Source organism: Apis mellifera, linkage group LG7, assembly GCF_003254395.2.
Source record: "Apis mellifera strain DH4 linkage group LG7, Amel_HAv3.1, whole genome shotgun sequence".
Taxonomy (NCBI): Eukaryota; Metazoa; Arthropoda; class Insecta; order Hymenoptera; family Apidae; genus Apis; species Apis mellifera.
Window position 1 is genome coordinate 5,161,676 of NC_037644.1, and position 130,844 is coordinate 5,292,519.

Consider the following 130,844-nt stretch of genomic DNA (forward strand, 5'->3'; position numbering starts at 1 on the left):
ATGTTGAAATTTATGATAAAATATACTGAATAAATTTTTTATATTATATATTGATTCATTTTTCTTCTTTAGTAGAAAAAAATGTGAGAAATAATGTAATCAATCTCTAATTCTAATTTAATTTAATCTAAAAATTTATTTATTAATTTAATCCAAAATCTAATTTAATGTAATCTAAGTTATTTAAGATAACTTGATGTCTCTTATCAAATAATAAAACTGAATTTTTATTCAGTTTATTATCAGTTTATTATCATTTTTAATGATTTGCAATTTTTTTCTCAAAATTTATATATAAAATTTTTAGAAACTTTTAGGAGTATCCAAATAAAATTCCAATAATTTGTTTATTTTTAATAATTTTTTATATTTTTTAATAAAATTTGTCTGATAATGGAATATACAATTTAATATTTTCAAATGTTATAAATGAAGGATTAGTAAAACTTTTAGGATTAGTAAAACTAATGTAGGATTAGTAAAATTATTTTTTGTCTTCATTATTAATAACTCTACATATTTTAATGTTTTAATAATTGCATAAGCTTTATATAACAAAAAAAACTGACAATTTTTTTTCCTGACAATTTAATAATTTCATATCTTGTGTAGAAAATATTATGTATGTATAATAAGCTTTTTTGATTATTATTTTAATCGAAATTTGATTTTATCAAAAAAGAAAATTTAATAATTTGTATATTGGTTTTCAAAACATTTCCAAAAAAAAAAAGAATATTTAAAAAATCATCATAATATGAATTAATTTGCTTCAAAATTTTTAATAATCAAATTTTTTATATATTTCTGTATTGAATTCTTTGAAGATAAATTTATTTAAAAAAATTATTTTTCTTATAGAATTAAATAATAAAATGCTTAAAGCATATGAAATAATGATTTACATTTTTCTATATTTCAATACTAGTAAGTTTAGCAATTTTAAAATAGAATTAATATAAAATGTTTTTGATGTAATTTTTATTAAAATAAAAAAACAAAAAAAATTATATATTTTTTATTTTCTCTGTATAAAAATTGTACATAGAACATATAATAGAATATATAATAATAACAAAATATTTTCAACAATAATGAAACATTTTTAATATCAATTTTACAATTAATATATTTTATTAAATTTATTTTCAGTATGTAATTAATAACACTCATTTTAATTTAATTATTATTTTCTTTTTATTCATATATTTTTTTTTCTTATAAATTAATATCCTCTGTTAAAAAAAAAAAGAAACGTCAGTGAGCTAGCATAAAATCTTGTTATAATAAAAAAATCTGTCTTATTACTCAAGTACAGTCATTTCAATACTTGCTTGCGGATGTAATCTCGGAAATAAATCAGTAATATAAGCACGGTACATAGTCCTTTCGTCTTCGTTGCCAGAGAATTTTGATTATCCTAGTTATAAAATTCAATCGTACCAAGATTTCTCAGTAACCAACCTACATTTACACATCATAATCCGAGATAATGCTTGCAAGAAGCTACCAGATAACGATGTGGAAACATATAATCAAATAGGACAGCAGGACAAGGGTTGGGAAGGAAGCGATGATCAATTCAATGAAGGAAGAATGCGAAAACAACATAGCGTGATTTTATACTTTTTAACTTTGCGTTGAGTTTTCCGAATCGTGACAATTTCAGTTCATAGAACTGGATGTTCAATATTAAATCTTTATATTTCTGAAGATATGATATTATTTAAATTGTAGAGAATGCTGCGTGAGAGAATTATTATTAAATTTCCAATTGAACTCGTCAGAGAACTTTTGCTGAATGCAAACAATATATATGTATTCTATTTATTATATGTATTTACGAATACATATATATAGTTGAATTTCATTTTGTTCGAATTAAATTATGTGCGCTGAAATAAAAATTATATATCAAAATTCAGTGTATCCATTTTCAAAAAAATTTAAGATATTTATTGTAATCTAATTTTCTTTATATATAATTATTTCTTTATATATAATATTCTCTCTAATTTTATTTATCATTATATTATCAAAAATCAATCTGAAAAATGATTTAAACTTTTTGAAAATGTAGATTGAAAATTAAAATTGAAAAATCGGAATTATTATCAGAAATATAATATTCAGTTTTATTTTTTAGTTTTGAGAAATGTTGTCATATCTATTATTGTATATATTTTAAAGAATAGTATATGCATTTATTATAGTAAACATGGAATTGCGATTCATCATAAAATTGATATTGACATTATTGATTGGAGAAGAGAAAACAAGAAATATTTAAATCATCATCTATTTGGTATTTTAAGTTTAATTTGTCAAAACTATTTATGTCAAGCGTTTCACATTTCAGAAAAATATTAATATCCGTGATAAAAGAATTATTAACATAACTTCGAAATAAGATGGAAAAATAGATTATTTGTTATTGGTGATAAAAAAATATATGTCAAATTAAATTTGCATCATATCAAGTGACAATAATTTTTTAATGTGTAAAAAGAAAATCAATTTTATTTCCTAAATAAAAATATTAATTTATTTTATGTGAGCAATAAAATTCTTAATATTAGAAAATTTATGTAGAAAATAAATTTTCTCTTACAATTGATTTTTATTGATCTTGAACTGACATTGAATGATAACTTTTGAACATCATTAAAATATTCTATTAGATACAAAATAAAAACAAATCATTTCATTTAAAAAAAATGAAGTTGATTTTTTATAACTTTATACATTCATTTATCAAAAAATTTATTAAAAAATTATTTATAAATTATGTGCCATTCGATATTTATTTATAAATATTAGATTTGATACTTTTTTTTATAATAAAAATAATAATTTTAATAATAAAAATAATTTTTTATTAACAATAACAATTGAGATGTTCAAATGACTTTTTTTAAGTGTCTTTTTTATTTTATATATATAAGATTATAAAAAGAATGTTGGATTAATACAAATCAATAAAGCGTGGAAAATTATCTGATATTCATAATTAAAAAAAAAAATAAATATAGCAGAAGGTAATAATATGAAAATTATCATATTATATTTATCTACGTTTTTTTCTAAAACTTAATTCATTAATTGATTTTAATTTGGCTTGACATTTTTATAATTCTTATAATTCATTAAAATATTTAAATTCTATTTTTATATTTAAAAACTTATTAAAAAAATTTATTTTTATTTTGAAAAATATACTTTTCCTTTCAAGAGTTTTACTATGCAGTTTGTAATGTACAGTTTTAAGAGATTCCAATTTATTAATAATTTATATATCACTTTTTTTTTTTATTGATTTTAACAATATTTAATTTAAATTAAATGAAAATAAAATTGAATTGAAACATTTGCTACTTCACATATTACATATTACATATTAAGTTGCTATATATGAAATGTTATGTTTTTTAAATAAATTTTGTTGTTTTTAATTCGATATTTCTTCGATATTTCTATTGATAGTATATCTATTTTATTTATTTATTCTATTTAAAATATGCATATATTGTTATATAAAAGTACTATAAAAAATATTTTTTAATGAATTTAAAAAGCATCTATAATTAATATAATTTTATTAAATAAAAATAGTATCATTTATTAAATAAAAATTATCATTATTTTTTTTATAACATATTCAAAAGAAATAATAATATAAAAGAATAGATAATAGAAACTTGAGATTCTGATATCTATTCATTTTACGATCATTTCTCTGTAGAAAAAAATTCAAATATATATTAACACTTGTTGCTTTTCTTTTTATTCTTTTCATAATTTAAGTTTAATTTGAATTCAGATATTACATTTCTGTAATTTTCGTTACGTTCCATTCGTTATTCCCTTTCTACTTTTCATTATATTTCCATGGTCTAGAAGCAGTCACTGGAAATATAATCAAGTAATATGAATTGATTTGCATATTCCAATTCTCAAGACAATCGAATCCAATTATACTGCCCCAGTGGTTATAATCGTGGACATATCTTCGACATTAAATCATCTAAATCTAAGTTTTATGGTTATCATTATTAAATCCTAAAAGATTTAATTGATGATACAACTGAGATATGGATATAGTTTTATAAAAAAGTAAATTCAAAATATGCTATAAATTTTTGTTTATTATAAGATTTTATTTAACTTAAATATTAATTTCATAATCTTGATTTATATTTTTGTTTATTGTCGTCATTTTTCTTTATTCTCGTCAGAAAAAATCAAGGGTAGTAAATTAATTTTTTAATTTTTGATTTTTAATAAATTATATAATTTTAATAAATAAATTTATATATATATTTATGTATATTGTTATATCTAATAAATATCTAGTTAAATAAATATAAATGTCTTAATAATAATTCAGGTATTTTAATGTTTTTCAATTCTTGTTAATTTGTTGTACAATCGAGATTGGTTGTTTATAGATATAGTCAATTAAAAAAATGTTATTAGTAATTTATCTTAGTGGTAATATAAAATAAATAAAATAGCACAAAGTCAAGAAAGTTATGTTATTATAAATATGTTATTATTATAATTATTATAAATATGTTATAATGTTATTATAAAATATTAATTATCTTGTACAAATCTCCATATTTTAATAATAAATTAAAAATTAATTAATTAAACATAAATTATAATATACTTATATATAAATATAAACAAAATATAAAATTACTTTCGTGATAATAAAATAAGAATTTAAATCTTTATTTTCTTTATAATAATTGAAAATATTATTATTACAATATATCTTCTTTAATATTACAGAATATTCATTTAGTTTTTTTTTTGTATTTTTAATATTAGATAGAAATTATCATGAAATAATACATTTAAATTAAACATATTATATATTAGAAATTATAATTTTCAAGTGATCTTTAATTTTTTAATACTTACAAGCAACAAGTAGTGCATCAATATAGTTATGTATCTCACAAAACCATAAACTTGTATTAATAATCACAGTGATATGACCAAATAATGAATTATCTGATGAATTGAAAAATTAGTATTAAATAAAATAATTATGATATGTAAGCTAATATAAATTTTATAATTATAATTTTATAATATAAATTATAATAAAAATTCTCTTATTTTTTTACTAAAACTAACTAAATTAAAATATATATAATTCTTTATTTACATTTATATTTTTTTAACAATTAATTAACAAATATATTTTTTTAACAAATATAATGTTATTAGAATTATTTTCAATATATTTTTATACAATACGTATAACAATAATTATTAATTTGAAATTTCTATTAAATTTTAAAATATGTATAACGGCATTATGCAAATATATTGCAACAGCTATTGATATTTTATATGCATATTATAATCATAAAATTAATCATAGAATTAATTAATTGTCAAATAAATCGTTGAAATAAAATAATTCGATAGATTTACACATATAATAGATTTAATAGTTTTGGAAAAATGAACGTGATTAAAATTTTATATCGAGAAAAATCGATTTCACGATTTCATGATTGAGATTATCGAATTGTATAATTGTAAATTAGCAAAAATTTCAAAACATCTGAGTTATATCCATGTCGATAATCTATTTTATTAACATGTGAAAATGTGCTAAAGTACAAAAATTATTAGCTAGATAATTTATGGTTATTAAAAAGAGATATAAACATTTGCTAAAAATTATTAAAACATTTCATTAAAGATTTCTCTTTATTTTTATTTACTTAATACAATTAATATTAATTATTTTAGAAGATGTTTTCTTTCAAAATATTAATTTTATAGAGAAATAATTATATAAGCAATATAATGTTTAAAATTTAAATTTAAAATGTTCTTCTTATTCTGACAAAATATAAAATGTAGGAAATTAATCACTTAAAATATTAAAAAAAGAAATAATATTTTTTAAATATGAAAAATAATATGATTAATATCATTATTCTAATAAAATACAAAAATAAAAATACAAAAAAAATATAATATTGAAAAAAAAATTAAAAAATTATATAATACAATACAAATTGCTTTTTGCATAAGTTTTTAGAACAATCTTTTGCAAAGTATTAATCAATTTTATTTGATAAACACATTATAAATATTATAATTTTAAATGTCAATATGCCAATATCAAATGTCAATGAAATTATAATTAAAATTCAATGAAATTAGTTTATTAAATTGATAAAAATTTTGAATTTATAAGGCAAAACTTTTTTAAATAAATTATATATAGGTTAGATATACATATATGGAAAATAATAAATTATATATGTAGCATTTTTTTTAACAGAACTTCATTACCTACATAATATTTTTTTTTTTTTGGAGATAAAATCAACACTTAAAATTTCAGTATTTTTTTGTTCTCATTTTAAATATTACTGTAATAATACGAATACAAAATTTTTAATTCTTAAATGTTTTTAATACTTTATTATTTTATTGTGAAAAATATCCTTTAATAAAACTGTTATCAAATTTGAAAATTTGTTAGAATTTTTTTTAATTTCACTTTTTTAAAAAATTTTTTGTTAACAAAAAAGTCTATAATATATATATAATCTATTATGCTTATACATACAAACTTTCAAAAAAATCAGAAATTTTTGATAAAATGAATTTCCTTGTAACATAGTACAAATATAAATCTATTAAATCAAACGTTATCAATTTATCAACTCTAAATCTAATCCATTTTTTAAAAATCAAATCTAAAAATCTAAAAATTATAATATTAAGTTATTGAATTTGACATCTTGATATTAGTTAATGCGATAAAAATAGACCATGACATTTAAAAAAATCAAGATAATTTTAATCTTTTAGAGACAAAAACATTTTATGATAATTATAAATATTGTAATTTGTAACTCATTCAAATATTATCGACCAAAAACAGATCACACATCATATTATAGATGCATATATACATAGAGAATCCGCACAGTAGACGTTTCAGTAATAGTAGCGTGTTGAGATTGCCGATGCTATCAGGTGTATCTTCGTTGATGAAGGTTGTAACCTCAGGTGGATCCCATTTATTAAAGCATGTCTGCTCAGAGACTGACAACAGCGAGAAAGAATCAACAGGCGTACAATGACGAGAAATCTCGATGGGTGAATCTGTATATGATACCTGCTACGTTACCGACGAAGTTGGTCTGAGTTTACCAGCCGGCTGTCGCAAACCTAACCTTACTCTCGTAGAGAGATTGCAATCAGTCATATTAGCCGGACACACCTCGAATATGTGCGGCCATCTGGCACATAACTATCCATAGTGCGCGGGGTTGCAGCAGAAATAACGGTTGCTTCACGTAATCACTAGTATCCGAAGAGCGTATACACAACAAGTGCAAGATGAGCGACGCGAGTTGTTCTCTCTACAGTGCGTTCAACGAATCGAGTCATCAGCTATAAACAAAACAATCATGTGTACATGAAAAAACAACAATCATAAGTATTGGCTGATATTAATTATGAAAACAAAAGCGAATTCATAAAATATATCATTATAATAGTTTAACTTTTTACCATTATTTTTTTTTCTTCTTTACTTATTTATCCATATCTATATTTGTTATATTATATTTATATTTATTTTAATATATTAATTATATTATATAATATATTAATTGTATTATATTAATTTCATTATTATATATTTATATTTACTTTTATAATATGAATTATATTTATATCTTTATAATATAAATTAATATATTTTTATCAAAAATAGGAAATTTCTATGTAACTTTCTCCTATCAGACTTTTCTAAACTATTTTTTATTTTTTATTTATTCAAAATTATCTGACAATAGTTATTGAAATTGCATACTTGATGAAAGATATAAACAAATTCAACTTTTCATATTTTCAGTTTTTTTTAAATCTATATCCATTATTTTTTTTATTATTTTTTTTATATATATTTTTTTAAATGTATAAAAAAAATAAAAATTTTCTATCATATCAGAATTATGATTAACGCTCCTGGTTTATTCACGTATATCTGTTTTCAGCTGATCATTCGACTCGTTGAACGGATAATACACGTTTCCTTTCTCTCCCAAATTATGTTCAGCTTTCTTGATCACGCGTTACTTCCCTTCACGCGCTTCGAGATAGACGATATCGCGGAAAATCATTTTCGAGAGCGTAGCAAGCGCGAAATATATTATATTATCATGACCCTGCTCCTACCATACGATCGACCACATCTTTTTCAAACGTGCTCGCATTCATTCGACTAAATATATTCGATTTTTGAACTTTAATCACTTAGATGACACTCGAAACGAATAACGCTATCACATCTCATTCCGTTATTCTGTTCGAGAAACATTATTTTTGGACTAACTTAAAAATGTGCAGTTGCTAATGTTATGTTGTAATTAGATGATAATGAGAAAGAATTTACTGATTTTGTAAAGAAAAAAAGAAAATGTAAGAATGAGATAAAAATATGAGACATCGAGGTTTTGATTTAGATATGATGAGTCACATGGTATAGTTATTTAAAATAATGCATAAATTATTTATTGAATAAAAGAATATTTTGAATGAAAATTAGCTGTGTGAAAAAAAATATAACTTTTTTTAGAGTTTGCTTAACAAGAAAATAAATATATATAATTGAATAAAAGAATTTTTTGATAATATTACAAAACCCGGAATAAATGCATTATTTTTGTGTAATAAATATTTTATATAATTCAAGTAAATTATTTTTAAAAATGAATTTAAAAAATGGATCATAAATGAGAAACTATTCTATTATAGGAGAACAAGAAAATTATGTTTTGAATTAATATTTAAAAATTTATATATAACAATAAAGTTTTTTGTTAAGACGAAAAATAATAGATTTCTTTTTGATCTTTCTAATATGCCAAATGCTTTTTTTCTATATTATTTTTTTAAATTTTATTTATGTAGATAGAAATTAATAAAAATTAATAGTTTATTTCAGTATTTAAGATTCACATATATTTTTAACTGTTTAAATCATATAAATTTTTTAACAAAAGTTAATAAATTTAGATAGCATAAATTTAGACATTGATCTTTGTTTCTTTAAGATATTAGGATATTTGGATAACTAAAGATAATGAATATAGATAAGAAAAACTCCATTGACTTATATATATTATCTTCAATGACTTTGATCTTAACATATATTCTTGAATGAGAATATTCAAAAGATTTTATCATTCATTGTTTGTCATTAATAAATAAATATAAATAAATTCAAATTAAATTATTAAAAAAATTATGATATATAAAATTAAATGAATATTAATGTTCTCTAACTTTATTTGTTAATAATTTTTTAAGAAATAATACTTTTTAACAAATAGCTTTCTTTTTGGAAATCATTCAAAAGTTTTTAACAATATCAAGATACAACATTAAAATCATTAGAATTCTTAATTTTTTTAGATTATATATGTAATTTTTATGCGATTTTTTTGTATTACAAACATTCTGCGATATTATATATAATAGTGAAATTTTTAACAATGATTAAAATTAAAAAAAAAAATTATAACAATTCTCTACAATAATTTTTATCATCTATCAATGTTTTTTTTGTTTAATTAACACTTTTTATTTCTGATTTTATAAGAAAAAAATTTTTCTATATATTTATCTAAATGGAAATTATTTTATGATTATCATTATTTTATGATTAGAACTAAAAAATATAATATTATATTGAATATAATATAATATTGTATATAATAATATATTAAAAATTGAATATTCGTAGAAAATTCAAGAATTAAAATAAATATGTCAAAATTATCAAAATACTAAGTTATTTAAATAAAATTATTAAAATAAAATGGTTTAAATGATTTAACATTTTTAATAACAATTCAAAGATCATTTAATTTTATATATTGTATTTATTATTATTATTATTATTATTATTATTATTATTATTTTTATTATTTATATAATTTATATTATATTTTATGTTTATTTTTATATCATAAAAAGAAATAAAATGATAAATTGATATATATGTATAATATTTAAAATTTAAAAATACATTTAAAAATTAATAATAAATAATAAAATAAATTTTAAATATCCGTTTAAAAATAATACCAATAATATCAAAAATAATTTGAAGTGAAAAGGTGGAATTATAAATTTAATAAATATCTATGTGATCGATTATGAACAGAATGAAAATTTCTTGAATTTTATACATTATTTGTCTGAGAAATTATATTATTTCATATTACTATTTGAATCTCTATGATTAATAAGTGAAATTCATTGTAAAATTGATATATTTATTAATATAATTAATTTATTCGAATTTATAATTTAATAATAATGTCAATGAAAAAATTATAATAATTATGAAAAATTTTATTTCGAAAATAAATATATATAAAATATAAAAGTTAATATGAATTTAATCTTTCAAGCAATTCATCATTGAAAATACATCCACAGAAACGAATTTATTATTATTATTATTATATTATTATTATATTATTATATATAGTATATTATTATATATAGTATATATATATAGTATATATTATTATAGTATGTTATTATTATATTATTATGTTATTATTATTTTTCATTTTGATGATATTAAGCATTTTTATTATATTAATGTATTTTATTATTTTTATTTTTATTTATTTTTATTATATCTATTATATTATGTTTAATATATACATATCAATTAAGATAAATAATTTAAATAATAAATTTTGCGTATATAATCATTTTCTTTGCGTAATAATTTTGGTTTTGGTGTATACATATATGATATAAATAACTTATGAGATTAATCATTTTTATTAGCAATTGTTACTTGCCCAATAATATCTTGATTCGTCACATATAATATATATATATTTTCTATTATGGACAAAAATCAAGTTCTCAATATAATATTAATAATATTAATAATATTATATTTATTATTTTGAATTTAGAAATAAATTTAAAACCTATATAAATAAAAACTTTAATATCAATTAATTTATTTTTTGAAATTATATTTTAGAAAATTAATAAAAAATATAGAAATTTTTAAACACTAAGAGAAATTTTACAAATTTAAAATGAAAGGTTATTTACTTATTTACTTAATTAACTTAACTATCATGTAATGCATTAAAAATGTTATTAGCAAAAGATACAAAAATTTTAAAATTCTAAGAGAATTTAGGAATGAAGGTTATAAACAGTATAAGATATATTTATATAATTTATCTTAACTATCAATTACACAAGTTAGTTCTTGTAAGGTTGTGAAGTTATCAACCGATATGTGTCTTATAATTGCTAGAGATCTAGCTGTCACGTTATATATAAGAAAGTTGCTTCCTTATGGACGTAGATACGATATCATACAAAATCATTTTTGAGACCGTACTCGAGATAAATCGTGACTCGACTATTGCCTGACCACGCCTTTCTTAGACGTGCTGGTATTCATTCAGAGTTTTGAAACAACTTGCAAAAGTTCAGAAGATCATATAAGTGATACATACATCCTACTATGGACCCATGTTATGAAGATATATCCTATTATGTTAATATGTATATGGTCTAATTAAAAATTATAATGAAATTTCTAGTGAAAATAGCTAAAGAAAATTTGAAATAAGTTAAATCAAATATTAGAAAAATGAAATATTTTCTTAAACAAATATTTAATAATAAATAAATATTTATTTATTATATTACATCATAAATACTATTTATTATATTTTCGATATAATAAAAATAAAATATTTACTTTCTTTCCGTTCAACTTAAACTGCCAAAAATAAAAAAAGATTCAATTGTTCGTTTCTTATTCATAAATAAATTTTTTTTATATATTATGTTTTATATATTATATTATGTGATAGTATGATTATATGATAGTATAATTTTAATTGTATTGTATTGTGATATTATTAAATTGAAAAAATATTTATTTAAAATACTATTTTTTTTATTTTATTCGAAATAATATTTATATTATATTTATATGGGTTTTTAATAAATATTAAAATATTATGATAATCGTGTAATTATTATTTCTAAAAAAAATAATTTATAAAATAAAATAAAATTCTATATCATTCAAAATATTTATTTCTATTTATTTATTTGAATGATCTATATTTTTGATCTATATTTTTCCAATCCTAATGATAAAATAATTAGATTACATTTATTAAATTTATTTAAATTTATTAAATTTATTAATTTTGATATTATAATATTTTAAGCATATTATATTTTTTATTTTTTAAATTACATATAAATATAATATAAAATTTGATGACTTCTTGTCTAAAAAGAAAAATATATTAAAATATATATATTAAAATTCTATATTTATTTTACTTTTTGATGCTATTTTTTAAATTTACTTATAGTTTTTATAAATTTAACAATTATAATAATAAATAATATATATTATATAAAATATATTATAAAAAATAATTTATTAAATATAATATTTCATGTACATGATCATGATTTTAATCATGTACATGATTTAATAATTCATAGTAACTAGATGTAAAAATTTATTAATAATCTTAAACTAATCGATTTTTTATCTTAATATTATTTGTAATATTACTACATGCTTAAATTAGTTAATCTTAAATCTTACAATCTTATTCAATACCGGTTTATTATCTGAATTTTATACTAAAAATTTTGTATCAGAATATAAAATAATGGTTTCGTAACAAAAGGTATATATTCATATATGTATAATATATATGTATATGTCATAATGTGAGCACGTGTATATATATATTAAATCAAATTTTTGAATCAAGAAATTTTGCCCTTATATCAGACAACTTTTTATATTGGATAAATAACATAAAAAAAAATTTTGTGAATACAGGTAAAGAAACATTCAATCATTTCATTAACAAAATGCTATTTATTAATGAAATATATTATAAAATATATTATAAAAAATATAAATATTCTTTGTTGCAAACTTCAATATTTTTATTTTGATAATCTGAAGTTTTACTAATTTAACGAAATCTTACTAATTAAATAAATTTAAATATAAATGATTTTATATTAAAGAGAATAGAAATCTACAGTACAGCATTATTTTACTTTTTAATCTTTTTTTATATTTTGTTTTTAATTAGAAAATAAAACTAGTATGCTAACAAAAATATAAAAAACTTTAAAAGAGTTAAAAATTATATTTTATTAATAAATAGAATTATTTAGATTTATTTATATAGATTTTCTTTATTTTCTTCATTAAAAATTATATTTTATTAATGAATAGAACTACTTATTTCTTTATTAAATGATTCATTATTTCTTGATAATTTAATAATTTATTATTTTTGCTAATTTTACAATTTATTTTAACGTAAAGAGATAAATATTTTTGTAAAAAATTTTTTAATTTTAATTTAACATTTTGCAAATTTAAAATTCATTTTTTTTCTCTTATCATATAAATTATTGATATCCGAATATTTTAATAAATACAATAATTATATATGATAAATATTATAAAATATTTTAATTTAGAATGTATGTTTGAATTTTATTTTAATTTTGTGGAATTGTATTTTTTTTGCTAAAAATAAACTGCAACATTCTGATACTTGTCAGAAAGAAATACAAAGGGAATGTTCAATCGCAAAAAAGGAAATAAAAAGAGTATATTACCACAAAAATACTGATGAAAAACGGTACTCTCGCAAGAAAGAAAGCATTACACCATATATAACAAAGAGAATTACGTTTAAATATATGTACAGAATAATGCATATTGTACAGAGTAGATGTGTTATTTAATTTAAATGCTTTAAAAATCTTTTTTTAACGATGATACCAGAAAAATAATAAAAGAAAATAATAACAAAAAAAAATTATAATTATCATGCAAAGAAAAGAATATATATAAATATGAGATACCCATTTTATTTTTTGTTGCTGAGTATAAAAATAATAATAAATAGAAAAATCAAATAAAAAAATTTCAAGAATTTTATATGTAATATTTTGCATAAACATAAAAATTATGGATTGATACAGACATTTTTAATTTGCTTACTTTTAATGCAAATAAATTATGAAATTGTATTATACTATTAATAAAAAAGTTTTATTAATGTATAAATAAAATAAAATAATCTAATAAATATTATAAAATATTATTTTTAATAATAAAATAAGTATAATTAAATGAATAACTTATTTTATTTACAATAATTGATAATAATATGACAATTATGTTTTTTAAATTTACACAATTATGATGATCCATAATTAGTATGACAAATACTATCTATAACTCATAAAATAATAAATCTATAACTCATCTTTATAATTTTTGGAAAATTTAAATTTTATATAGTTATCAATCAAATATTTTATATTTATAACAATTTGTCATTTCATTTTTTTTTATTATATCATGAACAAAAATAAGAATATTTCAAATTTTTATTAATAAATTAAAACTACGATTCTTACTAATATAATTTTGTTTTTTTTAAATCTAAAAATCATAAAATAAATTAAAATAAATTTTATTTTAATAAACTTGTAGAAACTTTTATTATAGTAAAAATTTAAAACTTTTATTAAATAAAATAAAAATAGTAACGATTACTATGGAAAAATATCATAGCATAATATTTGGACAATCATTATCAAAACTGTACTCTTTTCTCTGCATTTCACCTTATGAATTTCAATGATCTTAATATTAATTTGATTAATTAATTTAATTAATTGGGTTAAAAAAATAGTAAAGATTGCTTTTTATAATTTTTTTCTGAATTTATGAAAATTTAAAAAATTCATTTCGTAAATTTATGTCATTTATATGTGCAATATATGCTAAAAATTTCATATTTCAAAATTTTGATGCAGAAAAATGACAGTGATCGAAAAATATAAGATTTATTACGAAAATTCTGAAAAACTGCGATTTTCATATTTTAATTTATTTTATTTGTAGCTCACAATATTAATTGATTTGAATGAAATGTGAAATTAACGTATATATAATTGAAATAAATCTATATCTTTTAAATTTATATAAATAAATAAATAATAATATATCTAAATTAAATACATCTTTTAAATTTTTATTATATATTTTCAAATAATAAAATTGTAAAAATCAATGTTTATTATTTTCTTCATGATTTCAATTCGGATTGCAACATTTTTTTAAAATTTTATACCTATATAATAAATTAATCCTTCTAATAATTTTGTCGAAAAAAATTCAAGTCGTTCAATTGTAAAAAAGTTATTTTGTTTTAAAGAATAGTTTTATATTTTTGTTCGCTATTGTAATCTCGACGACGGATGTCAATCTTTTGATTTATATACAAAACAACTGCATATATTTATACCAATGACAACACTTATATTAAAAACATATACAAATAAAAAGTTAGATATTTTGCATTTCTTGGAAAAATTATATAATTCGATCGTCATTCAAAAAATTCTCATAATGCATACTTAAAATTAATTATTCCATAAGAATTTCCGATAAAAAAAAAAGAAAATCTATAAAAAAAAATTTTCACGAAATATCTATTTCACAATTCTATTTTTATGATTTCAGGTGAGTTTAACATCTTTCGCCAAATTGATGAACCGCGCAGCGTTCGCTCACTTCCTCCTTCCAGGTAAGTGTCATGTTCTACTGATAAATCAGTTCGTCCGCGTCTTCCGTTTCTCGTGTGAAGAAAGAGAGAAACGGTGAACCATACGCGAGGAAAATCAAGTAGGAGCTATGTAAACGACCGATCGCACAGTGGGGACCTTCGAGCCAATCCGAAAGAGTTCATTGTCATCGGACGTGGTACATGCCGAACGTTCGTTCTCGTAATAAATGACGTTGCACGTTACCACGCCGGATGTCACTCGATATCACTCGTACGGATCGTTGACCGATCGTACCGGCTGAATTTCTATGCGGTGGATTCGTTACGAATTCAGTAAAAAATTATACACTTTCTGACATCGACGACAATGACAACATCGTGGTACCCTTCGACTCCTCGAAGGCGTGGATGGAACGTGTCTCGATAAATCTCTTGTTCACAATAGCGGCCAACCTTGCAACACCAACATTCTGACTTACAAGATCTCTGGAGGGATTGAACTCTCTGAAGGGATAAACGATGATCGGAAAGAACGATGTGATCTCGTGTCGTTTATTTCTGCTATAGAATCATCGATATCATTGCAAAATTTCGTTACTTACAAATCAAATTTTATTAAAATTAAATTTTGAAAATTTTGGTAATATTTATACAAGATATTTTTCATCTCATTTTGATATCTTTATTATTTCAATATTATTTTACTCGTAGCGGAAAATGTTTCGCATAAAAATTGTAATTGATAGTTTTTTGTGAATGGATGCGTAAAAGATACCAACTTTGTTCTTTTTTTAATGAAATTATATATTTTTTAATACATTAATCGATATTCACTATAAAAAAGTATTAATCTATGTATACTTGAAAATTATGAGCAGATATTTCAACTGGAATTTTGTAAAATTTATTGTATGAAAGATAAAAAGAAACATGAGCAAGTATTTTTTGTGTTCCTTATATTTTTGCGTTCTTCTCATAAAATAAATTTTGCAAAATTAAAATTGAAATATAATCTAAATTCATAATTTTTAAACATATATATCGAACTACATTGATTGATTATTAAAAAATTTTTAAATATATATATATTTAAAAAGAATTTTTAGATACAAAATCATAAAAAAATAGATTTGTTCTTCTTATGATCTTTATTTTATTAAAAAAAAAAAATTATTAATATATATATATATATATATATATGTATATATGTAACCATAATATGTTTGCTCATTATCCAATTTTCATATGAAATATTTTTCATCGCGAGTAATAATAGAAAATCAAGATGTCAAAATCAAATAAGATATTTCTGTATGTGTAAATCCTATTGTTTATATTTGACTAAGTTTCGTGTGAAAATTTGAAATAGGCCACAGGGTGTTTCGGTATTCATGATGCGACTATGAATTCTACGTGAAAAAATAAGTTGAAAATATTGGATAAAATTTTACGTTTGAAGCTTCGTTTTCCAGAAAAACTAGTTGAAAAATTTGTCACGTATGCATGAATTTTAGTAACTTTCGATTACATATGACTGAATATGAATTTATTCCAAAAATAAGTTCGTATGTTTTTAAAAAAATCAGAATATTAAAGGATTAATAACTACGAATAAATGTATAATTTAAAAATAATAAATCATTATAAATCAATGAATAAATGTATAAATAAATAAATAATAATAATATGAATAAATAATATCAATAAACTTTTCACATAATTTTATATCACAAATATCAAAAATAAATTATTTATTTAGAAATATGCTACTTGAAGAATTATTATTACATAATAAATGAAGCATAAAGTTTAACAATTAAAAAAAATTATTATATTTATTAATATAATAAATGATATAACATAAATAATAACATAAATAATAAAAAAATACATTTGATGGAAATGTATTTTAAATGTAAAATAATAGAAAGAATAATAGAAAGGAACAAATAATATAGCAATATATAATATAAATATAACGAATTTATATATTGAAAAATCTATAATAATTAAAATACATTTTATTTTAATAAATATATATAATAATTCATAATAAATAATAATTATCAAAAATATATTTTTATGAATTGAATCGAAAGATGATAATCTCTCAAAGATAAATATATAAAATATGAAAAAATAGAAATCTATAATAATCTGAATAAGATTTATGTCTATAGTTTTTATTCATTATTTTTTATTGAAGATTGAGATTACAGCACAAAAAAATTGTGAATAATGATATGCAAGTGATATTATTAAAATGATAAACAATTAGAAATCGATTCAATTGCAAAATAAACACAAAATTTGTGTTTATAAAATCTTGAAAGTTTAAAATATAAAAAATATTTTTTATATTCTTGTTATTCTTATGGATTAATAATTTGTTTTTAAGATTTTTATAATATTTATTACAATTACATTTTATTATATATTATATTATTTTATATTAATATTAATTTTAATATTATATAATTATATTATAATTATTATAATTATATTTAAAATATGTTTAAATGTAAATTATTTTAAATATATAATGATTCAAATCTATATAATAAAATGTATAAAATATTTTATCATATAAATTAATAGTACCAATAAATAAGTTATTAATTTAGTATTATAATTTAATTTTCATAATAATATTAAGCCAAAGTATTCATATTATCAAATAATTTTATTTCAATAGATATTTAATACAAGAGTTACCATAATAATACGTATAATTTTAATATAATTTATTTTAAAAGTTATTATTGCTAATATATATTTCAATAAAAATCCAGAATCTAAATATATTATTTCAGTAATAATACATTTAATATTTTTAATATTCGATATATATCTTAAATACAATACTAAATATCATAACAAATTTAACAAAATAATTAATAGTAAAAAAAATAAATATTCATTAGGTTTAGAATCGATTTAAAAACATAGAAAGAATATTTTTATAAATATATTGTAAAATATTTGTTTTTTCAATTTTTATAAATATCAATTTTCTTTATATAATTATTCATCTCTATCGATGGATAACTGTTTGTTGAAACAAACCTGATTGATACATCGTTTCCTCAAAATATCTCTGGTCGAGCCACAAATATCTCGTGCAAAAGGTTAAAGACAACTTTTCTATGTTTCTACTCATCGGTTGAAATTCTTGATGTGTAAAAGTGCGTCTTTGCTAACCACATGAGTAGTTTACGAATATTTACTAGCTATTTGACCGATCAGTAGAAATGCGAATAAATGCAAATAGTGGTAAATGTTTGGAAATGTTTCAGAAAAATGTTATTACTTCAAACGAAGTTTATTTTTTGTATGCATTGAGAGAAAACTGTCAATTAATAAGTTCATTAATTAATAATAAATTATGAAGTTCACGCCATTTAATGTAAAACAAATTATTAATAAAAAGATTCATTACGAATGCTTTTTAACATTTTTGAATGTTTATGTACGTTTATAGATTGATTAATTTTATAATACTTTTATAAATATTTAAACTCTTTCTAAGATTTTGCATAATATATAGATAGATTATATTATTATTTTTTGAATATAAGTTTTTTAATTGATCTAATAGTAAATTTTAAATCATTTTAATATTTTAGATTCTTAAAAGTTTAAAATAATTCAAAATTGCTTATTAATATTTACATCTCATTAAACAATAGATTTTTTTTCAAAAATATTTTGAATAATAATTGATTTTAAGAAAGAAATATTTTAACAATCTTATTCTCAATTTCCGAAACTTATTATCTAAATAAATTACCTAAATACTATTTTAGATGAGTTATTTATTCTGTTTTTAAACAATTTTCAATCAAGATAATCAAGATAATAATCTACAATCCAAGCATAAAAATTTTTTATCAAAAAAATTATTGAAATCAAAAATGAACTAATATTAAAAATTTTTGATTAATATAATAATATAATATAATAGTTTTGATAAAAACTAATTTAAATTCTAATGCATTATCAAATTATATTTATTTATATACAGAGTAGCTGATTATACATTAGATGATAAAAGATAAAGAATAAAATGATAAAAGATAAAGGATAAAAAAATATAAATCAAAAACACAGAATAAAATTTTTTCAAAACTTTATTTTAAAAAGAAAAATTTATGAAAATGAAAATTGACAATGAAATTATTTTCTGATTACGAAACTAAAATAGGAATGAAGTATCAATAAATAGATAATTTAAAACATATAAAAATTAACGAAAAATAAAAAATAAATATTTTTTGTTTAAATAATTTTTAAAAAAATAATGAATTTTAAAATTTGAAAATTACATGATTTCTTTACAATATTCAATAATTTTTTTAAAAATAAAATCTTAGATAATAAAATTTTATTCTACTTATTTTTTTTTCTACTTATGTACAGTAATTTATTTACAATAATTCATTTGTGCTTAATAAAAAAATAATCAATTTTAATCATTACTTTTTGAACTTTTTTTTATTCAAAAATAAAGCTTTGAAAAAGTTTTATTCTATATTTCCAATTTATTTTTTCACATAAAATCATACATTGTTCGGTTATATTACGTACATTCTAAATAAAAATACATAAAGAGAAAAAAAATAAAATATACTATCATTTACTATTTTTTTTTTAAATCTAAGCACTTAAGTATGTCTCATAGTAAAATAAAATTTACAATACAGAAAGATGGCGTTCATCTCGGACAGACAACAGATAATTATTATTCGAAGCGACAATTTGTGTCGCGGTCAGAGCTGTATACTGAAGATTGATATTACGGTTGTGCCGACAAATGGCTACAATTCGTCCTTTGAAAACCGTAATACGCGGATGCTTGGCTGCCTGACCGAGGTTCATGCGCTCTATCGTTTCACACGACATTTACATTAGTATATACATTTTATGCATACGTATACGAACTGATACACACATATATGACCATATATAAATATACATGGTCTTTGACAAAGAGTCTTCCATGCTGATACATGTGCATGCACACGCTGCTGAATGTGACTCTTGGGTGGTAGATCGTAATTACCATAAGTCGTGAAATATGACTTCATGATGACGCGTCTGTACGACAAATGGAACAGCCGTTGGTTCACTGACCAGTAATACCAACTGACATTGGAATCCTTCGTTTTGTCTCATTGATGCATCTCACGTTTGAAAGAATTCGTTCTGAACAATCATAATTAGTTGTTGTTATGTAGGAAATGTTACACTAGTAAAATTTGAATGAATTGAGAATTAATTTTTTTTTTATAAATTAATGGAATTTTAAGACAAAATAATTCAAATAATATTCGAATATTAATTTTCTTTGAGAGATGAATTATATAATAAATAAATCATACAAATAATCATAAAAATAAGTTAATATATTTATCAGTTTGGAAGAATAATAACATAATTGCAAAATTTAAATTTTTCGATTTCGATATATCAGATTACTTATATTTTATATTTTTCATTTTTTTCTATTACAATTCGTTTTCAAATTATCCTAATTAATAATTTTTCAACTTTCAATTTTAAAAAATTATCTTATCTCTTGAACATAGAAATTAACAACAACAAAAAATATGTGTTCTCAAAATGTGTTTTCAAATTTTTTTGTTCTTTTTTATTTGCAAAATTTTATCAAAATCGATTATAGTTAATATTATAAAATATCTATGAGCTTATGAATTTAGTTTTCTCTACTAAAAAATTATTTTTTCATTATTCCATTAGATTAACCAGTATCATAGTTTAATTTTGAAATTATATATAATTAAAGCAAATGTTCGAAATGTTTGCTTCATGTGTTAACAGATGCTATTTTTGCAAATTTATAAATACAATGAAATAGATTCACTGCTAGTTGATTTTCAAATTTTTATTTTCAGAAATCTCTATAAAGAAATAATATGCAAAAAAAGATATAAAAAGATATTATTCAAGAAACATCTGATATTTTTTAAATGAGTATAGAATTTGACAGTACAGTAGCATATTCGAATTTTTTTAATAATTCATAAGTCGAACGATATGATAATAAAATATATGTTTATTTATATTTTTTATTTATTTGATTGCATATTCATTTTTTGAAATATTGAAATATATTTCGAATCATTTTAACAAGAATCATTTATGAACAAAATTTTAATAGTGTTTGATTATTTAAACTTTGGTTATTATTATCCCAATTATCTAATATAAATATTTTTATAATAATATAATTGAAAACATAAATTGTATCTTTGAAATTATATTCATTAAACATTAGTTAGTTATTATGCTTCCAAAATTTTTTCCAAAAATTTTTAATATTTGATACATTATCGTGCATTTTAGAAAAAATTCTTATTAATTTATCAAAGAATCATTGATAATAGAAGAAATTACATAGATTTATATGAATTTGCTTGTTTCACAATATGTTTATATGAACAAAATTTTATTGTAATTCTTTTTTTAATTCATTAGAAATTAATTATTAATAATAATATATATATATATATATATATATATACACACATATATATAGTGTCCAAAATCTAATTATATTTGCATTAAATCTAACAAGTATATATAGGGAAAGTATATATATATATATATGTATATTATTAATAATTTATAAATATATATAATTATTTATATGTAAAAATGTAATGTTTAAAATTTAATTTTAAATTTTTTTTCAAAAATGAATTACAAAATTTTTTTTAAAAATATATAATACTTTAAGGATTTTTAACAAACTAAATTTATGGACATTGACTATATACCTTTTTTTTACTAAAATCCGTCTTTTTGACAAGTATCTTAAAATGCAATTTTTTGTAAATTATTTATTTAAAATTTATAAATTTTTATTTATTGTTATCTTCAATACATTTTTTACCTATAAACTTTATCTTGGATATATATTTTTCCCATATATACTTGTTAGATTTAATGAAAATATAATTAGACCTTGGACACTAAATTGAAGCTAGTATTTTCCTTGTGATAGTCACTGTCCAATTCTTCACCTAATTGAAAGAGAAAATTTTTTCAAATTTTATTTACTCCAGTGATCTTTGTATAATAATCCAGACATTGATGGCTGCCAAATCTAAAAACAATTATAAAATACATGAGGAAGCCATTTACGGGATCCTGCTTTCACAGTATTTTCTTTATTATCATTTTTTTATTTCATTTTCGCTTTCAATATCTGAAATAATATGTATTGTTTTTCTTTTACGTTATGTTTAATTTTCATCTCCCCCCCCCCTGTCATCAGAATGTTCAATTTCGTTTATATTGTAAAATTTTTTCTCGCTTTTGCATAATTCATTTATATCAGAATCGATATATCAGATTGATCTTAATTTATGCTATTATATTATGTTATTTTCATTCTTCTTATTACTCTTTTTATTATTTTTTTTATCAATTCCATGCCTTTTGAAGACTTGTCCATAATAATATAAACGTAAAAAAAATATTTTTTTATAAATATCTTTTGAAAATATCTTGAAAAATTCAAATCTTCACTTACGAAAATAAATTTTTTCTAAGCTTCGAAATAGCACTTATTTATTTTTTTTACAAAATGTTGAAATTATCTCTCACGTAAATCTACTTGTTTTATAAAATAATAAAATAGATTCACTTACAAAAATCATTTCTTTTTTCTACAAAATTTACTATTGATTATTTATTATAATATCACCATTATAAACAACTTGTTTGATTATGTATTTATTGTTAATCGTCATTTGCTTGATGTTGCTTTTTCTTATTCATTGTTATTTCATTTTTATTATTTCGCAATAATTGATCTATATAAATTAATCCATCAAATTGACGAATTTTCATAAAAATAGATATACAACATCTAAAAATAATAAAATATAAATGTTTCAGAGAAAATGAATAAAAATATATATTTGCTGCATTATATCATTAAAAACCAATATATAATATTTAAAGAATAATATTTGCATATTCAGAATTTTTTTACGCATAAAATCGAAAATCTTTCAAATTGACAACCGTAAATCTAGTGTTAAGATTTCAAGCTACACAAGATTTATTATGGATTCTTTTTTTAATTTAGCATTGTACATCCAAAATATTTAAAACTAGAATCAATATTGAATATTGATATTATAAAATAATTTATATAATTTAATAGAAAAAATATTTTATTAAAAAGATTATTACAAAATTCAAGTCAAATATGTTTTATCAAATATGTTTCAATATTTTTATAATATATTCAATATTTCAATAATTTTAAAACAGTTTAAGAAAAAAAGATTGTAAAAATATTTAATTTTAGGATCATAAGATTAGATTAAATTTTTTCATCAATATTAGCTGAAAAGATATTTTTGATAATCTTGAATTAGATAGAAATGATCCGATTTGAAATTACTTACAACATTTTGTTTATATTATATTTTTTAATATCAATATTATATCAATTATCTAAATATGTATAAATAATATATATAACATAATTTGAAAATAATTATAATATAATGAATACTGTTGTTAATTATTTAATATTATCTTAATTTTATTAATAATTTAATTTTATTTAATAATATTAATATTATTAATTATATAATTTATAATTATATAAAATTGGTTATTATTTTTATTTTCTGAAAAATATCTCTTTCACAGTTATATCATTGTCTTTTCAGGCTAATGATATATTATCTATTAATTCCTTTGAATCCTTGCCATCTAATAATTTCGTATATTTTCGAGCCGAGATGAAAATTGTAGAAAATGATGCATACTGAGAATCATTCAAGGGAGAATATACTTTTTAATGAAACTGTCTCGTTGAAAATCAATCTAATTATGTAAAAGATTTAAAATATAAAGAGAATTTTGTGACATATCATACTAAGGCTGAAAGTAATTTAAGACTCATATCTGTTTTTTGTGTATTGATTTTATCATAATGTTTAAAAATATGATAATGAAATGCAATCAGATTAGACTGAAAATCCACGTGATGCAAATTATATTTGTCTTTGCTTGTTTGATGATTATAATACATAACGTGCAATGTTTAAATAAATTTGTAAACCACTTTAAAGATCTTTTTCATGAAATTTTAATTAACTTGTTTAATTATCTTTAAAATAAAAGTTTCTGATAATATCTGTGCAATTTTTTATGAATATGATTCTTATTTTGTTTTTTATAAGCAATAAATACTTTAAAAAAAATAATGATTATAAATAGTATTTATGCATCATTGTATTTATTATAGTATTTAAATAATTTTTTTATTATTTTTTTATTATAATATAACAAAGTTTTGATATCATGAAAATGAAATAAAGAATTTAATAAAAGGATACTTCATTAGAAAATATGAGTATGTGCAAATATTTTAATATATTAGTATATATTATACATATATATTAGTATATATATACTTATATATGTATCATTTATAAAAATTTGATGTTGTAAAATATCTTTTATATATGTAATTCTATTACATTCTTCATATCTAAAAAAAAAAATTCTTAAGTTCGAATAAAATATGGAAAAATTTTTATTGAAATAAATTTTTCCTTATTTATTTTTCTTTTTATAATAACGATAAAATTGAAGTACAAAAATTCGATAAATAAGATTAAAACAAAAATTATCATTTATATTATAATTGCATTTATTAACTAAATTATAATTATTACAATATATTACAATTTCTAAATAAATTATTGACAGATCATTATGAATATAAAAAATATTGTAAATAAGATACGTATATTCATTGATATAAATGTAGTATACATAAAATTTTCATGAATCATCGTCAAGGAGGCAGAGAAAGGAAAGTAGTGTAACATATTTAAGTGTTCAGTCAAGTATTTTCTCTATCTTTATTTTCGTTTCCACTTTCAAGAAAAATCTATGCTTTCTTATCTTTCGTGAAGAAAAATTTTCAATTTCTGATTGAAAGAAATAACATTTCTAAAATATTTTTTTCAATTATTCGGTGTTTTCTTCTCTAAACTCTATTATCTATTAATTAATTAACGTTTAATCAAAATATATGTATTTTAAAATACCATTAACAGAATTTTTAAGAAAAATTTATATTGTTGAAATGATTATAAGAAAAAAAATCATTGAATTTATAATATAATATTACGTTATTATATTTCTAAATTATTTTGATACAATAATATTATCATGTAATTACATTTATATTTTCAAATATGATAATATTAGTTATTAAAATATCAATTTTTAAAATAAGTATTATTATATAAATTTAGATTTTTAGAATTGATTCTAATTATATACTAACAGTTATCAGAAGATTTCATCTTATGTTTATTTAAAAGATATTATTCAACTATGCAAGTATCTATTAATTAAATATGCATGAATAAATCTATTGTTTTCATTCCATAATAGATTTTCTGTTATGCAAAATTAAACGCGAAATTCATAATACTGTTTTGATGTACATTGTTTTTTTTTTATAATTCAGAGATGTGATTTCTATATAATTTAGGATTGATAGAATTATAAATATAATCTTGACACAAGATTGTATCTCTATATATATTTTACATTTTATAAAAAATGTTTTATTTATAATATACAATATTTTATGATTTTCTGATTAGGTTTATTAAACTTTGTAAGTTTATCAGATACCTTCAGGATTTTGGAAAAATTATTTTCATAAAAAAAGAATTAAAAAATGCCATTTTGAAGTATAATTTGTAGACCTAGTAAAGTTGCATAATGAAATGTAATTTTGCTATGTAATTTTAATATCTTTGGTGTAGGTAATCTTATCAATACCAGGGGCTTTGTTTGTGTTGCAGGTTGTAGCTAGTTTATGGAGGATTTGGAATGGGCACTTGCGGTCAGGACTCTAGATTTATCGTGCGTTCATGCCAGTCGTACACCTCCTCCTCACAAGGTGTGGACAAATTGTGTGCATTATTGTGACCTTTCTGGAACATGTTTGTCAATAGTGTTGTCTCCTTCTCCTTGTCAAAAAGGAGATCTTACTTGTCCCTGGTACATTATATGTTTCAATTTGGATAATTGAAAGTAAAATTTTGAATTGTCCTGTTAATCGAAAAGCATATTCCAGAAGCTTTTTTTATAAAAGCTTGATTGATATAAAAGTTTTCACAGGAAAAGAGAAGAGAGTAAAATTTTTTATTCTTTCGTGTGCGAATTCAAATTGATGCTATTTTCTCTTTTCAGTAGGAAACTATTACTTCGAACAACTTAATTGTGTGTTCTTTTCTACTTAGCTTCTCCTTTCGTTTCTTCCTTCTTAGTTTACCTCGTTCAGGAGGAAACCAAATATTTTAGTGTAAAGAATTCACAGATAGTATATGTACGCAAATATTTTATATGCTATAATAAAACTATACTATTTTATATGCTATAATAACTTTTTATGCAATCTAGTACCGCAAAAAAGTTTTCAATTTACTTAAGTTTTAAGACGGCAATTAGAGTTGTCAATACAAATATTTTCTTTTTTCTTATAATTCAAAAGAAAAAGAGAAGAGGAAGAAGTAATTTTTTTACAAATCATTTCGCTTCCTCTTAATTTATTTTTCTTGTTTTTTGTTCATTCTAATAAAAACTAATTCAATAAATTTTTTAATAATTATTACATAATTTAATAATAAAATATTTAATCTTGTGAATATTAAGAAAATTTTAATCTTTAATTTATGTATATATATTTTTTAATCTCCATAATAAATATAAAACTTTATTTTAAAAAAATAAAGAATTTTAAAAAATAAATGTATACATAGAGTATATATTTTATCTAAATAAAATGAAATATCCTTAAAAAAAAAATGATCGTATAATAAAAATATTATTTAAAAATTTTGTAATAAAAATATTCTTACAAAAGTTGTTCTATTCTATAAGAAGAAATATATATTATACAATTTCAATAAAATATTAATAGTTTCTCATAGAGATTTATGTGAAGATGGCCTTTGTTTTTTAAATTGGATTATATAATTTTTATTATTTATTATTTAAATTATTTATGTCAAAAAATCATTAAGGAGGAATTATCATAACTTGAAATAACTTTATAATTTATAAAAATTATAAAGTTTATCATATGAAAGATAAGGTATCCGCAATTCTTTATGTTTTTTCGTTTTTTATATGATAACTTTTAGAAACTTTAAGTTAAAATATTTCCTAAATTAAAAATTTTTCAATAAAATGGCTTAGTATTTTTTTTTTTTTATTCTGAAAATCTGCATCACTGCATCGATTAATGCGATGAAAAATATAGTACTCTTTAAAAAATTCAAATCGACTTTCATATCATTTATACATATCAATCTATAGAAAAATTGTTAATACTATATATAATTTTTTTTTATACCGAATAAATTATTATATAAATATCGCTTCCTTAAGAGACTATATTTATATAAAATAGATACTATAAAAATAAATTTGATAAATTTAAATAAAATAAAAATATAGATCATTTTATGTTAATTATAATAAATTTTGCTTAATTATATAATAATTTCTTATATGAATATCTTATTAATTAGTAATCAACAATAATTAATAATTACGAACTGAAATACAAAACGTCGCCTAATTTCCGACCTGAATGTTCTTCCAAACCAAACCATCTGCTGTGATCGTATTCGGTAGAAACTTTGAATGTTTCTATTGAATACGTATGAAATTAATATGCATGTAGGTATATGCTGCTATAAGTTTAACCTCGATCGATGCAGCACTATTGTTCTTTTTTTTTATTTTTCGTTGTATGGTTTAGGAAAGACATTTTATTTATTTTTCTTTTTTTTTTTCTTTTTTATAAATGTTTTAATCATGAATTTTTTTATTTGATTAAATTGAATAAAGTTAGAGAGAATAAAAATTTCAGTTTCACAGATTTTTTCGTATATATATATATATATATATATATCATTTGTTTTGCATAGGATATATAATAGGAAGGATGAAAGACTAGAAAACTCGAGAATCTTTTAAATCTATAACATCTTTAAAATTTTTAAATTATTTATTATTTTTATAATTCGAAATTCTTAAAACACAGAATTGAGCATTAATCGATTAAAATTTATAGTTAGATTAGAATCGTGATTGGTTTAATTGTTTGATTCAATTGATTGAATATTAGGATTGAATATATTGAAAATGTAATATTAATTATAATTAACGATTAAATTCTAATTTAATCAAAATTGAAATTATTCTTTAAATGAAATTAATTAACAATAAAAATTGAATATATATATAAATCTAACATATCTGTATTATATAATTATATTATATAATATATATAAATTTATATATATGTATATATTTTTTATTTGATTATTAATTGCAATTAAGGATTAAAAATGCAATTAACAATCATAATTGTTAATTTTATGCTATGTTGATAAAAAATAATTATATTAAAATAGCTTATATAATATAATATTACGATGTAAAGTTATATTTATTAAATTTATTTAATTTTTTAGTTTATTTTAATTTTACAATTTCATTTATTTTATTACAATAATTAATATGAGAGAAAGAATTAAATACTATTATATTGATTTGATTTTGAATTTATAAAATTTCAAAAATTAAAAATTTGTTAAAATTCTATATATAATATATATATTTAATTATATAATATTTAATTATACAATTATATAATAATTATTATTTAATAAAATGAAATTTTTTTAATGTTCAATATAAATAATCGAAACTATACAATACAGGATGTAATAAATAACATTTGAAATCATTCTTAGAATTTATAAAATTCTTTAAGATTATATATTTTATCTATTTCTTGAAAGATACAATGTAAATTTTGAAACATAAAAATAAGAACGATCTGCGAAAGAGAAATTTTTTTATCAGATTTTTCTTTTATTAACAATCATTTACTCATGCTTTTAGTCTATATAAATATATATATATATATATCTTTCAAAAATTAAAAATTAAAATTTATTTTTAATAATTCCATTAATTGTTGTTGATATTTTTTATTTTTCTAAATTTATAATTTTTTACTTTGATAATTAATAATGTACAATCTAAAATATATAAACTAAAAATTACAAATAATTCTAAACAACTAAACAATAAAAGTCTAATTTTATAAGAAATTTTACGTATCAAAACTTGACTTTAGTTAAAAACAGATTTTTAATTATATTCCATTAAATTTTGTAATATTTTTTTTTATCTTTTAATTTTTCAAACTTTTTATTTAACAAAAAAGTGCAACAAAATTATCTTTGTAGAATTTAGCACATTTGTAAAAAATTTTCCCAAATTACTTCTCAATTTTAAAATACATTTCTGTTAAAAATATATTTATTTTTTCATTAAACTTTTTTAAATAATAAATTGTGATATTTATATATATATAATTATTAATAAATATACATATAATTATATACAATATATGTCCAATAAATCCATTCAAGAAGATAATATAATCATATAAAAAGATAATATTTTGCAGAAAAGAATGATTAATATAAAATAATTAATATATTTATATTAATTATAATATTTAATATATAATAATTGATATATAAATTAATATAAAATATAATAATATAATAAAAATAAAAATAAAAAATGCTAAGTTCTTGATGTCTTTCACAATTATAAAATTGCAAAAATTATTTTTAATTCTTACTGATATTAATAATAATTGTATAAATTATTTTATTTTTATTATGTCAAATTAATTATAATCATTTATAATATATATACAAATAATTACAAATTTTAAATCAGTAATTCTAATGTTAAAATTTGATATTTTAATATTTTATCGATTCATTACAGTATATAATTTTGTTATTATTTTTTAATATTATTATAATATTTTATAATATTATTATAATAAAATCATTTCTATTAAAAAATAAATATTAGATTTTAGAATTAATATAAGTATCATAATTTTTAACTAATATTATTATTAAATTAACTTAATATGGTTCATAGATATATACATATTAGCTTATATACGAGACAGATATAATCATGATAGCTATAAATACCGTCATTTGAAGTTTCATAGACTTATATCAATAGTGGCAAATTGCATTGAATCTGACGACCCTTTTTAAAAGTCTCTCATGCGAATATATTGTTCATTTATTTCACAGACATAACAAGATCATTTTTTTTTATATATTCATTATCAATTAAGTTAAGGCTAAGTTTAAATTAGTTAAGTGTAAGTCTACAAGAATTATATTACACATAATGTTATAACCATAATGTTGATGTTAAAGTTAATTTCAGTTTTGATTTGTCTTTTAAAGTAACATAACAAGTAATAGAAGTTCATTACATTATCGCATGAAACGAAATAAAATTGTAATGAAATAAAATCTATAATAAATATCGATAACAAATATGTAACAAAAATAGACTTTAAAATGGAAGTACATATATTTATAAAAATACTATAAAATAGTACAACTAGATAAAAATAATTTCTTAGAAAAGACAAAAAATAAGTTAAAAAGAAAAAATATAATTTTTTTCATTTCAATTTTCTATTTTAAATAAATCAAATTTAAAAATTGTTTAATATAAATGAAATTAGATAATTTTTGATAAAGTACGAATAAATTATTGATTGATGATTATGTCTGTATGTAGAAATAAACAAAAAAATATAGAATAAAATTATTCTTTCTCAAATCAATTTGTTCACCATCAATTTGTTTATAAGGAAATCGAAATTAAATAAATCAAAATAGAATCAAAAAATCAATTAAATGAATTTTTAAATTTTTAATAAATATATATATATATATATAAATTAATATATATATAATTTTATTAATATATATTTTTTATTAATATATATATTATTAAAAATTAAATTTAAATATATATATATTAACATAAATGTTTATTTATATTTTTTAAATGTTTTTAATGTAATATTGTATATAATGTTTTAAATATTTTAAATGTTTTTAATATTTATTAAAAATTAAATTTAAATATATATATATATATATATATATTAACATAAATGTTTATTTATATTTTTTAAATGTTTTTAATGTTATTCATACGATTTGTTATTATATTCTATTTTCATAAAATTAAAAAATATCATAATGAAAATTAAATATTATATTAAATATTATTAAATATAATAAATATTTTAAGAAAGAAATAAAATATATTTAAATAAAATATAATATATCCAAGTAAATGTAGACAAGTGTTTTTTAATATTGCAATATTAGAATATTATTGATATTGTCAATTTAAATATCCCAAGAAGATTCTTAGAAGGCACATATGAAATTTGCCAATAGCTTGAGCTTTCAGAGATATAAAACTACAAAGAGAATATTACACATTATTCACAGTTATGAAATTGCATAATATGCAAGAATGTTCTTACAATGAAAAGCATCACTTATATAATTGTGGAAAATTCATATTTGCAAAATGTCTTTTCGTCATTTTATCCTGATCATTTCTTAAAATATAATATATACGGATCGTTTATGCAGTTACTAAAATTCTTTCTTTCATTTTATCGTTTTTTTAAATTTTTTTTTTACATCTTTTCATTTTATTTTATTATCATTACTTTTTTATTAAACTTTTTTCAATTTTATTTGAAAAAAAAACTAATTTACGATAAATAAAATTGTATACAAAAATGCTTATATAAATGTAAAATAACTTTGCAAAATTAATATTCTAGACATTTGAACAATCACAAAAGTTTTTTTTATTTTTTACTTACAAAAGAAATGCAAGATATGAATATATATGAAAGTACATGATATGAAATAAAATATTCATTTGTTTTATATGAAAATATAATTAGTAATTAAATAATAAATCATAATCAAAATGCTTTTTATAATATTAGAGTAATTATTAAGATAATAATAGTAGATAATAATAGTAATAATATTAATATTAATATATTATATTATTTTTATTTTTATATTAATTTATTATATTATTTTTATATTTAAATAATATTAATTAATATTTAATAGAATTAATATTTATATTTAATTAATAACGGATGTTGAAACTTAATGTCATTAATTTATAATAAATATACGCATATAGTGATGTAATTATAAATATATTTTCATAATCTATTATGGAAATCCAAAATTAAACAATTTAAGTGATCAAAATTATTGCATATTAAAATAAATATCGAATTATGTTTCATTTCAATAAAAATTATTATAATAATAATAATATAATACTATTTCCATAAATTGTTGAAAATTGTGAATATACTACTATATATATACTATACATATACTATATATATACATATACATACATACATTAATTCTGAAAATTCTGAGAAATTTATTTTTATTTTATAAATTTGATACAATTTATGGTTTTAAATTAATTGATTTTTTCAAACGTAATTTAAATTTTCATTCAAAATTATTTAAATATGTGTAGAAAAATATTATTTATTTATTTATTTTTTTTTTTTGCTTTTTCATTCTTTCGATAATAAACAGAAATTTAAATTATTATTTTTATATTTTATTCTGTATTCATATTAAATCGATTTTGCTTCCATCAATTTTATACTTATACAGCATTTTATATTTCCAAAATTATAAGATTTTTAAAAATTTTCCTATTGTTGCATTCGATTTGAAATCTTTTTGCTGGAACAATATAGTTATGAAAATAAATATAAATATAAATGAAAATCTTATTGTAATTATATTTACAAAAGCTGAAATACCAAAATAATAATAAAAAATAATAAGAACAGTCAAAATTATGGTATTTAAAATTCTATTATATTCTATTATAGTATTAAATTAAGAAATCAGATATAATAATTCTCGGATAATGACTGATATTCGGATAATGACTGATAGATAATAATATAATAAAAATTACTATTCTCTATATATATTTATATTTATTTATTCTAAATAATATTATTTAAATTTAATATTATATGTTATTGATTACTTTTTAATACATTAAAAAATTTATTACAATTAATAAAACATAAACTTTATTCATTTAATGCGCATAATTTTTCTTGTGCAATGTATCATAAATTAAATAATAAAGAAAATATTTAATTATAAAAATTAATTCGCTCTAATAAGCAATATTTTATTTATTATGTTCAATTTATTGCTTTATATAGTATAATATATATATATATATATATATATATATATATATATATATATATATATATCATTTTATATAGTATAATGTTTATAAATATGAAATTTATATTACATTACTGCCATCTAAATTATTTTATAATATTAAATTTCAACATTATTTGATATATTATGTGTAGATAAACGTGTAGATAAAAATTGATATTTCTACTAATCTCAACGAATGCTTTAATTCGCTATTATAAACAAATCAATTATAACAACAATTCAATATTTTTTGAATCTTATTACTCAATCATTGATGAACCGATAATAACGCGCAAATATAAAACCGATCATACTTTGATCCACTATCAAGCTTGTCATTACACTATACTCCTCATTTACATTTTAATGTACGTGACAATGCGCCCACACTTTTTTGTATGCAAAACAGATAGAAGACAAGATGTACGATAATGACGACTCATGGCGTGGCTTCGTATACTACTTGACATCAATATACAATGAAATTGTGGGTAGAGATGTTCATTTCATTAGGTTGTTCGATAGCACCTACATCGTTTCTGCGAACCAATGGAAAACAATGTGCGGTCGTCTTCTTCACGTGTGCTTTCTCGCAGATTCCCATTTCCGCAACGCATAAAACATCATCTGAGAATGAATCTAAGTTTGGTGGAAACTATTTTTTTTTTTTTTGATCTAATCTAAAAACGTTTTAAGAATACTTCCACGAATCATGAATCTCTCTTTGTTTGAGTAGCATGAATATTGTAGATACTTCTCAAATAATCTTTTATCAAATAAAAGACGTCATTTTGACTTCCTATGAAAACTTCTTTTAATTTAATTTTTTTACTGTTATAAGTGTGTCATAAAAATTCTTATGAACATATAAAATTTATAATTTTATTCAGAACTTTTATATTAAATCATGTAATTTTAATTTTAATATTATAACATAACTGATAATAATCGGATTAATAAATATTAATAGGTATTAATATTAGATATTGATAGATTGATGATATTTAAACATTACGATATCAAAATAAAATATAATTAATTAAGAAAATATTAATATATATAAGTTTTAGTATCATTTTTCGATACTAATATATATATATATCTCTTATAGCGATATCAAAGTTATCAAAAACTATTTGATATTTCATGAAGGTATTGATATAAAATATCGATCGTTTGATATTTTATAAAGATTTCGATATTTATTCAATATCTTAGCTTTTATTTTTAAATCTAATTAAATCTAATTCAGTTTGCTGAGTTCTGTTCTCTTCTATCTTGATTCTCTCTTGAATTAGTGTCTGGTTTTAAATATAATATTTAAAAAACTAAAATATCAAAGCATTTGTAAAAAACAAACATTTTCGATTCAAAATAGTATTAGTTTAATATTTTTTTAAAATGAAAGATGATATCTAAAATTTTAATATATATCAAAAGTTTGATACTGAATCGAAATTTGTAATATCGATAAATTCGATACTAGTATTAGTTTTAACATTACTATTTAATGAGAATATAAAAGAAATAATGAAAATTCTAATTTGTTATTGGCAGATACATATTTTATCAAATATTAAACATAAGTAAAAGAAAAAATCAATGAAATCATTAAATTAAAAACCACTATCTTTTTTCCACAAAAGATTTTTTGAAAGATAGAACAAAAACATTGAAAAAACATTGAAAATAATAGCAAATGTTTTAAAAAAATTAAAAATTCTATTCAAAAATTGTTTTTTTTTAATAAATAATAATTATTTTTAAAAGGCATTAAATTAAAATCTAAAATTTAAAATCTAATAATTATATTAATTTTATTAATTTATTAATATTATTTATTATTATTATATAAAAGATAGCTTTATATTAATTACATATATAATAATTTTAATATATTAATTAACATATTCTTATAAAAATTATCAATATTTAGATACTATTATATTTAAAAGAAATTATCAATAAAATAATTTTTAGTATTCACTTAATTCGAATAAATATGTTTATAAATATTTGTTTATAAATGTGTTATAAATATTTCAAAATTGCTATAATTAATAAATATTTAAAATAAAAACAAAATAAATTTAATTGATTTATAATTAATAATTTACTTTCAATAAAAACATCAAAATTATTAATACTAATAAATTTTATTTATTCTTCATATCTATGAATTTCCTATTTCAATAATTTAATATTATATCAACATTAATGCAAATTAAATGATTCTTTCAATATTCAATATTATATTCGTATAAAAGCTAAAGTCACTAGTTATAAATTAATTATTGTGATTATATCTCATACAAAATTTTAAGTATGATTATAAAATCAGAAAATATTTTACTGCATTGATGGAATACTGAATATGGAACTTCATGTTAATAATAAATTAATGAAAGCCCAATTATGCTCAAAAACAATTTATTATATCCATGTTACGTTATCAATCTGTATAATTATTTTCATGTATTATAATGCTAATTATTAAGAGAAAAGAAAAATAGAGAAAAAGACGTGTAATTCAATTATTGATCTGGATAAAGAGAGAGAGATTAAAAATTCTTTCTTAAATCTGCTAAATTGTTATATAATTCTATTTAACAGCAATTTAATCGTTTAATATTTACAAAATAAAATAAATTGAAAAAATGAGATGAGAAATATTAAAATTGTAAAAGAAAGAATAATATTTTTTCAAAATTCATTAATTCATTTTTATTCAATAGCAATTTATTTATATAATAATTTATTTATGTTTAAGAAATATAATGATCAAAATATTTAAAATTAACACTTGATATGATAGAAATTAAAAATATGTGATATAGAATATATATTCTAAATTATATTTTTTAGGTTAAAAAAACATATTTATATATATATATATATATATATATATATATATTTTCAATTTATTACAATTATTTATCGATTTTTAAATTTTTGCAATTTGATTATATACATATATAATGATGAATTTGAAATCATTTGAAAGAAACTAATATTTTCAAATCTAAAATAAATTGTTAGAATAAATTAATTTTTAATATTATATTTTCAATATAACCTGTAATCCTGATTATAATTATAAATATAAAAATACAATATATCGTACAATATCCTAATTTTTATTTAACGATTTTTTAATTATTTTTACTATTATTTATATTTATATTATATATTAATAATAATTCCTAAAATAGATTTAAATATAATATTATATAAATATTACAAATATGATATAATAAATATAAATACTAAAGGAATTATTATTTTTACAATTGAATTCAATTATTGATTAAAATATTTAAATAATAATTAATAAATAATAATATAATAAGTCTTATAATAATTATTATTATTTTACTGATTAAAATTATTATTTGTAAAATTGAATTCTGTCTTTTTTAGCAAATTTCTAATTAATTTTTGTATTAATATTAGATTATTATATTTTTATTATATTATAGATAATTATTAAAAAAATTATCATTTATATGATTTTATTCCATTTTTCTAAAATTTTAAATAAGTAATAATTCTAAATTATTGCATAATTATTTCTAAGTTTCATAATAATTTAATTACCTATTATAAATTGAAGAAGAAGCAAAAATAAATAAATAAATAAATAAATAAAAGTATTAAAATCAAAAATCTATTTCTATTTTTATTCTTTCTATTTCTCTATCGATTTAAGCAAATTGAGTTTAAAAATTCCTATAGTCAATCATAAAAGTTTTCATATGTTAATTTATAAGAAAATTTATGTATTTTAAAAAATCTTTTTTTAATGAAAATTTATATATATAGTATGTATATATAGTATAATTTGAAGTATGCATATAAGCAATTTATTTGTCGATGGAATATCTCTTTGAGTGTATAAAATCAAATTCCAAATTTTTTCATATTTTGTATATATATCTGAAAATTAATAGAAATAATGAAACATTAAAACCTAATTATTTTATAGTTTAAAATTTTATTTTATCTTGTGAATATTATGAATTAAAATATTTAAAAAAATGAAAATACAAATATTTTAAAAGTTAATATTATTCTTTTAAATAATTTTTAATTTCATTAAAAAATTAAATCCAATTATATACATAATTTACATAAATTAAAATTATTATTGATTCTGATGACGCAATTTATTAAGAAATTTCATGAAACATGAAGACTTCTGATTAATTACATTTAAAGACCATTCATGAAAAGCAATCAAGTAAAAATTAGTTTCAAATCAGTTATAATGCAATTGTAATAGAAATAAATAAAATTCCTATCACGAAAACAAGAATAAATTTTAAAAGAAATTAATAATCAATTAGAAAAAAATTCTTTATGAGATAAATATACATTCCTTTATTATTTATTAATTAAATATTTATTTCAAATTCTCGGAAGTGCATTTTTCATCAACAAACACCAGCATCAAAATAATAATCAGTAAAGAATATAGGATCTAATGATAGTTATGTTGTAGCTCTCATATTGTCTTTTTTTTATCTTTTTTTTTTGAACTCCTGCTGAGATATCTCGAATTGCACACAATTGCTTGCATATCATTTAACAAACTGCATTACAATAATTATCTTGCTAAATCACAAACATAATCTTAATTTCATCTAATGCACATAATACTAATACAATTTCTAACTAGTAATTATATTTAATATATATTCATAGAAGTAAGGTTAATTCATTTCATTTCATGGAATTTAAATATTATTAAATTAATAAGAAAAATGAAATGATCAATTAAATCAATTGATCAAATAATCAATAAAATTAATATATAATAAATAAATATAATATACAATAAAAATAATTATATTTATTTAATCAATTAGATTATTATATATAATAATACATAATACAAATATATAATAATGAATTTATTAATTATATAATATATTTAATATAATAATTATTATAATTATATAATAAATTATATAATATTTTTATTATTAATTTAAGTAAAATTTATTAATTTTACACAAATGAAATAAATAAAAAATAAAAATAAATTTGAAAATATAGAATTAGATTACTAAGATACTTATATAGTTATTCATTAAAAAATTCAGTTAGTATTAAAAAACAATTAATTGTGAAAATTTTTATTTTAATGAAAATGTATATATTTATATATACATTATATTATTATATATATATATAATTTATTATTATAATGTAATAAATTATATATATACAATAATTTCTTTTTTGATTGGTTTAAAAAAATTTCTTTTATTAAACCAATATTCAAATTTTCATCAATTTTTCGATTTTTAAATATAATTTCATTTAGACATATTTTTTACAATAGAATAATAGACTAAAGTTATCAAACATATACTTTAAAATTTTGCTGCATTTTATACTATTATAAAGATATATATTAAAGAACAGAAAAAATTTAAAGTTTAATTTCAATTTTTGAAAATCATATTCCACTATTAAATATATATTGTTTTAAATATAATCTTATATTGTTTTAAATATAATCTATTATATTATATATGTTTGTACAATGTATATGTAATAAAATAATATATAATATAATATTATATATAATAAAATAAAATTATTATTGCTATATTAATCTAACTTATTAGATAGATAGAAAATAAAAATTTTAAAAAAATTTTTTAATGATTTATACAATATATATAATAGAATACAATATGTACAATATATAATTATAAAACACAATATAAAATATATACATAATAAATATATATACACAACAGGTTGGATAATAAAGTAATGTTGATTTTGCAAAAATAAACCAATTTACTATAATATATAATTTATTATTTATTCATATATATATATATCTATATATTCATTTTTTTTATATTCAAATTTAATGAACTCTTTTGATAAACAATACGTTCATTCATATTTGAACGTATATTTCTGTTAAAATATTTCTGATAAAAATAGTTGTTATTTATATATTAAAATTTTTATATATTTTATATATTTTATATATTATTTGTTTTTTATATATTAAAATTTTTTTAAATTTATATAATATAAGCATTTAAAAACAAATTATTTTAATTGTTAGTACATTTACAAATTTACAAATCTATATTAATTTCTAAATTCAAGCAGGAGTGAAATATTTCTTGAAGAAGACGTAAAATATCACAGAATAATTAAAAATTATTATCATGAATATAAAAGCCATTTGAAATTTATATTATTAAGATCAAATATTAATATAATTTTTTTATTAATTCAAATTCAAATTCAAATACATAAAAAGATATTCAATTTATAAAAAGATATTCAATTGTACATAGATAAATATTAAGATAGTTGAACTTTATTTATATGAATCATTTTCAAAATGAATATGGTTATAATTTATAAATAGATATTTATAAATAGATATTTTGATATTTCATCAAATATTAAATTGATTTATCATTAAAAAATGGACATAAAAATTTCTTGAAAAAAAAATTATAATTTTATTCAAATATTATAAATAAAGAATTATCAGCGATATTATTATCAGTTTGATATTACAATATAATGTATTATCAACTTTAACAAATTAAAATTAAAATTTGTTAACAGATATTTTTAAATAATATTTTTTAACTATTAAAAATAATTATTATAAAAAAATAATATAATTAGAATAAATAATTTTATCGTTGAATTATTTTTATTATTAATTAAAAAATTCAATATTTAATCAAAACTTGATCAAAACTTATTTATACTTGAAAGAATCTCTTTTCTTTTTAGTTAAATATTTAGAAATATTTTCGAAAAATTTAGATCTATCTCGATTTATTTTTTCGAACTATATATAAAATTTCAATAAAATTATCTAAAAATTTACAATATTTACAATATATAAAATATTAATATATTCGTGGATTCTGAAATAAATATTAAACACAAATGTCGATTGAGAAAAATAAATTACTTATAAATAATTTAATTTTGCGTTAGACGAAGCAAGACAAAAATAATATGAAACCTTTATCTCCATCTCGTTTCATCTAATGCATATCATCTTTTTCTTGTTTTGTCTAATATAAATTTAAATTAATTATAATTAAACTTCAATTAACATTTTTATATATCACTTTATGTTTGTTTTGGCTTGTAGAATCAACCCAATAAACGTACATGTAAATATATAAAATATATATTTAATCCTATCATGTTGTAAATCTGCAAATTAAACAATCAAAACGACGGAATAAATCAAACATAACTTATTATCAATTTATTTTATATTCATATTTCTATATGAATTCGGTCAATCAATTGTACCGATAATTCATAATTAAACTGGTCTAATTTAATGCAAGTACATTAGAATTAGATAATCCGCATTGTAGATTGTATTTATACAAAGATAATACGATATTGTCGGTGTTATGGGATTTTCGATAGGAATTATTCACGAAATTGTGGTTTGTAAACGGAATTCGCATCTATTATCACATTCTGTTGTGGTCATTTATTTGAAGAAAATATATGCTGTGCATATATGCGGTCATTCGTTGAAGATCTTTATCCGTTTCTACGAATGATTGCGTTTGATGCAACCATGATATATGCGATTATTACGTTTATCGATAAATTTATTTTATAAACGGTCAAATATTTCGTAAATCTATGAAAATTAACGATATTTTATGAATATCGATTTCTTGTCACTGTATGCGTGTTATATACACCATTCATTTGCTGTAATAATAATACAACACAAAAATCATAAATTGACAATTTATTATCTGAAAGCTAATTTAAAAAATTTTACCAGTAAAACATATGGATAAAGATGCTCCTATATTAAATAAATTAAAAATTAGTAGTTGTAGACCAGTAAAATGTATTGTTCGCTATTGTTACAATAAGGAATATATATATCTATACATCAATGTTTTTTAATGTTTTTATGTTACTATTTATTCGAAGAAAAAATGGTTTTATTATTCGAATAAATAATAAAATTTTCTATTAATAAATAATTGCAAATAAAAATATCTATGATATCCTACATAAAAAAAAATTTTTTTGCAATCTCCAGATTAGATATTTTATCATATCCGTGCAATACACGATATGTACATCATAGGTATAAAGTTAATATCAAGATAAATATAAATAATATATCATAACATATATCATAACATATCACCGGGGCGGAAGTTTCAGAAATTCATGATTTCAATTATTATTTTGACGACTCGTTATACAGTTAACTATGCAATTAATATCGCATAACCTTCCCATGAATTATCTCTGTTCCACAGTCTCTCTTTACTTTCCAATGTGCGGATAATGCGCGTGTGCATCTGCATATCGGATTACATACAACTAATTGTAAAAAGAAGAAAATGATTTGAGAAGTGCAGTACGTAGGGAAGGCAATTACGCGCATAAATATGTAACGTAGTATGTTTTGCTCGTGTATAATTGGTCTGCTGAATCAGCAGTGATTTCAACTTTATACTACCATATAGGAATGGCTCGACGTCTTGTAAATATATTACTTGCAACATTATATTTTTCTTGATAAATCGATTATATTTATGTATATGAAATGTGTTGAAATACAATGAGATGATTATTTATAACAATTTCCAAATAATTTAAATATATCTAATGTATTTAATAAATGTATTTATAAATGTATTTAAATAATTTATTACATGATAAATATATAAATCATTTGATTTTTAAAAATTTTTTTTGTTTATATATTTATTATTAATTTTTAGAAATTATTTATTTTTAAAAAAGAGATGATATTATAAAAATTCTTTTACAAAAATGATATGTGTATTTCCTAATTTTTTATTTATTAGGAATATTATAAATTTACGTAGTATTATATTATAACTATTTCGAATTAATAATAACAAAATATTTAAAATATTTGAAATAATATTATTTCTAATAACAAACACATCTGTTTATATATATATAACATAAATATCAATATACAATAAATATAAATTGTTGCATTTATTATTCTCTTTGATTATCTATATATATTTATACTATATTTAGACTTTTAACAAAGCTAGTTAAAATGATGTTAATGTGAGAACAATTGCGAAAAATAGTTTGTGGACAAATGAAAAATATGCTATCAAAAGAAAAAGAAATGAAGAATACAAGAAATATCAAAAGAATATAATAAGAATAACAATAAAAATTCTTAAAAATAAGATTCTTTCTCTTCGCTTAATTAAAATCAATGTTGAATAATTTCATTAAATATTATTGAATATAAAATTTAAATAAAAAATAAAATTTCATCAAAAAATATTTATTATAATTTTGTAATATTATTTAATTTCAAATTATTCAATAATTATTCAATAATTTCACAATTATTTTTTTTTAAATTTTTCAATCTTAAAGAAAAGAAGAATTATTTCTTATATATAAATAATTATTTAATAGAATCATCAGATGATAAAGAAAACATGATAAATGAGGATTTTTTTATTTACAAATATCATATTTTATATGTTTTATCAATTATTATTATTACAAATTTCTTGCCTTACTTTTAAGATTTAGAACAATTAATCATGATTGATAAAATTCGAAATTTGTATCATAGATTTTGTTAACGTTTTTTAAAATATTACAACACATTTATTTTTTTCAATATGATTAACAATTAATTGAAGATAAGAAAAATTTATTCTACGTACGGTTACGGAAAAAGTATTTTACATACAACAAACTAATAAGAATCAATAAATTATATAAAAGTTTTTAATAATATCTTATTAAAAAAATTATTTCATTTGAAACTATGATAATTCCGTTTCTTTGTGTTCCATACATATTCATGCGCTTTGTTCTATATTTCGATATTATGTACTTATCCCGTGTACTTCAGTTAATCGCAATAGTAGTTTTAATCACATATTATCACTTTCGAGTTATATGTATGTTAAATACATTTGAGATTATATTAAATCAGAGTATTATACATTCTAAGATAAGCTGGAATGTTTCACATTATAGAGTTATTCGGAATACGGAATTATTTGTCAAAATTGTGTTTCGATAGATATTTTTTTTATTTACACAATTGAAATATTGATCAAAAATATACTATATAAATCATATTTTTAATATAAAATAAAATGACAAAAGAACAATAGTAAAAAATAATAATAAAACTTAAAAAAATTAATTTTGAAATATCTTATTTCTTCGTAATATTTCTTATTGAAAATATACATAATAATAAACATAAAATCATAAATATATAATCTATTATAATTAATATATTGAAATATATATAGAAAAATAAAAGATAGAGATAGAGATTTAAAAGATTTTTTAAATATTTAAATTAATTGAATAAGAAAAATTATATTTAAAGCTTAAATTATTTAAATAATGAAAAAATAAATTCATTTTTGTATATTAAAATTTAAATTTAATATCGTAATTTTTGCATTATTTTTATGCAAGAATGATAATGAATTATTAATCTTTCCTCTATTTCTATTCTATTCATATAATTTTATAAACAGAATCAATATGTTTATTTAATTAATTTTAAACAAGATCTAAATAAATTGTTGGAATATAGCATTGACAATTTAAGAATAAGTATAATACTTTTAAATAAAATTATTACATTTCTATAGAATATTAATAAATTTGACATTTTTGTTAATTTTAAATGTTAAAACAAACATAAAAATTATATACAAAAATATCAAATAAAATTTAATTATAAATAATTTAAATTTGTGTTAAATGAAGCAAAAAAGATAAAATAAGATAATGTAAAACAAAACAAAACTCCTCTTATTCTATTTCTCTTGTTTCATCTAACGTGAACTTTAATTATTTATAATTTAATAAATAAATTTTAATCAGCATTTTTGTATTTGTTTTAATCTCTAAAATAAACTTAAATATATTAACACTTTCTATCTTTAGAAAATCTTGTTAATTATTCTTTATTATAAAGAAATTTAATATTTTAAAATTTTAATCATTGAATTTAAATTATAAAAAATCTGTCAATTTTGAAACATCTGGAATATTAAAATTAAATTTTAAACTTAAATTGATTTTATATAATAAAATATTTGATTATAATTCATTGTATTAAATTAAAATTCAAATATTATTTTAACATTACAAAATATTCCATGTCAATGTAAACAACGATGCACCAAAGAATGATATTAGTATTTCAGTCAGCGCATCGTCGAATAACATGGCACAGCTGCATTGTTCACGCGACGATACGAGACACCAAATGTAATGCATCGTTCCGACACGCGTTGCATCTCGACTTGGAAACACTGAAATCTCGTCTTTCGTCCCGTACAAACCGCCATTATTTATTCGCTTTGAACCCGACGTATATTTGACACGATAGCATGACATTCATTCTATTTTCGTTTAACGTGCAAAAAGTTATTTGAATAAAAAGAAGGTAAAAATTTCACAACGAATACAGAAAAATAAAAAAATAAATTTATTTGAAAGATGTGATTTGAATTGCAAGATGTTGCTTTGAAGGGAATGCGAATAAATTTTAAGATGAATGCTGGTTTTCCAAATATATATATGTTGGTTTACCAATATATATTATTCGATTATACTATTAAAATATAATCGAAAATTTAAAATACAATAAAAATTTTATATTAAATACAAAAACAAGACGAGTGGTGCATTTTTCTACAATAAAATTAGAATAAAAATATAATTAATAATTTTGTTATAATAATATTATAGGATCAAAAATTTCATGCTTTCAAGTAGATACTAAAGTCTCTTTCATATGGCAATACAAGCATCACTATACTGATATGATAGATATATATACAAACTCAATAGATTCTTTCAGACATTCTCCATCTTGTATATGCAATCAATATTCATCATACAACTATCACAATGCTTGTATTGTATGAAAGAAACCTTAGGATCTTTTCAAAATATCAATGTCATGATCATTTGAAAAGTACTATTTTATGAATTTGTATATATATGTACATATGATCTATATGAAATTTAGGAAAAATAAGATGTAAGAAAAGTAAGAATAAGAGATTTTAAATGCAAAATTTTAGCTTTAGTCAATTATTATTTTTCAAAATATTAATAAAAAACATCTATCATCGAATATTGTTTTCATTTTAATAGTTATTATTATTGAGTATTATTATAGAGTAAAATTTCTATGTAAAATTTCAATAGAACTTTAAAAGAATACATTTGTGATATTCTGCCACAAGAAAATAATATATCCTAATTTATATTTATATGAATGACAGTATTTGATAAGTGTTTAGTTTCTTGATGAATGATTTGATTTTTTAGCTATTTAAATTAAATTAATATAATGTTTAATATAATGTTATACAATTAAAAGAAAAAATAAAGAACAAAAATTATTAAAATATTATTAGAATAACTATAGAATATTAGAATAAAAAGCTCAAATTACAAATCTAATTACTAAATCTGAATTATGGTTCGAATATTTGAATTTTTTCTTTGAATATAATCATAAAAAATTATATTAAAAATTATAATTATATTCTTATAATTGCTACCGAAATAATTAATACCGAAATTTTATATGGGATATTCTATACAAACATGAAGATATGTGTGCAATTATTCGAGATAATTACAAGAAATAATAATAATAAAGACAATAATAATATCTCGATAGACAGCATTTAATACATTAATCTATATATCTTATATATACATATAATATTCAATGTATGCCAAATATTTTTAATAATATCTAAATAAAGAAAATAATAATTAATTAAAACTAAAATTTTATATTTAAGTCCATTCTTTCTTCTTTATGGTCTGTTTCAATTAATCAGAGGTTTTACAATTTCGATATACAAATTTGATGAAACAAATTACTGTGTATGTAAAAAGCTTATATTTTATCCTTGAACATATTCTATACAAATTCATATTATAAACATGATCGTGTGAAAGAGATCTAAGCTTATGTGGTTACTGAATATTAACTCGAATAAGTTCGGAAAAAATTGGGCTAACTCGAGCGAGTATCCAAAACAATTCTCGGATTGATAATTGATATAATAGTTCAGATATATGTGTACATCTAACTGATCTTTTCCAATATCATTTGATCGAATGTCTAATATTTCAATTTTCTAGTTGAAAGAATCTTATTGATTCTTTTTCTTTTTTTTTTCAATCTCGATAATATGTATAAAAATATTGACATGATATATTGAACGATAACATAAAAATGTTGAATAAAGAAATTGAAATTAATATTATTCAATTATTTAATGATTAAATTAAAAAAAATTAAATATTCCATTTAAATTAGAAATATTGAAAATAATATTATTTTATTTCATTTATAATATAATTTTTATTTTATTTATCGTTTAAATATAGATATAATATTAAGATATAAATATATTTTTAAAAATTTTTTTATTTTAATATTAAAAATTAAATTTTAATATACTTAACCGCTATTTAAAATAATTAAATAAATATAATTTAGAATATTTATGAAATGAATATAATTTCCTTTTCAATATTATATTTTTTCAAATATAACAAAGTTCAAAATCGGAAATAAAATTTAAATTAATCGAATTATTCTAATCTGTATATATATAATCCAACAATTCATTTTCTTTAAAAATTCAATAACGATTAACCATGAATCGTATTTAAATTTGCATTTTTCATTTATCATGGTATATTGGTATATATATATATTGGTATATATTAACATGTTTGATATAGTATAATATGTAATATATATAGTATAATTGTATAATATGTTACAAATATAAGATTCATCGATCAAAATCAATTCAAAAATCGTTTATTCTTATTATAATTCCATCTTTTTATTTATATTTGTCAAAATAAATCAATCCTAGTATAACGATTTCTTTTTTATTCAATTTTATTAAAGTGACATTTATATAATATGGATCAATGTGATGTGTCCACTTATAAATTAATATTCTTGAATAAATGATATTTTTAAATAATAGAACAACATTTTTTTAATAGTATCAATAGTATCAAGAGACTGTTGTGCACTTGCATATATTGCGCATTTTAATAGATTTTTTCCCTATTAAATTTTATACTTCCCTTCAATAGAAGGCCATCTCATAAGAGAAATCATTAACAAAAAAAAAAAAATGTTTTAACAAAAGTTGTACAAGAAAAGATCATTATATGCAAATATTCATATGAATATTGAGTACATGAATATTCATGATCATAATGCAAATTATTCTTTTGCAGGTCAAAGAGAAGAAAATTTTAAGATTTTTATTTTTTTAAATTCGCTTTAAATTAAACAAAACATGCATTAAACAAAAATAAATGTGATTATTCAGCAAATAAAACGTTTTGTTTTTGTGTTTATTCACAAAAATTATCTAATTAAGAATTATCATCTTTCCAGCCTTGAGTTTTTATAATATAAAATATTATTAAATTTAAATTAAAATGACTTTTAAACCAATGGCTTATATCTTTTTTGTAAAGAATTCAAATATTAATGCATTGAAAATAATAAAGTTCTATTTAAAAAAATTAATTTGATTTTGAAATCTTTATTTTACTAATATAAGAAATATTTATACCAAATATTATTAAAAAAAACTTTTTTATTAAAAATTTTTTTTGATAATTTTAATGAGATTATATATATCTTTATAAGATATTCCATTATTTTTATTAAATGTAATGTTACATATATCCGAATAAGAAAGCAAAATTATACTGAAAAATGATAAGAATTCTATAACTGAAATTTTATAATACTTATACTAATATTTATACTTCATAATATAATTAAATTATAATATATAATGTTATATTGTACAAAATTATATGAAAAATCGAATTCTTGACTATTATATTAACATTTGGATCAAAAGTATTACATGAATCACAAAAAAACTATTATAATAAAAGATTATAATATACGCTAATAACACATTCTCTTTCAGTAATTAATTTCTATTATTTACTATTTTTCGAAATAGAATCATAATCATTATTTTCTAAATCAACGCTTATTTCATTTCTTAATCAATGTTATCCTTGCCAATTTTATCGTTGCCTTATTTTAATCACTCTTATTTATAAAATATTTCTTAATTTTTTCAAAAATTTAAAAACTTCTAATATTTTTTAATAACATTATTATTCTTTGAGTTCAGCTATCAAATATATATACCTATACCAAATTTTATGAATATCATATATTTCATCACATACTTTCCGCAAATTAATATTCTTTCAAATTATTATTCTTTGAGTTCAGATTACAATATACTAAATTTTATCAATATATAAAATAAATCTTATAGTAATTATTAGTTCAATTCTTTCCATTAGTTTGAAAAAATATAAAATTTTCTTGAATATATAGAAATTTAATTTTATTTATTATCTCGAATAAAAAAATTTTCAAATTCAATTAATTCATAATAATTTATTTTTAAGAGATAAAGTAAGTTAGAAAATGACAAATTTATTTAAATTAATATTTAACATTATGTATTTGATTTTTTAAAATTCAAATCTTTACACATCATTAATTATAATCAAATAAAATCATTAATTATAATAAAAAAAATCAAATAAAATAAAATAATATATATATAATTTAAACAAATGAAATTTAAGAAATATTATTTTAACAATTTTCAAATATGTTTTTATTTAAATTGGTATTTCAACAATTGAAATTTCAACAATTGTGGCAATAATTCAATCGGGTCCAAAGCCTACTATTGATCCAACGAATTTTTTATTTATTACTGTTCAATCTATATCCTATTATTCCAATCAAGTTCATATTTCGATTTATCTCTAAATATAATATTCCAAAATCTAATTGATTTGTTTCTGGATCGAATTACTAGAGAACTTTGTTTTATGTATATCTGAACATTATACATGTTAATCTTTTGTTTTATATTATACTAAAATTAAAAAATTAAAATAAACAACTTAAAAATAATTTAAAAAATAATGAAAAATAATTCAGATATTCTTATGGAAAGTAATATAAATTAAAAATATATTTTTTTGAAGAGAAAAGATTTATCTGATTTATAATTAATTAGCAAATTTTATTTTCATTTAAAAATATATAATTAATTGTAATATAATAATCATATGATATGTGTATAACAATTATGCCTATAAAATTAAAATTTTCGAATTAATTCTATAAAAATTAATAAAATTCTGCAAAAAATAAATTGATATATAAAAAATTTTACATGTATCTTTTAGTTACAAAGAAGAATGTTAATTCATGAACAAACAATTGTATGTTAATTCTATTTATTTCTAAAGAAATTGTATAAACTGAAAATACTTTTATTTATAATAATTTTATTTATAATAATTGTTACAAAATATATTTCATTATATAGCAATATTATTAAATATACAATATATTATTACATTAATATATAAATAATAATATAATAATAGATTATTATAAATTATCAAAAAACGAATGAGTTAGCACATACAATATTTTTCATAAAAAAAATATGTGACATATTAAGAATTCTATTATTCTATTAGTTATAAATTATTTGAAAAAAAATTAATCAAATTCAAATTATACACAACAGAATATTTTTTAATATCATATTAAAATTTTCCAATTTTGATATTTATATTATTTTTTATAAAAATTCTTCAATTATTTTTTTATAATTATGATCTTCAGAATTCTGTCAAACACAATTGCATCGTAAACATATGTACTTTATTTTATATGTTCATATATTCTTTTAAATAGATTTTCTTATATTTTTATTTCATAATTTGCTACTTTTCTAATACACTTTGCAAACTTATTAAAATCTGATACATGATTTTTCTTGAAAATGTCTTTTAATTGCAAACTAGAATTAATAACTGATGTTTATTAGAGCACAACAATCTTCAAATGTACAAATTATGTTTATTTTTTCTTAAAAGTATTATATGATTAATTTCTGTTATATATAATTATTTAGTATTGAATAATTAACTTCTGCTACAAAATTATAGTTATATAGTAATAATTGACTAAGTATCAAAAGTGGAAACGATAAATTGTCTATATTGGCATTGATAAAACTTCCTCTCTCGATAATGGATAGCATTTAAACATTCATATTATTATGTAGATATATATCGTTTGAACATTTGCGGAAGATGTTTTCCGCCTTTTCTTTTAGCAACCATTCGTTATACCACTCCAATTACTAGTCAGTACCGCATTTGAATATGACTCGATATATAATTAAAAAAAAAGTTTCCTCTCTTCCTTCTCCATAGAAGAAACTAACAAACCATCTTGTGTTTTCTCCTTTTATTTTCTACTTTCCTGCCTCATTTCTGCATTCTTCCTTGAATCTATCTTTCATTTAAAGTAGATTTCATTTCAATTGACATTTCGACCAAAGTTTTGGTTCGGTACACCAAGTCAAAATATCCTCTCAAACTTTATCATAATCCTTTCATCTTCAAGATTCCGTATAATTCGGTCGAGCAAAAATCATACTGTATCTATTACTGAATTTTTACGAATTAATCGTACCGTAACCTACTTTAGGAATGATAAATCTGGAAAAAAATATAATTGGAACTAACAAACAATTCTGTCATTGTTAAAATTCTTCTTTACTTCATTTAGATTTTTGCAAATTGAATCATACAATTGACAGAAATTTATTTTTAAATTATCATTATTTCAAATAAATATTCAAGATATAGTATAATTCAGTAATGGTTCATTCATAATACTATAAAATGAAAGTTTTTATTTTATTATTACCTTTCTTATATTATACAAAATGTTAATATATAGCAAGAAGAAAAAAGATCGTTCTATCTTTGATACACTCTGTATCAAAGATACTTGTAATTCAATTATTTAATAAATAATCAATTTTTGTAATTTTATTGATTTCTAGAATCTTCTAAGAATGTATCGCGATTATATTAACATTGTATTTTATCTAAAAATTATTAGTTATTTATTTTAATCGTTATTTTCTTCTTTTTTTAATAATTTAATATAATACTGTTAGCATTTTGTATAATTGATTTTGTAATAATATATATTTGTATTTAATTATCATAATTGTGATAATTAGAATTCAATACATCATTACAATCAATAAAAATCAATATAAATCAGAAATAACTATATAGGTTCGAAACAAGTGACATATATATACGATATGCTATATCGCTGTGATTATTTGTCTGTCTTTGTTTTTTAAATTAAAAAAATTTGATATAATATATTTTTTAATATTATTTATACACTTTACTAATATAAATTTTTATGAGCTATGCTGAGAAAAGTATGTAGATAATTTACTAAATGTCTAGGAGAAAATTCTTATTTTATATTTAGAAAGAATTGAATATATTAGATTGATTTAAAGATTATTCAAAATCGCTCATTAACAATTTATACAATTCATAAATTTTAGAAGAATTATCATTTAAAATAATTTAATATTCGAAACATATTTATTTTTAATTCATTAATATATTAGATTCATTTATTTATTGTATCCATTAATAATCTGTCGCTTAATATTGACTATGATATGACTATATTGATAATAATGATCACAAAAAAATTCTTATATCAATTTGTTTAACTTAAGATTTATTTAAAAAAAATAATACATATATGAGATTTAATCATATGAGATTTTATTATAAACATCGTTAAAAATTATTTTGCATAATTAATCTTTATTATAATATATTATTATATTATATAGTCCAATGTTATTTTATTATCTGAAATGTTTCTTTTATTTTTGATATAAAAAAAATGTTTTAAATAACTTGAAAAGATATTTAAAATAATTAGTTCTTTCGTAGTCAATGTATAGAGATCATATGAAAATAATCTTTAATTTTTAAATGATATATCATTTTTAATATACCAATATTAGCAATGATCGATACAATTTGTTATTTCTCATAAAAAAAATATTATATGTATAATATTTTTTAAAAAAATATATATATATTAAAATCAGTAGTTGTGAAAGACATATTTTCCCGTTAAAATCTTCAACTTTTATTTAAAATACTTGTTGATATTATAAACAAAATATTCATATAGAAGTTAAATGTATCATTACATGTAAATTGACTTACATGCATAGTTAGAATATTACGTCATTAAGAACATTTAGATCATGTATATGTTTGTATAATATAGCTATTAAAATATTCAATAGATCATCTCAAGTTCGCAACCTATAAAATTACATAATGAATGAAAAATACTAATGTATATTTATTATCTTCAATGTCTATATTATTTTTAAAAATTCTAATATTATCTTTCTGTATGATGCTTAATAAAATTGAAAATTATTTATTATAATATAGTGGATAAATTTTTTTAACATTATTGGTTATAGTAAAAATATCTATGATCAATTTAATAAAAAAAGAAATTGTTAAAAAAATTACTATTATAATTCTTTTAAATTAAATCTTGTCAAAATCTAACTTGAAGTATAAAAAATAAACTCATTGATTTTTGATCAATTGAATGAAGAATATCCTGTTATATTTCATAAAATATACAGAAAAATAAAAATAATTACTCATTATTTATTTTAGCAATTGAAGAAACAGCAATAATATATTTTTCTTCTTTAAAAATATTTTTCAAATATCTTACACCAGTTGTTTCTTTAATTGTTAGTGAATTGTTTTTATATTTTCCAATAAAATACAAACATATAAAATATATTTTATAAAATACAAACATATGCCCTTTTCTAAATATTTGTTCAATTATTAATTTAAGACACTTATTTGTAACTTTTGAAAAGAATATAATAAAATTTATTTCATCAAATAAAGATATACTTATTATTTAATATTTTAATAAAATATAATATTGCATATAATATGAAAAATTTAAATATACATATATGTTATATATTATAATATATTTCTAATATGAAAATTTATTTTTTCGATATTTGTTTTAATATTTAAGTTTGTATTTAAAAAGATACAAGTTCTTCTATTTTTTATATTTCAATTCATATATTATACTTTGTACAATATATTACAAACAATTTTTTTTTCTATATAAATATATTTATTCTAAATATAGAACATAAAAGTCAATTATTTTCATTTCTCACTATATGAATAAGCCTAGATCACTATAAGAACAGCAAAGATAAAATTAACCATAAATAAAAAAATAAATATTTTAAATTGTTCAATCCTTAGAAAAATTTGATTTCTTGAAATATCGATAAACTTCTTATCGCTTTTCGTTTGTTGCACATTCAACTTGAGAATATCATCCTCGTTTTCATCGCACTTCCCTTTTGAATCTCTCGTAACGCTGCTATAGGCGCAAGATTCTGCTGAGCATCTCGAGGACGTAAGAGAAATGAGGTTTATCGATGATCAGCCCCTAGGGTGTGGTAAGAAGGAAGGGTAGAAACTAAAATTTCTCGCCTCGCAAATCGAATCGATCGTGTCGGTCGAGGGTTAGGAAGAGCGATTTGGTTAAGCAGTGATAGTTAACAGAATGAGAAAGTGAGAGAGATAGAGACAGAGACAGAGACAGAGACAGAGAGAGAGAGAAAGAGAGAAGCCTATTCATCGATCGACTATTGAGCTGGCCACTCGACGTTACTCTGGACAAGAGATATCGATAGTCCTCGGAACGTTGTCTGTGGACAGTGGGTCCACCACTAGCGGACAGCTTTACAACCATCTCGAATACTATTACAAGATTCACCAACACCAACATTGTCGTGGCCGCGTACCTCTCATAGTCGTTGTTGGCCAACCGCGGATTCACCAGATGAACGGCACGCCGATTCCGTATTCATGGTCCGAGATAATTCCTTGCCCCTAACAATATCAAGTCACCGTGAATTGCTCCATGAATCTCTGCAGGAGCGTTTATTTGTGCGCCGGCTGCGTAACTCTCGCAGATTTAGTGCGTTCGTCGGGCACACCTGACCGAGCTGAACAGCCGGATACCAGCCTCCGCGTGCCCGGAACCGGTTGCTGTCGCGCGACCACCGCGATTCCGTTTTAAACGCTTCTGCCCCCACGAAAAAATACATTACAACACAAAAGGGTTTTCGGTTCTATTCGCCATCTTTAACATCGACCATTACATGAATACGATCCGTTAACACGCGAACCTCGATATATTCTTCTCTATCGATAAAATTGGATTGTTGATTATCGCAGATTTCTTTTTGGATGAAATCAGTAACCAGTATTACGATAAACATTTAAAATATATTTGAACACAATGTATGTAGCGAATATATATGAAAGTAATCAAATTAATGAGAGGATAATTTAGTAATTTTGTATAACATTTATGAAGTTTGTAATTATAACGTATAATTGTTCATTAATGAAACTAAGATATAGAGAAAAAAACAATATGATTTTTTAAAAAAGTGAGAGTAATTAAACTAATTCAAAATTAAAATTTTGAAAAATAATGAATTAATTCGTATGAGTTTTTTTATTTTAGGAATATAATTATAATTATAATATTCCAATAATAAATTTATATGTTTTTAAAGTAAAAAAATAATTCTTATAAAATAGAAAATATTATATTTTACACTTGAATTATAAAATTTAACAATATTATTATTGAGTTATTCAATTATAATAAGAAGTCATATTATAATCATATTATATTTAATGATTATTGAATTAATTACAATCTTTAATTATAATGATTTTATTACTTTTCTTATTCATTAAAATCAACAATTTAATAATTCACTTTAATATCATTAATTGTGATTAATAATTTTTTAATTATAAATTAATAATATAAATTATAATTAATGATAATTTTCAATTATCAATCATTATATTTTATCCAATTTTATTTTTAAATATAAATTTAAGTGATATTATAAATATACAATTTATTTTCACTTTTTTAATATATATTTTATTTGTATTTTTTAAATAAACAATCATATTATTTCATTAAAAGTTAAGTATTTATAATATTTTAAATCATATATAAAATTTGTTGAAAATTTGTAAACAAATTTGTAAAAAATAATTTGAAATAGTAAAGAAAATATTTATTTATTTTATTTTATATATATATATTTTATATATATATTATATATATTTTACTAACAATCTTTATAAAATATAACTCTATTATATATTAAAAAAGAAATTCAATGAAAAGTGTAAAATTTTTTAAATTATTAATTTATATCACTATATATTTGAATTATTCTTTCAACTATTAAATATATTATTATATGAGATTAGAATTTAATTTTGAAACAGATTTTTCTGAATTATGCTGATATAAAGATACAACAGTACTTGTTGCAAAAATCATATTATGAATAATTATTATTTATATTAAATTTTATATTTAATTTATATACACAATTATAAATATCTGAATTTTTTTTGTCCACTTTCTTCTGGATTCTTTTTTATCTTTTTTCATTTTTCCAATTTTGTAAAATTAAATAATTTTAATATATATAGTCAATTTTACTCACATTGAATTATTGAAAAAAAAATTTTTTTTGTTTGATATTTTTTTATATCAAGAAATAATCCTCTGTAAAAAAAATTGACGGTTATGTTTAAAAAAATTTTTGATATGGTATTATCTGATAAAATGCTTGCAATGCTTTTGTTTTAGTATAGATACAATTTTTTTTTAAAAAAAAAAATGAACTTTGAAATTGAATACAATGAATAATTTAAAAGTAATATTTATAATTAAAAATAAATTATATAATTGTATAATATAGTTATAATAATTTTAATTTCACAAAATAGTTATAGATGTGAAAATATCATAAAGAATGAATTTAAAAAAAATAAAAAAATAATGTTTATTTCTCTCATATAAAATCATAAATTTCTGTTGATTAAATACTTTCTTCTACATTCTATTTCATTTTTTCATTTTTGTATATTGTTTATATTTGTTATGCATTTGTATTTTTTTATATTTTTTTTTCTTCGTAATAAATAGACGTTTAAATTATCTTCTATATTTATTTTTTATATTTTATATTTATATTATTTTTTCCATATTTTATATTTATATTATTATTATTTTTCAAAACTTACAATATTTTTAATAAATTTCGTATTGTACTTGTTTGAAAATGCCTTTTCAAAAATAATCGAGATAATTTAATTCGAAAAAATATTCTAAAAAAATTGCTAAGAATATTCTCAAAGCGGAAAAATGATGTGCAAAATTTTATGAACTCAGAAAATAGAGGAAAGTGATATCATTTATTTATAAATGAAAATTATTTGATTTAACAAACAATAATAAATGAATTATTAAATTTGCAAATTTTGGAAAAATTCTTAATTAAAAATAAATTTTTTTTTGTTAAAATTTTTTTTTTTTTAAAAATCATCACTATATTCATGTATATAATAAAATATAATTAAAGAATTAATAATCATTACATTCATCTTTATCTTAAATTATTTATAAATAACTTAAAATATTAAACATAGAGAAATATTTATTATTTTAAACGCTATATTATATAATATATAATTATATATATAATATTATATAATAATATAATATTTTATTAAATTAAATAATAATATATTTACTATCGATTTTTTTGATTATTTAATATATTAAATATTTAATATATTCATTTTTAGTTAGAAATATAACTTTCATCTATTTAATGCATACAATTTTTATACAATAAATAATATGTATTATATAACAATATATAATAATGAAATTTAACACTGAAAAAATATTCAAATATTTAACACATTTAAGATAGCAACTTTTATATATATAATAAATTTAAAATAGCAACTTTTTAAAAATAATTAAATAATTAATTTAATATAATCTTATTTTAATAATATATTTTAATATTTTAATATTTTCTGTTATAAATATAGATATTTATAACAGAAAAGCAATAGCAATAAAAGTAAGAGCAAGATTGAAATAAGCAAATTTCATTATTAAAAATTCATGACATGAATTATTTTTAGGATTATATAAATCTTTTAAAAGTTCCTTAAAAATTATATTTTATTAAAAAATATATAAAATATGTACTATTATTAAAAACAGAAAGTTTTTTTTTATAATATTTTCTTATAAAAATATGTACTGAAATTTAACATTTGTTAACTGAAAAAAATATATAGAAATTCATCAAATTCAATAATTTTGATTTTAATAAAAGATTCTTTGTTTGTTTAAAGTATTTTTTTGTTTTTTTTTTTTTTTTGTTTAAGAAGATATCTTTAAGAAGATAAAACCAATCCTCAAAATATTACATTTTTTCGAGTTTAGAATATTATTTGAAAATGTTTTTACAATAAAATACTTAAATATATTTTATATGAAAAATTTATATTATTATAGAACTAAAATTAAAGTTATAAATAAGTAAATTTATTGATGAAATTTTATAAATATATAGAAAATAATTATATCTGAAACATTTTTCTCTTTTTTATATAAAATATCACTTTAAAAAGATGAAATCAAAGCTTCAGTCTCTTTCATTTTATATATATATATAGAAATTTTAAAATGATGTGAAATAGTAATTGTTCATATCAAAAGTATTCAACTTTTTATGATCTATTAAAATTTTCTATGCAAAATTGCTTAAAAAACTCTTTGGGAAATTTTCTATTATTCTCTCAAAGATATTTCGCGTCAATAAAAAAAAAAATGCTTTACATGTAATTCTACTTTATATGCACACAAATTTTTATTAAAATCAAATTATTAATGTTCTTTAAATAGTAATTTGATTAATTTTTTGAATCGTTATATTACATTATATTACGTTATTATTTAATTGTTTAATAATTTAATGTTGCATAACATAAAGCATTAAGTATACATTGCTCTTACGATTTTTCATCTTCAAGGTCATTTTACTGCTATATAATAATAAATAAAAATTCATGACATGAATTATTTTTAGGATTATATAAATCTTTTAAAAGTTCCTCCTTATTCTATTTTATTAAAAAATATATAAAATATGTACTATTATTAAAAACGGAAAGATAGTGATAAGGATCAAGTGATAAGAAAACAAGTGAGTTCTTCAGTCTCCTATTGAAAATGGCTCCAAGTATTGAAATCCTTTTGATCCAGCTAAAATCCAATAATGCAACGGTACGTAACTACCAGCATTGAAAGTTAATAAGCATCCTTCAAAGACCGATTGAACGGAACAGGAAGATTGAAGTTATTTCGTTGTTTAGTGAGTTAGTCGGTCATTTGGTTGGTTAACTGACTTTAGATGCACGAGAAAATGCGTGCTATACCAAATAGTTTCGAAGCATACCACTAACCATGTTCATCCTTCCTTCCTGCATGAGTTTCCATCTGTCTTCCTGTTTGGTTATGCCTTTTGATTCCTGTGGCTTTAGTGATTGGCATTTTGTTCACCAAATGATCTTCTGTTTAATTATCATTTGTTGTTTATAAATTTCACAGAGAATTAGAATTTTTAATTTTGAATAAAAATAAATCTTTGTGAATATCTAGAACGATAGTTTAAACGTTCTCTGTATCTGCATTCTGCTAGATTGTATCATTAGATGAAATTTTGTAGAATATATATTTGTCATTAAATTATGATTGTAAATAATAATAATAAATATTAAATAAATTTTGAATAAATTCTGTATGATTAAACAATTTTTAATAAAATATATTAAATACCTAATTTGATCAAATAATTTTGTGAACAATTCTTGTTAAATCGTTATTTTAATCTCTATCTTCATACATTATAAATCGTCGTACGAATCTTCATCTTTAATATAAATATAATATGTTATAATAAAATATATTATTATATTATTATATATTTTATAATAAAATATATTAATAAAAGCAACAATAATTCTATTTTATAGAAAACATCTCGAATATATAAATCATAATACTTTACATAGAGAATAATTTTTTATTAAAAATATATTATACTTCATATCATTTGAAGAGCAAAATCAATTAAAGTTTTAATTTTATTTCGATTTAAATATATAATACAATATACTCTATTTTCATAATATAAGATAGAGTAAAATATTATAATTTTAATACTCTATTTTCCTGTTAAAAGTATTTCCAATTGAAATTGCATACAAAATATGAAAAAAATAATAAAAATTTGAGAATCGATTTCACGTATTCAAAAAGATTTTTCATCAAAAAAATAATTGTTCTATAATGTATTATGGTTTACACTTATACAAAAATTTTCATTAAAATAAAATTTTTTAAAATAAATAAATTTTCTTAATAAAATTTAATAATAAAATTTCTTTTTCCAAATAATGTTAGAAATTAACATGAAAATAATCATCTCCCTTCCTCTCAAATCAATTTTAATCATTTTTAATTTAATCGTTCTCGATTTAAAAAAGTCAAATATATTGTGAAATTTATTGGGAATAACAAATTCAATTGCATCGAATATCTTGTTAAGAAAATATCCCCACATATACATTTCAGATTCTGCTGAAACAAACTACGTATACGTTTCAATTTTTTTTCAATTCTATCGGTTGCTCGATACATCAGTATCCTCTCTCTCCAACATCCATATCGTTGGATCGCGCGATAACGATAGATTTTATTGCGGCTCGTAATATGTTCTCATTACAAAACGTGAACCGAAGGTTGAATGGCGCATCTCCTGCGTGTGTCGGCCTCTTAGGTAGGTCACTCCTCCCTTAACGAGTCCCTGTTTCCCATGCAAGAAGAATGAAAAAGAAAGATAAATTCGATCGATAAGAAATGCCCTTCTTCGAGAGGGAAAAGGATTTAATAAAGCGAAGAGATTTAGTCAAGATGTGAAAACTGGTATTCCTTGTATAATTAGTTTCCCGAGCGTTTCAATTGGTTATCTATCTAAGAACAAACCGCGATGGATTTCTTGGAAATCTTTTTTTGATTTCTGGATTGTGGAATACGAATTTCAATTAAACGATGATACATGATAAGTAGATTTGTATCACTTGATCGTGGGGAATAATTGGAATATTTTATGGTTAACAAATCGATTGGAAATTTTCTATTTTGATAAAATACCTTATAAGGATAAAATTAATTTCAGCAATTTGTATTTTATCTTTGAAATATAATTTTCCAACGGGATTAAAAAATGATTTTGAAGAAATCACTAAAGTTCCTCGAATTTTTCTGAAACTTAATTTAAATTCTAGATGGATATAAAATATTTAAAATTCAATATTAAATATTATAATTATTTATAATATTTAAAAAAAACATATTTTGCAAAAATGTTAGAAAAAATTAAGAAAACATTATTAAAAAATTAATATTAACTTTGAGAAATATTCATTTGTGGAATATCCAAGTATACAATTTTCAAAATTAGGCAACTATAATTTGTACATGATTATCTATATTTTAAAATACTTTTCAACATATAAGTATATATTATTATATTATTTTCTACATATAAGTATATTACTTAACGGTAATTGTAATGAAAAACTTCAATCACTATAAAGGCAAACTATTGAAAATTGAATAAATTATAGACATGTAAAAAATTTATGACATATTTGCTTATCGAATACTAAAATATATCTTACAGTAAGACTTGAATTATACCTTACAACTAGTAATGAAGTCAAAATCACTTGGAATTATTTCGAATCTTTGTTATTTCACATATGCATTTCTCATAATTCGAAGCGAAGTAAAATAACTTGTATACTACGATGTTTCAATATTAGTAGTATACACAAATTAATAGAATAGTCTAATATCTTTAAAAAAAATTGCATTTAATATAGTAATTACTTTATGCATAGAAGAAAAAGAAACAATGCAAAAGAAAATAATCAAAAAATTAATTAATTGAGAGAAATACATTTTTTTATATATCATTATTAAAAGAATTGTATCAAAATCAAAGCTAAAAGATTTATTAAATTATTTACATATGAATAGAGAATTTAATTTTATTTTAAATTTTATTTTTGATTTTTCGATATAAAAAATATATACTTTTAAATTCTCTTCTAATAAATAATAATAGCAACGAAATAGTATCTTCATAAATTCATCTTGTTATCAAAGTAGTAATTATTAAATATTCTTCAAAACATAGTACTCCAATATTTTTTTTTTTTTTTTGAATGTATAACCTAATCAAATTTAAAATAAAATTAAATTATTGCTTGCTTATATGAAAATATTTCAATAAATCTTTCTGTATTTCTTTCTATAATGATACATGAGAAAATTATAATAAAACTGTTATTTAATTAATTTTTATCACTTTCTTTTATTATTTCTGTATATATAAAGCAATTATTATTACAATATACAATATACAAATTGTCTTTTTTTTATTTTGGAAGATATTGGAGAATCATTTTACAATTTCAAAGTTATATATACTATTAATATTATATTTTTTATTATATTATTAATATGTATATTTATATGAAAAAATAAAAAATAATTAAATACCGATTTTTCTTTCTATATAAAATTATATTTTTTAAAAATCTCTTGTTTAATATATTATTAATATTAATTATTACATTAATTTAAATTTAACAATATAAAATGTTATCGATTCATTGTAATATTTCTTATCAGATATATTAGATAATAAAATTATTATCCTTGTCAGCAATACCAGATATCATGATACAAATTCATTTAAAGATCATATATGTAAGTTTAATGTCATAACAATTAGTTATCCAATGATGGTCGGTTCTGCAATGTAAATCACATCATATGATGCGCAATGCATCTGAAATGTTTTATCTCTATTTCATTTTCTACATAAAGAAACAGTTTAAAATAATTTAATTTTATGTAATATATCTATTTTATGTGTACTTAAATATAAGTATCGTTTATTGTATAAAATATGAATATTTTATTTATTTTTTGTTTTATTTAAGTAAATAAATAATGGAAATATTTAACATTAATAAATTTATGTTCAACTGTAGAATTTTTATAAAGAAAATCAAAAATGATTATTATATTTTATAATTAATAATTTTTTTAATTGTTATTAAATATTTTCTTTGTGAAAAAAATAATTATATACTTATTTTATTATTTTTTTCAAATATATATTAAATAAATAATAAGCCATAACAAGAATTATTTTAAATAAATATAAATTTTTATCCTAAAAATTATGATATACTGCAAAAATTTAATTAGTTTTAAAATATATTAACTCAGAAAGATCTAATAAAATAATAATTTATATGAAAAATATATGAGTATAAAAATATATTATATTATTGCACATTTTTTATATAAAAAACTTTAATTTGGAAAAACATAATTATTGTTAATCAATAGATTAAAAAATTGTTTGAAATTGAAATTATTCTAGTTATAGTAATGAATATAAAATTACGTTCATTTTTTGTATCTTTTACAAAAACGATACGTAATACATTCTTTCCTAATTAATATCAATGTATTCTTATTTTCAATTTCTTAAATATTAAATTTATTTTAAATATTAATGTTATTTTTCTTTCTCTTTCTTTCTCATTGTTAAACTCTCATCGTAAATTTTTAAAATTTTAATCTATATTACTGTTTTAGTAAAATGAAATAGGAATAATTCATATATAAAATTTTATATTCCTGTTAGCAAATCATGAACAATTTACCATGCAATCAAAATGCAAGAGCAATGCATACATTTTATAATTTAGGAAAAACTCAGAATGTCAATTATTCGTAACTGTAGAATTCAAGATTGCATGTGTCTATTAGGAAATGAAAAGAAAAAAAATTCAATGATATTCTATTTAATCTAAGAAATTTAATAAATATAATTTCACTAATTTAATTTAATTTTCTTACAATAAATAGACATAAATAGAAATAAAGAAAATAATAAAATAAATGCGCATAAAAAATTGATAAAATTTAATCTAAAAAAACCACGTTCGTTTCATAAACCTTATATATAAAGCTTATTTATTTCAAATTGAATTTCAATTCAAGTTCAAATAAAAATGAAGTTTAACCGGTCAAACAAGTTGTCATGAATTCTTTAATATAATCCGTGCAGAATTTAAATGTTTCTGTTACTTAAAATATCTTTGAAGCATAAACTTGAAACATAAAGGATAGGAAGTCAATCAATTTTACCTAATAGATTATTAAGATTATTTTTCGTTGTATAATCAGTATAATCAGTTGACAGAAAAAAATAACTGAATCTGATTATGTATAGAGAATACATGTTCACCAATGAATTCCATGTTCAGGTGAATTCCATCCTTCGATCAAGCATCCGACTGTCTACAATCGGTGTAGCTATACCACTATATACAGTGGCTGATTAAGCCGCTTCGAAGCGTTTACAATGTCCACGAGTTGCCACTTAGTGTGCGTTTCAATCGCACGAACCAACGACCGGATCGACTGACTGCATCGGCGTCACTCTGTGATGAGACATGTAAACACCTACGTTCGAATGTTCGTAGTATCAACATACATATGTTCTAACTAATTCGATTTCCTTTTTATTCTTTAATAAATATTCGTCAAAATTTGATTATAATTTAGCTACTAAATATCATATACAATCATCATATGATTTAATATTTTAAATAATACTTAATACTTAATTATTATTAAATATATAAATTAAAATTTAAAATTAAGAAATTATAAAAACAGAAAAAAGATTTTTAAAAAATTGTTAAAAATATTCAAGTTATTAAAAAATTCGATACTTGAATAAGATAAAGTTTTCGAAAATATCTCAAATGATATATATTTCAGAATGGCCTTTGTTAAATACTCATTTACTTTTGTCAACACTTATACAATAATTTTCAATAGAATTCATCCCAAAATACAATTCAAATTCTCAAAATCTCGGAATTCTGATATTTACATGTCATGGATAAAAATGTGCAAAAAAAATGAAAATGTCGAGATATTGATATTTGGCATGCGTCGGAAAAAATCGAATCGAATTGAATTGAATTAGATCGAATCAAATCAAATCGGATCGGAACAGATCGAGTCTTGAAATTATTTCAAAAAATTTTAAAAAAATTTCAAGATTCTAGAGAATATTAAAATTTCTAAGATTTTCAGAATTTTCCAGAATTATAAAATTATAAAGGATAAAATATGAAGCAGAAATAATAAAAATAATTCAAATATTAATAATTTAATCCCTTAAATATCCCAAAATTTTGATATTTTCTAATCTTGAATTATTTTTTAAATAATCCAAGAAAAATATTTTAACTCGAATCAATATTTTTTCGCATGCTTTTTTTTAGTTGTTTTTTTAAAATTGATAATAGCAATTATTTTGATATATAAATTTTCGAAGACGATGAATGAAATACTACATAGAGAAATCTATAAAATAATAATAATATCATTGAAATAAATTTAATAATTAGATTACAATTTTTGTAAAATTAAATTTTTATGAATAAATTTATCAAATTGAATGTTAAAAAAATTAATAATGGAAAATATTCAATTATGATAAATTCATATTGGGATCTTGAAAGATAAATAAAAGCTTTTTTAATTCAATTATATTAGAAACAAAATTAACTTGTCAAGAAACATAAAGAAATATATTCAAAATGAATTTCAATCTATTATCTCAGGCAATTCGTGTCCAGCAGATAATTAAATTCAACTAAAATAATAGCCATCGAAGACATTATATAAAAAAACGGATTCGAAGCGTCGACTAGTCAGCAAAGCCACAATCGGATAGAGAAAAGAGAGAATATTGGGAAAGATAAACGACAAAGTGAAAAAAAATAGTAAAAAAGAAAAAGCGTTGAAAAGAACCCCTTGTGCACATACAGAACAGAATGAGGGATAGAGATGACCTGACAAAGCGTGACGCAAAAACAATACGATTCATGGCAATGAATTAAATCTGAGCATCAATTGTATTTACTAGAATTTGATATGTTTGTTGTTTTAATAAATTATTTGTATAAATAAATACAAAATAACTTTTATTGTATTATTGAACGTTTTATGGAGCTTTTATGATATCCATATATTATTATTTAACGTAATTTTTATATATAATTTCTATAATTTATTGAATATTATAATTCATTGTAATAATTACATTTCTTGCAAGTTTGAATTTTATTTTAAAAAATTTTTATTTTTCTTTTTATTTAATTTTTTAAATATAATTTTTTTAAATTAATGATAAATTTTTATATATTCAATTATATTTTTAATAATAAGTTTTTAAACATTTTAAATATATTTATTATTAATTGCAAAGATTTAACAATTCAAATCATCGAATCATCAATAATTATAGAGATCCATTGATTTAAATTGAATTTGTTCTTTACTAAAAGTTAGTACTAAAATATAAAACTACAATTAATTTAATAATTAATTTATATATAATGACGATATTTATAACATGATATATTATTTTTAGGTACTTCAAAAAAAAGATATATTTTCTTTTATTTATATAAAAAATTTTTATATATTATTTTTATTTCATCTTCAAGAATCAGAATAAATTATTGCATCTTATTTTATTTATTTTTATTTTAATTTTTCTATTCAATTACAAGCATATTTAGAAATTATGTTTCTATAATTATATATATATATATATATATATATGGATTCTAATGATACAGAAAGCTTATAAATTTTAAAAATAAACTTATTATTTAAATGATCTAAGTCTTATTGTATATAAAATATTTTTAAATTCTTATATCTCTCTATTGACAATAATTGGAATTATTGAATATATCACAATGTAATCATAAAACAAATATAATTTCATCTTAAGAAGATTTTCCATTTTTAAAATAATCACCATGTCTTATTCAATAGTATTTTCAATATATACAATATCTTATTTTCATTCATATCACATTTTTTCTTATTTCTACGATTCTTTTAAGTGCTCGACATTGATCTGAAAGCATTACTTATCAACGATCATTTAAAATTAATAAATAATCATTGCAATAATCAAGCAATAATAAATAATCAGGTTGTTCAAAATATCAACTGTATATGGATATGTCTAATTATTAATAGAGAGAAGTCACGATGCATATTGAAGTCTGCACATGGGGAATATTAAGAGTGATTGAAACACTCGTGATTCTCTTGAGTATCAAGCTTTGAACTGACTGAGAATTTATGATTTTAGTGGTCAATCTGAGTTATAGCTGCATCGTGACCTTATTCTCACTGTTTATTCTCGTTTATATCTACATCGAAAAATTATTTAAAATTTTACTTCATTAAAGTTGCAAACATTTAATCGATTAAATATTATTACATATTACAAATTTTAAATAATATTATTTAAGAAATATTAATATTTTATAACATTTTAAATTATAAAAAAAATTATATAATAGTTTAAAGTATAATATATAATAAAGAATCTTTATTGATTTTATCATAATTCACTTCGGTTGACACACAAATAAGTAATTGGCATTAAAAAATTTTTAAATATTAAACCGAAGTGATTGTGAAGAACGATTTTCAATAACTATAATTTATATTATAACTTATAACAATGATAATCGATTTCAATGAATTGTTTAATCTTGTATACACTATATTGTATATATACAAGAAATATATTTTTAAAATTTTTTTTAAATTGAAAATTCATTCATTATTTCTTCATTCATATTCCTGATTTTGATAAATTTTTTAAGATTTTTTCATACATCATTTAATAATCCTTGCAACTTCTTAAAATAATTCAAATCATTAAATCCAATATTAAAAAAGTTATCATGTTTCATATAGTATATCAATAATTTTTGCAATAACGATAGAGTGAAACGACTATATAATGAAGATATCACTCATTTTATCTCCATTTTGTTTCTAATGCAAACCTCAATTACTTATATCTTTATAAATAAGATTTTGTATATTGAATTTTTTGTTTATTTTGTCTTTCAAAGAATCGATCCTTCAAAGATATTCTACGAATATATTAATATTCCATATATATAACGAAAAAAATTATTATAATTTTGAGAGTCCAGGAATTAGTTCATATTTTATTTTCCTCTTATGATTAGAATTCATAGAATATCTAATATGGAAACTAAATGTGATGATAATTTTTCTGTTAAATCATGTTTATATGTTTATATAACAGTTGAGAAGGCAATCAAGAATAACATATGCATTCTTACGAACACATAATAAATGTATAAAGTATAAGTAGAATTCAATGAATTATAATATATATTATATAATTATATAATATATATTAATTATATAATTATAATTTCAAAAATTTTTTACTCAAAAATTAAAGCAGATTGCCAATTATGTGAAAGGAAAAAAATAAAGTTTTTTAAATTTATTTTTAAACTTAAGATTGATAAGGAAAGAATTAATCAATAGATTTAACGTTATTATCAATGATAAAATATTTTCGTTAGAGATTTAGAAATTTATCAATTTTCTGTTTAACCATAGATTAAGATCAAATTGCGTGAGTTTTGAGATTAGTAATTAGTCAAACATAATTTTTAGATATAGATTTATATCGTAGTATAAGACTCAAAATCTAATTTGGCATAATTTTCTTGGAATAGACCCTTTAATAGATGTTCGAAACGTGAACAAGTGTCCAGGTACAACGTGACAGAAAGCTCTCTTGACCGAAGTCCGCAACCGTGATGTCCTTATAGTCTCGTTCAAGTGCTTAGCTGCTATGTGGGTTAATTGCAAACTCAAATTTATGTTGTATGAAATCAAATTTATGTTGTATGAATCTGATATTGATTCATACATTGATAAATTGCAAATATTTTGCTACTGAAATTTAAAAATATCATTTAATATCATAATTATCAAAGTAAAATTATTTTAATTTTTAATATAATTTTAATTTGTTTCTTCTCTGTTTAGTTGTTATACAAAATACATAATATATTATATATTATATATTATAAATATACAAAATATTTGTTATATAAAATATATTATGCAAAATAAGAAATATATTTCTAGAATTATCCAATAATATAACATATTTTTGTCCTTTCTTTATTTCCTATAAAAATATGCATTTGCATATTTAAATATTTGCATATCCAATAATAAAAAAAATATATATTTCATCGACAAAATTATCAAAAATTTGGAAATCGAATTCTATAAATCGATGATTTTTCATATAAAAAGTAAATCGAATATATAAAATGCTTTATTTTTTAAAAAAAATTAAATTTAAAAATACAATTTAATAAAAGTAATATATACCACATTTTTTATTGATTTTAATATCTACAATAATTTTCTTCGATTAATCATTTTTATTCGATTAAATATTCGCCATTTTTATGTTTAATAAATTAATAAATTTTTAAACTTAATTCTATTCTTAAAAACAAAGTATAAAAAATCAAATTTTATTCTACATTATGAATTGTCATGAAACGCAAAGTTTTATTTGAATGATATCCAGATTTTTCATGTAAATAATTCTGTACAATTCTTGATAAAAAATATTTGATTATTCTCTAAAAATAATAAAATAATATGATTAAATAAAATTTTTTAAAATTGGATCAAACAATTTGAATTTTTCTTTTTTTTTTTTTTTGAAAATGAGAAAAGAATTAATTTATTAGAATATATAAAAAAATTTTTAGAAAAAAGATTACTTACAATTTTTTTATTTGAAAAATTAAAATCTAATATAAAATTAAAAGTTAAAAGTAAAATTAAAAGTAAAAGTTAAACAATATGTTTTGTAGATTTATATCAATTATAATACATGCAAAAATTTTCATCGAAATTGATGTGAAAACAAAAGAATTACAGGCATTAACAGATATAAAAATTCATATATTTTAAAGAGTGATCAAATATTTTTTAAATACATAATTTTGTCTGTAAAATTTTGTATCTTATCTCTACTTATAATGTACAAAAAATAAATCTATTTTATTAAAATATTTAATTTTCTTCTTATTAAAATTGTTATAAAAATATTTTCTTACAAAAATTTAAATTTCTATTTCCAAAAAACAATTAAACCATTTTATAAATAAAAGAATTAAATCATTTTATGATAAAAATTCATTAAGAAGAGTATTATATGATAATATATTATATAAATTACTATTAATTAAATATTGAAATTAACGTAAAATTATTTTGTTCTCTTTATTTAATAATCTTTACTGTAAAGAATGGTAATTTACATTCAGATTTTTATCAACAAAAAAATCAGGTCATTCTTAGTCAATGAATAGCAAATGAACGCAAAGTTTAAAAAGGGTAGATAAGAAATTTCCTGTACAGAAATTTAAACGTTAACTTCCACATTCAGCGACCGAAACGATTCCCTTTGGTCGAACTTTCCAAACCCAGTAAAAAGATATTAAACGAAGTTGTAGATTGCCGATAAAAGAACATTTTTGCCGCGGTATCTTCAGCGTAAAACATTCCACTTGCATATCTGATTAAGATTAAAATAGTATTAACCTAATATCAGCCAATTCAAGAAATTCCTATGATCGAATTGACCGACTTACAGTGAATCAAAAAAATGTTGAAAGAATTCGAACTTTTTTTATTTTTTCATGAAATTTTAACGAATTTTATTTTTATTTTTAATAAAACTATAATTGTGCGAAGTACGAAGTAAATTATACATGGAACAATTTTTTCTTTTATCAATTTAACAAGATAAAATCAATGCTCAAAGTTTCAATACGTTTTTCATTTTTTAAATAATGGTGCCAAATAAAATAAAATTTTAAATTACAAAATATTTAAAATATAATATTCATCTTATTATAAAAGAAAATTGACAGACAAAATATAAAATTATTTAGAAATTGAAAAAATTGTTTTATATCCAATGTATTATGTTTCATATACATGAAAATTTTCATTAAAATCATTTTCGAATTAAATTAATGAATTTTCTTATTTCTTTCTAGAAATAGTGTTTGAACATAAATATAATCGAAATTTGTATATTCAAAATTTTCATAAACTATACTTTATTTTAAATTATCAATTTTGTCAACTAATTTTTTTTTACGAAAAATCTATTCTTTACTATTCATCATATTCATTTTACTATCATCAATTATGAAAAGACATAGTTTTTCATCAATTGAAAATATTTGTATCTATATGAACTCAATGAAATATTACAATGTTCATATATATGATTATTTATGATTTAAAAAATTTCTAGTATGAATTTTATTGGAATAAAATATTTCTAATAATATTCTAATAATATTTCTTTTATGTGATTTTGGATTATTTCTAATTTATTGAATAGTGTAATTTTTTTAAAAATCTAATAATAAATATTATAATATAATATATATAATATAATATATTAATATAAGAAACTAATATATAAAATAGAATTTTAAAAAATATTTCCATGTGACGGGATTATTTTTGTAATAGTATCATGAATAATATAAATTTAGAATTTTGTCAATTCTTATATTAATTTTATAAAAGAAAAAAAATGATAAAGAAAATATTAAGCAAATTTTTTAAATTCAATTTTCGAATTCAAATTTTTGCTTATGATAGATATGATAATTATGTATATGCATTGAAAGAAAAATTAAATGTTGTATTAATGCATCGTTAAATCTTAATGAATTAATATATCAAATTTTTTATAATTTAAATATATCATGGATATTATAATCTCAATTTTGAAATATCTTACATAATCATTTTGCCGTTATAATGGATTATGGTAAAGTGATTAAACTTAATTGGATGAATATAGTTCAATGATTATTGAAAACTTTGTGTTAGATGTAACTTCAAGGAAGAAACCTTCATTCCTCTTGAATGATCTACCTTTGTCCTTAATCAACAGAGAATCGAGTTGAAACGCCTTGAGGCTATCGTGTTTCCCTGTGAATAAAATATCTTCTTTTATACACTGCTTCATATAACTGGAAACAGTTCAATATCTCGAAAACTATAATCTAAGATCAATTTTAATCCTGATTTAAAATTGGGTACTTTCTAAAAATCTTCAAATTGGTACCTTTAATTGACGAAAGAGATTTAATTTATGAATTTCAAATGAAAACCAAACAATAAATAAATTGAATCATTTCCGTAATATATGTTAAGTAACAATTGAAAATGAGAATGGAGAACCTTGCAAAAACAAAAAAGATCCATTTATAAATTTGTAACAATATTTAAGATAATTAAAAAAAATTCTTATAAAATTATTGTTTTAACTAATGTAAAAAAACACAAAAAACATGATTAAAAATATAATTTAATAATTATTGAATTATATATATTTTAATTATTGATAAATTTTTATTTTAATTTTTGGTCTTCAATTTGAAAATTGATTTTTGCAGCAAAATAAAAGAAAGATTATCTTTTTGATGGCAACGAATAATAAAAAACAGAATTTATTGAAAGTTAATATTTATTTTATTAATTAAAAATATTGTTTTTGTTAGATGCATTTTTAATAGAATAACCTGTATCCTTATTTCAAAAAATCCCAAAATAAATAAAGCATTTATTTTCATTGATTTATATATTACTTACACTACATAATATAGAGTTTTTCTTGTTTCAATCTTTATTTCAATACATGTATATTTTTTTATTACTCAGTAAATTTTGATTCTTATAAATAAATTTAATATGTAACTTTTACAATTTTTATATTTTTAATATATATATTTTATATAATATAATATTATATAATAAATATTATATAATATAATATTGTAATTTTTATTTGATACTTTTTATTTTTTCAAACTTATATATAATATTCTAATTTTTATTTGATACTTTTTATTTTTTCAAACTTTTAAATAATGATATATATTATCCACTAACTAAAACTATAATAAATGTATGATTAGAGGTAAAATTTTTTTCTTCCTTACAAGATTTTTAATTTGTTTGAAATAATAAAAAATAAAAAAAATTTGAACAAAAAAAATTTTAGATGTTTTGAAATTTCCAAAACAATTTAAATTAATTGAATCAGATTTATTTAAAGAAAAAGATGAAATTGTAATAATATAATCATAACATTCTAAATATTTCAATATCAGTTAAAGTAGATTTGAAGATCGTGAGAAATATTCTTTTGTCTCTGTATTTTACCCAACAATAAAAAATCATCCTTTAGGCATAGACCAGAATATTTTTATTTTATAGATAAATATTTTTTAGTTTTTGATTCTCTTGAAGTTTCAGAGAAAAGTTACTTTTGAAGTAACTGAATTTTATTAAATTCTATGATTAATAATTTTATATTTATTTAATAATTTTTTTTATAATTCAGAGTTTGTCTTATATGTAATTGAAATTAATTTTTTCTTCTTTACAATAATTATTGAAGAAGAATTTAAAAATTATGTCTATTATTATAATTATTATAATTATCCATTAATTATTAATATTATCTATTTTATAATAAAAAAATAATTTAATAATTTTATAATAAAATTATTTAAGAAATATGGTCTTTTTATTTTTTAATATATTTTATGTTTATATTTTTAATAGATATTTTTAATACATTGATATTGTATCTGTGTATTAGAGATACAATTAATAGCTATACACATTATGATTCTGAACTCTGTAATTATCTGTCAAATATAGCGCTGCTGGCGAACATGTATCATTAATGTTCACTACTTAAAAGGATCAACCAATCTTGGAACATTTATCATTCTTAAAACCAAAAGAAACACTTATTTAAACTTAATAAATTTTATGTAATTAAACATAAATCTTTTATGTGCATTCTTCATTAAATCCTAAATTATCTATTTTTTTAAATTATTTTATTTTCAAATATTTTTTAAATAAATATTTTGTAAATAAAATATATATATGATTTCTAATAATATTATAAAAAATATTTATTTTTTATTTTTAAGAAATTTAAAATGTTTTCTTCAAAATGGTTAAAATTAAGATATTTATTTCATAAGAAATATCAATATGATTAAAATTCATTTTTCATTTTAATGACGATATATTTAATTAATAAAAATATATTTTTATTTGTTTCAGGTAAGAAAGTCAAAATTTTTATGCTCCAATCTTCAATTTTCATCGAAATGTATGTATTACGTATATTTATATTTTATATATTATAATATGAAATCAAAATGAAAATGCTATATTTAATTTCATATTCGACAATTTTATCTTGTATATCAGTTTACCATTATATCAATTTATTAATGATCTTTTTTTTATATAAAAATTTTATTTATATAAATTATTATTACATATTATTATATTATATTATATTATGTTATTATATATTATTATTATATATGTTATGACTTATGAATCTAAACTTTATACCTGATAATTTAATATTTCAGTATTTTTATACCCAAGTATAAAATTCAAGTGAAATAGTTACAATTTTATCCGCAACAGCATGCAAATGTCCGGAAAATTTTCCAAGTGAGCGCAAACAGGGTTACTCTTTCCGTAACGAGAAACGTTAGCTAACATTTCCGCGTTCCATGTGCGTACCACCCGCGGTTGTGGACTTGTTTTGGCTTCACCCCAACTAACCTCTATCCATTAGATTACGTCAAGGCAGGATATAACACCTGACGCACTTTCTTCCATCTCTTTCTTTCCTTTTTTCTGATTTTATCTTCCTGCCCTTGCTTTCTCTCTTAGTGACTGTATTTATGTAGTATTCATGGCATGTTCGGCACATTCACCAGGTCTCTCATTTAAGGCCAGTCTATAATAAATCAGAAAGTGTTAAATTCTAATTAGTAATTATTAATCCTAATTTTCCATTAAATTACTAATGCATCGATAGTTTTTTATAAGTTGCAGATTTGAGCACATTTTTTAAAATAAAATAATAACAGTAATAATCCTGAAATAATAAATTGTTTAAAATATTTTGTTACTTTTATTTTATAATACAAGAAATAATGCAAGGAAAATAATTTTATTTCGTATGAAGTAATAATATCTATAATTCATTAAAGTAATTCAAAAAATCGTAAAACTACTTGTTATTTTATGTAAATGAGTCTTTTATTTTAATTAGAATAAATTATTAAACTTTAAACAATGTAATAATTTATTTTGAAAATTTTTCTGTTATATTTTTCATACTTATTTATCTTTTTAATAAATAAAAACAATCTATTCAAATGACATATTGAAATTAAATACTATTTGAGAGATTATTATTCAATTATTTTTAAATAGTTTATTTCAATAATGCTTAAACCTGATCATAAAAATTTATAATCATAAATTTTGCTTTATTAATCTTAAGTTCCCAAAAAAAATATATTCATGATTAATCAGAAGATTATAGCATTGCCAAAATTAAATCAATGAAAAAAGAAATAAATTTTCATATGTGCAAAAAGATGTGTAAATAATAATTATAAATAATAGCAAAAGTTAAGAATATAGCTGTTTTAATGAGCTTTCTCATTAACTAATTATAATCAAGTGTAATCTAAATTCCTAATCTAAAGATTTGATTAAATCTTTACGATTTACGAACTGTCTTATGATAAGATTTGTTTTAAGATCTTCATGATTCAATAATAAAATCAAGATCAATTAGAATTATTTTAAATCTCTGTTTTGTATAAAATATGTATTCACTAGCTTATTTTTGTCATCTTCTATTAGCCTATTTATTAGCTTCTATTAGCCTCGAAATAAATTTCATTATGTAGCAAATGCTTAACGAGCAATGCTTAAATGAGCAAGAAATTTTGTTAATTATTCATTTGTCAAATCTTTAATAATTCTTTTATAAGTTCACAAACAATTTTTAACTCTTCCTAAAAAAAACATATATACATTTTTTACTCATATTACTTCTAAAATATATATGTATATATATGATATTAATCTATTGTAATAGATATATCCATTAATTTCATTGAATAAATTATTATTATAAAATCTCTTGAAAAAATAAAACTAATAAGCATTAATCGAAGACAATATTCATTAAAATTTAAGACTTAAGATTTGCTTTTAACTATTATAAACGATCTTAAAAAATTAATAAACAGAATAAGTTAATTTTCTCATAAATTAGAAACCACTCTTAAAAATCAAAAATCATTTCATCAATTAAAGATTTTAGACTTGATTACGACTGAACAATGAAACGAAAGCAATGAAACTATCAAATTGCCTATAGAATTATAATTGTTATTTTTAATTGTAATTTTATTTTATAAAATTACTTCTTTTTTCAATATTATGAATTTTAATAATATTATGATTCTTTTTGATTCTTAATCGTGGATATAATTTTCTTCAGGATTTAGAATTTACGACTAACGATTATTTTCATGATCTATCTATCTATATTGGCCTTTAAAGTCTCGAAGTATAGCTGGTGCATATTAGTACAATCGACTTTTTCTTCCTTCTACTTAATCTTCTACTTAAGTACTATATCCGCAACGTGGAACAAGATCGGAAGTAATTTCCTTACAGACTGAATATGCTAATGCCAAACTGGTAGACGATTAAAATTAGACTATAACCTATTCATAACGCGACGCCGATAATGTGTTCTTTTTTTAGCCGCTAGTGGTCACTCGTACATGTGCGAGGCGCTATTACAAAAAGTTGAAAGAACCCTTCATAAGCAATGCAATTATGATACTATGCATAGTCCAGTACATTTTGCATGTTACTCAGTTCATGCAAAACGATTTACATTAAATTAAGGAAAGATTAATAACAAAGTTTCTTTTAACGACTTCTAATTGACGCGTTTAATTTTTTAATAAGTCCAATTAAATGTAAAAAAGATGCAATAAAATATTCAATCAAATATAGAATTTATTTGAATTATGTGTTTTTATTTTAATTATTATCAATAGGAAATAAATTAATAATAAAATTATAAAATGTTTATACGATTTTTTTTTTATATTTATTATATCGTAAAAATTTTATAATCTGATTCCAAAAAAATTATTGAATAAAATAAATATGAATCATAAAATCAAATATATAATAAACAAATTTTAATAAGATAGGAAATCAAAATCTTTCTTTACTTTGATATATTATCAATTTAATTTTAGATGCATCGATTAATATTTTTTTAATGAAAATTGTGACAATTTCTTTATGATTTGATATAAAAACAAAAAATTTCTTATGCGGCAACCAAAACCTATTCCTATTTCGATAAAATAATTAACAATTTAATGGAAGTGCTTTTGCATCCATGTTCCAGTTTCATAAAATTTATCATTATTGCTACTTAGCTGGAAAAGAGTAAAAGATAATATATATATATATATATATAAAGCAAGTGAAATGAATCAACAATATATATAAATTATTTTCATGCAATATTTTCAGTTATTTATAAATAATAATTAAAGTAATGAAATAATTTTAATATATCAACTGCAATATATTAAAATTATTTGAAATATTATTTTTTTATATTTCAATCCATTTTAAAACGATATTTATATAAATTAGTATTAAAATATATATTTGAAATATTTATTTATATATCTAAAATATGTATTTGAAATATTATTTATTTATATATTTATATTTATTTATATGATTTGTCTATTAATTATTTTAAAGAAAAATTTATTTGCAAAATCCTATGTTATTTGAAATTGATTTAATATAAAGTTTTATATTTAATAATATAATAAGATTTAATAATAAAGTTTTATTATTATAAATCAATATTAAAATAATTGATTTATAATATTATATAAAATATTATAAAATTATTATGATATTATAACATAATCAATTATTCCAATTCGAAAAATTGAATTGTTTAGATAATTAAATAATTCGGATAATAAAACATACATGTATTTATCCTTTCTATAATTACAGAAATTGAAAGTCATAAAAATAAAAAAACATAAAATATTCAATATATATATATATATATATATATTTAATATATATTGTGATACTTGAATAAAGCAAATCTCGATTTAAAATCAATTTCTTTTATAAAAATTTATTGCATAATCTATTATATTATTCATAATCTATTTATTGCATATACTATATATAAATTCCTTTATATGAATAAAAAAAACGAACATAATATTAGAATATATAATAATATACATAATATTAAGAAAATTATATAATTATACAGCAACAATTACAACTTGATTCGAATAATCAACAGTTCATATATATATAATTGATTCTATTGTATTTCTTTATATAACTATTATTTAAAAAAAAATTTATTTATAAAATCATTATTATATTATTCGAAAAAATAAAAATACTTATTTTTGTTTATCTATTTATTTATTTAATTTCTGCTTAAATGTAAGGATTAAAATGTTTTTCTAAATAAATAAAATACAAGTAAACGCAAGTGTTGTTCGACCAGTGATCGTGGCAAGCCTGAAGTACAATTTATGTGCGATCAAGAGAATGATCCTTTACAGAGGCAACTCGTTTCTCACAAGCAATTATCAGCAAGATAATGCTTAATGGCCGTGTAGCACGCAGTATGTTTAACACGTACGCAATTTATAAACGCGCAACTAAACCCGCATTCTCGGTCAATTCTCTTTCTTCCATCTTTCCTTTTCCTTTCGATTTATAAATGAAAATAAAAACATGATGTAATAATAACATGATAGAATAATATATCTCGCGTTAATAATATTTTTACTAACCCAGATAAAAGATAAAGCTAAGTTATAATTACAAAGCTAAATTTTTATGATCGTGAACATAATGTTTATGTTGTCTATGTATAATAGTTAGTATACATTGTACTTACACATATATTACGAATTGTGGTATAATAATACATTGATGTTAATGATTTATTTGATGGAATTTTATTTCCTACGTAACTTAACATTATTAAAGATTAATTGGAAGATAATTTTACAATTTCACGCTTTATTAATTATATTATATATTTATTAAATAAACGATAATTGTATTAGCATGAAAAATAATACTATTGTATTTCATGCATAAAATATTTTGTAATTAAATTACAAAAATTTAATTCATATTCAATTTCAAAAATTCAGAAATTATATTAACTGCTATATATTAGTATTTTTTCTTCCTTATATAAAATTCTCTTTTTAAATTATATATATTATAATTATATTATATTATATTATATTATATTATATTATATTATATTATATTATATTATATTATATTAAATTTTTACATTATATTTTTAAAATTTTTCCATAACGCATTAATTATTTTTCAACTCTTTAAATATCTATTTAAATGTATTATAAATTTATAATTTTGTAATGAAATAAAATTTAATTCTAATGAAAGATTTAAAGAAATTAAATGCAATTTTTTATTTTGCGTAACTGATATTTATTAAATTTCGGCAACTACAATTTCTCAATCAAATTATTTTTTATTTACTTTACAATTTAAATTTTGTAGAACGCAAGAGAAAATAAAAAATGGTAAAGTAACAAGTAATTTAAATAGTGTTAGGGACTGATTCGTTTCTTAATCAAGATTAAATTGATTTTTCGCGAGCAACCTGGGCTGGAAATTCCACCTGGTTTCATTAATTAACTGGTAACATTTAATGATTATATGATATGGTACTGCCGACGCAGCCATTTACATTTTCGCAAATACATATATTTTTGTTGCCATTCGATTACGATACCATGTGTTGAATCATAAGACCAGTAGCCAGTGTTCGTGTATGTAATGAAAACGTTTTCTCACGTGCACATGATTCGTTCTCATGATTAAAACGTCGCCAGCCGTGCGTACACATGTCTCAACATAAATCATCGTAATTTTGCATTGGCCATTTTCAAGTTTAAAATATAATCATTCAAATTATCAATGAAATCGTATTCTAAAAGCTCAGAAATAATAATAACAGTATATCTTTCTTAATTTTTTATATAAATTATAATATTTAATATATCATATACATGTAAAATAATTTTGTTTTAATTTTTCTTATTTATTGTTTATTTATTTTATTCGTGTTTTAATTTTTTTCTTATAGGTCCATGTTGAAAACAAATATGCAAAAAAATTATATACAAACAAAATATTAAAAATATATTATATATATATATATATATATATATATATTAAATTTGAAAAAAATTTTTTATAAAGAAGAGTGAAAACAGAAAATAGAATTATATATACGTAAATATGTATGCAATTGGTGAATTTAATTTTAATATAATCATATTTAATGACAAATATTTGAATGTTTATACATTTTTATATGAATATATAATTCCATGAAATATACAATTCATATGAATTAACAATTCTTACATAGATTTAAAATTATTTTTTTATTGATTTTTTTTCTATATTTTTATTCATTTAATAAATATTCTAACACGATATTTTACATATATATGGGAATCGTAAGTTTTAAAAGAATAAGAAAATGATTTGAATTGTCTTAATTATTTTTAATTATGATTATTTATATATAAAATTATATATAATATAATTATTTATATATAATATGATAATAATTTTTAACATTTATTTATGTCAGTATAATTATAATACGATAAAGGAAATATGTAAATACAAGAACATAAGAAAATATTAAATATCATGTCATCATTGTGATATAACATATATATATATATATATATATCGAATATTTTATATTTATTAAAATTTATTAAATATTTTATTATATTATTAAACTAAAATAGTTTTTTCATTAAATAGTTTCATGAATTTAATATTTAAAATGAAATATAATCCTATTTAATATTCCATCGTCATATTTTAATAATATCAGAAAAATTATAACAATCCTGTAATCATTGTAAAAGTTAAATTATTTATAAAACTTAATTATTTGTAAAACTTTATTCTATTAACTATTTGTAAATTATTTTATTCTATTAGTCTCAAAAGGATTAAATTTATCCTTTTATTAAGAATTAAATTAAATATGTTTAATGGACAAACAAAAATACAATTGAAAAAAAATTAATTTTTATATTATATATAAAGTAAACAAAATAATTTAATTAGAATATCTGTATCTATTATTTTTACTTAAAAAACGTTTGATAAAAATTCAATGTGAATGTGATTTAATATTAATAATTTTTTAAAAATAAATATACATATATAGTCAACTATAATTTTTTTTAATAAAATTATATAAATTAAAATACATAAATCAATATAACTCATTTTTCCTTATAAAAAAAATGATAATTTATTTTTAATTATTCGTTTAAGAAATATTTTATTGAATTTATTTTAAAATATACATATATGAAAAAAATAAAATATAAAATATTATGTGAAAAATAAAAAACACACAAAACACTTGTGTTTTCATACTTCCCTTAAAATTCAAAATATTTTCTAGACTAATAGTTTTTATTGAAAGTAAATTCATACTTTTTTGTTTTATGTTTTATCGATTAAACAATAATTCTCTATATATCTACTTGCAAAGAATTATTAACAAATTATTCATCCATATTGTTTTATTATTTATTTTAAATATTTTTTCCTATTATCAAAATTGAATGAGATTAATAATTTAAAATCAAATTATTTTTTATTCTTCCACTATATCGAATAAAATACAATATTTCAATTTTTTATTTTCAATTGTATTATATTATATATTATGTTTCTGAATTATATTTAGAAAAATAAGAAACACACAATATATATATATATATATATATATTTTTAAATACAATGTTATAGAATATATAATGTAATATTATTATATATTATATAATGTTTTTTATATATGTTTCTTATTTTATATATAATTATAATTATATATAATATTATATAAATATATATATTATAAAATATGATATGCGTAGAAAATCACAAAAATTTTTGTTTTGCCCAGCATAGCATATATATAACAATCTATAGAAACAAAAACTATACATGCTAACAAAAGTCACAAAAAGAATAGATTTAAAAAAATTAAAAAATTATATGAGTGACACTTATATATGATTTACAATATATAAAAAGTTAAATAATATAAAGAGAATGTACAAAACATATCATTAATTTAATATTCATTCGAATGCCGATAAAGTTTATTTTCTTTGCTGGAGGCAAAGATGGAGGAAAAGTATAATGCAACGCATTAATTATGGCATATGACTTAAGGATCTGCCGTATTTAAAACTGTTTTGCCAAGATATGAGTATGATAAGTATTATGATCGAATATTATACATACTCATAAAAAGAAATTGCATGCAAAATGTTCAGCTGTAATAGAAGATCGATATTTCTAGTTGAATAAACTCAATTTTTTACGATGCTTATAATCTCTACGATATAATCACGAAGAACCGCCGACTGACAAAACGATTCATCATAAAAAAAATATTATTCATATACGTACGCCAAAAGTTGTAATATATTGTATAAAGTTGTACATATGTATTATCGATATATACGTATATCGATAATAATTACTCTGATGAAAATAATTATAATATAAAATGCTAGAAAAGAGAATAGAAAAGTATTTAAAAAAAAAAGATATAAATAATTGAATAATTTGATATAAATAAGTTATAAATATAAATAAAATGTAAAATAAATGTATATATGTATATTAATCAGCAATTTACTTTCTTGTTTTGAAAGGAAATGAAATATATGTATTTAATTTTTATTTAATTCTTTCTTTGATCACAATTCAGTTTTTCAAAATAAAAAAAAATTCGTTTCTTATAATTATAATAAATATAAAAAATATAATATATAGTATAAATATATAGTATAAATATAGTATAAATATATAATAAATATAAAAAAGTTAGAATAGGAATTTAATAGTTTTCTATATTTTATAAAAAAAATCTATTGTTTAAATAAAAAAAATATTTCATACTGTAATAAAAAAATTTTTAATTTTCATCTATGCTATAAAATATCTATAATCTAATTATAAATAGAGTATTGTAAACTTGGACAATACAAGTATGTATAATGTATAAATAATATATATATATGTACATGATGAATTTATTATATATATATATAATGTACATATGTATATTATAATATATAAATTTAAATAATTGTAATTTAGAATGTGTCTTAGTAATAGAAATAAAATTTATAAATTGTGCATTCAATTGTTAATAATAAACACATAAATAAAATAAGAAATAAATTATTTAAAAATTAAAAAAAAGAAATAATAAATAAAACTCTTATTACATGGAATAAAATATTTCATATTGACATTTCACATTACACTAAATATGTACATTATTATAAAAAATTTTTCGTTATTATAAAAAATATAAAGAAATGTTTAGTAAAAACAAATCATAAAATCATATTTTATTTGATAAACATGTTAATTATAATTTCGTTGTTGAAATAAAATGAGAATTATAACATGAAAAGTATTTTCAGATTTATTTTTATTTTGATCACTTTATTCATAGACATTATATAAATAATAGCATTACAAAAATTCACATATACTGCAAGAGAATAGGTAAGTGCAGTATTGTGTGTGGTTCGCTCAAGTTTGAAATATAGCACTCGTACGATTTTCGAAGGTATTGTTGATAAAATGGGCTGACTAAGATGCTTGTGAATATTTTTCACATATAAAATCTGATAACGCGCATGTGTATGCACAAAATTATGAAAAACTCACACCACGCGAAACACTTGGAGCTCGATGTCAAGGGGTCCCAAGAACAATATAACGGCATTACATAAAGCCAATCTTTCTCCACCTCTTTCCCAATACTTCAATGCAAATGGTTCGCTCCGGACTTACTTTCTACCAACACAATCCTTCTCGACCCCTATGATTTTCCTGTCGAAGAATTTTTCAAAGAAAAATTTTTTGAAAAAAAAATATCTTTGACCAAGAAATAGAATTTATTTAAAACTGTTATGTAAAATAAATATATATATTGCATATTTTTATATAAAAAAAAAAAATAATTTACTCGAACTGCATTGAACTACAAATAATATTAAATTATATAAAAGATAAAATGAAAAATTCAATTTCTATATATTACTGAATAAATTTATTAGTTTATTGCATCTTGAAAAATTTATTTGTCAGATTTAGATTTTAATAGTAATAATTAAATATTACAGAAAATAACTTTGTTCGCTATTAAAAATCATATCAATATTTTAAAAAAAAATTTGTTTTTATCTTGAATTGTTTTTCAATCTATTCTAATCTATAAAGAACTTAAATATAATTTTAAATTATTAAAAAAAAAAAGAAAGAATTGTATTTGTAAAATATTAAATTGTTAAATAAATAAATATTAGTAATGAAAAAAAATAATAATAAAACAATAATAAATAAAAAATAATAAATAAACTAATAAAAATTATAAATAAAAATTTTATAAAAATTATAAAACTAATAAATAATTTTAATGAATAATAGTTATTACATTATTAATTATGAAAGTTGAAATAGATAATTTTATACGATTTAATTAAAATTTATTTGTAAATATAAAATATTTCGCAGAGAAATAGTCTAATTATATTATTTTGGAATATTCCGTAAAAAGAAATGAGTCGACCTAACACAAATAATTTTTTATTCTCTATACAACAATATACAACATTTAACTTTCTATTGCTGTTCTCGTTTTTTTATTCAATCTATGTTGCAACACATATAGAATTTTATGGTGTTAAATTATGTGAAATCATAACTCGTGAACGTTGGAGCAAGCAATGGTATAACTGAAGCGAACGGCATTTGGCATTTCAAAATAATAATCAAGGTCTACGTCAATGATACATATCAGACCGTTATACCCCTTTAAAATTGCACATGCAAATATTTATATTTAACCACAAGTGCAGATGATAAATAGTGAATTTCCAAGAATTTCCTTGTTTAAATTTGAATTTAATTCTACAAATGCCAGAACATATCTTTTTATTTATAAATATTCTAAAAATTAATAAATACAGAGAAAATAAATACTGAATGATGAAATAAATCAATATGTCATGCCTCGTTTCAACAAAGCTAAAAGAAAAAAAATTTTACGTATTTCTTCATTTTTTTTTATATCTTTTTGACATATAATTAATCCCATCTATCTAAAAAAATCAAAGGCAAAAAATGCAAAAAAAATTTCATATAATTATTGAATTTTTTGAGAGACATTAAATTACAATTAAATATGATTTAACTTATTTCTGTAAATTTAACTCATATATATTATAAAAGAAGATCCTGATAAATCATATTTAATTTTCATTAATAAATAATTTTAAAATTGATTAAAATTTGTCAAAATTTATATTTTTTTTAACTTAACATATTAAAATGACTTTTATGTACTTTTTCTTTCATAAAATAATAAATGAATAAGAAATAGAAAATTAACAAAAATAAACTTTTTAAATTTTTTTGTCGTTATTTAATTTAACATTGTTTTCATATAAACTATTGAAAAATAAAATTATCCAAAATATTTATTTAAATTATTCAAATATTTACTACTTATATTATTAGTATATAATTGTACATGAATTTATATTTAGATTTGGCTTTAAATTACAATTGTTAATTTAGCTTGAACTAATTTAACACAACACCTAAAAAAAATTCTCAAATATGGTATAAGAGTCATTAAAAGCGAATTATCCGAGGATTCGTTAAGTTCAGTTCACTGACAGGGGGAATGAAATCTTCATACTTGTTAAATACAGAAAGTGTTTCGAAGCACGCTATCGCGAACATTCCAATTGCTAATAAATTTAGATATTGCGATGAAATCATCAAAATAATTATCATGTAATATTTTCATTTTTTGTTTGCAAGCAAAAGCAAATCTTATTTAGGAATTGTACGTAAAGCACGTTTCATATTATTGATTATAGGCAAAGAATAATTTATAGTTAGAATGTGATAGTAATCCATATGAATTGTAAGCGTAATCTAAAAAAGATAATTTCAACGTTTTTCCTTCTAAGAATACATGATATAAATATATTTTTTCAATTATAATAATATAATAATTATTAATAAATTATATTTGCAATATATATTCAATCAATCAATATAGCTTAATTAGCAAGTTTATAAATATAATTATTTTTTTTATGAAGTTACAGTTCATGTTATGTTAAATAAATATATATCTATATGTAATTATATATATCGCATATTATCAATCAATAAATTACAAATAAATATTTCTTACAAACAAATAATATAACAAATACATTATATATTAGAAATTTAAATAAAAATGTATTGTATTTTAACTTATATATTTAACTTGTAAACGTGTATCTTATGTTAGTTCAAGTTAAATTACTTTATAAACTTTGAATTTAAAAAAATTCTACATTTCCGCATCTTGTTGAATGAAATCGTGAAAGCGAAAAGAAGAGTTGGTGACAGTAAAAAGTTTATCAAGATATTCTGGATATATTTGCCGATGAACATCTTGCCAAACGAAGGAAAGAAGATGAAAAGTCCAAAGCTTACTCTTACTTTAAAACTAATCCTAGTTGCCAATAGTTCTAGCGAAGAAAGATTCTTCGTTTTCTTCTTGACATTAAAAACTTTTCTGATTTAGCTACTAACTGATGATAAGCCAACCGATTATCATCTAATGGACATTACTGCTAGTTGATTATACTTAAAGAAAAGAAAGTAATTCAAGTGTACTTTAAAAACTTAAAAAATCATGATCTACAATGTCTCATAATTTGTTTTATTTTTTCAGGATAAAATTGAGGAAAATATTAATCTATTACAATATTAAGTAAATAATTATTTAAATAAAGAAATTAAAATCATACTTATTGATTATATTTATAAATAATAACAAATATAATATCAATATCTATCTATTAAACTAAATATATAAAAAATAATTTAAAGGCAAAAAATACAAAAAAATAATTTTGAATATAATATAATTATATTTGTTAATATATTCTTTAAACTTGATTGAGAAAAAATCAATGAAATAATTCACTTTCATTTACGTTTAGGAATATAGTCCACAAAATGAAAAATAAGAATACAATGACAAATATATAAATATCTTCGTTATTTTGTATAAAAAAATGATAAAAATATTTATTTAATTTTTGTAACTTCAGTTAAAAGATTTTATATTATACTTTTATATTATACTATATTATATATGCAATGAATATATGCAATGAATATATGAATATATGCAATGATATTTTAAAATAAAAAAATTGTTGTCATTATTAGTAGTTAATTAGTATTTTCATGAATTTTGATTTACACAATTTTTTGCATCCCTATTTTATCTAAAATCAACTTCAAACTATATATAATATATATTTTTTAATCAATTTTGCATCAAAGCTTCTTGTTAATTTAAAATTGCAATTTCATGATTTCGTGAAAACAAGAAATTAGGATAATTCATTGAATTGAAAAAAATAATATGCATGAAAATATATCAGTTTCATTTTAATATAAAAAACCAACTATAAAAAAACATCACCAACATAGTGAAATATAATGATATTGAAATAGAGATGCACGATTCACTTCTTTTTAAAAAGGATTCAGCATTAAAAACTCGCATATCTCACAGTATATAGTAAATGTATATTCCTGAATATATATATCATATTTCATTAAAGTGTTATGTATATTCAGGAAATATCAATACTTTATAAAATAAATATAAATGGAGCTAGTGATAATTGCAGTATTCCTAATTAAAGCGATACAAACTACATCTTTTTTCATAAAAGTAATTATCTCTGAGATTGAATTTTTTTGCAATAATTTTTTTTTGTGATAATCTTAGATATTGATGATAAAAAAATTTCTGTACAATAATAACTCAATTATTAAAAAATTATTAAAATATTTAAAATTATCAATTATTAATTATTAAAATATTAATATTTATGTATTACAATAATGTATATATTATTATATATTAATTAATATTATAATATCATATATTAATATATATTATATTATTTATATATATTATGTATTTATATATTTATATATTTATATTTTAGATATTTTAATTTTCTTTTTTCTAAAAATTTGTACATCTAAGAAATGTCAATAATAATTTAATATATAATAATAATAATTTAACATATAAATATTAGAATAAAAATATTAGATGATTTAAATTTTATTAAATCCATTTAATACAAATGAAAAGAATAAAAGAATAATTGTATGAAGAAGAAAATACATAGATTTTGAATATTATTCGTGTTTTTCTATAAATATATTTATTGATTCAATTGCGATTATAATTTATCATCTTTTCAAAGCATTAAATGAATTCATTATTCCTTATCATGCATTCTATAATGTTATTGATATTTAATTATCTTTTTTCATTAAATATATATGTATTTTCATTTAGTATATTCTTGCTAATACATTATATTAATTGATTTAGTTCTTGTCATGATTATTGCAATTCGATAAATAAATGGTGCAATATTAAAGTATGTATATATCCGCGAAGAATATTAATATGTTAATTAATGAAATTCAATATGTCTAATTATAAGATCTAATTATAAGATAATTATAATCAAGTCATCAATGAAATATATATTAATCTTAACTGAAATATAATGCTTAATTAATGTTAATATGTTAACGTTAATTAAATTATTTCATTATTGAAAAAAATCTTTTTTAATGTTTACAACTTTTAATAAATTTTAATGTAAAAATTGATAATAATTTATTAAATCTATTTTTCTAGGTGATAATTTGAACAAGATATACTGATAATAATGTGAACAAAATGAATTAAAAAATTATTAGAATTAATATCTAATAATATTATAATATTATAATTATTATAATCAATATTATAATTAAAAATATATATTTTTTGATTGTTAATTAGAATGCCAATTATTGCTAATTAAAAACGAAAAAAGGATTACAAGTTAGTTAAATATTATGAATGCAATTCAAAGAAAATTGAAAAATTGTTTAAGCCATACACAATATAAATGAAATTAAATTTAATGAAATTAAATGAAATTTATATAAAAATTTATATAAAAATAACAAATCTAAAAATAACAAAATTAGACCCAATAAATAATCCTGTTACATAATTATATGTAATTATATATTTTAATTGATTTCACCAGAGCTCTAATCTTATACCCTATAGTACGCCATTAACTTCATTAATTTTCGTATAATATACACTTATATATATTTATATTTGTTCGTATAATACAATATTATTTAATTCCTCTAACATAATTGAAATTACAAATACGATGTTTTTTTATAATTATTATGGAATATTTAAAAAATCGATTAGATTTATTGACATTTATTGAATTAATTAAAACATTATTTGTTTTCTTGATTAATTAAGCTTCATTAATTAACTCTGGTTCACTAAATTAAAATTCGTTTTGATCAGATGAACATTAATTAGAGTACTATTTTTCATAGTTCATTTAGATCTGTAAAAATTTTCAAGAATGAACGATTTCAAGATCTAAAACAATTTTTTTAAAAATTGTAACACGATAATCATAATAAACCATTTTAAATACTCTATATTTTGAATTATAATGATTGTTGTTTTTTTCATTTCTACTTGTGTCTACATTGTTTTTGGTAGATATTATTAAACCAGTTTAAAACCGAAAAACTTAATTAAGATTATATGATTTCACGGAATACAAATATATATTTGTTAAATAACTGTTGGAATATTTATATTTAAGAATATTTAATTATTAAATATTATTAAATATTAAATGTATAAGCTTATCTATTCTATTTAATTTATATAAGTATGATTAATTTTTAATTTTTTATTATTTTTATATTAATTGTTAATTATATAGTACTTATTACATAAATTGAACCATAAATTAATTTCTATAGAAAATTATATACTCAAAACGCAAAAAATGTCATTCATGTCATTATAATGTATGTGTATCAAATATAAAGATGAAAAAATGGAAAAATTAAAGATTAAAGTCAATCAATTATAATTATAGTCTGATTATTATAATTTAATTTATTATTAATCATTTGTTTCAGAAAAAAATAAATTAAAAAAAATTAATTATTTTGTAATATATTACTATTTTATTTGAGTACTTAGCATCAGAATCTTTTATTACTTTAATAAGGTACATTGTTATTGTTGCATCATAAATTTTTGCAAATATTAAAATTTTTTATGTGCATTTTTCTTTTTAAGTATATAATTTAAAATGTTCAAGTGAAATAAGTTCAAATGAAATGAAATGAGTTTTTGCATGTTATAAATATATGGATATGCTAACTCTTTACACTCGAGAGATGACTTTCAGGCATTTGATTTGATGTGATAACTCGATAGCGATAATATTTATTTTTATTTGATTTCTTTAGAATATCGTTTCATAAATAAATTCCTCAGCTTTTTGCGTATAAGAATTACGCAAATTGATAAAATATTAAAATATAAGTTTTATAATTTTTATGTGAAATCATTTTAAGTTAGTTGTAAAAAATTCACCGAACATGCAAAAAAGTGTCACGAGTTATTGATTCGATCAAACAAAAGGCCTCGAACGCAAAAAACTAGAATATTATGAAAATAATATGAATATTTATATGATTTTTATTTAAGACAAGATGACAAGAAAATTAACGACTATTTTAGTTCTAATTTGTACTATAAAAAGATCAATTAATTTTTATATTTCACATAATAATATACGATACCAATAATTTTTTTGATCAGCTTATTAATGTATTTTTCATTTACAAACTTTAATGAATTTGAAATATATCATGAAAGATAATATATAGAATAAATTTCATAGTAGTATTACAATGAATTTCGTTTATATAATTCAATCATTTCCATTTATATATATATGATAATATACAATTCACTTATCAAATGTAAACTCATGATGATATTAATCAATATGTATAACTGATGAACTGAATCATCAAAATTAATAATTCATAAATAATAATTACAAACCCAATCTATAATCATTCGAATGTGCAGAATGCGAAAATAAAACAATTTTTCAGTGATTGAAATAATTACGAAATAAATTATTCGATGCTTGTTTAATCAATGCGTAATAAAAACATTTTTCAAATTTTTCACGTTTATGTTCATACGACTAATAAGAAAACTAAAGTTGTCAAAACTAAAATTGTTCTTTGACGAATTCTCTAACCTTCCAGACTTTCAGGAATTGATCCTACTACATACTTGTGAACTTCTGAAACTCCCTGTGAAAACTAAATAGGAAGTTAAGTCCAATTTCCAGTTCACTGCTCTTGAAGTTGGAATTCTGTTGAGGACAGCGGGTATGTCGTGACACAATCTATGGTGAATTTAACAAATGAAATGCGTCGAACGGCGACAACACGAACAAATTACAAGTCAAGAGTCAAAGAAAGTTTCTCGAGAGAAATTCAGTTAAACTGGCCTTCAACAGTAAGATTACTATCGAACTCGTTCTGTCAACTATTTAATTGACTGAAGAGTCGAAAAGAAAATCACTTTCGATAATTTTTAATAATAAAATCGCTAAGATGAATTGAAAATTTTTAATTTTTAATTCTGATTACCTTTATGTATTTTGCTTCTTTCATTCTAATTTGTGAATTACACAAAGATGTTACCGACATTTCCAAGAAATCATTAACGCTCTTTATTATCTTCATATATTTCACAATTTCGTTCAGTTCTATCTTCTGAATATTTTATTGTTCTATACCTTACAATACAAAAAGTAGGTCGTTTCACAATGTGCAATATTCTCCGAAAAATTTTATTTCCCTCTCCTACATTTGAAAGGTTTACTATTTGAAACTTTTTTTACTATTTTTTTATGACATAACGTTTTTTATCTTTGAAGATGATAGTATAAAATTATTATATTCTATTATTATAAATTAATGATTAATTTTATGAATTCTTATCTTTAAAATTTTTATATAAATAATTTATAATATTTTTAAATTTGTATTTTTGAAATTACAAAATATATCATGAAATTTTGATGTGTTATAAATTATAAGCAATAATAAAAATAATAAATTAATAATAAACTAATAATAAACTTAATAATAAACTATAATGTTTATTAATAGCATCATTATTAATAGTATTTAACAATATTGAAATTATTTTTTATAATTACATTATTTGTTGATATAAATATATTAATTATTTATTAAATAATAATTATTATATTATTAATAGATATATATTTTTTGTTTTAGTTACTGCAAATCATCCACCTCAGAGACCATGGATACCATTAACAAGACCGAATAGATCGAGACCAACGTGTAAGTACATTTAATTATATAAATTTATTATATAATATAATTATATAATAATTATATAATAACATAATAATATAATAAAACATTATTATATATTATTATATATTCTATAATAAAATAAATCTATGAAATATATTTTAATTCTTATAATATTTTTTAATTCTTATAAAACGTGATCTATTTATAATTATATATTTGATTTATTATAAATATTAAATAATAAATCAAATAATGTTTATTAGAATGAATTATAAGAGTAAAATTCTTTGTTATTATTTATTATTTATTATTTATTATTATTATTTATTATTTATTATTTATTATTTATTATTTATTATTTATTATTTATTATTTATTATTATTTATGATTTTTAATAACGAACGAATAAAAAGTATCTTTTATAGAAATATTAAAATTTGAAACTGTGAAAATGTCTGAATGTAATCAATAAAAATCTTTTATGGCACAAATCATTTAATAATTATTCCTTTTATTGATTTTATAAATATATATTTAATAATTTACTTTTTGTTTTCAGAAAATAATATTTTTTTATATAAAAATAATTATAAATGAAAATGAATAAAAAAAATTATTATTTCATTTTTAAATTTTAATTTTTATTTTTTCAATTTTAAATTTGCTCATTTACATTGTGAAGATCATTATATATATTTTTTTTAAGATACTGATTAATTTACTAAGATTAATTTATAATATAAAATTAAAAAGAAATACTATGAATAATAATATAATAAAATAAAAATAAAAAATCAAATTATATATTTAGATATATTATATTTTCTAAATATAATTACTTTAAAAAAAAGAAAAATTAGAATTAAAATTTTAAAGATTTTGCGACAATTAAAGAATTAATTTTATAAAAATTATTTTTTACATAAAAAATTTAATTTTTTTTTAATTAAAGGCAAATTTCTATTGCTATTAAAAAATAATTATATAATTGTAATTTTTTATTCCATTTTAGACGATATGCATTGAGTTAAAAATAATTACATCTCATTAATTACATCTTATATTTTTGCTTCTTAGAAATTTTTATTATTTTCCTCTAATTTGAAATTATATAATATAATAAAATTATTAATAAAGAATTTTTTATATAAATAAATATATTTTTATATAAATAATAGAATAAAACCTATGATAATAATATCGAAACATTCAAGTTCAAAAAACTAATATTAATAATTCATAAAAAAATTTTACTTTATAGAATTTTGCAACTTAATAAAATAAATATAGTAATAAACATGAACAAAAAAAAAAAACTTAAATTTTTATTTTATTGTATTAAAACAATTAATTTACTTTAAAAATTTGAAAATATATAAGACCTCTTATTAGATAATTTTTATAATTGAAACATAATTCCATTAAAAATTTTTTAAGAACTTCATATGAATTCTATATATATAAAAATACCATAAACTATAATTTTTTGGACCGATCATAGAATTACATAAGAAAATCTTTTCATAAATATGAAAATCTTCCTAGATTCGATATGCATGAACAAAAACAGACAAAAGATTTCTATGGCTCTTAGCAAAATTTTTATAGGAACATTTTCAGATCAGTATAAAGAGAACACCAGTTTATTTGTTAAATTTTTTTGAAAATACAGACATTGTTATCACAATGAGATGTCGATCAATAAAAGTAGCATAATAATTCTATCATAAATTTATTTATCAATCTAGAAAAATTAAGATTGAAAAAAAAAAACTAAAACTTTTTGGTATTCAATATTTCATTAAACTCTCTAAATTTCTCTTTTAAATCTAAAATCTAATATTATTATTATTCTTCAAAAGAAAAGAAAAAAGTTTTCATTGAAAAATTGCATAAATGATAATTTTATTTTACACGATAAAAAACTAATTACAAATATCTATTATTATTCTAAATTTTTTTTACTTAAAATATATATTTTAAAGTTAAATTTATAAAATATATAAATAAAACTCGGATTTGATTATATGTAATATATATATGTAGAACAATTAAATAAGCGATAATATAAATAAAAGTAGAAAAGGATTATTAAAAAAGAATTAGAAAAAGTTTAAGCTTATATTGTATATATAAAATAAAAGATATAGAATAAAAGATCAAAAAAGAATAATCAAATGTATATTGGTAAAGAAAAGTTTCGGATGGTAAAACAGAATTGTAGAGCAAAAGAAAAAGAGTAAGTAAAAATGGAGAAAAAATAAAAAAAAGAGGCAAATAAATATGCAACAAAGAATTATAATATGATAATTAAAAAAAGAGAAAAAAAAAGACAAAAAGAAAAATATAAAATCATTAAAAAGAAAAAAAGAAATGAAAATGATATGCTTAGAAAGATAATATAATATAAAGATGATAACAGAAAGAAATAAATATGATTTGATAATGGAAAAAAAAGAAAAAGAGAATAGATAAAAAATATATATATAAAAGTATTAATATATATATATATATATATATATATATATATATATATATATATATATATATATTAAAGTACTAAAAATTTGCATAAGAAGGAAAAGGAAAAAAGTATAATATGTAAATCAAATAAAATAAATATAGAAGACTTTACAATAAAAAATAGAAAGGAAAATGTCAAATTTGAAAAAATTTAAAAAGAAAATGAATAAGATGGAAAAGTTAAAAAGTTAAAAACAAAAGAAGAATATAATGATAAAAGAATTGGATACGGGACTATGAAAGAAGAAAAAAGTGGAAAAAGTTTATGGAGATGGAATTGAAAGTTAATTATAAAATAGATTGAACTAGAATAATAGAAGCAATAAAACAATCGTTGCAAGAATAAAAAAAAATGATAAAAAAAAAACATTTTTGAAAAAAATAATTTATTAATCATAGTTTATATTATAGTAAATATAATTGGTAAAAACAAAGAGCAACAATAAATACAAATTAAGATAGATTAAAAAATCAAAAAATCAAATATAAAAGAAAAAAAAATAAACAAAAAATAGATCCAAAAATTAGAAAAAATTATTATTTTGGAATATTGTAGGTTTAAATAAGGATAAGAAATTTTTTTGATTTATTAAAGAATTGATTTTGATTTTTTGACTTTGACGGAAAACGTGAATTGAAAGAAATAATTGGAAAAAAATAAAAAGCAAACTATTACAGAAAGGCAATATACGAAAATGTCAATCAACAATAAAGATAAAAAAAAACTAAGAAATATTACAACAAATATTACAACAAAAATAGAAGAAAGTAAAAGAAGAAAAATGAAAGAAAAAAAAAAGAATTATACAAAAATTATATAAAAGAATAATATATATAAAAGAAATATATAAAAAAAATAAATATATAAAAGAAAATAATTATAAATGAAAAAATATAAAACATATGGATCATATATTGTAGAAAAGATAGAAAGACAGAAAAAATATAAAAAAGATATAAAAATATAAAGAAATGAAAGTAAAATATAATAAGAGCAATAAGAAAATAAATTAATAATTGAGAGTGGCATTTAATAATTTATTTTCATGTTTTATAATATAAAAATTAAAAAGAAAAAATATAAAATAAAAAAACAAGAAAATAAGATAGAAAAATTTCGAAAAATAAAAAAGTCTATAGAAAGAGTAAATATTCAAAATAGGAAAAAATTTACATATTTATATATTTACAATATAGGTACAGAGTCATAGATTATGTATACAACAACAATATAATAGGGAAATAGAAGTTTAAAATAGAAAATAAAGTTAAACTATTTGCTACTATTTACTGAATTAAAAAGGAAAAAAATAAAAAAAAAGGGGAGGAAGAAACAATAAAAGAAAAGAGATAGAATCCGATGACAAGCAAAAAAAATATAAAAAAAATACAAAAGATTAAAATTTTAGCACAATGAAAATAAAGAAGAAATGACAGAAATTATAAGAAAATTATAGTATTGAATACAATTTTTAAACATTATGCAACAATTATAAATGAAAGATTAAAGATAGAAATAAAACAAAAAAGATCCTAAAAGACATTCAAAAGAGAATTTAAGAAAATTAGATATATGATAGATAATCTATATATTCTACAATTTATAATAAAAAGAGGAATAAGAAAGAAAAAAAATAAAATATCTTCTTTTTGGATTGCTTTTAATAATGTAAATTGAAAGAAACGAGAAGATTTAAAAAAAAAAGAAACAAAGAAAAAATTAATAGAAAGAAAAAGAGAGATATTACATTAGGAAATGAAAAATAATAATAAAGAAATGTAAAGTAAAAAAAATTAAAAAAGAAGTAAACAGGAATACTATTTATATTCTGCATTATAAATTGCATTTAAGGAAAAGACATTTAAATAGACATTAATAATTGAAATTTTATATGAAAATTAAAATTCTATTATTATTTATTAAATAAACTATAATAATAATATAATATTTTATATATTATAAATATATATTATTAAATATATATACAATACATAAATGATGTAATAATAATAACTAATAAGAAAAAAAATATGAAAAAAATAAGAGATATATGATAATTAGATTTAGATGAGAGAAAAAAAACTAAGAATAAATCTAAGAATAATATGAATAGAAAATTTGGAAGAACAAGAACCAAGATTAGATAAAAAATATTGAAAAAAAAGATAATGAAAAAAACAAAAACATATAATAAATTAGGAAAGATAGAATCTAAATAAAAATAATTTTATTTAGAAAAATTATATAATTTAAAATTAAGAATATACAGCCATAAAAAATTAGTGGAAAAAAAAAGTACATAATTGCAAAATACATGATGGATAAACATATGATAAGATAAAAAAATATATGGATATTATAATAATAGATATAAACTTATAAAAAGCAATAAAATATTGAAATATTTCACAAATAAATCTAATAAAAAATTTCAAAGATTAATTATAAGAATAAGATGTGAAAATATGAAGAATATAATAAGTATTGACTGAAAAAAAAGAATAGAAAATATAAATTGAATAAATTGAATAATTTCAATTGTTAATAGAAGATTGTGAAAATATAAGAAAAATTGAATATATATAAATTGGAACAAATAATAAAAGAAAAAAATTATAAAAAAATAATTGATTAAAGACATTAATATGAAAAAAAAAGAAAGAAAAAAGAAAAAACGAAAGAAGGAATAAAAAGTTTAATCTAACAGTTTATATATATATATATATATATATATATATATATATATATATATATATATATATATATACATATATATATAATATAATAAATATTTTTATTAATTGGTGAATTTGAAAATATTAATAAAAAATTTCATCATTAATTTTATTTTTAAAATAAATGGAATAATAATAAATAATAAAAAAAACATATTTTTACCAATAAATGAAAAATTTTATCTTATAATAACAATAATATTACAATTAATAAGACTTTAAGTATTGTAATAATTGAATTTTTTATTTTATTATTTTCTCTAAATTTTTATTATTATTTCATTATTATATTATTGTTTATTTCATCAATAGAAAAGTTCACTTGATACAGTTATAAATTGCATTTATTTGAGTCTTAGTAATCGATTGATAACAAACTAATAGATTTTTCTAAAGTTTCTGATTATTAAAATACCGTTATCTTTGCCTATCTTTCATCTTGATCCTGAAGAAACACGTAGAATTATTTGAAATTTGCTGGTCGTGATAAGTCAGTACGTGCAACAACGCGGAATGAGACTAACGACTATGCCAGCAGGACCGTGCAAATTACTTCTTGCACTTCTCACGACGACCCTGACAATCATAATCATTATAGACTGTGCACGAACAGTCGTTGCATGTATTCTTTGGTAGACAAAGTAATTATGGATCATTATCATTCCTATGTTTATAACAGCATAATTAGATTCTTATTAGAATTATTGTTATACGCGTAATCATTACTATTGTCACTTTCATTTTTGTTACAATTAGTATGATTAATTCAGTCTCATTAATTCAGTCTCTCTTTTACTAATAACTTTATTATTGTTGTTACTTTGTTATTGTATTTATCATTGTATTATTATTGTTTTTTTAAATAAATATGTAATACAAGAAATTAAATTATTAGTAATTTTAAATTATTGATATCTAATGTATTATTAATAATTCTTTGAGTAAACAAAACAAAAACAAAATATCAGATTTTGTTTTATATGAGAGTTTTAATAAGAGATTTTAAAAATACAGGATAATATTGTATAATATTGCATAATAATATGTTAGAAATATTATGCTGTTTCATTTAATTAATAAATAATTAAAAAATAAAATATTTTTTATATTTTTTTTATATATGATAAGTAATTAACAAAAATATGGTATAAATAAAAAAAATTTTTTGATAATTTTTGAAAAATATAATTATAAAATCTGTTTTATCAATATGAATGATAAAAAAGACTACACAATGAAAAATCGAATCTAAAACTTCAGTAAAATTTAAATTCAATATTTTTAATTTATTTGATTCAGATTTTTTATTAGTTCTTTCTTAAAAAATCATTTTTCAGAAATCTTTTTAATAACATTCTTGGCTTTTTGCAAATAGAAAATTATAGATTAATAAATTAAGAATGTAAATTAAATAAATCTGTTCAGATTTTTTGAGACAGCTTTGATGACTATTGAGACAGATTATGGCATCAATGACCTTGAAAATGCTGTTTCTAAACCATGAATGGAATTACAAACATTTTCATAGTTTATATCGCTGTTATTGTCAGCTACATAATTTATATGCAAATTGCGTCATAAAATCTTTTCATCGAATACGAAATAAAAACAATGTCGATAATTTAGCAACTGAAATCTATTTTTGAATAATTATAATCTATATTTATTATTATTATTATGAATTTCAATAAAACGTATTAGACTGTATGAACAAAAATGTTTCAATTTTTCTACAAACGATTCTTAAATATAAAATTTCAATCTGTTTTTATTCTCCCTTAAAGTTTTTTTTTATTAATATATTCGAATTTTTAATATATTCATGACGATGTCTCATGATAAAAATTGAATGCCAAAAATAAAGTGTTGTCTATTTGTAAAAAAGATAAACAAATGAAAAATAAATGAGAACTGAATATAAATAACAACAATATAAATAACAAGGTTAGAAATTTCATCATGTTCGAAATAATCATTAAGATATTAAAACAAAAAGTTGATGGAAATATATGTATAATTTGAACATATTTAATCAAAAATTCATATAAATATACATTCAATTTTTAAAATCATCATTCTTTTTTCAATTTATATATAAGTCATTGTTCAAAAGCCTAAAGATGAGATTTCATATAAGCGTTAAATATTACAATATAATATATTTATATTACAATATAAAATAATGTTTTTATATAAGATCTTCAAAATTATTTGCATCCACAAACAATTTATATTTATTTTCAAAATTTTAATTCGATATTTATAATAATTTATATTTTTATATTTATTTTATATTAATTTATATTTATTTTATTTTTATATTTATTTATATTTAGAAATATTATTTCGATAAGTAAATTATTTTAAATTACAGCATAAAAATTAAAAATATCCAAATCAATTTATTATGTAGATAATAATTTGTATTTTACACAATCTAACAAATCATTTCATATTTGCTTTATACTTGCTTTCGTTATGCAAGATAACGATCGATATATCTATATCGTTATTATAATAAAATTCAAACATTAATTGAATAATCCAACATCTACTTCGAATTTATGAATTATTTTTTATAAATTTTATGAATTTTTATTTAAATCTGATTTCATTACTGACAAAGAGAACTTTATATACTTTATTTACTATATATAACTTTATTTTATATTATTTATATTTATATATAATAATATAATATTTATATATAATATATATTATATATATATATTATTATTTATATTTTATATTTAATTTCATAATATTTTATCACAGTAAATAAAATGATTGTAAAATGAAATATAAATATAAATTATTATCAATATTATGAAATTTAAAAATATTTCTTATTTTCTGTAAAATTTATTTATTATTACAAAAAAAAAATACTTAAAATATATCTACAAGTATTTATATTGCTAGATCAATTTAGTAAAATATAAAATTTTTAGCTAAATAATTTTTACTTTTAATAATAATCATACGATCAAAAATTTGAAATCAATAAAATGTTATGTAATATTCAATAAGAGATTTTTTTTTAGAAAAAAATTAGATTAAAATATCTTTAATTTAGAAAATTTTTTCATGCAAATTTTATTAAATAAAATTACTATATAGATATTAATATTTTTAATTAATTTCGAAAACATTAATAAAAGATCTGATATACAACAAGAAAATAGTTTCAAATATTTATTTATATATAATATACGATCAAAAAATTTGAAAACAGAATAAATAATAATTCAACATGCGTATTTCATTATTTCTATAAACAATCAAATAATAAAAAGTAAATTAAAATAAATGAATTTGTATTATTAATGAAATAATAAATTTATTGAAAAAAAATAAAATTTGTAAAGAATATTAATTCGTAACTTTAACAAATTAAACAAAAAATGATTTTTTTGTATTTTTCATATTATTCATGCTTTTAATTCTGCTTTATATTCAAATAGTCTTCATATTCAACAAGTAGTTCATCATAACTGTCAAATTAAAAATAGCCATCAAATATATTCAATAATGCTCGTAGAATTATGAAGTACTTAATGGTTATTTATATATACATATTTTTATAAAGTAATGGCATAATTAATATTTTTTAATCAAGATACAATTTAACTTGTGCTTTTTTTTAGAAAATCTTATATCTTTAACTTTTAAAAAAATAGGATACTATAGTAATTAAAATAACCGCTAGATTTTTTAATTAATTATTAATTATAATAAGTATCTATATCTATATTATATAATTTTATTCTGTTATATATTATATATATATATATTTTTATTCTGTTATATGTTATATATTATAATATATTATAAATCTATATCTATATTATATGATTTTATTCTGTTTAATAGGAAAAAATTAATTAGCCTAAATCCATATAATGGATATTATATAAACACAACATAACAACTAAATCTATAATATATATAATAATATATATAATAATATAATATTATATATAATATTGCAATATGGTTTTATAATAAAGCATATATATAATAAAAATAAAAAATTTATTTCATACTAAAATTGATTTGTTTTATATTAAAAATAAAAATGTAATGATTTAATGCTTGAATAAAAGAAACAAAGAAAAATTATATTTGCAAAAATATTCATTCGTGCATTTAAGTTATTAAATTAAAATAACAAGTTTCGTACAGTTGCAGTTGTAATATGCAATTTATGTAAACAATCCATCCAATGAAAATATCAATATAGAATAAAAAATAACAATAAAAAAAAATATGATAAATTTTAAAGTAGAAATAAAAACAGTATACATTATTAAGAATTTTTAACATACTATAAACATATATTTATTTAAAACATATTATAAACTCAAGGAAATATCAAATCTAACATTTAACTTTTTTAAAAAATTGTTATTTTAATTATTTTAACTTGAATTTCTTAAATATTCAAGAATTTTTGTAACATAAAAATTCATTTTCAATACTTTACTCAACATTTTTTAAATATTTAAAAAACAATTTGTATTAAGATAAGAGTATTATTTCCTAGCATTTATATATTATATTTCAAAATATATTACAAAACATTTTTATTAAATTATATACATTTTTCCATTAAAAAAAATTGAATTTTATTAGTCATCTAATATTTTACAAATGCAAGATAGAATATGTACTAACTATGTAAGTTTCTAATATATATTATTGTATTATTTTTAAAAGAAAAGGAGAATAAATGATACTTTATACATAATAATTAATTTATTTTTTATATAAAAAAAAAATATTTATTTTAATTTCTTCTTATTTATTTTCGTACACGCATATGATTACTTATATACCAAAGACTTAAATTTAAAAAAAATATATTAATGATATCATAAAATTACATTACAACTCGATATAAATAAAAGTAAACACATACAATAAGAATTGAAGACAAACGTGAACGGTAAAACCAGATACATATAATACGATTTATGTCTTGTTAGCTAACAGACACTTAAAATCTCAAAACAAAAAATATATGCATTCCTTTATCAAAAATAATCTAGTTGCAATTGCAACTATATAAAATATAATCGATAGTTGCAACATATCGGAATAATAAAGTTTTCCTGATTTATGAATCTGCTCGCATCAATGTGATGAACAACAGTAAAAAAAGTTTTATCTTTAATCGGTCGAGTTTTGTTCCGCAAGAGTAAAGCTAAAAGAGGCTGTCGAGCTATCCATTACAAATAATTACAAATGGTACGATAGACTCTTTTATCCACAAGAAAAAGTAATAAGAATTCTATATTCGAAAAGTGTGAAATCTTCAATTTTAGAATATGAATCTTTGCCGTTTAAAATGTTTTAATTGTAAATAAATAATTATCTTTCTTATTAATAATTCGTCGTGATTTTATAAAAATATATTAATAATATAATAATATAATAATATAATATAATAATAAATATAATAAATATAATAATAATAAAATCGATGAAATTACAAAAAAACTTTCCTCTTCGATGATTCTAAATATGTTATAAAAGACAAGATTTTGAACATTTTTCTATATATATCAACGGTCGGTCTTAATATATAAAAAAAATTATTACTATTATATATTATATATATATATTATTTTTATTATATTATTATGATTTTTTTTATACATATATATCTGTGATAAAATATGCATTAGTCATTATTATTATATATATTATTATATATTATTATTATATAATCATTATTATTACGATTTCTATTCATTAATTGTGTTAAAATATATAAATATATCATAATATTCTCAAGTATAATGAATTAAAATTATTACATTTATTATAGTATGCTTTTTTTTACAATATTTTTTACAATTAAAAATATCATATTGATTATAAATTTATAACATCACAAAATCAAAAAGTAAATAATAAAAATCAAAGTAATCATATTAAATAATATAATGATATAATAGATAATATAAAAATATATCTTTTCTTTTAATAAATATTTTAATTTTTAAAATTTTAATTGGAATAATTTAAGTATTCTTTATTTTTATTGTTTTCTCTTGTTCAATTTATTCATATTAAATAAGAAATTTTCACTATTGAAAATTATTTAATATAATTATTTAATATTGATTTTAATATTCAGTTTCTTAAATATTTTGAATATATTTAAAATGATAAATTTTATAAAAATCCATGGCAGATTAATAACTCCTATTTGTGGTTTCTTTCAAATTTTTAAAAATTCTAAAATCATAATGATTAAAAAATCATTTAAAATTAAAATTTAGTTTTATATTAAAAAATTTGAAAAATTAATTTTTTTAATAGATATCTCTAAAATGCACTTTTTTATTTTTTATGTATCTTAAATTTAATCATTTTCAAAATTAGATTATGATATGATACAAAAAAAAATCTAGAAAATAGCTATAGAGAAATATTCTTTTTCGCTACATTTTCTGAGATCTTATCTTTTTTGAACATTAAGATAAGTTCTGTCTTATATATATTATTGTCTATATACATTATTTGTAATATGGATAAAGACTATCTAAAGGAAAACAAAGATACAACATTAACTCAAGATATATATCGTAAGTAATTATGCTCTTTAAATTGAAATAACATTGGATTCGCGTTAAAATATTACTTAAGACATTGATTATATACTACTTTTTTTAAATTCATTTTTCTAAACCATTTTCTAAATTCCTTAAAATATCTTAAATATAATAATGTCTTAAATAATTATTTTAAAATTATTGATAATTTTATGCATTTATCTTGTCATTAACTATTCTAATATATAACTAAATATTAAATTCTAAGAAAAATTTTTAAACATTGTTAATTCTTGAGTTAATATCTAAAATTTTTTATATTTTCTTTAATATTTAATTATATTTCTTTATTCAATATTTAATTTCAGTAATTTTCTAGTAATGAAATTTAATATGTGAATTAACATCAAAAATATGATTACGATGATTTAATTTGATTAGAAATTTTTTTATGAGAAAATATTTAAAAAGTTTTAAATTTTATTTCATAATCTTGATCATTTAAAATGATGTCTAATCAGAAATCATAAGAATCTACTATCTCATTTAACATCCTTTTAAAATAACATAAACATATATCTAAATTTAATAAGCTAGAAATAATATCAATTGATCCTTAATTAATCAGATTAAAATTAAAATTATTCGAAATTGTTATGATCAAATATTCCACCTTATTAATAAATTAAGATTCCATTAATAATATTACCTATTAATAATAAATGGATAAATAGAATAAAATTTAGATTTTTTTCTCTTCTTCAAATATAAAAACAAATCATATTTATACAATAAAGAATAATAATTAATTTTGGTATAATGATTTTTGATATATTATTGAATAAATATTTTTATAATTATTAAATAATTTTAACAAAGTTCATGAGGAAATTTATAGTAATTATTCTTATTTTTAATTAATTAAATAATAATTAATATAATACATATATATATTTTATAATAAGCAAAAATTTATTATGAAGCTATAAAATCAAAATATAAAAATCTTAAATCGTACTTATAGATAAATAGATAATTTAATAAATAAATAATATACATATATTTAAACAATATATATGTATATTTATATTTATATATATTTATATAAATTTTTTATTTTAAAGAAAATAATAAAATGTGTAAAAATTTATATGTAATATCTTAATTTATAAATATTATGTATATAATATATATGTATATAAATATATGTATATAAATTATTATATATTAATTGTCGATACTGAATAAAATCTGACTTGCACTTTCTCTACTTATTTATATATATACTCATTAATAAAATAATAAATTTATTTTATTGATCTTATAAAGTTGAAGAATATCAATTTCTCGCTTAATTCTTTATTTATTCTAAGAATTGACAAAGATAAAAAATATTATATTACATAAATATATATTATGTAATATATATTATATTACATATATATAATTTTAAAGAATAATTTTTAATTGATCTGATTAACAAAGAATTACTATATTTACATCCAAAAATTATTATATTAGAATAGTATGGCTAATAAAAGTATAAAAAACAAAATTTAAAAATAAAATTAATATTTTATAATAAAATTATTAAAATTCTTTTATCAATTCGTTACAAATTATTCATGTTGAAATTCTATATAAGAAAAACGATTTCTAAATTTAATAACGTTCTAAATTTAATAACATAATAGCAAAAAAAAATGTATTATTATATATGATAAACAATATATAAATTTTATAATTTTTTTTTAATTTTTATTAAAAAAAAAATAAAGAAATTAAAAATTAGTAATGTTAATAATTATAAATATTTCTGTTTGTTTTTATTAAATTTTAATTTTAAATAAATTAAACGCTTCTATCACATCCATAAATATGATATATGTATTTTGTTACAGGTATATTCACAGTAATGTGTTATAATGTACTGTGTGACAAATACGCAACAAGACAGATGTACGGTTATTGTCCAAGTTGGGCGCTTGATTGGGAATATCGAAAGAAAGGAATCCTGGACGAAATACGGCATTATGCCGCGGACATAATCAGCTTGCAGGAGGTCGAGACGGACCAATTCTATAATTTTTTCCTGCCAGAACTTAAACACGATGGTTATGATGGGATCTTTTCTCCAAAATCTCGAGCGAAAACAATGGCGGAAAATGACCGTAAATACGTTGACGGCTGCGCTATTTTTTATAGGACAGCTAAGTAAGTTCACGATATATATTTAAAAATTCATTTTTTGAATGATATTAAACTCTAATTCTAATTTTTTCCAACTATTCTTATAAATATAATTATTTAATTTAAATTTTTCTTAGAAATATAACTTATGCATATAAAAATTAATTAAATATTTATTTGATTAATTCAATTTTAAAATCAAGATCAATTTCCAACTATTCTTATAAATATAATTATTTAATTTAAATTTTTCTTAGAAATATAACTTATGCATATAAAAATTAATTAAATATCTATTTGATTAATTCAATTTTAAAATCAAGATCAATTCTAATAAATTTTTTTAACAATAGAACTCCAGAAATATAGAATGATAACATGTTAGTCTCGATATTTTTTATATAATATATTATGTTTTTTATATTTAATAATTTTTTTCTGAATCTAATTTTTTGTTTAATCTTATCCAGTTCTGTCATGAATCAGTTATAAAATAGTTAATAGTAATTTGATAGTTTGAACAGATTGAAGTAATTAACAGCACAATTTCCTTCCTCTCTCATTAAATACAATTGAAATATTTAATTTTCAAACTAAAATTATAAATGATTAATATAAAAACATTAATAATTAAAATTAATATAATTTATAAACTTAGTAACATAAAATTATATATGCAATATATTTATACTTATATATATATATACGATTATCTTTATTATAATTTGAATATATTTCACTATTTATATTTATTTAATTATTATTTGGAATGTTCTTTGCATGATATATAAAATATCATTATAAATTTTATTTTATAACAAATATTAATTATACAGCAAATTATAAAACAATCTTCTAACAAATCATTTTCTTTTCGTTATTCATTTTCTTTTTAAAATAGAAAAAATTCTTTACATGCAGTATTATATCTTTATTATTATTAATTATTCCATCTCTTTCATTAATGCTATATATGCATTAAGTAATATTTAAATTATATAACATATTATTTTTGAGATTTTTATGATAATCTTGAGAACATTATCATTTTACACTGAATCTGATCTATTATATCACTTATGAAAAATTATCAAACATTTAATTTAAATTATAATTTATGTGCTTATTATATGAGTGTATGCGTATGTATGCATTTAAGATATATTTAAAGATTTATTTATATTTATTTAATTTGAAATTCCATTTTTGAGAAAATCAAATGCATAATTCTTATTAATTAGTAATAAAACAACTAATCAAAAAGTTATACAAATAAAGATAAACCGAAAAGAAATAAATATTTCAATAAATGTTTGAAAAATTCATGAATATATAATGTAATGATATATTCATAAATTATCGATTGATTCTAGACAAAGTAAACAGAAAAATTAATGTAAAAATATTATGATGTAAGTTAGAGTTAAGTTAAAACTCATTTAAAAAAAATTTGCATTAAATAAAATGAGACAAAGACATATTAAATCGATATGATGGAAGTTTTATTTTATCTATATCTCGCTTCGTATAACATAAACTTCAAATACTTAAAATTAATATTTTAATATTTCAATAATCAATTAATATTTCTGTATATCAAATAAACTTTTGGACCAACTTTTTAAAAATATTTCACAAACATATTAATATTCCATATATCTAAAATTTACTTTATCTATTTACATTTATTTATATTTATTAACATCAACAATAATATATATATATATAATTAATATAAAATATTATAGAAATACTATATTAAGATAGAATATTTTAAGAAATATTTTTCGTGTTTGATAATCAACTTTGAATAATGAAATATATTTTCTATTATAAAAAAATTATAAATAAAATTATTTTATCTGCATTAAATAAAATTTATTAACAATTCTTTCAATGTACCGTATTTCAACAAAAAGAAAGAACGAGTTGAGTTGATAAATTCCCAGATAACAGATTAGCTATGATTTAGTCAATCTCTTTAATTATCTTCATTGAGAATTCATATAGAGTTCCAATATCAAGTATATCGTAGGGCAGTATTAACTCTATAAAGCATTCTAAATTTTGTAATGCAAGACAGAAAAGTAAGGAGAATGGTGAAAATATTAGATATCTTCGCTCGCATCTCAGGGGATAACAAGATACGAGACAGAAATGGTCTGGTTGCACAAATGGGCTCTGTTAACGGCTAACGTGCAACGAAAGGTACTATATCTACTAGCGTAGGTTCTAAGAGCAGAGTTTCTTTAAAGACCGACGCAACCATTGCAACTGTCAAACATTTTATACACTTAATTCACCGCAAAATCCTGATCGCATAATGAATGCGATGCCAATATAACTAACTATCTAATCTTTGCAAGGACGAAAGATCACAGTTATTTAACGAGTTCGTACTTTCTTCCTGATGCCACAACTTATTCTATTCTGTTTGATATATCTAAACGTATATGTCTTCCATATTATGTATATAATACATAATCATATATACATAATCATAATGTATATCATCGTTTTAAATATTTGATTAACTTCAAATTTCATTATTATAATCATTTAATCAATCTAAAAATCTAAAAAGATAATATTATAATATAATAATTAAAATATTATAATATTATAATAATTATAATAATATTTTATAATTAATTTAAATAACTTTATTCATAAATATTTAAGCATTATTATTGATGAAAATTTTAATTACTAGTATTTTTTCTTTTAAATTAACATTAAAAATAAAAAATAATATAATATTAATTATTGTAGTTCAATAACATTATGAATAACATTAATGTTGTTATCTAATAACGAAAAAAAATCGTTTACTTTTAATTATTATATATAGTTTGAAATTTTAATAAAGATGGAATTATTTATTTATAATAATCTTTAAAATGGTTTTAAGAATATTATGTATTGAATTCATTTTGATAAATACATCAAAATATTTATTTTTCGTACTTAAAATTTTTTTAGCATTTATTCAAAACTAAATATTTTAATCTGAAAAAATTAATATAAGTACTTTGAACTTTAATAATAAAATTCTGTAAATAATTTTTTATAAAAATTTTTGCAAATAAAATAAAAAACATATATTTTTTAAAAAAACAAATTTAATTGAAAAAAATTCCCAATTTTGTTGCTTTAATTTTAATTAAAGAATAAAATTAAGAAAATATATTATTATACATATATGTATATTATTTGGAAATAATGTAAGGAAAAGTTTATAAGAAGATTCATTTGTTTTTGCTATCAACTCTATATATCTATATTATAACGTTATAACATTATAACTTCTATTATATAAATTTCAACAAAGTTGCAACATTTAACAACAAAGATTTAATTAAAGGAGATTAAATAACAGAAGATTAATTCGAGAATGAATTTGGTTACTTTAATTTTATACATATTAATTTTATACAATTTTATTCATGATATACAATGTATACAATGTACAATACAATGTACAATATAATGTATAGATCGAAGAATTATATTTTATCTAAAAAATTGAAAATTATCTTTGTTTTTTGAAAAATATTAAATAAATATAAGTAAGAATACATATAAAAAATATTAATATTCACGGAACATCTTAGAGTGTCAACTTTGAGGATTAAATATTAAAAATTGATGTACAAAAATTTCAGTTAAGCTTGTTAACTTATTTATAAGTAATAATATAATATAATTATAAGTGATTTATTGCTTTAGATAAAATAAAATGCAATATAACCGAGAACTTAATTAATAATTTAATTAATAATAAACATCAATCAATTTTTATATATCAACTTTTATGTTCATTTTGATCTCTAAAATAGATTATTCAAGAAAGTTTCACAAATATATTATATAATTATATAAAAAATTATACATTGTACATTTCTACTTTTATAAAAATATTGATATCTATGTAATATCAATAATCATGAATAATGTTAATTCCATCTTATTTAAGAGTTCTCACAAAGATATAAAAGAAATGATAGCTTGTAATAGAGTTTCAGTAAAAAATATATTTTCCAATAATATGTGCTGCACATAATAAAAGCAAAAATCTATATTCTACATGATATATATGATATACCTTCTTATAAATTTTGATGAAAATCGTTTGCCTATTGTATTCGAATTGCAAAACTTTTTTTTTCACACACGAAATTCAATCTTATTAATCATATCAAAAATTCGTATAAAAACAATATATCATAGATTCAACTTAATCTCATTGTTAATTATTTTTGCCAATGTAAAATTTTGTAAATATTTTTTAGATTAGAATAATAAATAAATAAACAATTTTTTTAAAGTTATTTTTTAAATTTACTAACATTTTTATTAACTAAAATATCAAAAAGCATATATTATTGTTTATACATATTTGTTTATACATTGCTTATATATATTTAATAAAATATTAAATATATTTAATAAAAATATAATTTCACATATTTATATTTTTTTAATAAATTTGTTTTTTTTTTGTTTTTTTAACAGATTTACACTGATAAAAGAACATTTAGTCGAATTTAACCAATTGGCAATGGCGAACGCAGAAGGTTCTGACAATATGTTGAATAGAGTCATGCCAAAAGATAATATTGGATTGGCTGCCTTGCTTAGGACCAAGGAGGCTGCTTGGGATAACGGTAAGTAATATTATAAAATTTATTTCTAATAATTAACATAATCAATTCGAATAACAAAAAATTAATATCTTCTATTTATAAAAAATAAGGAGTAAATTTATTCTTCTCAAATGTCATTTCAAAAAATTTATTACTGTATATTACTATATAGCTTAAATCTTTGTACCATTCGATTAGAAAAAGAAAAAAATTTAATATTTTTTTAATTTTTATAAAAATAATTTATAATAATTTTCTTGTGATTTTTTCTATTTTTCAAATAATAAATGAATTCTCATATTGAATGAATTTATAATTCATTGCAATTGTATTATTTTAATAATTATTTTAATAGTTATAAAATCATAATAATTCAAACTCGAATGAATCGAAAATAATATATTAAATACTAAATGACATTTTTGATCATGATATAAAAGTGTTCAAATTGCAAAACCAACAAAATAGATAAGTAAATATGTTTAATATCGAAGAAATTGCTTAATTAATTGCAAATCATACTTATGCCAGCGTAAATCGAAGAACATGTTTGAAAGTGGCTGAAGAAGATGAAGTGGCACAAGTTCGTAGACTAGATACACTCAAGCAAGTCTTATAACTCATGACATACAGATACTAAGCTGCCAATTCTATATCAGGTAGCTATCTAGCAAACATTCCCCTACATGTCACACAATCCACTTTTTTATAAACATATTAGCTCGCAAGTAGAAAATATCTGAAAATAATATAAAATAGCTATGTATTTGTACACATTACATATCTATCCAGAAAAAAATACATTTATATACTATTTTATAATAAATATATTTTTATATTATTTTTAATTTTTCTTTCTTTTTATCACATTTATTTTCTTTTGCGTATATCATTGATATGAAAGGTGTGCTTATACATTTCTATTTAAAATATATTTATTAAATATCATTAATAATATATTTTATTAAATATCAAAATAAGTTGATTAAAAAAAATATACATATTAAATATACATATTATATATATATATATATATATATATATATATATATATATATTATATTATATTATATATATTATTATATATTATATTATATATTATATATATATTATAAATGTATAATAATAAAATGTATAAAATATATATATATATTTATATTTATATATATATTTATATATAAAATACATTTCTTTGTTACATTATTCTTTAATTCTAAATTTTGAATATTAATATTAATCTTTATTGTAATCATAAAATAATTTTGCTTGTATGTAAAATGTTATTTATCTTTATAATAAATAATAAATTTTTATCTTTGATATATAATTGATATAATAAATTTAATTTTTATTATATAATAAAATAAAATAATTAAATATAAAAAATATCTAAAAAGAAATAAATAAAATAATTTATCTATTATAATATAATAATTTAAGTAATTAAATAAAATAAGTAATTAATTAAATAAAAATATAAAAAAGTTATAAATTCAAATAACATATAATTATTAATGAAAATTATTAATAAATAAATATTTATTCATATTAATTTGATTTTTTAGGATTGGTAATATAGAGATTTAACATATTCTTATTCGCTTATTTTTATTCTTATTTTAAGTTGCGCCATCGTGTGACACATGTAAGAACTAATACTTATTTGTCATTACTTATTAACCTAATGTATGTGAATGATTGGTGAAGGAATATTAAAACAAGTTTAAATTAAGAAAAAAAATAATAGATTTATATAAATTAAAACACTAAACAAATGTCTGGTTATACGGGAACAGACAATTATTGGGGACAATCTCCCCAAGGACAATATAATTTTGATCCTTCTGGTTTTGGACAACCTAACCAACAATTTGAATTTCAAACATATAATGATCAACAATCTGGAGATTTTTCTTACACGCAAAAAAGTTATCTTGATCCTACACAAAGTGCATATACTGGTGGTAGGTATTATCAAGATGATTTCAAAAAAAATTTAGAATGCATACAATCATAAAAAAATAAATATTGCATTTATTTAGATAATTTTTATTAGATTTAATATATAAATTCTAGGATCAACCGGATTCGTAGATGAAGAAGAAGAACCACCTCTTTTAGAAGAATTAGGCATAGATCCAGATCGAATATTACAAAAAACATTAGCTGTATTAAATCCATTTCATAGAAAAGGACAAATAGATGATGCAAATTATTTACTTCAAGATTCAGATTTAGCAGGGCCAGTAGCATTTTGTTTAATACTTGCTACATTTCTTACATTAGCTGGTTCAAAAGCACATTTTGGTTATATTTATGGTTTAGCAATGACTTCATGCATTTTTATGTATATTCTTCAATCATTAATGAGTACTTCTACTAATATTACATTATCTTCTGTAGCATCTGTATTAGGTTATTGTTTATTACCAGAAGTAGTTCTTGCTGGTCTTAGTATTTTCACAACTTTACAGGCTACAATTGGTCTAGTTCTTTCTATGTTTGCTGTTGCTTGGTCAACACTTTCTGCATCTAGACTTCTTACAACTATGTCAGGAGAAGAAAATCAGCGACTACTCATTGCTTATCCTTGTGGTCTACTTTATGGGGTTTTTACATTAATAATAATATTCTAAAACAAAATTCATTCATTTTTAAGAACTTTTTATGTAAAAAAATCTTATTTTTTAAAATATACGTAATATAATTTAATATAATATGTATACATATAAATAATTTATAATTATATCAATTATATCATACAATATAAATAATTATAAATATTAATCAGTATATATTGGAAACTAAAATTGTTATTTAATTATCATTTCTTATAAATATATAAATATAGATTTATATGTAATGACAATGCAATTAAAATGTATATCTCACATTTTAAGTTTTTTATTAATTCTTACAAAAATTATATTATATTATATATTTGTTTTTAAACATATTGATTTTTATATGAAACTTAAGAAATTATATAAAAAAATAAATTTTATTTGATCATTATTAATAATTATTATTAAATATTTAAAAATATGAGAAGATATTAGTCTAAGTGATATATTAATTAACAAAAACCTAAACTTTATGATTTAATTTTGATAAATGTTTTTATATTCAGGAATTTATATAATATAAAAATATTTTTTATCAATTTAATCTTTAAGTTCATAAAAATTTTAAAATATCTGTTTAATGATCATTCATGTTTCAATATTTATCATAATAAAAATATTTGAATCATAAATAATTTTATAATAAATTTTTTATTTTATAGAAAAATAAAAAGAATGTAATTACAATATTTAATAAAATCAATAATTTTGATATTCAAAAAATTATTAACATTTCAATTTTAAAATTATCTTTAAATGTATTCTTTTTTTTCGTTTCATATGAATATTTTTCTTAATAATTTCTTTCGCTATTCTTTTAAAAATAAGTAACTAAAATTAATTTAAAAAGGAAATCACAAAAAAAATAAACCATAAAAAAAATATTTCAAAATATTTCTATTACTGTTCTATCATAAAATTTCTTATAACGAACATTGTACTAATATTTGAAAACTCATATAAAAATGAAAAATTCTTCCCAAAATCATATTTTTGTAAACACTATATATTTTTCATTTCATTACATTGTAGATTCATTATATTGTTTAAAGAAGAAGAAAAATATTCTAATATACTACAGATTTAAAATTGACTAATACTTTGAATTTAAAAATTTAGATTTGATCAATGTAAATATTAATATTAATAATATTATTTTATTAAAATTAAATTAAATGTTCGAAATAATGATTTTTATCATTAATACATACAACATTAATTGTTTTATAATTAATCGAATAATTCATTATTACAAATTAAAATCATATATGAAATCTCTTATATTTTTATATATTTATTTTTTAACTGCTTTTAATTTCAATAAAAAAAATGATAGATACTGTATATCTTTTCAACAATTAAAGTATAAAAATTTTAAATTTGTAGACATTGTTAAAATCAACATTGAAAAAAGTTTTTATGATTCTTAATAACTAATAAATAAAATTTACCTATTATTTTTAAATAAAATAAAAGTATAATTATTATAAGTATAATTATTATATGGATAATCTAAAAATAAAATAAAATTTGAAAATGATTTTTATTTGAATAAAAATTTTGTAAATTATTATTATTCACAAACCAGCATATTCATTTCTTTTGAATAGTCAAAATTTAATTCCAAAAATACAGTGTTTTTGATAAATTATTATTTTTTTGATATTAACTCCGCTTTTTTTAAAAATTACAAAAATTTAAGAGTATACTTACAAGAGTACTATTTGTTTTTTTCTTCAACAATTTTTCCTTCATTAAAATAATTCATTTATATAATTGAATTCTTAAAATGTATTGATATGTATATTTCATTGATTCTTGTATAAACCAATTCAACAGCTTTATCATGAGAATACCTATATTTATTTCAATGAATCAGTAATTTTATTTTTACTATTTAATATCATCCGTTTTTTTATTGAATCTGTAACATGTTTCTGTGAAGAAACAAGTTGATCTTTATCTTTATTTAGATAGACGAATTTTATCAATAATTTTTTTTCTTATTGAATCTTTATAATCACTAATTAAATATAATGATTAAATATATATTAAATATATAATATATAATGATAACTAAAAATCTATTTTTTTTTTCAATCATGTACATATCTAAAATTTTTTAAAATTTTGCTAATGTTAAGAAATAATCAATGTTGAAATAATCATATTACAAACTATGTTAATATTAAAATATGTGATATTATATAATTAATTATATGTATTAAAAAATATTTATTATCAGCTATTACTTATATATAAATATATAAATTTTTTAAATAAAAATATATAATTTTATATTTTTCAGGCCTTCCATCTGATCCAGCACAAGTTCAACAACCAATTTTAGTTTGCACAGCACACATCCATTGGGATCCAGAATTTTGTGACGTTAAATTAATACAAACAATGATGCTCAGTAATGAATTACGTTCCATTTTGGACCAAGCTGGCCAGTCCTTCAGACCTGGTCACAAGCCTGATTCTTCTAATGTTCAATTATTACTGTGTGGTGATTTCAATTCCTTACCTGATTCTGGTAAAACATATTCTATTCATTAATTTTTTATAATATATATATATATATGTATGTACGTGTGTATATATTTATAATATATTATCTTTTAATATTATTGATATATGGAGCATCTAAAATATATCATTTGATTAAAAATTGTCTTCGATAATAGAAAAAATACTTTAAATAATTTAAATTTGACTCTTAAATTTTTTGAATCTATATATTTTTATTTATAGCTCCTGATGTTTTAAGACGAAGAAAATAAATACAATAAGTTATTCAATATCAATTATAATACTGATCTAAAGATAATCTATCAGAAAATAAATCCAAAAACATATTCAAATTTTAAAAAAATACAACTTATCTATATAACTATTATAAAATCTTCACTTATAAAAAAATTATACTTATCGAGATTATATTCTTCTGAAAATAAAATAAATTAATTTGACATATTTTTTTCTATTATAAAAAGACTTATTCAAGAAATCTGTTTTAGATATCCTATTTTATGTATATAATTATTAATATTTGAAAAATTTTATAAATATATTAAGTATTGTTTTAAATATCAATAAATTTTATCAATATTAACATTATTTTATATAATTACTAATTTGTTTTATATTAAATATATACAAATTAAAAAATAATATTAAATATATAAAAATTTCTATATATAATTTCTAAATATGAAATTTTTTTTTATTATTTATTAGTATTATTTTTTTTATTATAGCTCATATTTCTTCATATTTATATTTTATGTACGTATTTTTTATATATTTAAAAATTTGTTTAGGTGTAATTGAATTTCTTACTTCGGGACGAGTAGCAGCTGATCACCGTGATTTTAAAGACTTAGCTTATAAATCATGCTTACAAAAGATCTCTGGTTGCGATAAACCTAATGAATTTACTCATTCTTTTAAACTTGCATCTGCATATAGTGAAGATATTATGCCCTATACTAATTATACGTAAGTTTTTTATATATTATGTTAATATATTTTTTTCATTTTATATAAAATAAAAGTTAAGAATTTTTTTCTTTTTTTTTTCATTTTTTTTTTTTATAGATTCGAATTCAAAGGTATAATAGATTACATTTTCTATTCGAAACAAAGCATGGTACCATTAGGACTTTTAGGTCCTTTAAGTGCAGATTGGTTTAAAGAACATAAAGTAGTTGGTTGTCCACATCCACATGTTCCATCTGGTAAGATTTTTTTCATAAATAATGAAAAAAATTTTGTTTATTTTATATATAAAATGCACCTAATAACTTATCATAAGATTGAATATTTATTATTATAATTACAAATTAACATTTTTTTAGATCACTTTCCTTTATTAGTGGAACTCGAAATGACACCAACAGTAGGAACAAGCAATGGATTGATTTCACGCAGGTAGCAACCGCTGCGATCTAGGCCCAAGTAACTATAAGGGAATATTAAAAAATTAATAAAAAAGAAATCCCCATCACATTTTCTCTTACTTCTGGCTCTAGCAATATCACTCGCAGTCGACAGTTACTTCAATAGCGAATGTTACAAATACTCCATATTACCGCACATTCAACAAGTTATTAGATATTGATGAATACATAATTCTAATGACCAGGTGAAGGGAGGTGTGTTGTAATGCGTTTAGCCCATGTATAGTGTATTGCATTTTTAAGAACTTTCCCATATTAAGAGTATTTTAATCTTTACTATTATCATAATGTAGATACCTATTTTCCTACAAAACTATATTCCGATCAAGCCTCTGTGATATTCACATTAACAATTGGAACAATTTCACATATTTATTAACAAATTAGTATCTACTAGAAAGTCCTTAATCTCTTCCTAAATGTCATTACAACATTCTCCAAGCCAACTTTTTGATAAGAATGCTGCCATCCAATGAGAAATTGTATTTTTAAACAAAACAAAAACAAAAAATATGAAAACACTATACTGGGCTGTGCGAAGTGATTGGAGTTAACTTAACAATTTCAATGCAAGTACAAATCTGTTCTTATTGGCCACGTATATTGAGAATGATAATGTTATATAAGGAAATAGATAATATTGTAGCGAGTGTATTTGTAAGTATAATAATATAATGATGTTCATCATTCATAGTATTCTGAAAATCAGTTGACATTTACTCATTAGATATTCAGTTCCAGTTATTAATATAAATAACAATACTAATTTACTACTTGTTAATTCAGTTGTATTTAATGCAAATTTATAGCAAAATTTGTATTTTCTTTTGTTACTTCATATACTTCATATTTTTTCTTTAAATGTATATAAAATTAAACCAATATTTTTTTTCTTTAAATCTTTAATTTATAAACATTATAATATACATATAATAAATATAATAATGTTTTACTTTATTAACAATGAACCAATTAAACGTTTATAATTTTTATTTAATATGATTTATGCAAAAATACTAGTAAAATTTTATTCTTTTACTTTATATACAACATTTGTTTCTGTACTGAAAGTGTACACAATGTCATTTATATAAATAATGAATATAATTTATCATATATATACTATATATAATTTACTACGTTACAATAAATTTTATTGCCCTAAATAAATTTCTTTAAATATTTTATAAATATTTTATTAGACATTTAATTAAAATTTTTTCATATTAAAATATTATATGTAATAAATAAAATTATTATAAAATAAATATAGAAATTATTTTTAATTAATTATTGATCAATTATTATAAATATACATATGAAATTTTAATTTTTTCATTAAAAACAAAGCATATATATACGAAAACCATTAATTTCATATTCATTAAGATTACTTGTATGTATTTATATACTTATTAACATTTATAATAACTAGTGTTCCTATCTTATGAACAAAACGGCACTATTGATATATTGTATAGTTTTCATAATAATAATTGTCACTTATCTTCTATTAATATTGGATAAAAATCTCAAACATCAACTGAATTATACAAGTAGTACATAATTAGTTTAACAAAGACATGTGTAGTAAATGTTGTATAAAGTAGATAATTACAATATAGTTTTAATTAATGAAAATAGAAGTGGCAATCTCTATTTGTATATGCATTCACAAATAAACATATAATAATTGAAAAACATACACAAAATATTTTAGGATAATTATTTATAATTTTAGGTCTGCAATTTCATTTTCTTATTAAAAAAGTCTTGAATTTAATTTGCTTTTAAAACTTACCTTAATATTAATGAGATAAATGATACCTGATGTTAATATTTTTTTAAGACAAATTTTTTTTTAAATGTTAGTACTACAATACTTTTAAACTCTGTATATTTTTTTGTTCGACTAATGTATCATTACAATTACTGAAACTATTTTTGTCAAATAATATAAAATTCTTCGTAATAAAATAAAATTTTTTTAAATGCGTATTAATTTTCAAATGATATTAAATATTAAATCATATAATTATATTTTAATTAAAAAAATACCTGTATCTTTTATGCGAAAGAAAATCAATATGATATTTTTTATGATATTTAATATTTTCAAAAATAGATTCTTCTTAAAAGCATAATATTCAAAATATTTTATTTTAAACTATTATTTTACTGTTTTCACATATATATATATAACATGTTTATATATATAGGTATTTTTTAAAATTTCTGCATATAATTTTTAAATATAAAATTTAAATTTCAAGATATACTTTTATATAAAGTTAATTGATATTTAATTAATATTTTAATTCATAAATAAACAATTATATTTTATTATAAAATTATTAAAATAAAACAGAAAAATTAATAATTTATTTAAAATATTAATAAAATAGATATGTAATATTTCTTTTAATGATGGTGAAAGCATTAGATGATGAATGAAACACAACATATTTTCATGCATTTTGGCTAACATAAAGCCTATGCCATAGTATTCAAAATAGCTGTGTTAAATAAAAGCTCAGAAAGATTTATAATTAATCATATTTTAATTTCTTATATTCCATGTACTTTAATTGAAATACTTTGGTTCTTAAGATATTTGTTATTCAATATAAATGAATGATATGCAATATAAATTAATTTAAATTAATATATAAAAAATAAAAAAGAATATTAAAAAATTAAGTATAAATATTTTATTAACTAATTCATAGCAAATTATATATAATTGTATAATTAATTACAAAATTTATATAATTCAAATCAATATAATTTGTTAAACAATTGTGTAACAAATTGAGAATCAAAGTTCTTCAAAATAATAATACTATTTTTGCTGATATATATTCATATAAATTATAATATGAACTACAATTTAAAAAATAAGCATAATGTCATTTATTATTTTAAAAGTATAGTTTTATTCAATATAAAAAGCAGTAATCTTACAAAAATCTTCAATACATTTTAAATAGTTCGATGAATTCTTTTATAAAAATTTAATAATTCATTTTTATTTCAACAATATTCATAAAATGTAAATTACTCTCTAATGATATTACAAAAAAAAATTTATATGATGTCATATTTTATATATTATAAATATTAGCAATTTTTTAAAAATATTATATTCATGTTTAATAAATTGTAATTACTGATATATGATATATATATTTATATATATATAAAAATATAATGTTTATAATTTAGTTAATAATGTTTATAATAATATTAATAATTGATACATGTGATAAAAAAATATATAAGGAGTTTAAAATTTGAAACAGTTAATAAACATTTGTATTAATTTGATTAAAATTATTTTACAATATTTCATTTTAATATATATAAAAACATTAATATCAAACAAAAGTCTCTCCTGTTAAAATAAAAAGTGTACAACTCTAGTCAAATAGTGATGTATTAAAATTAGATTATTTCAATACATAATCCTTTAGAATTTAGTTAATATTTGTTTATATTTGTATTTATAGAATTGATGAAATAGAAATTGATAAAAATAAATAAATAATTTATAAAATGAGATGATTATGTAAGTATGACAATAAATTGAGTACTTAGATAGAATTAAACTTTTAAATAGATAAAAAATTTATTTTTAATAGATAAAAATTTAAACATACAATTCTTTTTTTTTCCATAAAATATAATATAACTCATTTCTTTCAATTCATTTAATAATATAAATCTGTGAAATTTTGTTTTAACTAATATTCAATTATTTTTAATGTTTAATTTTTTTCCGTAAAAAATATTGTGTATTGATCACAAAGAATGTATATTTATAAAACATAATGAGTTAAATAATTATATAAATTAAAAATTATTTTGCTATTAATAAAAAAAATTAATCATTTTATACTTATACAGTAATTGTAGCATTTTTCATACATTTTACATTCCATATTCATAAAAAATATAAATAATAACATATTAATTTTATTTTAAGATATTATATTTTTTAACATATTTAAGATTTTAATTAATACTCATTATATTAGAACAAAATTTCACTGTGTAGAATGTATTACTTCTTTATAAATTTTGCAACAAAAAAAAATATTTCAAATTGTTATGAATATTTAGAATTAATTAAAAAAACATTGAATAATAAGATGAAAAATAATAAAATAATTATAATATAAGAATTCATCGAACTAATATAATTTTACTTGACATTATATGAAAAATATTATATTTTTACATATAATTTAATATCATTAATTTCATAAATTTATTTAAAAATAATTAAAATTTTGATTAAAATATCCAATATTTTAGAAAATTATAAATCTTTTTATGTATGTTAATTTTTAATCTTCTGAGCTCATCTAACATAGAAAATTTTATTCAATATTAGTTTTAATTAGTTAGTAATAAGTAATAAATATTTCTATGTGATCAATATGTTAATTGTCAATCTTGTATGATGTGAATACAATATTTTATTTGAAATGTTTGATACATTATCAATCATTTAATCAAGTATACGTAGTCAATGTCTTTACTTTTCTGTATTTTGTAATTTTTGACATATTATATAATGTAAGGATATATAAATATAAAATGACACTATACATGCAATATTAATGGAATAATATTGCTTTTAAATTAAGTCAAAATAAAAATATAGATTTCAAATTATAACATTGTAATAATATTTAATAATAATAATTTATGTATTATCAGAGTATAGTATATAATATTATCTATTTATTAATATATATATATACATAAATAGTTGATGATTACACACATATGTATACATACATATAATATAACATAACATTTAAAAATATATTTGCATTTAGTAATTATATTATACTAAACAATACCAAAATCATTTTTAATAAGGCATTTTAGTAATTATTTACTTATAAAAAAATATTATACTTCTTTATTTTCATATAAATGATACAAAAATTGATATTAATATCTTGAAATATTTAATAAGTATTTTATAATTAATTGAATCAATTATGAAACAATATGATTTATTAAATCAATTAAAATCAATATATTACAATTTGCAGTATATTTATAGTCATTATATATATAATAAGCTATAAGTGAATAAAAATATAGAATAAAGTTTTGTATGAGGTTTTATTTTCGAGAAAATAGTTTTTAAATTCTATATAGTAAATGTATTTAATTGTATTTCAATATAATTTTGGATAAAGAATTTCATTTTATATTAATTCTGTTTATTATATTTATTTATTATATTTTATATATAATAAAAAACATATAATGAAACAAAGTATTCACAAATATACAATGAAAGATATATACTTTAAAATATATTAGAAATATTTATTCTGTTGAATTTTGCTTAAATTTTGTAACTAAATTTTTTTAATTACATATTACAATTATTAAATGTAAATATCAAAATTAAATATTAATATATCAAACAAATATTATTAATCTTTTGAAAATAATACCTCATATAAAAAATTTTATTCTATATTTGAATATAGGTTTTAATGAGAATTATTGATTTATTTGTAACATTATCAGTTATTATATCATAAGCATGTATATATATATATATATATATATATATATATATATATGCTTGTTATTTTTAATATATATTATGTTTTTGCAAATAATTCTATTATATTAAGTAGAAATAATACAATAATAGAGTTAATGATAATTCAGACTACAAAATAATTTTTCTAACATAATCCAAAGATAATTTGATATAAATTATTCTATAATTCTGTTTCTTACTGCCTTGTGAATGTGATTTATTTGCTTAAACAAAGTGCAATATTAATTATATTCTATATAATATTGCGTGATAGTGTCGATTTTTGACTTCCATAAATAAGAATAGAATTATATTAGAATATAATAAGGCAAGCACAGCACATTTCAATCTGTACTTTTATAAAAACATGATAAAAAATTATAAACATTGGAACATAAACTTTTGCGTCCATCATAAAAATAATTACATTTCAATGTTAATATCTTGTAAATTCAGTCAGATTTCGTGTATGCTTTTGGAAATTTTTTACCTGCTATATTGGAAATGTTGGAATCAATATTTTATTAAATTTATTATTTTATTTTGCTAATAATAAAAAACAATATTATAATTTGCAAATAATTTTATCATTCAAATTATAGAATTTTTTGAAAACTTATAGTATAAGTATAATAATGTGTAATTATTAAATTTTTCAAATCAATTTTTTAATTAATTGTTTTTTATGATTAAATATCTTCTAAAAGCATATTTTTAAACTAATATAATTTTTATTTAAAATATATCATGTATGATCATGTACAATATAATCATACATTCTAAAATTCTATTCATAATTTTATATAAAAATATTTAATTATAATTACTTTTTATTTTAACATACTATAAATTTATTATAAATATATTACTTTAACTTTTCACTTAATTAATTTTTAATGATTCCTCATTACTATATATCTATATAAATAGATCTATTGAATCAAAGATCTATTGAAAGTACAAATATATAGCAACACGATCCTGATTGAATAATGGAAAAAGAGTTGTAAAGACATACTAAAGGAGAGAATGTGTCTAGTAGAATAATATAAAAGTTTGAATGCTCTGTCAGTTTGCACTTAAACATCTTTTTATTTAAATACTTATCTTAAAATAATAATGTAATTTACTTTTTATTGAAAATGCAATGATTGTATATGGGCTGCGTTTGAGTCATGATTGAATGTAACAATTTATTAACTAACATAAAATAAATTAAAAATATTGGGAAAGTAAAATAATTATATGCTTATTATCATATAAAATAAAATATATGAATTTTTTAGTTCTATATAAAAATTGTTAAAATTATATTTAAAAAAATCATTAAATGATATCAAAGTATGATGGTTCAACACAAAGTTGCCTTTAGAATATATTTAATATTACAACTTGTACAATAAAAGTATACATGTTATAATAAATTAATGGTTATAGATTTATTTTTATTTACATAATATAATTTTTTATAATAATTGAAACTAAAGTAAACTTAAAAATATTTATATAATGATTAAATTATATTATTTTATATATAACATCATCTTTATTTGTTATTGTTACTATTTCCATTTTGACTGGACAATGTAACCAATAACTTAACAATTCTTCACAATAACCAAGTAGAAAATGCATTCTAAGAGGTGGTATTTTACGCAAGACGATACCAGCTATCCTAATTATGTTATGTTGTCGTTTAATAATTACCTCACTTACAAATAATTTATGCCAAGTACCTTCAATAAAATTTCGAATAAAAATATCTTCTACAGCAGTTTCTGACGGCCTATTACCATCTTTTACATTTGCTAAAAAAATAATATATTTATTATATTTTGTATTTTGTAAGAAATTTAAACTTAACATATAGATTTTTATTTTTATATATGATTTTAATTTTACATATATAAAATATTAAAAATATTATTATTAAAACAAATTAAAATTATAATTATTTTATGTACATGTATTCCATGAATTCCAAGATTTTCTAGCAACAATATATTCTGGAGGATTTGCCATTTCATATGTTAGTAATTGTATCGATTTTGGTTTTGATCTATAACGTGCAGATTGTACTTTATTAAGTACTGTGCTAATATGTAAGTATCTCTTCATAATATTATTTTGATTAATTAGTATCTGAAAATAATTTATTATTTTTAATTTAAATCAAAGATAAGGTTATCTTATAGCTTATCTATATATATATATATATTTTTATTGTATTAAATACATACAGAACGCATTGTTATTGGATTCATTGTTTTTACACTTTTTTTTCAATATAATAATTAAATAATTAATAATTATTTAATGTTTTTACACAATATGCATTTAATAATAAAAGATAAATTCCTAACAGTAATACCAAATTCTTAAAGTAAAGTTACGTATTAATTTTACACAAACTTTATGGACTTAAAAGTACTAAAAATTTTTGTGTATTATAAATATATTATAATATATAATATATATATATTTATAGTTAAATATTATTTAAAATATTTAAAATATTATGTAAAAATGATTTATTGATTAATTGAATCTTAATTAATTGATTGATTTTGATAGATTCAACATTCATAATTAATAAGCATGTAACAAATTGAAAATATTACATCTATATCAAGCGTTAATATAATCAGCACTTTTGGAAGATCGATTCTACAAATCAAAACATAAAAAAAACTTCGTTATATATAAAATATAATAATGTATAAAAAAAATGTTGGTTAAAGTCAATATAACATAAGTTAGTTTTATATATATTTATTAAATATTAATTGTAATCAAATTTACATTAGATAAAATGAGACAGAAAGAAAATGAAGCTTTGCTGTTATATTCTTATACTGTTGTTATATTCTATTTCTCTTTTACTTCGTTAAACGATATATACCTATAATTTAATAAATAAGTTCAACTGATATTTTTGTATAAAAGTATAACTTTTATTAAACTGTTTTAATTTTCAGAATCGATTCTTCAAAGATGTTAAATATATTAATACTCTCTAAAATCATATAATACTATAACAATATCGATAACAATATGGAATATTGTATATACTCTTCTTGTTCTAATTATTTAGTTAGCCTATTTTAAAATTTTATGACAACCCAGATTAAATAAATAAATTTGTAAAAAAAATAGAATATATATATATATATATATATATATATATATATATATATATATAAAGTCTGTATTTTCTCATAGATTTTAAATATACAAATAAAACATTTTTATATTATCACAATATGATTTTTTTTTATATATTATAATATTATTTTCAATAAATAAAATATTTTGAGAAATTAATTCTTCATAGAATAATAGCTATTCATTTTCTTTACCTAATTCCTTATTTTTTAAAAATATAAAAACAGAAACATAATATTATTTGAGAAATTTTAAGTTTTTTTTTTAACTTTTTAATCTTTAATAGGCATTTTAATAATTATGTATATCAAAAACAGCTTCAATCATCTTCGATCCTTATACATATATAATATATATATGTATGTATATATAATAGTATATATATATATATATACATACATATATAATACATATATAATATATATATGTATGTATATATAATAGTATATATATATATATATACATATATAATACATATATAATATATATATGTATGTATATATAATAGTATATATATATATATATATATATACATACATATATAATATATATATGTATGTATATATATATACATACATATATAATACATATATAATATATATATGTATGTATATATAATAGTATATATATATATATATATATATACATACATATATAATATATATATGTATGTATATATAATAGTATATATATATATATATATATATATATATATATATATATAATAGTATATATAATAGTATATATGCTAGTATATGTCCATTATTTATCTACTATTTTTACAAATATATCACAGTGCAACAGTTGATATTTAAAATGTATAACTGCTGAAAAAGCTGTTGTAAAAAGCTATTTAGACATAATTAATCAGTATTAATCTATGTATATTAACATTGCTTAGCGCTTTGCTGTCAGTTTTTGCTTTTTAAATCAAGAGCCAATGCTCTTGATATGAAATGATTCTGTAGATTTTTCCGAATAAAATGAAATAAATAATTATTAGATGAACATTTAAATGATCAAAGTTAAAAAGATACGGAAAATACATCTATTATTGATATTTTTCAATTTATTTCAAATATTAAGGATTTGAAGAAAATCTAATCACATCATAGAATAAAAAAATCTTTCTATTGAAGAAAGAATCAAGAGTTATAAAATCATTTTTGTTTTCAATATAGAAATGAAATAGTTTAGGAAAACATACGATGACATACAATAATTGTTTTATCTACCACATATCGAAATCATGAAAAAATATTTTTCAATTGTTTATATAAATACAATATAACATATAAATATATCAATATAAATACCATTTATCCATAACGAGCTTGAATTTTTTAAATCCACGGAATGCTTATTCTTTATGAATAAGTATAATGATTTTCGCAGAATTAAATTCAATATAAATTATAAACTCAATATGAAATTATTTCAAACTGTTTTAATAATTTCAATAAGAAATTAATTTTTTAATCGATTCTATATTGCATATTGTATTAATTAATAATACAGTATATATATATATATATATATATGTATTAGTTAATAGTTTCACTAGCAGCCATTTTGTCTTGCTATTTACTCTATTTAAGAAATAGTAAGAGATTTGCTAGAAATTATATTTGTATAAAGTCTGATATTAGATTCTTTTTCTTCTTTTGATTTTTAATTCTATCAAAAATAATCCTTTAAAGTAAAAATAGCAAAATAATACGATATTTTATATAACTTCAATAAATATTATTTTTATGCTAATGTGTAATATTCTCACAAATCTCATATATATATATATATATATATAAATTTTATATGTGTACAACATATAAGAAAACAAAATCTCTATTGAAGTCATATGAAAAAATCTTGATGTAATAAAACTATATATAATAATAATAACTATAATAAGAATAATAACTATAATCTTTAATATTAAACATAAATCTTTATTGTCTTTCAACACATAGTTTTTATATGATAGAATAATTGATTTGATTGAATATATAATGAGATACTTAACATTAAATTTATTACATATAATTACACTTTACTGATTAATACAATGAATGTTTAAGTGATTTAGCTATTAATTTCGATCTTATGTATTGCTAATATACCATTCGTTAATTAGTTTATTTCTTGCGTTTTGGCTTGTAAGCCAAATTTTAATGTAGTAATCAAATACCATGTCATCGATTTATGTTATTAATGTATAATATCATTAGAGTATTCAATTTTTCTGTTATTAATATTTTCATCTTTATCTCATTTTAGTGCAATTGTTTTTATTTATTAAGAAATAATTTTTATGAAATAATGTTTATAATTAGAGACATTGAGAAACTTTTAGATCCAATTCTTTTATAACGGAAAAAATTTAATGTGTTATACATCAAATATAAGATGCAATATGTAGATTGAGATTTGCATCTAAAATATTATTTAATTATTATATTATCTATTATAAGATTATATTGATTTATTAGGTTGATTTATTATTAGGTGGAATATATTGTAAATCTCTCTTTTATCTAAATTGAAATTGCATTTAATAAGAAAGTAAAATTCTTTTATTTATTACATATCATATATCATATAATAACTCAATTGTTATATAAATAAAATTCATATTGTAACCTTTGACTAATTTTAAAGATTAAAATCAATATTATAAACTTTCTAATTCCTAATAATTCACATTTTTTTGTTCAGAAAACTTCGAATCCTTTTTTATGATTAACTTAATAGATTGCAACATATCTCCGTATTTTCTTTTAAGTATTTTTTTTTTTTTAATTATTATATACTTCTTTTATAGTTAATTGTCTCATCATTCATACATTATTGTCTCTTTATTCAAAAATTATAATGCTCAGAAAAAAATTTTCAATGCATTTTTCAAAATTTATATGGAATAACTCGTCAATTTTTTCTTTGCAACATGTTTCAATTTAATAATAGGATTAAATTCTTCTATGATTTTAAAATAGGATTCCGTTTTCTTTTCTTTTACTTGCAAACATAACTTTTTTCATATTCTTTTGGCCTTTCTAATAGCATCGTTGAAGTCTTTTTTTGGATTTTTTTTAATCTTTACTAAGGATATTAAATTCTTTTAAAAGTTATCTTGTATGTGCAACGTGCAATAATATATTCATTTTTTTCATATAATGTCAGTATTTCACGAAACATTTTATTTTCCGTAAATGAGATTCGAGAAAAGATGTCATGATCTTATTATTATCAAATAAGAGAAAAGAGAGTTTCTTTTATATATATAAGTTATTATATCTTTTCTCTTATATTTATAATTTCTTTAAAAACTTTACTCGCATGATATATTTATGATAACCTTAGATTCATAATCTCAATAAATTGCAAAAAATTCTAACATTGAATCTTTTATATATTCATTTATTTTTTATTATAAGATTAATATATGATAATAATATATTTAATTATTATTATGATAATATATGATAATAGCATATTTAATATATTATAATAATAATATATTTATTCCAAATTAATATATTTATCAAAAATTATATTTTTCATGAATATAATATTAACTCAATATATCGATATTTGACTATTCAAAAATTTTAAATTTTTGTTAATTTTTTGGCATCATTCCATTATGAATACACTTATAACATTAAGTATAGCAGAATTCTATGCAGAGTTGAAGATCGACGCTCAAATTACCAATAGCAATAAATTCTTTTATTTATTAGAAAAACAAATGATGTTATTAAATTTATTTAATTTTTTTTCTATTTGATCGAAAGCAATATTTATATATACTAATTGATAAAATCAGCAATTTTTATTGCTATTTAATCTATCACATACTATTATTGCTATAACATTAAAGAATTTGACAACAATCGTTTATTTGTAATAAATCATCTATTCAAATTAATTTGGAATATCTTCGTATCGATTTTTACTTCAAGTCTTGAAATAATATTTAATTGAGATTTTCAGATATGCTATTATTATTTATAAGAAAGACTTTCTGATATAAACATATACAATATTTAGAAAAAACAGTGATATTAAATAAACATTTTCTTTGTTTTTTTTATAGGTCTTACAATCATAATGTTTGAATATCTTATGTATAATGTTCTAAATTATAAGGAATATGTATTCGACGCTGTTTTTATTCTGAAAGTGATCTAATTTTATTTTATTTTATTTTTTTTATTATTGAGAAATGATCTTATCAAAAGAGAGTACTTAACAATCATTCGTTGCTACGTAATAGATAAGTTTTAACATTTTTGAATTTTTGATCTTTGGCAGTGCTTTTTAAGTGCACTTCATTTTCTCGAATTCATTTTAAGAATCTTATTATATCTCTCATTTTAGAAATC

The 130,844-nt window shown here is 18.7% G+C and overlaps 3 protein-coding genes and 1 non-coding gene across 4 annotated transcripts; 3 read left to right on the forward strand and 1 right to left on the reverse strand.

Annotated features, from left to right (window-relative positions):
• Window positions 1-15,868: 15,868 nt before the first annotated feature.
• Mir6061 (microRNA 6061) lies at window positions 15,869-15,947 on the forward strand. Its single transcript, NR_127336.1, has one exon. It is a non-coding gene; the product is annotated as a microRNA 6061 (primary transcript).
• Window positions 15,948-26,557: 10,610 nt separating this feature from the next.
• LOC412552 (CCR4-NOT transcription complex subunit 6-like) lies at window positions 26,558-118,340 on the forward strand. Its single transcript, XM_026441708.1, has 8 exons — window positions 26,558-26,661; window positions 92,424-92,492; window positions 106,193-106,505; window positions 110,997-111,148; window positions 116,060-116,290; window positions 117,078-117,255; window positions 117,355-117,494; window positions 117,615-118,340. The coding sequence occupies exons 1-8, from the start codon at window positions 26,592-26,594 to the stop codon at window positions 117,689-117,691; spliced, it is 1,230 nt and encodes a 409-aa protein (XP_026297493.1). The 5' UTR covers window positions 26,558-26,591; the 3' UTR covers window positions 117,692-118,340.
• LOC102654121 (protein YIPF5) lies at window positions 112,767-113,828 on the forward strand. The gene is made up of 2 exons (XM_006564147.3): window positions 112,767-113,091; window positions 113,204-113,828. The coding sequence occupies exons 1-2, from the start codon at window positions 112,902-112,904 to the stop codon at window positions 113,761-113,763; spliced, it is 750 nt and encodes a 249-aa protein (XP_006564210.1). The 5' UTR covers window positions 112,767-112,901; the 3' UTR covers window positions 113,764-113,828.
• A 6,321-nt stretch (window positions 118,341-124,661) lies between the features above and the next one.
• LOC552152 (28S ribosomal protein S24, mitochondrial) lies at window positions 124,662-125,686 on the reverse strand. Its single transcript, XM_624531.6, has 3 exons — window positions 125,535-125,686; window positions 125,259-125,436; window positions 124,662-125,102 (listed from the first exon to the last, which is right to left on the reverse strand). Exons 1-3 carry the CDS (start codon window positions 125,556-125,558, stop codon window positions 124,813-124,815), a joined length of 492 nt encoding a protein of 163 aa, XP_624534.3. The 5' UTR covers window positions 125,559-125,686; the 3' UTR covers window positions 124,662-124,812.
• Between the last annotated feature and the right edge of the window lie 5,158 nt (window positions 125,687-130,844).

What these genes read in the sequence shown, in the direction of transcription:
- LOC412552 (XM_026441708.1), top strand. Translation starts at nt 26,592, where the DNA reads ATGGGCACTTGCGGTCAGGACTCTAGATTTATCGTGCGTTCATGCCAG. An exon ending in GAATAGATCGAGACCAACGT is followed by an intron (nt 92,493 to 106,192) that starts GTAAGTACATTT and finishes ATTTTGTTACAG; the next exon opens with GTATATTCACAGTAATGTGT. An exon ending in ACATCCACATGTTCCATCTG is followed by an intron (nt 117,495 to 117,614) that starts GTAAGATTTTTT and finishes ACATTTTTTTAG; the next exon opens with ATCACTTTCCTTTATTAGTG.
- LOC552152 (XM_624531.6), bottom strand. Translation starts at nt 125,558, where the DNA reads ATGAATCCAATAACAATGCGTTCT. An exon ending in ATCCAATAACAATGCGTTCT is followed by an intron (nt 125,437 to 125,534) that starts GTATGTATTTAA and finishes AATTATTTTCAG; the next exon opens with ATACTAATTAATCAAAATAA. An exon ending in TTGGAATTCATGGAATACAT is followed by an intron (nt 125,103 to 125,258) that starts GTACATAAAATA and finishes TTATTTTTTTAG; the next exon opens with CAAATGTAAAAGATGGTAAT.
- LOC102654121 (XM_006564147.3), top strand. Translation starts at nt 112,902, where the DNA reads ATGTCTGGTTATACGGGAACAGACAATTATTGGGGACAATCTCCCCAA. An exon ending in ACAAAGTGCATATACTGGTG is followed by an intron (nt 113,092 to 113,203) that starts GTAGGTATTATC and finishes TATAAATTCTAG; the next exon opens with GATCAACCGGATTCGTAGAT.